The sequence below is a fragment of the Muntiacus reevesi genome, chromosome 16, assembly GCF_963930625.1.
Source record: "Muntiacus reevesi chromosome 16, mMunRee1.1, whole genome shotgun sequence".
Taxonomy (NCBI): Eukaryota; Metazoa; Chordata; class Mammalia; order Artiodactyla; family Cervidae; genus Muntiacus; species Muntiacus reevesi.
The window spans coordinates 42,992,004-43,136,182 of record NC_089264.1 but is presented as its reverse complement, the minus strand read 5'-3'; the positions used below and the strand labels follow the sequence as shown (position 1 = coordinate 43,136,182).

General features: G+C 43.7%; 1 protein-coding gene across 2 annotated transcripts; it reads left to right on the top strand.

Moving 5' to 3' along the window:
* The first annotated feature begins 23,671 nt into the window (after positions 1-23,671).
* SEL1L3 (SEL1L family member 3) lies at positions 23,672-131,793 on the top strand. 2 transcript variants are annotated; one of them, XM_065907210.1, is made up of 24 exons: positions 23,672-23,929; positions 40,328-40,898; positions 55,118-55,244; positions 57,134-57,255; positions 57,610-57,725; positions 60,137-60,195; positions 67,936-68,068; positions 69,926-70,058; positions 71,773-71,913; positions 83,617-83,828; positions 85,408-85,587; positions 94,306-94,425; positions 96,293-96,433; positions 100,392-100,454; positions 103,492-103,668; positions 106,356-106,483; positions 107,614-107,697; positions 115,682-115,772; positions 115,905-115,989; positions 117,082-117,191; positions 121,423-121,550; positions 122,387-122,489; positions 122,573-122,645; positions 130,729-131,793. In XM_065907210.1, the coding sequence occupies exons 1-24, from the start codon at positions 23,765-23,767 to the stop codon at positions 130,866-130,868; spliced, it is 3,402 nt and encodes a 1,133-aa protein (XP_065763282.1). In that variant the 5' UTR covers positions 23,672-23,764; the 3' UTR covers positions 130,869-131,793. The 2 variants fall into 2 exon arrangements, with proteins under 2 accessions (XP_065763282.1, XP_065763283.1); XM_065907211.1 differs by lacking the exon at positions 85,408-85,587.
* Positions 131,794-144,179: the final 12,386 nt, after the last annotated feature.

Sequence of the window (144,179 nt, the reverse complement as noted above, 5' to 3'; positions counted from 1 at the left end):
GATGGTGGCCTTAGGGTTTCCACAGGGAATATGAATTCTGTGAGATAGGCTGAAAGCCCACAGTCACCTTCTGAACAGGTGAAACTCTCTCCAGAACCCACCTGCACCGCTTCCTTAGTTACACTATTCTTTTCTGCATCCCTTCCTAGCACCATCTCTGAGACACAATGGTGGTCATTGGTGGTCAATCCCAGACAGTAAGAAATGTCTCTAGAACACTCTGATCCCTCCTCTGGATCAGGGTGGAGGAGAGATGGGTAAATGAATGAGAGGTGTCAGTGGAGCTTCATCTCATGCAAGATGCTGTGCTGGCAGCTAGGAAAGGTACAAAGAATTCTGGAACACATTCCTGACCCTCAAAGAGTTTACAATCTTGCAGAAGAGGTACATCTCTTCCAGCCAGGGTTAGCAGCACAACTTTGAAGTCAGACAGCCTGGGTTTGCATCCTGGCTCTACCACACTGGCTATGTGACCTTAGGCAAATTACACAACCTCTAAAACCTCAAGTTTTCAAATCTGTAAGATGGGGATAACAATAGTACCTACCTCATAGGGTCATTGTGAGGACTAAACATATTAACAAGAAGGCTTAAACCATGGTCATTACTCAATAAATGTGATCAAGCAACAATCATTTGTAGAGTATTTGCTGTGCTGAGTGTTTTATATGCTCTATTTCATCTAGTCTGCAAACAACATGTGAGATGGGCACCAATGTTATCCTTGTTTTATCAATAAGGAAGTGGAGTCTCAGAGAAGTTAAGTGATTTTTTTATACAAAGCCACAGAGCTAGGAAATAATGGAACTGGGGTTTGTACCCAGAGCCCAGGTTCCCTATAAGAAAATCCTCAAGGGCTTTAGGTATGCAGAGAACAGAGCTCCCAGGGAGATGGGGCAGTCAAGGAAGTTTTCTGCTGTCTTCCATTCGCGGGAGGAGCTTTTTATATTTCTTCAGCCAATATTTGTTGAACATATACTATGATTGGGCACAGAGCTGGGGACCTTATGAGTAATGCATGGCTTCTGTTAACAGTTTGAAGTGGAGGAAGTAAACCATTGAATGCTACGTGGCAGGGAGGGACCTCTGTAAAGAGTCACTCTGAGCAGGACCTTGAGGGGGAAGTTGGATGGAAAGATATGGAAGAAGGGAGAGAAACAGGATGAGCAAAGTTCAGAGGGACAAAACAGCTTCAGGAAACCCCAAGTATTTACATGTCTGAAGCCAAGGGTGTACGTGGATAGGAAGATAAGAAATAATTATCATAACCAGCATTCTCTGAATAGCCATACCGTGTTAAGTACTCTCTGCTATCTCTTATTCTTTCCCTGAAGTAGGCAAACTACAGGCCAAATCTAGTCTACCACCTATTTTTGTTTTTAGCCTAAGAGCTAAGCTAAGCATGATTTTTCACAGACGAACATTTGCAAAAGATTTTGATGATAGGAAATACTAAGACTGAACCTAATTAAGCAAAGTATTATCTTTTCCCCCAAAAGAATTCCATTGTTCTCATTAGCAGACCTGTATTATTATTTAAAAAAGCCTTCAATCCTCAATTATTATTATATTTTGAATTTTATCAGTAAAATATGTTGTGGAAATTTATTCTCTCTCTAGTTACGTAAGTACCCATATCATAGCCTTAATTTTGCATCTTGACCTACAAAACTGGAAATGCTACCTGGCCCTTTATGGGAAAAGCCTGCCAACCTTGTCCTTTCCAAATGCCCATGAGGCATCATTCTAATTTAAGGAGATCTAGGGAAGAAGCTGAGGACCTGAGCCATAGCAACATGACAAGGAATGAAGAGAAAACTGCTGGGACTCGGAGACAAGCAGGAAGGGAGAGAGGCTCCCCTGGCTGTCCTGATGTGTGTGGATCTGGGCTCGGGCCTGGGGCACAATGAGAGTAAGGCTTGTTTCCCAGAAAAGAATTCCTGGCCAGGGGCAGTGTGTTTCTCCCTCGGATAACCAGGTATATTCCCAGTGCTGCAGGAGATGCCAGGGGAAGTGAGGTCTGGTGGGCCAAAGGTGGGACAGACAGGTGGAGCTGGAGATAGCACGGGGGATAACTATGTGATGTCCAGGAGGAGGGTGGGTCTTCAGAGCCAAGGACAGAGTTTAGAGTCATTAGGAATGGGGGCTGAAACCTCGGAGAATCAGAATTCGTGTACCAAGGGAGGAAATTATTCCCTCTGTCAACAGGAGTTGAACAGTTCACCTGTTCAGAATGAGAGCAGAGATAGAACACTTACTCATCTTTGAAGCTTTTAGGGGGTGGGAAGGAGGGGAGTGGGACCAAGTTGGATTCAGTAGATCTGGAAAAAGGAATCAGAGCTATTTTTGGAAAGGGTTATCCATGTCAGTATATGATATTTCTTCACACACACACACACACACACACACATGCACACACGCACTCCCAAGGATCATGAAGGATATATTTTTAAAGCTCCAGTGTGTGCATTAATTCACACAGAATTATCTGATTAGCTTCAGAGGCTGCTGACTTGAAGATCTCCAAGTAAAAGCACAGGGGGAACCACTCGTTGTGATTGAGAACGAAAGGGGAATTTCCTTCTAGAGAAGTTTCAGGAAAACAAAGGATAGAAGCCGCTCCTGGTTACACAATTCCAACCTGGGAAAGTAAAAATCTTTGATTATCTATTTATGCCCTGCCAAACTCAGAGCCCAGAGGATATCAGACAAGCCTAAAAGAAACTGATTTCCAGCACTTCTCCTTTTCCTTGTTCTTGTTCGTGGTCTCTCTAACCTTGAGGAACTAGCCTGCATGGGCTTCCTGCTGGCGTGGGGCTCCAGGCAGGGCCGGTTCTTTATGGGAAAGGGGGGTGCTAGTGAGGGAGAGACTGGGAGGAAGAGAGAGAGGTGACGATGCCGCCACCTAACTGGGAGGAGGACAAGTCAACTTGCCAGCTGAGGGGCTCGATTCTCTTAGACCTACTGTTTCCCCAAGAACTCTCAGGGCAAGTAAGGGGGAAAGTGTGAGGCTGTCCAAAACCTTACAGGGAGCAAGAGCAAGGGTTTATCGAGGTTTGGGGTGTGCCTAGTCTGAAATTTTTGCCTCGGTTTTCCTTGGGGTCAGTCCTGGACCCCAAAGTTCTTGTGTGTAAGTTATAAAAATATGACCCATTTTCCCTGGCTCCCCTCTTCCCCCCACCCACCCGCCCCGGGCAGCCCGAGGCTAGGACTAATGGCAGAGCAGAGTGAGCAGCCTCCGACTTGCCCCCTTCAGGGAGCCTGGGGGCAGAGCTCACGTGCATATCTGACCTCTGCCTCCGTACCCCCACCCCCGACCCCCTGACCCCAGGCGTGTGTGCCCCATTCATTGTTGTTGTTTAGTCACTAAGTCGTGTCCAACTCTTTCTGCAACCCCATGGATGTAGCCTGACCAGGTTCCTCTGTCCATGGCATTTCCCAGGCAACAATACTGGAGTAGGTTGCCATCTCTTTCTCTAGTGGTTCTTCCAGACCCAGGGATTGAACCTAGGTCTCCTGTATAGCGAGCAGTTCTGTTTTTTTTTTCCACTGAGTCACCTGGGAAGCCTGCCCTATACATTAATTTGCAGAAAAAGCAACATCTGGAAAATGGGTGTTGCAGAAAGCTGGATGACATGGTGGGGGGGGTGTTAAATTAAGTACTTAATGTATGTCCATCTCAAATACTGATCCTTTCCTTGGACAAATAATGTAACAGTAGGCCCGGGAACACCTGGCATTTCGTGGGCTCTATTTTCCCCTGGATTTAATTCTGCGAGAGATCATTCAGGAGGCACTCTGAAAAACTGCAGCCACACTTTTGAGTTGCTAGGGTTCGACTGAAGAAGTGATCATTCTAGTGTTCTAAATGGAACTGGAGAGCAAGACAACAAGATCCGGGAAAGCCATTAATAAAAGAAAAGGCAACACATTCCCATATCTAACACAGGAATGAGATTTTCATGAGCTATCTTCCAAAAAGAAAAATGCATGTGCAGAAATAACATGGATAAACCCAAACCACTATCCCTCCTGATTTGAAGGGAGCATATAATGTTAGAGAGATTTCTGTATTTACCTCTGAACCTGATTTTCATGCCATTCTGTCATTGATGAACAGTTCCCAAGTGCCTTGTCAAAAAGGATTGCTTATTAAGCTACTGAAAGTATAAAAATAACAGACAGTGTAAACCATGAATCATTCCACGAACCTCTGGTGGCCCAGACTGGATCTGGCACTGAGTTAAACGCTTGCGCAAACATGAACTCAGCCCCTTTGCACGGCAGATCCAGTGCTATCTCCAGGTAAAGGATGATTCACAAGGCACTGCCATGTCTAAGCATGTTCACAACCCAAGGGCGAAGGCGCGAACAGGTTTTAAAAATACTGTACAAGATGAGTTTAAACCATTAGACATCAATTGGAAGGGATCACTCTGAAGCTGCCCTGAAGTATAGATTATATACGGAGTGTGCTGGGGAGACAGAAGAGGTGAAAATTAACCCAACCCAGGGGTGCCAGGGAAACATCAAGACAGAGACATTTGAACGGTGTCTTGAAGAATGAATAAGAGTTTGAAAACAGCATGGGGAGTCTTCTCTGCTGGGTGACAGTGTGGGCAAAGGTTTGGAGACATGACTCTGCACAGCTAACCAGGGAACAGGAAGAGATTTGCGTGGCTGATGGTGTGCGTGAAGCTGGAAAAGAGGGCAGGGTGGCTGGTCGGGCTCTGTGTGGATATGAACCCTGGAGATTTTTCAGGCTGAGAAAGGCAGAAGCAGATTGGTGTTTTAAACAGTCTTTGATCTGCAGAGCAGAGCCTCTCAGTGAGATCCACCTTGAGGGTGATACATGGTACTGTTTCTGAGTGTGTGTGTGTGTTTGTGTGTTTGTTTGTTTGTTTTACTGATTCAGAAAATTAATCCACTTCCTAAAATTCTTTGCTTATTCTCAGGGAGTGTTTACCCTAGGACAGAGGTCTACAGACTATGACCCACTGGGCATATCTGGTCTCCCACATGTTTTATCAATAAAGAACACAGTCTTTTCATTTCTTTGTGCTCTCCACTGTGGCTTTCTCATTGTGGCTGATCTCAAAGTGGAGTTGAGTAGTTGCAATATAGACTGTATTAGTTGCAATATAGACTGTATGACTTGCAAGGTCTGAGATATTAATGATTTGATGATTTACAGAAAAAGCGTGTTGACCCTTGCCCTTTCGTTCTCTGAGGTTTATGCCAGTTTTCCCATCAGACTAGAAACTTTGGAGATCATCTTGAAGGTTTGTCTCATTACTTTGTATACGGCTCACCTTTGCCTTTAACAAGTGGCCAAAATCAATTGTGCGGTTTAAGTCGGTAGCAGGAAACAGAGTGAAAAGTGTCACGTACAAAGGAGGTTGAACACCAGGAACCAGGCAAGTCTGGTCAAACCACTTCATTTCTTCTCAGCAGGAGTCCCCGAACATGAGAAGAGCAGCCTGCCAAGTATATTGATTGCATCAGAGTTCAAAAACCTTCCACCATATAGGTAGGATGGAACTGATTAGGTGGTTGTGTTGATGGCCAGATAATGGCCCACACAATGTACAGATGAATGGGCTGACATCAATCTTGGAGGTCTCTAACAAGTTCTCACAAGACTCCGGACTTAACTCCTGCCCTGCTCAGCATTTTTATTGGCACAAATAATTCAGAAGTCATGCTATCAATGTGAAGTTTGCCCATAGCTGGGGGATAGGGGATAGCTAGTAATGGGCATTGATCTGTCAGCATCACTGTTTCATAAAGTTCTTGATAAGCTAGAGTGGTACTTTACTAAGGGATAAATGTGAGACTCCTGAACATCCACCCTTAACGTTCCTGGGCCCCGGGGCGAAAGTACAAATGCAGACCAGCATTCCATACAGCCAAAGATTTTGAAGTTATAAATCAGTCTAACCAACTTTCAGACAAAGTGTGTTCTTTCTTCCAACCTTGATGCCACCTGGAAGCCTAGATTCAAATTCAATTTCTCTGAGTCCTCAGAGTGTTAATGCTGGAAGACAGGCAGCATGGGAAACAGTCCTAGTCCCCTGGGTTTCAGCTTTCTGGGAGATGAACCCATCTTTCTATTTTCTGACCTTACTTGGACTCCTCAGCAACTTCTTTCCAGCAACTTGTTTCCTCTTTACTGTCTCATTGCTTGTATCTGACATTTGGTACCATTTATCTGGCTCTATCCTCTGACTTTTATACTTAAACCCAATTCCTCTTGCATTATGGGTTAATTTGTTTCCAGTCTCTTCAGGTAACCCTGGTCTAGGACTTATATTTGGCAATCCCCAGGAAATTGTGTCCCTGATGGACTCCCCACCAGAGCTAGGAAACAACCTGGCCAACTCCCATCCACTTCCTAGCTCCCAGGTCTTCCATGATAACCCCTCTGCCTTGCCAATACCTCTTGAACTTAATCACAAAGGATGAACACATACTTCAGCAAATTTGGGGTAGGGAGGGTGGGAGGTAGTCCCACCCACAAGCAACATACGTTTCCGAAAGCTAGTGTTTTTATTTTCAAAGGGTCACACGTTTTAAGAAAAAAAAATTAATCTTTAGAATATGATTAAATGTGTATAACATACATTCTAGAAAGTACACAAAGCATAAACAGCATAATGAATTATCACAGGGCTTATGACCACCGGTAAACAAATGCCCCATAAGATGTCACCCTTTTGTACCTCACTCTCTTCTCCCTGAAGGAAAGCAGCGACTGTTGTCCACTTTGCCTATTTTGAGATTTTATGTAAATGGAATCATGCACTGTTTATTCCTTTGTGTATGGCTTCTTTCACTCAATATGTTTGTGAGATTTGGCTGTGATGCCACGTGTGGTTGTAGTTCACCCATTTTCATTGCCATGTGTGCATTATGTGAGGACCCCATGATCTGCTAATGGGCTTCCCTGGTGGCTCAGATGGTAAAGAATCTGCAGGAGACCTGGGTTCGATCCCTGGGTCAGGAAGATCCCCTGGAGAAGGAAATGGCAACCTACTCTAGTACTCTTGCCTGGAAAATCCCATGGACAGAGGAGCCTGGTAGGCTACAGTCCACAGGGTCGCAAAGAGTCGGACACAACTGAGTGACTTTACTTTCACTTTCATATCTAGAAGTAGACCTCTAGATCATGGGTTTTGCATATTTCAGCTTAACTGAAACTCCCTAATAGTTTTCCAGAGTGACTGAACCCATTTGTGCACCCACTGTCAGTCTGCAAAAGTTCTTGTGGCTCCACATTTCTCAAGTTTTTAAAAAAATTATCCCCCATGATATAGCCATGTTTGTTTCCATGTTGAAAAATATTATACATTTTTTTCCAGAAAGGGAGTATTGACCTTTCTGGAAGATGTACCAAGTTTATCCTGTTGGTTTACGCATCCCAAAGTGAAGGAGCTTAACCAAACTGACCTCTTAGAGGTTCTTTAACCAGAGTCATTACCTTCTAGCCTTTCACCAACTTTCTTATTCAGAGCCCAGCTTCCCTCCTGTCTGTAAGAAGGACCCACTGCTGACCTTCAATTTATTTTTCCAAGACAGTTCTTATCTGAATAATCTTATTGTGATCACATGTTCATCTCTCTGTCACTTAGATTTGCTTCCAAGTCCTTTCAAGGAAACGGACCATATACTCCTTTATTATATACCTCCATCACCTGCAGGAATTCTTGGGACCCCATGGGGAGCCATCAGTATTTGCTAATGGACTGCCTGGCTTAGTGTAGCTTAAATTCCATCTTTATTTTTATATGATAGTTTAAGTGATTTAATGAGTGGCTGTCACTGACAAGGCATTTGGGGACTGTGCATAAAATGACACAATAATATAAAAATAAAGCTTTGCTCAGAGACGAATACACAGAACTGCTTTCCATGTACACATCAGTCTTTATCCTAGAGGAAACAGTTCTTTCTTCGGTCAAGTGCAGTCTGTTTTCATTGATAAAAACAAGCAAGTCCTCATTCCCCTCTTGCCTGGTTTGAATGCTTACAAAATCAGAAATCATATATAATATTCATTTCAGCAATGAATATGCAGAAAGTGCTGCAACTCTTTATTTAGGGATTTTAAACATTGCAGTCATGTTCATCATGGTGACTGTGGGCTTTATATCTAAGTCAGAATCATTTCTCAAATTCGTATTTAAATATTTCAAATGGTGCTCTTGGCTTCTTGGGTACTTCACAACATACAACTAAAGAAGGAAGGTTAGCCACGCCAAAAAAAGAGAAAAAAAGCAAAGGAATGGTGCAGCTGTGACTATTTCACGTTTAGGAAGCAGCAGGATCAGGGAAGAGAAGAAGAGAATTCTAGGGGAGCCAAATTTGCAATGAGAATCTGGATGTTGGCTTCATCCTAAAGCACAGTGTGGGAGTTGTTCTCTAACTTAATGATGCTCTAAGTGAGGTATACAATTTTTTTTCTCAGTTGTTTTGTAGGCAAGGTTTCTCTTCTGCTCCTTTTAATAATCTAAATGCCAAATACTGACAATCCGAATGGTTACCTGGACCTAAGCACACACACAGTTTCACACCTATATCTTGGCTGGTGATTTTACATTTTAGACTAGTTTCATTCATTCAATCATGTCGTTTCATTCATTTTATGTTTAATGTCTAATTAAGTGGTCAAATAACAAATACTTACCCAGCATCTGTGATATGGTAAGTATCGTGCTTGTTGTTCAGATTACAATAATGTGTCCTAGCCAGACATTATTCAAATAATTACACAAATGATTGTAAAGCTGCATCAGTGTGAATGCTCTGAAGGAAGAGCAAGATGGAGATGTGTATTTGAGGGCTTTGATTTAGGGAGGTCTGGAAAGTGTTCTTAAGGAAGTGGTGGGCTGAGCTGATGTCTGTTAAACCAGCAAGTGAATTAATTAGGTAAAGTGGGGGGAGTGGAGGGGAGCTGGAGGAAATGGGAATGGCTTGTGCAAAGGCCCTGCGGTGGGACAGTGCCTCACGCGAAGATTAGGTCTGTGTGGCAGGAGCGGAGAGAATAAAGGCAGTGGGCAGGACCTTGCAGGCACTAAAGGAGCTTTGTCTTTATCTTAAGAGCAAAGTTGACATCCTGGGAAGAATAGGTGGAGGGCAGGAAGAGATCCAATGGCACAGTGTGAGTTGTGGGACTCGGAGGTGTGCAACAAAGAGGGTTTCAGAACCTCTTGTTCTTGCCTTACACAGCTCCAGGGTGTTTACTTGACTCACTTGCAGATGTCCCCTGATAGCTGTCAGGCAGGCTGCTCTCCCAGGCCTGAGTGGGTAATCGGGAGGATGCTAAGCCCGCCACCACCCCTTAGCATCCTCCCGATTACCACGCTCCAGTGGTCCGGATCCACTCTCTCCTCTGTGCATGAGGAGCCGTTTGCAGGACGCCTGTGCTTTCTGCTGGGAGACCCAAACGTATTGAGCTGTAAGAGTCTGACAGGGAAGCCTGGTTTCAACTTTAATAGAACACAGTGCACCCAACTGACTGACATAATCTCTCCCCAGAAAGGTAACGCGTGGCCTTTGTGTGCTGGAGCTTCCATTTACAACCTAGATTAAATATAGACAAATGCAGAATATAAACGTTCTTGACTCCATTTATAATGCAAATCATAAAGTACATCGCAAATGGCATTTTCAGACTCCAGGTAGTCAACATTTGGAGATGCAAAAGATCTGAAAAAAGATTTTTGGTTCAAGCTATTCTAATGTGGAGCCTGCTAAGACAGCAGTAACAACAATAAGAATTTGAGCAGAGTTCTGGGCGGGGACAGAAGGGAAGGGGCACCTATTTCCTGAATGTTGGATGTGATGGTCATAGAGCAGAGTTTCTCAGCCCAGGCACTGTTGACATTTGGGGCTGGGTCATTCTTTGTTGCAGGGCTTGTCCTATGCATTGGGTGAATAGCGTATTTAACAGCATCCTGCCCTCCCCTCTTTCGATGCCAATAGCGCAACATCCCCTCTCCTGGTTGTGATCAGCAAAAATGTCTCCAGACATTGCCAAATGTCCCCTGGAGGAAAAAGTTCACCCCTCACTTTTGAAACACTGTACTAGAGGATCCATAATTAATATACATGGTGTAGAGACTATTGTGAAAAAAAAGTATGCATTGCCAACAATCTGAAGATTGTTCCATGTAACAATGTTTGAATTTTTCTATGGAATGTGGCCAGAGGTTTTTCAACCTGAAATCAGTTTTACGTCTCAAACTATTTAGACACAGAGCACGTGTGTGAAAATGACTACTTGAAACTCCCAGCTAAGGGGCAAACCCCTTTCTCTTCACTGAGGGAAGTTGAACTTTTGATTCTGCAAGTCCACTTTTTAATTTTAAGTTGGGAGTGCAAAGACGGTTTTGTCATTTCTTCCTTTGCTGAAGAACAGCAGCGCTGAAAAATAACTGGTTGTTCATGTTCTGTGCTCTTAAGCCTTTAAATATTTCTCAGTTTGGGTGGGAAATGGGAGGATATTAAATGCTGTAATACAATTATCTGGATGCTTACCCATAGTCTGGAGGAACTGGAAAAGCTTTGTGAAATTTCCCAAGAGGGTGAGGTGCCCTGACTGGGGTCCAGTGCTCCCTGTCCTCTACTGGGACAGGCACTGGGGTCCAGCGGGCGCTGCCGCAGCCAGGCAGACTGAAGATATTTGGCTTTCAGCTTCTTTACTGTGCTGTACGTGAGTGACCTTGGAAATTGGCTCAATCTCCTTGGACCTCCACTGTCTTTTTCCCTGAGAATAAAAATAAAAGCAGTGACTGAATCCTTCATCTTAGTGTGGTGAGGTTTAATGAGATCACAGTTGGGGGATCTGGCGTTATCATTTAAGGAGTGTTGCTTCTCACCTTGATGCTGCCAGGGTTTTCCCCTTGTTTTGCCTATTTTTGTTAAATTGGCTAGGTAGGCAGATGTTTCTTCTGTATAATTGGAGATGCAGGATTTAGAAATGTCAGGGAAGTACCTGTCAACCATCCTAACTTTAAATCTGGTGAGTTGAGATTAGGTATAGACAAATTTAAATGAATTTTGTGTATATATAAAATATATAAACTTATATATGCAAAATAAATTTAATCTTATTTTGTATAATAAGATTAAATAAGTTTAATCTGAATCTCTAATATATAGTTGTTTGCTTTCTATATGTAATATATAAAATAGATTCAAACTATAGATATAGCAAATATCCTTGTATAGAGTCCTCATGTAAATGATAATAAAATATTACCTAAAATATTAATAGTGCCTTAATAATATAGCTTGTGTGTGTGTGTACCCAGTTGCTTCAGCTGTGTCTGATTCTTTGCGATCCTATGGATTGTAGCCCGACAGTCTCCTCGGTTCGTGAGGATTCTCCAGGCAAGAATACTGGAGTGGGTAGCTATTCCCTTCTCCAGGGGATCTTACCAACCCAGGGATGGAACCCAGGTCTCCTGCAGTGCAGGTAGATTCTTTGCTGACTCAACCACTAGGGAAGCCCAATAGGCAGCCTTTGTGTTTATCTGGGAGAAGGAGAATTTATCTACAGTTCCTGAAAGAATACAGGGACAGGGCTTGTTTGGTTTTGTTTTGTGGTCTGTGCTGCTGGAAGGAGGAAGGTTAGGTAGGAGGATGCTGGTCCGTTTATGTGAAGGCTGAAAACTGCTCCCTGACTAAGGCTGAACTTCATCAGGTAAACTGGGATGAGTCCATGGGGAAAGCAAGCAATAAAAATGAGACCAACATCTTTGAAACCGGAGCATGATGTTGGAATATTTCAGTAGTAGTAGCGTGGGATGTTGGTCTATGGGAAAAGGTGGGAGGCAGAGACCTCTGAGGTTTCGTTCCTGATGCTCAGATGTGTGTGTCCTGAATAGTAAGACTTTGATCCCTGTCCAAAATGATACAAATAACCCCACATTTGTGTAGTTTGCAAAGCACTTCTCAGCCACCATGTCCTTTAATCCTAGGAACAATCCTGAGAGTGGCTAGCATCTTTTTCAGTGGGTAAAGCCTGCTCAGGAGGGTGAAGGGACTTGCTCAAAGGTCCCTGATTGGGAGTTGGTGGAGAACCAATTCTACCCCACATACCAAGGAAGACAAATCCCTGCTTGTTTTTTAAAGGTAAAATAAAAATTGAAAGCAGTCAGGATTCCAGATGGAGTTGGGGATCCATAGAATCATTTTTAAAAAGTGTCTGTCTTCCCCTGCAACTCACCACCCTTTCCTTTTTATTTGAATTTCCTGCCAATGGACTTAGGGTAAGGTATCTTTCATTTTAAGGAGGTAAGAAAACCTGTCTTCTTGTTCATTACCATCTCTCTCCCACACTGAGACTTCCTGTAGGCTAATTGGCCAAATCTCGACATTAGCTGCTGGGCTGTGTGTCCCTGGGTGATAGGTAAGTGAACGATTACAAGTTGTGGTTTTAATCACTCTGATCTCTCTAAGGACCATGCCTGTTCCTCTGTGTGTATGGGTTCCGGCTTATCAGTTGTAAGATTCAGTGGACTGAAGTCTATTCCTGTAATTGCAAGAGGTCTTAGCCCATGGAGGCACATGGGTACCCTACTCATTCTGCAGCCACACTCACTACAGCCACACGTCTGCCACTTTCACTTCTCGGTTTTTTTTCATTTCCTATGATTTTTGTTTGGTTTTGCCCTCTGATGATTTGGCAAATACATTTATACTTCCCACAGAGATATTTAAACCATTTGTGTTAAAGGTATTTTTTTTTTAATATGTGTCTTGTCAACAGTGCAGTGAAGATACAATTTTAGAAACTGAAAATATGTTCAAACACAACCTAGTAAATGTTATGGCTCATCATTTGGTGTTTGGCCTTTGCAGTTTCATTTTATTTAATGCCATATTTGATGTTCTTGATTTGAAATACCTCATTTTATTTTCGTCTTGAAGGCAGTATTTTTTTTAAATGTTTCCCATTCGACTTTCTTCTAATAACAGCCTCTCTCAAAACATACTGGATTTCTATAGTAATTCACCTCTCTTTATGTGTTTGTCTGTCCTTCCAGCATCATTTATCTACATTAAAAAAAAAAAACACAACTTCTTACTCTAGAAGGTGCTAAGACAGACCACCAGAGTGTCAGCCCCTAGAAGAAGCCTTGTGTGCTGTGGTCTCTTCTAGGTGCCATGTAGGTTTGCTTTTTCAAAGCGACGCATCTGGTCATCACTCACCAACCTGCTCGGCTCTTCCTGGAATATTTTCACTGCCTTTCCACTTCACTCAGATTTGAGAGAGTTAATTATTTAATACGTTTGCAAAGCACATTGGGTTCCCTAGAGAAAGTGTGCCACGTAAATATATATAAATGAATAATTAATTAAAGTGTAAGCAGATTACTTGGTGATTTCTTCCTTAACTGCCCCATTTTCCTAATGAGGTGTTTTGAAGTTCCAGTCTGGGTTTGGTTTCTCAACCCTCCTCCTTCCCCACGCTTTTTCTTTCTTCTTCTTCTTAATTCCTTCTGTGTTTTAATTCTTTTTCCCCCTGCCAGTTCTATCAGTGCCTACCAGATTGTGGGCACTCAGTCAATCACAATGATTTAGTGCCAGACCTATAGGTAAAAGCCTTCATTAACTTCAACGGGCATCATAAGCTCCTCAGAACTCTAGGGTGAGATTAATAATTAGATAATGATTCTAAGGCACTGAGAAAATGAGAAAGCAGGCTCCTGAGATGCTGAGCACGGTATAGCGATCAGTAGTTGAGAAAACCTTGTTTACTGACCCCTTTTCCCTGATCCATGTCAAGTAAAACAAGAAATCCCTGATACTCTAAAAATTAATATAAATCAACTCAAATCCCTCCTACAACCTCTCTTCCTCTCAGGGGCCAGAACAAACAGAGGAGATTGCAATTTAAGAGCACGCTTTGGCGGTTCGTTGGATTCTCTTTGAGAGAACAGTGGACTGATTTAGATGGAGTCTGAAGGGGCGACATAATTGCTTATTGAATGTTGATGTCCAAATCCTAGTTATTCCTTTACAGAGATTAAAAGGAATTAGGGAACAGTTCACGTCCATCCTGCTAAACCTGACCCAGTTTATTTACACTGTAATCTTACTTCAGAGCATGAGAGGCAAAACGAGCTCCTCTTATCAATTAATAGCTGAAGAAAAATTTAGATTTCAAGTTCAATGTAAGAGCTATTTATTCCAAAGCACTACAGAAATGAAGAGGTGTTCTTTGTTATGTTGGGGGTGGGGATGGGGGGGAGGTGGGTGAGGAAGGGCTGAAGACAATTTTTTTCTTTCCCTCTTGAGAGTTTGAATTACTGTGCAATCTTGGATTTTCTAGTGACCTGTGTTAAAGCCCTGGGGCAAAAGCAGACCTATAATGGATCTATTTCTGAATTGTTCAGCAGTATTGGAGTTTAAAACAGCAACCATGGTACATGCATATAATGAGGCCAGTGCTTCCTTTTGCATCTGGGAAGGCACTGGTCACAGCCCTGCATGGCCTCCCAAAGGACAGGGCAGACCCAGCTCTTCCCCAGCCCTCTTCTAGAATCTTTGAAGGCAGCCAGCCACATCCTGGGCAGACACAGAAGTTACTTTCGGGATATAAGACCTGCAGAAGACTGCGCCCGCCCCCAAATCTCCCCACACTGCTTGGTCCACCCTACTCCCACCCCCATTCTACGGCCAGAAATTCCCTTCTCTGGGTGAAAGCATTGTTCCACATTCAAATACCTCTGGGAAGCATAACGCATTCTCTTTACCAGTCATTAATAATTTAGTGTTCATTCGACAAACATTTGTTGTTTGTTGAATTTATTCATAACATGAATTAATCAGAGTCAGGGAGGGAGAAGATGTGGCGGAGCCCAAGGCTGCCTTTCTGCGGGTGGCAAGATCCCTTGGAACCTCAGCGGGCACCCCTGGAAAACCAGAAAACCAGGAACACGGATCAGGAGACCTCCCAAGCCCTTCCAGGGCCAGTATTGTCTGTCTCTCAGCCAGTTGTGGGGACCAGCACACACCACACAGGTGGGGAATGGCTGGAGTGAGCCCGAGACACAAGGGCATGAGCGTGGAAATTCACCAGACGGCTCAGGGTCTCAGATTTGCGCTGTATTAACCTAAAACTATCCACAAGGAGCTTCAGCATAAGGACTCTGATGTCCAATCGTGAAGACAAACGAGGGGGAAGAATATAGAAAATGAGGTTCAGGACCCAAAGGACAAGTATCACTACCTTTATAGGACTACATGGGCTAAGTTCAGGTCCCGAGTGACTGAGGTCACTTCCAATACCCCATGTGCGGACCCAGACTCCCCAGAATGCCCTGGGCATTGACTGCCTGCTGGTCCCAAGTGTCAAGGTCATACGGGAGAGATTGGAAACCACTGACTCACATCCATCTGAGGCGGTTTATAGCCATAAACTTGGAAGGTCACTTAATGAAGAAAAGCTTTAATAAGCACCAGTAAGGCATTAAACATTGTACCATTTCAGAAGATGGAAATGGCTCCTGACTTTCCAGAGCATGGTTTTAATGGACACAAGACATGAGCCCTGGTATATATTTTATGTGTCTTTTGTGTCTGTTTTGGGGGGTTAGCACCAGGGAATCACTGCATTCTGGTTGATTAGGAACCACAAGTATAAATTTCAATTCTGGGCTCAATAGTAATTTTTCCTGAAGGTTTGAATAAATCATCCAATCTGCTTCTGTTTCAACTGTTTCTGGCATTTCTATTTTAATCATTAATTTTGGCTGCTCAGGACCCCGGAGTCACCAGGCCTGTTTGTGACTCAGTGTGGGATTGGAATGAGGGAGGAGGCAGAAGATGCACTGGGAACCAAACAGGAGGAAACAGCCTTGAGTTCCATTCTGAAAGATTTGGGCCAAATGCAAGAAACATCTTCTCCTTAATGACACCTGCAATCCTTTGGTTCACTCTAGCAAGGCAGATTATAGAATCTGAGCAATTGTAATTTTGGTAAAAATAGGAGAGATTGTCATGTAAGTAGGGTAGTTTAATTTTCATTCTGATTTTTCTGCAAGGAGATGGGTCAGATCAACTGTCCATTCAAGTGAATCATAGTACCTCAAGACAAGAAGTACGTATAATCCACCCTGCTCCCCTTTCTGCTTTGAATGCCAGGAAGCTCAAAGCCAACTACACAGTTCAAATATTAAAAGTTAGCCTAGGGTACTGTTTTAGCTATCTATTGCTGTGAATAGACAACCCCCAAACTCAGAGTCTCAAACAGTTTATTTGTATCTGTCCTGGTTCAGTGGGTTGACAGGATTCTGCTGGGCAGCGCTTGTTTGGGGACGCTAATGCAGTTTCAGCATGATGGTGACTGGGGCTGAGGTCATGTAAAGGCTGAACTAGGATAAACATGCAAGATGCTTTGCTCATTCACACATGTGTCTCCTGGGCTGAGATGGCCGAAATGGCTGGAGGCTGGTTACCTGTCTCCCTCCAGATGGCTAGCTTGGACTTTCTCACTTCATGCCAGTGGTCACAGTTCACATATGGCCACTGACTTCCCCCAGGGGTCATATTCCTCCCCTGCAAGCTTATAATGGGAGATGTGGTCCATGGGTGGGATCATCTTTGGAGACATGCTACCACAGCTATTTATTAACCTTTTATTATTTTTCATGGTCTTATAGGGGATGTCTTTTTTTGTGAGCTTTTTTTTGAAGTAGACAAGCATGAATAATATCCAAAGGATGCATTACTCTTTTCTAGGGCTTGATAATGGACAATGCACCCACTTGTGCCACCTTACCCGGCCTTTGCAACACCATGAAGATGGGCAGATCCACTGATTTCATCCTTACTTTTACAGACATGGAGACAGTTTAGAAAAAGATGAGTCATTTGCCCAGGGTCACACAGCTGGAGGTGGTGGGACAGCACAACTGGACAACAGTGTCTGAGATGGCAGTCCATGTCCCCAAGCACTGGGTGGAGCCCTGATACTTAAGTGTAAAACCCAGGAGTGACTCCCTGACACGCTGCACAACACCTGCTGCCTCTCCAACACCCACTCCCAGCAGGCGCTCAGTGAAGTGGTGTGAGCATGAGTCCTTGGGCAAAACTGGATCCAACCTGGCTCTGCTGCTTCCCAGCTGCGGACCTGGGATCTTTTCAATGACTCAGTTTCTTTGTCTGTAAAATGAGGTTGCTGATGACGATGCTGCTTATCCCCTCTCAGGGCTCTCGTGAGGATTAAATGAATTAATGCATCAAAGTCATGCTTGATAAGAACTTTAAAAAGAAATTTCTCAGTGAAAAGCTATAGAGATAAGTAGCTATTAAGAGGACTCTTGTCTAGCTTTCCTTCCTTTATGCTTTTATTGATTTTATATGGACCTTACGAAGCTTCCAGGATGGTATTGACATTTTACACTTTACTGGATACTGCATATTACCGGATAGATGAAAAGTCCTAAGTCAATGTTAATGACTGCCTGAGTATCACAAATGCAGTTGCAGGATGCAGTTATAAAATATCGTCAAGACTTGTCGACATAAGCCACTTCCCCATGCTCTCGCATGCACTCATGCGCCCTCTTTAATTATTTACACTGACATTCTCTCCCTCCATGCCCAGTGGCTCCCTCCTCTCACTCTCCATCCCGAGCGGATCTGCACATTCACACCCAACTTCTCTCCACTCTGCTCCTTTTCCTCACACACATTCTTCTCAACACGCGCAACCAAAGACATCCTTCCACCTGTGGACATGTGCTCTTGACCTTCCGCATCTCAGAGCATCTTCCTCCCTCAGACCCACCGTGTACAAACATTTCTTGCTCACTGAGCCTGAAACATCTCCCTCCATCTCAGATTCCCCCAAGGATCTGGAGAAGTTTTTCAGCTGTGCCTTGTAGGGGCAAGATGCAGATCTATGCATGAGTAAGGAGGTTCTGGCTGCACCTTCCTGGGGATGCTCAGCTCACAGAGCTCTTCATCAGTGGCCAGACAGTGGATTTCCCTGCTGCTCACCTGGACACTGCACAGACATCCTGGGAGCAGATCAGGGATGACAGCTGGTGCTTAAGGGGACAAGTGTTCCCAACAAGGGAGGGAGGATGCTTGGCTAAGCGAAGCTGCCTCCTTTTTCCCAGCTCAGAGTTGGGGGGAGCATTGAGCTGAATATGCACCTATTCAGAAGGGCAAAGAGCCAAAAATAACTAGGAGCAACAGCATTTCATCTGACAGTCCCAGAAATAGAGCTCATTTCAGAGCTACAGACAGAATGATTCCGAGACCTTCAGCGTCCCCACAGAAATACACTGGGAAAGTCTGAGGTGACACCAAGAGCTTCCATTGCCTCTTCACTACAGCTTCTCAGAGCGAGGGCTCTGGGGCCCAAAGGAAGAGTCTGCAGAGTCAGAGACTTGAGGCTTGAAGGACAAGGTCTGGCAACCAAGACATGAGGATGGTACCTGGTGTGATGTTCTAAGGAAGGCAGAAATAGGAAGCAATCAGTCCATATACAGATAGAACAAAGATAGGACTGGGATGGAGAGAAGGTAAAGACTAGGTGTCAAAAGAAAAATGAAGTACTGAACATTTAAAAATGCCGTGCAGAATTTAGCTGGATCCTGAATGCCGTCCTTGGCAGAAAGAAATCCCATAGTCTCCCAGTCGGAATGGGAGTGTATCTTCTTACAGCCTTCTTCTCTTCTATTTTTGTTTTCTGCTCTTCTATTTTGATGTAAAAGGCAAATGTCACAGTTCATTCGTCTTGATTCCAAATATCTGAAATTGCAGAAAGGAAGTCAAGGATGGAAGAAAGGAGAAGGCGGGAAGATTCCAGAGACCTCTGACTGCAGCGGGGATGGGGGTTGGGGGGGGGGGGGGGGACTGTGTTCTAACAGAAGAAAATCAGGGAGAGAGGAACAAATAAAAAAGGAAAAGGAGGAAGGAAGATAAGAAGGAAGGAAGACAGGAGAGGGAAGAGAGAAGAAAAATGAAAAAGGAAGATAGTGGATGTGATTTTATTCAAAGAATTTGTCTAGGAACTTTCTATATAAAGCATAAGAGGGTTAATCTGAGCTGATTAAGACCCAACCCCTGCTTTCAAGGAGCTCACAGTCCATCTGAGGAGGAGAATTGGACAACAAACTAACTACAGTATAAAACAGGGTTAAAGGGCTGCAGGCAAGGCTCAGTGGGAACAGAGAGAAACGACCAGTTGATTTTTTCATAGGTATATAATTTTATTTAGCAGCATTTTAAAATTGAAATATAGTTGATTTACAGTAGTGTGTTAGTTTTAGGTATTCAGCAAAATGATTGTTTTATATATATATATTTTTTTTCAGATTATTTTCCATTATAGTTTATTGTATGTGTGTGTTTGTGTGTGTGTGTGTGTGTGTGTGTGTGTGTGAAAGTCACTCGGTCATGTCTGACTCTTTGCAATCCCATGGATTGTAGCCCTTTAATCTACAGGTTCCTCTGTCCATGGAATTCTCCAAGGAAGAATATTGGAGTGGGTAGCCATTCCCTTCTCCAGGGAATCTTCCCAGCCCAGGGCCTTGACCCAGGTCTCCTGCACTGCAGGCAGATTCTTTACTATCTGAACTATAAGATTAAAGTTTTGGCCTGAGATCATGAGGGAGCTCCCTGGAGCTGGTGGCATCTGCCTGGGCCTTAGGAGCAGGTAGAAGGACTATTCCTGCTTCCTATGTAGCACTCTCCCCAGCCTACATCTGTAACCCCAGGTCTCTGAAAGAACAGAACTCTTGACCCTACACATCTTTAGTATTTAGAAATGTGACTTCCAAGTGCCCAACAATGGTTATCACTGATCTGAAGGTAAGTTTCTACTTGTCCACAGCAAAATGAGGTTGAGACGAATTAGGACTTTTTCATAAGTAAATTATATTTAATTTAAAGGACTGCCTTTTATTATGAAGCTAGTTCCTTTCTAATTTTTGCTGGTAAAAATGCCCTGTCTTGTTAAAGAAATAATCCTGACAGAAGATTGTGTGTGGGGGGGTGGGGGTTGTATTTTGTTTGGTGGTTTGGCTTAAATATTTTTACTTGGTAAGTTAATAGTTGGCCAAATGGCATTGCTCTCTGAGATTTTTCTGATCTCCAACCATTCCGGCCTGGAGTAGGAAATGGCAACCCACTACAGTACTCTTGCCTGGAAAATTCCATGGACAGAGGAGCCTGGCGGGCTACAGTCCTTGGGGTCGCAGAGTGGGACATGACTGAATGCGCGTGCGCGCACACACAAACACACACACACACACACACACACACACACACCCCCATTCCAGAGTCAGAAATACTGGCCTCGGATGTTACACAGCATCCACCCAGGCAAGCAGATCCTCCCCAGTCCTTTTCCCTCCAGGACTCTGGGTGCTCCTCCATAGATAAGGGAGGCTGCCATCTTCCTTCCAGACTCTATCGCCTTTCTCCTCTCCCACGTTCAGGTATGGAATCGTTCACCTTCCACCGTCTCCTTAGAGACGACGTGATGAACTGACTTATGCTTTAGCAGTAATGAGAGATATCACATTAATACACTTTCTCCAGGGGCCTTCACATTTTAGTGGAGTATTAAAACTTAATTCAAACCAATGAATTGTAATGGTGGAATTTTAAGCCCTTCCACAGGGGCAATGGAAAAGAGGCTATTTTTAAATAAAGAGACTTCTTCTGAAACCAGACCACACCCTTCAACTTAATGACACAAACGTTTAGAGAGAAGGCAAGGGCAACAGTGGATTTTGTCTTCTGGATCAAAATGTCATAGTCGACTGTGAATAGAAATCCTGACCTTCTCTTTCTCTGCCCCTCTGCAGTACAGAATTAATCAGTCGATCCCATCACCCCCTGCCCTCGACCACAGAGCAACTTGAAAGTCACTTCCAGAGGATCAAATTGTGTTTGGGTCAGTTTTCTGCCTGCCTGCTTCTCCTCAGCATTGCCAGTACCTGGGGTGGAGCCACACACACAGCAGGAAGGCAGTAGAAGATAACTAAGTGAGACATCAGGCCTACATCAGGTTAACAAGAGCCCAGTTCCCTAGGGGGTGCCTCCACATTGGCTAGAGTTAGGTAAATTCAAACCCTTAAAACTCACAAGAAAGCTCTCATTCCATGTATCCCGATTATGAACAACCCAAGAATTCAGTTCCCCAAAGACCAGTCTAAACCATGTATAATGAAGGAGGAGTAAAAATCCAGAGGAAGGTCCTGGAAGCCCTTCCAAAAACACTATGGGGTTCCCCCATAAAACCTATGGGGCCCCCCAAAACACTATGAGGTCCGGTTCTCTGAAACTGGAACAGATTGTCTTCCACAAGCATTGAAAAGTACCGATGAACCTATTTTCAGGGCAGCGATGGTGATGCAGACATAGAGACTAGTGGACACAGTGGGGGAAGGAGAGGGTGGGATGAATTGAAAAAAACAGCATGGAAACACATATATTACTATATGTAAAACAGACAGCCAGTGGGAATTTGCTGTGTGACACAGGTTTAAACTCAACCTATTGCTCCGTGACAACCTAGAAGGGTGGAATGGGGTGGAAGATGGGAGGGAGGTTCAAGAGAGAGGGGATATATGTACACCTGTGGCTGACCCATGGTGATACATGGCAGAAGAGAACACAATACTGTAAAGCAATTATCCTCCAATTAAAAAAAATAAAAAAACTACAGTCTACTATACAGATAGAAAAAAATATGTATATAATCTAGGACAAAGCCACCAAATCTTTTATCCCTTTGGACACTTGATAGAACAAATGGCTTTCTACATCACATGGGAGAATTTTAAGAGCTTTGGGTCTGCGGAAGTGGGACAAGGTATAAAATAAAGAAATCCTCAAACGCTTTAATGTGGCTGCTTCTGGATGAAGGGGGAGCTGCGTGACCCTTTCCTATCAGCCAGTGGTTCCGGAAATGGGCTCTCTGGACTGGCAGCAGCATCACCTCCCAACTTGTGAGCAAGTCCCACCCAGGACCAGCTGAACCCCAAATTCTAGCTGACTTGTCCAGCAATGTGGGTTTTAACAAACCATCCTGGTGACTGCGAGGCAGGCTGAAGTTTGAGAACTGGTGACATAAGACTTTACTTGGCAGTGAGTGACTTGGAGCCGAGAGCCTGACCCAGGGCCACAGCCCTAGGTGACCTAAAAAAGGTAAGGAATGACTCAGCTGAGTTGCTGAGTGTGGCCAGGGCTGCACAAGAGATGGCTGAGGGCATATCCAGGCACAGGGGTTTCAAAGTTGGTCCTACCATACTCTGGGCATCTCTCTTCAGCACCAACCCTCTCCTGATGCCCGTCAGGACTTGACCTGCTCTGGTGTCCTCAGGCTCCCAATCTATTATTAGTTCCAATCCGCTCAAATCCACCAGTGCCAAAGGGAAGCTTTAGAGAACTTTCGAAGGCTGGTTAACTGTTTCACAGCAGCCGCGGGCCCAAGCAATTGTGTGAGCCGTTAGACACAGCCACACACTTCCCAGAGCGCCAGGGCTGGCGCGAGCTGGGGACCCCTCAGTCCAGTCTGGCCCCCTTGGCCGGAAGGCAGAACTCAGGTCGGCGAGCAGCCATCCCAACCTAAGTCCCCCAAGGCCGAGGTGGTGCTGGATTTTTTTTTTTTTTAAAGCTGTTTGTGCACTTCAAGAGCCTCGCCCCTTTCACTTGGGGCTTGAGCACAATTGCACCGGCCTAATTAACTCCTCTTCTTTTCGGTCCAAAGTGGAAGCCGCGGCACAGGGATGCAAATCAAATCCAAACCCGCTTTGGGCGCCGATCCTGTGGACAATTAAAACAAAGAGCTCGGCGGCGGCGGCGGCGGTGCCGGCCGGGCACAAAACCCTCGGGAAGCATCCAGAACGTGCCGCGAACCAGCTGGCAGGGTGGGGCACAACCCGGGCTAAAACTGTGCGGGCGGGGAGGCGGCCCCGCCCCTGCAGGTGGACAGGTGGAGGTTGGCAGGGGTCAAAATCCATCCTTAAAGGAGGAAGCTGGGCCGCGGCGAGGCGCGACTCCAGGGGGCACACTCGCCCTGCGCCGGGCGGGAATGGCGCCCTGGCCAAAAAAGGCACCAAACAAAAACCCACTGCACGGGCGGGAACTGGGCTGCGCGACCCGCCGGAGGAGTGGGTGGGGGAGACGGGATGCGCGGGAGAGAGAGAAGGAGAAGAGGAAGGCTAGAGAGGAAGCGGATTGGGAGAGAAGGGAGAAAGTGGGGGGAAAGGGGGTTAGGAAGACAGAGAAGAGAGTGAGAGAATTGGGGAGAGGGAAAAATGGGAATCGGAGGGAGGGGAGAGGGATCGCGGAGAGAAAGAGTGCGGAAGGCGGGCGGCCGGGCGGGGGGTGGCTGGAGAGGGAAGGAGAGAAAGGCAGAGCGGAGCCGGCCGGGAGCTGGGGGCGGCGGCCAGGGGGCGGGGCTGGGGTCGGTCCCCACCTGCGGGGCGCGGGCTGCCCCCTGGGGTGGATGCCCCCGGGCCGCAGGGAGCGGCCGGGAGGCGGGCTGGGCCGGGAGCGCAGGGGAGGGAGGGACGTGGACTGAGAGGCGGGGAGGAGCCGGCGCTCGGCTGGGGCTGCGGGGGCGGCGACGGCGGGAGCGGCAGTGGAGGCGGCGGCGGGTCCGGCGGCAGGTGGCCCCGCGCGCGGCGGCCGCCCGGCCGGGGGCGGGCGGGAAGGTGGCGCCTCGGGCGGGGGCCGGTCCCTGCACCAGGTGACCTGTTCCGGCCCGGATCCGGGCGGCCTGGCCATGCAGCGGCGCGGCGCGGGGCGCGGGTGGCTACGGCGGCGGCAGCAGCAACCCCCGCCGCCCGCGGTCGGCCCCCGGGCCGCAGCTATGGCACCCCCGAGCGGCGGCGTCCCCCCGGGCCTCGGCGGGCGCCCTGCCTGCGCGCTGCTCCTGCTCTGCTACCTGGTGAGCGCCGGACCCTGCCCGGGTCCTCCCCTCCGCGCGGGGCCCCGGGGACGCGGGTGGGGCGACCGGGGACCTCCGCCTCGCCGGCTAGTTTTGTCTCTACCTCGCCGCCGCACCCCGGGCGCTCCCGGCACCTGGGATGGGTACCCGGGGCGTGGAGAGGGGTGCGTGGACCGGACTTGCGGCGCTGCACTCTCGCCAGGATCCGTTTCTCTCCTTCTGAGACCCGCTCTAGACCCGAGTCGGGTTCCTCTGGAGACCCGCTCCCGTTCCCCACTTCACCTGGGAGCCTGGCTCCCGGCGTTTCCTCCCTCCCTGCAGCGCGCGGCTCTCCCGCCCCCTCCCCGCCAGTCCTGGGCTTCCCTGACAGTCTTCTCGCGGCTCCTTTCCTTCCCGGACCCAACTTCGCCTCTTGCTCTCCGCCAAAGCCACCCGCCTCGACCCTCCTTTTAGTTTCCACCCGGTCCTCATGGCCCGGACCGTTTTGTGCGGACGCCCCGGGCGAGGAGCCTAGTATTTCCAGCGCTCCTCAACTCCTCCATGGTCACTTCAGCCAAGTTGCGGATGCCAGAAAGAAATCTAGTTCTTTGTAACACGCTTAGCGCCAGAGTGGAGACTTCAGCTGCGTCTTGAGCATAATTTCAGAGAACACGCTTGGCTCATGCATGTTCCGTTTACAATTTGCACGCTTCTTGGCTTCGGCTTTAGTCATCAACTAAATGGCGGTAACCTATTATTCAAAACCAACTCATTTAAAATACCAGAGTAATTTAGACCTCAGAACAAGGTGGGGAAATATTCCTCAATTCCTTCGGTAGCTTGCTTTCTTCTGCTCTGAATTCTCCTAAACAATAGTAAATTTGCAGGAGGGGACACCCTTTCTGTCCAGCCAGCCTACCTTATGTTCCGGGATCCTGCAGAAATCTTGGGTTATCTCGCCATATATTACTGTAAATAAATGAAATGGAAAATGCTGAATCATGAAACTGATGTAAGAGGAAATTCACAGAATACTAAAAAGAAAAAAAAATGAGCAGTGTCATTGTCCAGAATTATTTTCATTTATGTGGCATTGTCATTATTCGGAGACTTTTCTTTTGGGAGGATAAGACTGCTTCAGAATTGGCAGGAATTAGAATTTGATTCCAGAGAAACTTGACACCCAGCCCAAGTTTCTTTTGATACTCATTACTTCTTGGATGTTTCACTCCCTGAAGCAAGAGGATGTAAGAATGCAGGTTGTAATTCTGCTTTAGTATCTACCTGTTGAGCAGCCCATGTTTTCCCTCATATTATAAAATAAGCCAGTACCAGGTTTTGTGGTTGGCTTTAGTTCATGTTTTTATAAGAAGTTGTCAGTTGACATGAATGATTTTTTTTTCACCCAGGAGATATTATTATTTAATATTTATGCCACAGGGTTATAGCACACAGGCTCATAAATAAAACTGCCATAACAAATGATAGGGTTTCGGTTTAAACAGATGATTCCTGTCCACAATGCACTGCTTACCCACAGAGGCAGAAATGATGTAGGAGAGCACTGTGTGAAACATTAGTGTACGAGTGATCAGGAAAGTTCCACGTGGAAATCCCAAGACCTGGTAAGGAGAGACTGCTTCTTGACAGTTATAAGAAATCAAAAAAAACAAGAGCTATAAAAGCTTAAGTGGTCCACAGCAACAGAGACAGATGATGGAGCAAGTGTAAAAGTTCTCTGGACCAAGGGGGATTTGACAGAACGCATCACAGAGAGGAGAAAAATGATGTTATGAACAGACTATGGTGAGTTACTGAAGTGGTAAGGTAGGGCTCCAAAAAGAAAGATTATAGAAAATACTGTAAGGTGGAAAATAACTGGAGCATGGACGAATGTCTTGGCAGACAAAGAAGGAACGAATTTTGGAATTATCTTGGAAAGGGAAATGTCAGTGCTTCCTGACTGTGTGTGCTTCCTTCAGATGAGCTTCAGATTTGTTACTGTAAAAGAAAAATGACTTGAATAAACAAGAAAGCCATTTTGCAATTGAATGAGAAAGTTTTGCAAAACCCAGAGAAGCAAAAGCGTGACTTGGAAGGTGGGCTTAACCTTTTGTTTTAAAGGTCTAGCCTTTGGCTAGAGATTTTGCTCTAGAGGTTTGTACTACCAGAGAAACTGGTGAAAGGTAACCCCTCTTGACCTTGGAGAAATTCAATTGCAAATTGGGGAAAATGTAAAACAGCTGCATGAAAAACATGAAACAACTGAGAAAATGCATAATTGTGTGCATCTTGTATATCTAGGGATACTTCCTGGAGAAAGTGATTGGTCAGGACAGAGAGGTGGACAGGTGGAGGGTAGAGAGCAGAATAGCTAAGCAGAACCTCAGAAATATGTAGACACTGGAGGAAGAAAGCTATCCCATAATTTGGAAACCTAAATAATAATAATAATACTACCATTACTAGTAGTTTGCATTGTGATAGGTTATTTATATGCATTATCCAAAATTAATCTTAACAATAACCTTGTGAGGTAGGAGCTAGTATGATCCCTATTTAGATGAGTTAACTGGGGCTCAGAGAGATCATGTTAGTTGCCCTGGGACACACAGGTGGTCCAAGGTGGAAACCCAAGTCTGTCTCCTTCCAGAGCCCCAGTTCTAGACATTGGCTTCTAGCTTATTGCCTTCTGGATTTTGCTGCTTGTAACCCATTCCCCTCATTCATAGATGTATGGCCCATTAGCAAAGTCCTCAAAATTAGCAGCTACTGTGAAATGGGCCAGGATGTGAGGTCATGTCTAAAGTAGCTTAAAATATACAAAGCAGGAAGCCCAGCCACAGAGTAGAAGCAGAATGCTAAAGAGAGAAAAAAAAAAAGGTAAAGTCAGGAGATATTTGGCATCGCAGTGGAGAGGTAAAGGATGGAGTCCTTGTACAGTCCAGAGGCAGCTGGCCCAGTTCAGCCCTTGAGACTGTATGGCCATGTGTCCACGAGTATAGCCAAGTGTGCCTTGGAGTGTATTCCAAAGGTGATCTGGGGACCGATTCCTCTTTTGTGTCATCCTTACCTACGTGCTTGTTCACAAGGGCTGAAGGTTCAGAGTGGCTTTCTAAACAGATGCCTTTAAGCTCCTGCCCTCATGGGGGACATGCTTCCTGGAGCCAGGGTCCTGAGGTGATGGGCACATTTCTCTTCCACTGGCTGGGACAGAATAACCTTCAGGAGCAGCCCAAGAACAGTACTGTGACTGTAGCTAGGATACTGCCAAAGCATGAATAATTGTGACGAGGCCTGAAAGATAAGTCACGGAACGATGCCAAGCAGATTTCTGAAAAGATGATCCCTGGTTCCAGCAGCTGCCAAAAAAATTCTGAGGTCGCCAAAGGTCAAGATGCAGAGAGCCTCCTCAGAGAGGATGGGGACCTTGAAAACAAAAGGTAATGGAAACCGCTTCCACTGGGGTCACGGGTGCTGACTGGTGTGATCCGTGGAGGTCTTGCTCAGCTTCACAGACCCCCTTACCAGTCTCGGTCATCGTTAACTCTTAGCTTCCTCCAGACGTGACTAGAATGACCTGAGGCTGCCCAGCCCCGTCTGTGACAATGGCACTTGTGGAAGGCAGTTCTGTCTGTTCTGAACTCTAGTCTCGAAAGTATAGTTGTTTTTCTTAAATGGGAAAACACGTCTCACACCGGCTGGTGTTGGTGTCAGCTGTAGAGCTGAAATATTCCGAGTGGCCATTTGCACTTGTGAGGCAACCAGAGGACAAAGAAAGAAAAGGGCGTTAGCGTCACAGACGTGCGTGGGGCTCATTAGCAGACGGTGACTGCGACAGAGTCCGTACAGAATTCTCCGTAAGCGGCCACAGACCATCAGCTATCCCTTTAGAAGTATTCATTAGTTCCTTGCTTTGTGTAACACAGGACCTAGGAAGTTCAAAACAAGGTATAGAGGCCCTCGATTATCCAGTTTGTGCAAGTAATTACGGATGTCTGAAACGCACAGACTGTCCTCAAACTTCACATCAGCCAATAGCTTCCGCGTGCATCCCAACCACAGCCCCTAAAAGCTCCCAAATGGTGGTGGTTGCCTCCTGCTTTCTCTTCCTGCTGGTTGCCTCTTGGCAACAGTGTAGGAGCCACTAGTTGGCTGAAAGAAGCAGCTGGAGGGAAGGTAGAAGAGAAGGTATAAAAAACCCAGGCAGTTTATGGAGAAGATGGATAGACTGGAGTAGACCATAAATAGCCTGAAGCAAATTCAGTTACCCTGTTTTTTGCTCATCCCATTCCCTGGGGAAAGGGACGGAGGGGCAGGAGGGCATGCAGGATGTGAGGAACTGCTGAGGAGTTTCTACTTTGCGGCTTAGTATTGATTTCCTAGCTTCACCTGAAGAAGGGCTGATGCAGACTGGGGAGTCGGCTCAGTGCAGCATGTTTGTGAGTAAGACAATGTCTCCCTCCCCAGCCGTAATGCATGCACAGTGATCTGATGGCGTTTTAGCCTCTCACCCCCCAACTTTTAAGATGAGAGTGAGCCAAGTCCCAAGACTATCCCACCTGTAACCAGAAGGTGGTGACAGGCATAGAAGTAAGTGAGCATATTAAGGGCATCCTTTTGGGTGTTTCTGTGCAGCTCCTGCTTTGGAGTCAGTAGCTATGGATTTGAATTTTGGTTCTGCTTTTCAGTAGCTGGTTGCTCTTGGGCGAGTTATTTACCCTGTCCGAATCCCATTCTGTTTCCTCTGCTTTTAACTGGAATGCTGTGTCCCTCATGGAGCTGCTGTGAGGTTAGAGGGGAGACGTTCTTTGCAGCTCAGTGTGAGAGGATGAGGTTAGAAGTGAATGAGAAGACTTAACTGCATTTGTCCCAGTGTCCAGCACATGGCAGGTCCTCAATGGAATGAAACTGAACCAACTTTGGTTACCCTCCTGTAATGTGCATTAGAAAGAAATAGCATATCACACAATTTTAGATGGGAGAGAGGAGTATTGGATCAACAAGGGGTATTGATCATTATTGTGATGGTGTTTCTCTAGCCAGCTCTCAGTTTGGGGAAGGCACATGGGTCGGCCGGGAAATGTTTCCCTAGGCTCGCCTTAACCTTGAAGTCCACGTTAACGTCATTGTTCACTCTGCTTCATGGCATGCTTTGTTGACATAAACAGAATTTTTGCTTATTTCTTGTTGGCAGAAGTCAACAAGGGCCTTCTAAGTCAATGCAGTTGCCTTTTTGACCTATGGAAAGTTTGATCCAGCCAGTTTGGAGAGAGGGTGCTCCAGAGCCAAGGTTTTCCTACGTGCCCATGGGGTAGAATGAACAGGGATGAGAAAAATGGTCAAGTGTTGTTTACAATCAGATATATTCAAGTGCACGTGTAAGTGTAAATGAATTTTCCATAGCGAGGTGTAAAGTGACGAGAGTTAAGATTTTCTAATCTCTCTGCCCCTTCCTTAACTAATAAGTGGATCATACAGAGAGAAGAGCCAAGTTATATCAGCTCATTGGAACAAGCGAAGGTTATTTGAATAGAGTTTCCTCTTACTGATTTTTAAAGGAATGAAATGCACTCATCCTTAAAAAAGTTTAGGTGGCTTTGATAGATTTTTTTTTTGTTCATCCAAAAGATACATAAGTTCATCTGTTTCTTGATTCTCAGGCTGAATGGAATGCAGTTACATTTCCAATATGGGGTCTTTTATTAGGAACACACATGAATGACCCGTTTCTTTTTTTTTAAAAAATTACAAAACACACATAATTAGACAAAGACAAAGGAATCTATGTTTTGTGACTCTGTGGACTGTTGTCAAGTTTGACTTTGATTAGGGCTTCCTTCTGGTATAAACAGATGTTTCAGGGCTTGAGCCGAGTTCCATTGTGTGCGGGTGGAACATGGATGTGGCTGCTTAAATGATCATTTGAGGAGCACAGCTATGTCCTTTACACCCCAGCTATGTTGCTCACGAGCTGCAGGGCATTTGGCCTTGTTTTTAAGGCATGATCTCCCCCAAGCTGGCATAGAAATGCAGATATATGACGTTACCGCAGTGTTTTTTTCATTATCCCATTAACATGGATGAACTTGCCAGATGAGCAGGAGTCCAACAGAGGGTAGAGGGACAGGAAATGTAAAAATTTTTAATTTCTATATTTGGTGTGTAGAAATGGAAAGTTCTAGATTGTAGGGCAATTGTCTGAAAGACCTGGGAGAAGTCCACGTCAAAGGAACATGATGGGTGCTGGAGTGCCACCTCCTCTGACCTCACTCAGTCCCCCAGGTCAGCTGTAACACCCTGGGGCCCGGTGAGATGCCAGAGGTTAAGGGCTCTTTGGAAGATTAATGGGGCTGGATGGAAAATACGGAAGGAAGTGCCAATGCACCTCTATGACCAAAGAACTTGTGGATGTCAGGAAAGGGTGGTGGGAACCCAAGATCGGATCTAGTCCTTTGATTTATATGCAGGTGCCTCCGGGACTGTGGGGCAGCTGATCCAAGTTGAACCATTGAGGCTTCTGGTAAAAATGCCCATGTCTGGTACTTTATTTCAGCAAGAAACACTTAGCCAAACTCTATATGTGCCGAGCTCTCTCTTAGAAGCTGGAGACATAACAATGAATAAGACATGGACTCTGACTTTATAATATCTAAACAAAGGAACATTTTGGGTAATTTTTAGCTTATGTTAATGCAACCTGGCATGTGAAAATACCTATGAAGGTTGGACACGTGTCATGCCCATAGCTGAAACTCTTCAAGTTAATTGCCTTATTCTCCTGGCAGAAAATAGCTCATAACCACACACATGACTTGAACCAGGAAATCAGCTTCAGCTTAATCAATATTTAGAGTGTGATGTGTCACTAATTGGTGTTGGTTTTGTACATAATAGAGGTAGCCACGACTCATGGCATAGCAGCTGCCCACTGGGTCTGTTCCAACTCACAAGATGCCAGGTGCCTATGTCACATAGGTGCCCACAAGACCGAAGATTGTAACACTTTCTTGGGGGATTTAAACCATGGTCTTCAAACCACTTACAGTGACTCTGAGGTCCTCTTTGAGGCCAGCACACCCCCATCATATTAAGAACATATCCCCATCGCTGACGTTGCTCTTCTCTTGTTTCCCAGATGATACTCATACTTCTCAAATCATCTGTGTCAGTCCATGAAATTCTGTCTTTTCCCAGCCTAGCTCCAACTTCTTATCTTAGATTTTTAGTGAAAGAAACATTAGCAAGATGTCAACATGCCCACAAGAGACCCTTGGCAAACTAACAAATCAAGCCTCATCAATCACACATATAGGAAATGATGCCTGATTGGGTTATTCATCTCATCTCTCCTATGTGATTATTCCTTTAAAAAGTGTGTCTCTGTGTTCTTTAAAACTCTAACACTTTAAGTGGTCTTTGTTGATTATTATATGATCTTGTCATCTTTCCAAATGGCTGTAATTCAAAATAATGACGTGAGAACACATTTTCATAAAAATGACAAAATAATGTCTAATGATACAAAAACTCTATCTAGTAAAGGCTTGACAATCTACAACAGTGATCTGCAAGCTATGGCCCCTGGGCCAATCCGGCCTGCTGCCTTTTTCTGTAAAGAAGATTGCAGTGGACGGCAGCCCTACTCACGGGCCTGTGTGTTGTCAGTGGCTGCTTTCTTGATACCGAACCAGATGAACACTGAATGACAGAGAAACCCTAAATAATTACCACATGGTCCTTTTTTACAGGAAATGTCTCTGACCTCAAAGCTAGAGTAGCACTATTGGGTAGAAATATCACGTGAGCCACAAATCCGAGCCCACATATATAATCACATTTTAGTAATGCATTTTACTTGACTCACTTATTGCAACATGAAATCAGTATAAAAATTATCAGCGAGATGTTTTTCATCCTTTTTTGTCTTCAGTCTTTGAAATCCATTGTGTCTTTTACACTTATAGCACATCTCAGTTTGAATGCTTAGAATGACTTGTGGCTACTATCTCAGATAGCATACGTTTAGAACCTGTCAACCTGGATATACTTTTACTTCACTTGAGACTCTGAAGCCAGTGAGAATAAAATGATCTTCAAATGAGTATATGGAGGTTTCCTTAAAAGCAGAATTTCAAGGGAAGGTAATTGAGAGAATACCCCATACCTTTTTCATTCTCCTCTGTCACCACCCATCTCCACAATGAGGAGCCTGGGGTGTGGAAAGTTGAGGGTTACCAAGGAAAAGTGAAACTATATTTAACCCAATACTGCACTTACTAACACAGAAAAGTGGGCTGGGGGCATTTTTAGCAATAAGATGTAAACTAATGAACATTATTATTAACTGCACTTCCCAAATGAAATGTAAGGAAATCAGACAGCTCTGTTGAAAAGAGGTTTTTACTGGAGTTCCTAGCATCAGCAATAAAAATGCTATTTAAAGAATCTACCATTTGACCCAGCAGTCCCACTACTGGGCATGTACCCTGAGAATACCGTAATTGCAAGAGGTGCATGGACCCCAATGTTTGTTGCAGTACTTTTTACAATAACTAGGACTTGGAAGTAGCCTAAATGTCCATCAACAGATGAATGGATATGGAAATTGTGGTACGTATATACAATGGAATGTTACTCAGCTTTAAAAAAGAATGCATTTGAGTCAGTCCTAATGAGGTGGATGAACCTAGAGCCTATTGTACAGAGTGATGTAAGTCAGGAAGAGAAAGACAAATATTGTAGTTTAATGCATGTGGACGGCATCTAGAAAGATGGTACTGATGAACCTATTTGTCAGGCAGTAGTGGAGATGCAGGCATAGAGCACAGACTTGTGGACATAGCGTAGGAGGTAGAGGGTGGGATGAATTGAGAGAGCAGCATGGAAACATGTACATTACCATATGTAAAATAGATAGCCAGTGGGAGCTTGCCCTGTGACACAGGGAGGTCAACCCAGTGCGCTGTGACAACCTAGAGGAATGGGACTGGGCGGGAGGCGGGAGGGAGGTTCCGGAGGGAGGGGTTATATACACCTGGGGCTGACTCGTATTGATGTATGGTAGAAACCAGCAAAATATTCTAAAGGAATACCTTCCAATAAAATTTTTTTAAGAAGTGATTAAAAAAAAAATTGAAGTGGAGAACGGGGCCTGGGTTAGGTGTTAAATATATGTAAAAAAGAATGAGGAAGAGGTTTGAAGTCATTCTCTGAGAAGGGACACAATTCTATTTAACAAGCCACAGCATATCCTGGACTCTGCTCCCTATTGTATCATTAAATAAGGAAATGTCTCCTTCCAGGGAGCTGAGGAAGGGAAGCCCCAGGGATTGGGGGAGTGGGCATTTGGACTGGGGAGTGTTATTCACCCATGCTTATCCCTCTGGTCCAGCTTCCATCAGCACCGGCCACCTCTGGCTTCAGCTAAACTCTGCTGTGGGCTTAACAGCTCGATTCAGATCTTAACAAGGGGGCCACATCTTGGCATGTTTGGCCAAGTGAATAAACCCTCACTTGTTTAAATGCTGGCTGTATCTCCCTTCGTACAAAAGCAGAATTCAGCCTGGAGTTCTCAGGGAGCAGTGAAATGGCAAGTCTCTGGTCTCGTGGTGCGTGCCGTGCCGTGGAGACCCTCGGGTGGGTGTGAAGAGAAGGAGCCGCTGCGTGTCTGGGCTCGCTCGGCTAAGCCTCCAGTTGTGGGATGTTGGGGAACGTCCCCTCTGGCTTGCCGTTTCCTTGTCTGAAAAATGGGGTGAGCTGATTTATCACCAAGGATTCATCTGCTCTAATATTCTCTACTTATAAGATGATTTTAATTTTTATTCCCCCTCTTGTAATTTGGAGGTCTACATGATAACATAAAATGGTTAAACTTACCCTGCGGAGGGGGGGCAGTTTACACTGTACCCACCTCTTGAGGTGTTTCTTCCCCTAGGTTCCCCACGACTAATCAAAAGGCGTGGCTGGCTCTTCTAACTTCCTTTGCCTTTTTGAAGAAGCTGCATTTCCCATTTTCATCTTTTAGAACAGTTGTTTTTCTCCCCACCCCTAAACCCCAACTTTTAGGGGAGAAATATTCACGTGACACAAAATTCGAAAGATAAGTAAAGACCAACCGTGCAGGTCTCACTCTTGCCCTCCCTCCTGGTCACCCGGTCCTTCTCACCTGAGCTACCAGTGCTATGTATGCTGAAACAAATGTGTATATATTTTTCCCTTTCTTTAAAAGCCAAGTTGCACTTCTGAATTTGCTTAAAAACAAACAAACAAACAAACAACTGGACATCATCCCATTATCTGCGGGAAATCTTCCTGATTTGAATAGCTGTTTAGTACTCTAGGAGCAGATGTACTATCATTTATGAAACCGACTTTCTCTTAGTGGACATTTAGGTTTTCCATCTTTTGCAGTTACAAATAGTGCTACAGTGAAAAGTCATACATACATCACTTTGCACAAATTTGAGTATGTATATTTGTAAGCAAATCCTAGAAGAATTTGGGGGTCAGAGCGTAGGGACATTTACTCTTTTGATAGTGCCTGATTTCCATCCGTGGTGTTCATGCCCACAGCTATACATAAGGGCAGGCGTCCCCACTTTGACCAGTACAATGTACTATTGGGCCTTTTGCTCTCTGTGAACCTAGGTTCAAAATGGCATTTCAGTGTAGTCTTTTTTTTAATTTTTAAGAAATATTTTTTAAAAAATTATTTATTTTTTAAATTGAGGGATAATTGCTTTACAGAATTTTGTTGATTTCTGTCAAATAGCAACATGAATTAAGCACAGGTATACGTATGTTCCCTCACTCCTGAACCTCCCTCCCATGTCCCTCCCCATCCCACCCCTCTAGGTTGTTACAGAGCCCCTGTTTGGGTTCCCTGAGTCATAGAGCAAATTCCCGTTGGCTATGTATTTTACATGTGGTAATGTAAGTTTCCATGTTACTCTCCATGTATCTCACCCTCTCCTCATGCCCCCTGTGTCCATAAGTCTGTTCTCTATGTCTGTTTCTCCATTGTCAGTGTAGTTTTAATTTCCCTTTTCCTTGCTATACGTGAGAATTTCCTTATCAATGAACAATGTCATTTGCTCATTTTTCTTGATTGCTAGCCTTGTTTCTACTTGACTGTCAGTGCTCTAAAATAGAAACACTGCCCCCCTTTTTTATTTGCACACACTTGAGTATGAACATTCACATATTCACAGATTCACAGAGATCAAAAAGCCCAATAGTACATTTTACTGGTCCAAGTGGGGACGCCTGCCCTTATGTATTGCTGTGGGCATGATCTCCATGGACGAAAATCAGGCACTATCAAAAGCGTAAATGCCCTTACCCTCTGACCCCCAAATTCTTCTAGGATTTGCCTTTACAAATATATATATATATATATACTCCAACCTTTATCGATTCTTTACTGTCAGTAGAATACAAGTCCACCTTCCTTGGGCTGAAACTCGGTGTCCTCTAGAGCTGGGGTTCTGCTTTTCTTTTCACCCTCATATTCCCACGTCCTTTTGTGTTTTTACCCTATTTTGTTCTCGGACTAAATCCAGCTGCTTGCTGGACCCCCGGACGGCCACGTTTCCTGCCTTCATGCCTCTCCTTAAGCTGTTCACAACACTTGCAGTATTCTGCCTTTGCCTCCTTACCTAAAGAACTCTTCAAAGCCCTGTTGAAATGCCATTTCCTCCACAAATCCTGTCCCAGAGCCCCCAGTCAGGATGACTCGTTCGGTGCCGAGGCCCCTTAGGGCTTTGCTTTCAGTGTGACTGGCGCGCTGCCCACGTTCTGTCCCGTGTCCCCGCTATTTGCAAATCTGGTTCCCTGATCCCAGACTGTGCTGTCCACCTTTGCCCCTCCCGCAGAACTGAAGAAAGGGCTCCCTGTTTCTTCCTTCTCTGGAGAAGACTACATGACCTTTTTCTTCAAAACTGTGGTGAGAATATTCATAGCAAAACATTTACTATTTTAGCCATTTAAAAATTTACAGTTCAGTGCCAGTAAGTACATTCACACTGTTGTGTGGCCATCACCACCATCCGTCTCCAGAACTCTTCTCAGCTTGCAGAACTGAAACTCTGTGCTCACTGAAGCACAATTCCCCATCTCCCCTCCCCGTCGACCCTCGTAAACAACAATCTACTTTCTATCTGTGTGACTCTCACTTCTCTTGGTAACTCATGTAAGTGGAATCAAGCAGTATTCATTCTTTGATGACTGGCTTATTTAGCATAATGTCCTCAAAGTTTATCTATATTGTAGCCTGTGTCAGAATTCCCTTCCTTTTTAAGGCTGAATAATGTTCCATAGTATGTCTCAACCACATTTTGTTTATCTGTCCATCTATCAATGAACATTTGGGTTGTTTCTACCTTTTGAAAATGTTAGTTGCTCAGTCGAGTTCCACTCTTTGTGATCCCATGGACTATAGCCGGCCAGGCTTCTCTGTCCATGGGATTTCCCAGGCAAGAATACTGGAGTGAGTTGCCATTTCCTTCTCTAGGGGATCTTCCTGAGGCAGGGACCAAACCCGGGTCTCCTGCAGGCAGATTCTTTACCATCTGAGCCACGAGGGAAACTCAGAATACCTACCTTTTTGGTGTTATGAATGATGCTGCTGTGAAGCTGGTTGTAAGTCTATGAACATATCTTTTCCAGTCCCTGCTTTCATCTCAGGTATAGACCCAGAAGTGGCGTTGTTCAATTAGATGGTAATTCTGTGCTTTCTTCTTTTAGAGACTGCAGTACCGCTGCAGCAGTGGCTGCACCGTTTTACATTCCCACCAGTAATGCACAAGCGTTCTGATTTCTCTACATGCTCTCCAACATTTGGTCCTTTCTATTTTTTATTTTTTAATAATAACCATTCTAATGGGAGTAAAGGGGTCCACAGTAACCTTTTTGCTATTGTGTTTTGGACCGGGAGCTGACTGTGGCTCAGATCATGAACTCCTTATTGCAAAATTCAGACTTAAATTGAAGAAAGTAGGAAAAACCACTAGACCATTCAGGTATGACTTAAATCAAATCCCGAACGATTATACAGTGGAAGTGACAAATAGATTCAAGGGATTAGATATGATAGAGTGCCTGAAGAACTATGGATGGAGGTTTGTGACATTATACAGGAGGCAGTGATCAAGACTATTCCCAATAAAAAGAAATGCAAAAAGGCAAAATGGTTGTCTGAGGAGGCCTTACAAATAGCTGAGAAAAGAAGGGAAGCTAAAGGCAAAGGAGAAAAGGAAAAATATACCCATTTGAATTCAGAGTTCCAAAGAATAGTAAGGAGAGATAAGAAAGCCTTCCTCAGTGATCAATGCAAAGAAATAGAGGAAAACAAGAGAATGGAAAGACTAGAGATCTCTTCAAGAAAATTAGAGATACCAAGGGAACATACATGCAAAGATGGGCACAATAAAGGATAGAAATGGTATAGACCTAACAGAAGCAGAAGATATTAAGAGGTGGCCAGAATACACAGAAGAACAATACTAAAAATATATCTTCATGACCCAGATAACCACGACGGTGTGATCATTCACCTAGAGCGAGACATCCTGGAATTCAAAGTCAAGTGGGCCTTAGGAAGCATCACTACAAACAAAGCTAGTGGAGGTGATGGAATCCCAGTGGAGCTATTTCAAATCCTAAAAGATGATGCTGTGAAAGTGCTACACTCAGTATGCCATCACATTTAGAAAACTCAGCAGTGGCCACAGGATTGGAAAAGGTCAGTTTTCATTCCAATCCCAAAGAAAGGCAATGCCAAAGAATGTTCAAACTACTGCATAATTGCACTCATTTCACATGCTGGCAAAGTAATGATCAAAATTCTCCAAGCCATGCTTCAGCAGTACATGAATCATGAACTTCCAGATGTTCAGGCTGGATTTAGAAAAGCCAGAGGAACCAGAGATCAAATTGCCAACATCCATTGGATCATTGAAAAAGCAAGAGAATTCCAGAAAAAACATATACTGCTTTATTGATTATGCTAAAGCCTTTGACTGTGTGGATCACAACAAACTGTGGAAAACTCTTCAAGAGATGGGAATACCAGACAACCTGACCTGCCTCCTGAGAAATCTGTATGCAGGTTAAGAAGCAACAGTTAAACCAGATATGGAACAACGGACTGGTTCCAAATTGGGAAAGGAGTACATGAAGGCTGTATATTGTCACCCTGCTTATTTAACTTATATGCAGAGTACATCATGTGAAATGCCGGGCTGGATGAAGCATCAGCTGGAATCAAAATTGCTGAGAGAAATATCAATAACCTCAGATATGCAGATGACACCATCCTTATGGCAGAAAGCAAAGAAGAACTAAAGAGCCTCTTGATGAAAGTGAAAGAGAAGAGTGAAAAAGTTGGCTTAAAGCTCAACATGCAGAAAACTAAGATCATGGCATGTGGTCCCACCACTTCCCGGCAAATAGATGGGAAAACAATGGAAACAGTGAGAGACTTTATTTTCTTGGGCTCCAAAATCACTGCAGCTGGTGACTGCATCCATGAAATTAAAAGACGCTTGCTTCTTGGAAGAAAAGCTATGACCAACCTAGACAGCATTTTAAGAAGCAGAGATATTACTTTGCTGATAAAGGTCTGTCTAGTCAAAGCTATGGTTTATCCAGTAGTCATGTATGAATGTGAGAGTTGGACTATAAAGAAAGCTGAGCAATGAAGAATTGATGCTTTTGAACTGTGGTGTTGGAGAAGACTCTTGAGAGTCCCTTGGACTGCAAGGAGATCCAACCAGTCTATCCTAATGGAAATCAGTCCTGGATATTCCCTGGAAGGACTGATGCTGAAGCTGAAGCTCCAATACTTTGGCCACCCAATGCAAAGAACTGACTCATTAGAAAAGACCCTAAAAAAAAAGAAAAAGAAAAGACCCTGATGCTGGGAAAGACTGAAGGCAGGAGGAGAAGGGGAATGCAGAGGATGAGATGTTGGATGGCATCACCGACTTGATGGACATGAGTTTGAGCAAGCTGCAGGATTTGGTGATGGACAGGGAAGCCTGGTGCGCTGCAGTCCATGGAATCGCAAAGAGTTGGTCACGACTGAGCGACTGAACTAAACTGAACTGACTGTGTTTTGGATGTCTAAATCAGAAAGTCTCATTTAGAGAAGAACTCTTAGCATCCATCCATCTGTGCCTCCTAGTCAAAAAGCATTGCCTTGATTTCATGACCAAACTTTCCAGATTTTTTTCTGGAAAGAATGCCCACAGGAGAGGGCCTCATCATTGAAACAAATAGATAAACCCACAGCTAAAATCTTTCTTGGCACATGTTGCGCCATCCATGGTGAAAAAAAAATCAGACTGCACAGTCTGTGGTCCGAGCCTGCCTATGTGTGATTTGGAGCAATAGAAACTTCCTGCTGGCTCATTCGTAATGTAGGCTTGTCCTGGCTCAGAACTTACAGAGAAAAGGGGGCCAGGTTGGCATCCCTGATATGTGTTCTCTCGAGCGCCACTTTGAACTCTTTTCCCATCCTCTCATTTGGCTGCTTTTGACTACCATTTGAAGTCAGGACAATAGTTAGAAAATGTCTGCAGCTGGATTGCCTCTTTTTCACTCTAAGGCATGTTCACTGCTACTGTTCAGGATTTGCCCTGAACTAGCTCCTGCATTTGGAAACCAACTCTGGAATGATTGCCATATAGCTTTGAAAGTCTCATTTTGATCAGCAGATGCTACTCAGTCTGGGGAGAGAGTTTAATGTGGCCTAATCTTCATTTATGTGTATGTTGATTTTTCTCTAATTGTTTGGTAGTGCTTTCGACATCCTTTATCTTCCACTTTCATTGCTTGATGTAAATGGATATTTTTTTTTCTTCCAGGAATATAATGATTCATGTAGCTGTTAATATGGGTGGTGGGATGAATTGGGAGATTCGGACTGACATATGTACACTGCTGATACTATGCATAAAGTAGATAACTAATGAGAACAGTGTCTAGAACAGGGAACTCTACTCAGCCCTCTGTGCTGACTTAAATGGGAAGTAAATGCAAAAAGAGGGATATATGTATACGTATGGCCAATTCATTTTGCTGTAGAGTAGAAATGAACACAGAATTGTAAAACAAATGTGCGTGAATGCCAAGTCGATTCAATCAAGTCCAACTCTTTGCGATCCTATAGACTATAGCCCACCAGTCTCCTCTGTCCATGGGATTCTCCAGGCAAGAATATTGGAGTGAGTTGCCATGACCTCCTCCAGGTGATCTTCCCGACCCAGGGACGGAACCTGTGTCTCTTATGTCTCTTTCATTGACATGCAGGTTCTTTACCATTAGCGCCACCCGAGAAGCCCTGTAAAGCAATTAAAATGAAAATTAACGAGAATACGATTGTTTTTAAACTTACTTCTCTTTTTTTCTTCTCAGAATGTTGTACCGACTTTGGGCAGGCAGACTTCCCTGACAACGTCGGTGATACCCAGAACGGAGCAAAGTGTGGCTTACAAAGACTTTATTTATTTCACCATCTTCGAAGGGAATGTTCGCAATGTGTCTGAAGTCTCGGTGGAGTATTTATGCTCTCAGCCTTGTGTTGTCAATTTGGAAGCAGTTGTTTCATCTGAGTTCAGAAGTAGCATTCCCGTGTATAAAAAAAGGTGGAAGAATGAGAAACATCTTCACACCAGCAGAACACAAATTGTACACGTGAAATTCCCGAGCATCATGGTTTACAGAGATGATTATTTCATCAGACACTCCATTTCAGTATCCGTGGTGATACTACGCGCCTGGATTACTCACCAATACAGCAGTGGGGACTTGAATGTTAAATGGGAGGAAAATTTGCTACATGCTGTAGCAAAGAATTACACGCTGTTGAAGACTGTCCCGCCTTTTGAACGCCCTTTCAAAGATCATCAAGTGTGCCTTGAGTGGAACATGGATTATATTTGGAACCTTCAAGCAAACAAGATTCCCCAGTGTCCTCTCGAGAATGGTAGGTCATTTGCCTTGCTAGGAACCTAATGCTCATTTCTTTAGACAGCCTGGATGGGAGGAGGAGGAGTGTATGAGAAAATTTTTATCTTAGAAATGGGGGACACGAGGCAAACTGAGTCTGTAATTTTGGACTTTGGGGAGAAAGGGGAGAAAATGAAAAGGTGTGAGAAGAGAAAGAGTAGGAGAGAACAGGATTGAAGATGGAGGTGAGAGGACAGAGGGTCACGGAAGGGTGCTTTGAGAGGCTTGGATCTACTTTACATTGAAGAGGAACATTAGTGCCACTGAAATAAGGATCTGGAAAATCTTCCTCCTCATCTCCCTCAAAAAGCCCTCAAGTGTTGGTTTTGGTGTAGCATTAGCTTTTCAGCCAACTACCTGAGTTCAACTCCTGGCTTTGCCACTTTCTGGCAGTGTAACTTTGGAACTTTTAGAACCAATGGGATAATAAATAACAATTCCCTCAGGGCAGTATGGTGAGAATTAAACGAGATGTGCTTAACACGTAATCAACACTCAGTAAAAAGTAGTAGGCATAATGATAGAATGCAAACTGTATATTTTAACCCAAATGTCACAGGGTCACAGCCACTGAAGGATCAATGGAGGAGGCTCCTATGCCTTTTTTCAGCCTTCTTTAAGCACTGGGGTTGGAGGTCACTGGCTACGTGCATTTGGAAGAAGAGGGCTATAGTTCTCTCCATTGTTGCAGGGGGCACCTTGCTATGTGGATGTGGAGTGCCTGCCGGCTCTCTCCCCATCCTGCAACGGGGAGCCTATCCAGGCATGCTCCCAGGCACTCACCCCGAGCCTGGTCGTGTTTGTTAAAGTGGGACCCTCTGATCATCTGTAACAGAATCACCCAGGGCTTTTGTTGCAAATGCAGATTCCCAGTCCTCATCTATTTCCTGCTTAGACAGGATCTGTAGGGTGTCCGACCCTGGAATTCACATTTTTAAATACATTTCCATGACTCTGATGCACCTTAAAGCTTAAGAATCCTGGGAGCGAGGATAGAGCTGGTGGGACTTTGAGTTGAAGTGGCTGGACCCCCAGGCAGATGTAGAGGGTGGAGGAAATCCAATGGCAGTGAATATTTCCTGGGGTCACTCCCAAACAACCCTGCATATAATGAAAATAGAATGGACCAGAATAACCATGTGGTATATAGTTGGTCAGAGGCCACTTGCTGTAGAACCAACACATTTGGCATTTAAAAATACTCTTTATTTTGAAATAAATAGAGATTTGCAAGAAGTTGCAAAAATGGGAGCAAGTCCTTGTTTATTTCCCCCAGCTCCCCCTAACTGACATCTTCCATAACTAGAGTACAATATCAAAACCAGGAAACTGACGCTGATCTAATACCCCTAACTAGACTCAGAGTATACCTGTTTTTACAAGCACTTTTGTGTGTGCCTGGTTCTAGACAATTTCACCCTACATTTTATTTTATAGTCCTCTTCTTTGCCTGGTTTATGTCTGAGCAGTGCTTTAAGTGTAGAAAAATCTAGAAGAATCCCTTTTCTGTCTTTCTGTGTGTGTGCGTGAGTGTGCACATTGAGGGTAAGGTGGGATGGGCAGTTAAGCCTCTGAAATAGCCAAGCTGCATGCATTTTGATGATCCATGTGCATCCCTCTTCCAGGCAGGGCCCCATGCTAGCATCTGTCTGGAATGCCTTCCGCTGGGATACCTAATTTGTTAAGGAGAAGGCAGCACGGGGCACAAGCAGCCACAGTTTTGCTTTGCCTCCGATTGATTTTGTCAGGGCTTAATGATTCCATTTCATGTTTGGCAAATCACATATTTCTCATTGAAGAATGACTGAATCTCAAGCTGGAAGTTTTCAAATGAAGTCATTTATGAACCGACTGAGTTCTTAGGGTGCCCGAACATACCCTTAAAATGCGAAACGTCTTTTCTTTCTTTTGTTGTTCCTTCTCAGTAGTCACTGGGTTCAGGAACAGCACAGTGGGTTTTTTTTCTCCCCACCTCCTTCAGACCATTACTTTTGGGGCGAGAAGCAGTCTAATAAAGGCATAATGCGGAAGGAAACCTTTTCTAAGAGTCAAAGTCACTGACAATGGGGGGTGGGGTGCTCCATCCACCCGCAAAACCAGCTATTTGCCAGGCTGAGGTTTGTTCACCAGGAAAGGGGAGCACTTCCCCTCCCTGTCTTAAAAAGGAAATCAAAAGAGAGTCTGCCGCAAGGCCCGTGGAAAGTGTCCATGACCTTTGTTCTTGATATCAGCGGCGCAATGGAAGGGGGCCAGGCCTCTGGCTGGTTCCCAGCGGGGGCTTCTTTATTCTGCTCTTGAAGAACAAGAGTCAAGTCCGAACAACAAGGTGGCATTAGTGCGCCGCGGGGGCGCTTTCATGCCTGGCCCCGTGGCAGTCTGCCGCCAGCCCTGGTGTGGAGTGGGGGGGACCTGTTCTGTATCAAGTGCCTGCTGTCCTACAAGAGCTCTGCGTCTGAACTAAGTGCCCCCTGACTCGCTTGCCTTTTCTTTTCTCTTTATGAAGAGAGAGCCCAGTCTCTGCGCACACACGTTCCGTCTGTGTGGTTGGAGCGCCCCTCCGCCTAAAACCTTCAGTTAGGCTTCCGGGGCCAGAGCTGTGCGCCCTGACGCTCTTTGCAGCTCATCTCCCGTGCTGGGATTGTGCCAGGCCGGCCAGTGGGCTGGTTTTGGGTGGAGGTGCAGCCGGCTTCCGTCCAGCCCTGCTGGGTCAACCTACCCCGGATCAGAAACTGGCAGCCTTTCAGGACACGTTTGTGCCAGGGCTCGGCCACGTGCCCTGCCAGTGCACCTGTTCCTACCGTCAGCCAATAGATCCACCCTTCCCGGGCCCACTGATTGTCTGTTCCCTCGGGGGGAGGACACCGGGCATTATCTGCTGCTCTGTCACACGTGTGCCTGACTCACGCATGAGCTCACCCAGAGAAAGAAATCAACCGCTCGGGCTGGTGGCTCCACGGGCGCACCTGGACTGCGCGTTCTGTTGTGAGAGGTCAGCAGGCCCTGGGGCCTCCATCTTCAGCCCCGACCGCGTATTCAATCGCTGTTCACCCCGTGTCTGCTGTCATCCTGGTCTAAGCCACCCTTGTCCCTGTCTGGATTCTGGCCACAGTCTGCAGATGGCCTCCCCACTGGCCCTCGTCCCCCTACGCAGCGGCCCCTGCAGCCGGCTCCTCCCTGATGGAGGAGGGAAGGATCACCCACGTCCATGAGTATGGCCTGTGGAATCTGTCCCTGTCCCCTTAACCAGCCTCATCTCCTGCCACGCTCCCCCTTGCCCGCCTGTTCCAGCCATGCAGGCCTGCTTGCTTCTCCCTTGATGTACCAAGTTCATTCCCGCTTTGAGACATTTGCATCACTGTCCCCTCCCCCAAACATGCTCCTCCCCCAGATCGCTGTGTGGCTTGCTCTCTTACCTCCTGGCAATCTCTGCACGAATGTCATCTTCCTGGGGCAGCTCCCGGGACCACCTTATCTAAGACGGCAGCCCTGCCCGGGTGCTCCTGCCACACCGGTATCCACCGTTTGTTTCCTTCTTGACCTTAGCACCCCCAGGCCTTGTAATTCAATGTACTGACTGGTTTATTTGCCTGGGGAGTGTCTCTGTGCTAGCACGCAGACTCCACAAGGCCTGGTTTATTTGGTTCTGGTGCCTGATGTGACATCCCGTACATAGCAGGCACGTGACAACTGCTTGCTGATTGAGGGATGAGGGCTCTTAGCCAAGAGGCAAGGACCCTTTCTCTCTTAGCTTATGTGTGGCCATCACACTGTGACAGCCTTCTCACATGGCCTTGCTAGGGAGCGTGTGGGGCGGGGTCAGCCGTGTGCCTTCCCTCGGGCCTGTACACACTGGGGCTTCCTGGGTGGAGACCGTTTCCGCTGTGCTGGTTAAGGCTGCAGTGATTCTCCTTTGCAACTACACATGAGCCCACCTTCACCCTGCACCTGCCCTCTAGTTCGAGTCTGTGGTCCCTCGTCTGTAATGCCTTGGCTAATGCATCTCTTTTTACTGGAAGCTGCCACGCCGCCGCCCCCAACACTCTCCCAGCCCCATGCCACCTTTCATGTTTTCCTGGCAAAATCATAGTCATATTTCAGTAGTCCGCTCAAATTTTCTACTCCTTCCCCACAAGGGTTTCTCTTTTCTTTTCTTTCCTTTTCTGATTCTCAAATCGGAAACTAACTTTCTGCCCCCCAGCTTCCTCTAGTTCTCTCTTGGTACTCACCACCCCTTATGATGTGCATCATGTTCAATTCCATAAAGACTGATTGAACACCTATCCTGCGCCAGTTTCTTTACTAAGTCTGGAGATTCAAAGATGCAGACGTGGTCCTTCTCTTTAAGGTGGTTATCCAGAAGTAAACACAGCTCCCAATAGTAACAGTCACTTTCCCTTACTCAGTGTGTGCCAGGAACTGTGCTAAGGGCTTGTGCAAGTATCTAATTTAATACCAGTGCGCTACTGTCATTATTTATAGAGGAGGAAACTGACTCAGAGAACTAGAGTAATTTGTCTAAAGTCACACCGCTAATGATGGAGCTAGGACTTGAACTCAGGTAGTTTGTTTCCCAAACACCATACTTAACTACTAAGCTATATTGCCAGGGGATGTTGTGAAACTATTTAAGTCACTTATTCACAGAAAAAAGTTACTGAGCAATCTGCATCTTAGGTACTTTGCAAGGGTTCTTCACAGAGGAAGTGACATTTGAACAGAATTTTTAAGGAGTAGAGTTTCCATCGTCAGAAAAAGAATATAGGAAAGAACTCACCTGCGGTGCAGGAGACACAGGTTGGATCCCTGAGTCGAGAAGATCCCCTGGAGGAGGGCATGGCAACCCACTCCAGCATTCTTGCCTGGAGAATCCCATGGACAGAGGACCCTGGCGGGCTACAGTCCATGGGGTCACAAAGAGTCAGACACGAATGAAATAACAGCATGCACACACGCACATCCAGGCAGAAGGGAAAAAAAGAGAAGGGAATGCAGTCTGATGCGGGAATGGGGACGAGCCTGCAACCCTTGGAAGGAGGGATGGCAAATGGGTTTCGTCTTGCTTGCCAGCTCAGAGCAATGGGGGTGGCTACCTAGAGCACCGTGCTGAGAAGTATTCAGAGGCTGAGTCTGTGCTTAGTGAGATACGCCGTGGGGATTGAGTACCAGTGTCTGCCACAGGGGGCAGTGTGGAGTGGCCACACTTGAGCTTTTGTTCAGGTAGAGTCTCAAGTATGAGGTGGGCAGTTCAGGAAAGACTGGAAAGGCAAGTTGGGGCAACCCTTTGGAGTTCCTTAAATGCCATGCTCAGATGTAGCAAGCAGTTTGTTCTGCTTCCACCTGCTGCGTGCTCAGTCCAACTCTGTGACCCCATGGACTGTAGCCAACCAGACTCCTCTGTCCATGGCATCTCCAGGCAAGAATTCTGGAGTGGACCGTCCTGCCTGCCTCCAGGAACCTCTTATGTCTCCTGCACTGGTGCTTCCACCTAGATGAAGATTTTTCTGATTTTCCCTCTTAGGTCAGAAACTGGCCGTCTCCTTCTTCTCCACTCTCTTTTCCTGTCACTAAAAATTCATTCTCATTTTCAGACCCAATGGATTATAAGTAAGATTTCCTTATAACAAAATTTGTTTACAACAAAATCATGGAAGACTAAGTCAAATTTTGGAGACAGACTTTACGTGTCTCTGTGAAATTATCAGTTTATTCAGTGGAACAATTCAAGTTAATGATATGATGATGCTTTTTGTAATTATAAGAACTACAAATGTGACACTCTTAGAAACAAAAGAGACTTCTTTCTTTCCCCCAGGTAATCACTGTAGACTTGGGTTTTTCAGTAATACCATTAATGAATGCCTAGTGTCTGCATTGCCCGTTATGATTTTCAAGTCACTTTTTCCATGCACAGTGTCTCATTTAACTCTCATAAGAACCCTGGGGGAGGACAGTATTCTCATTCTCTTTTTACAGAGGAGACAATTGAGGCTCCGGGAACTTGTTTAATGGAGTCCAAGTTCTTGGTTCTTTCAACTTTGCTAAGCTGCTTCTCTGACATATGCTAACACAATTCCAACTCAGGTTCTAAATTAGAAGGAATACACTTTTTTCTAAGTTGAATTTTTACTGACATGAATCACACTGTTTTCCTCACCCACTGGACTTTGCCTCTTTGAAGTGGATTGAACCGCCGGGGCGCCCAGGGCAGGCAGGCCTTTGCATGTGGCAGGCTCCTTCTCCCTGCCTGCTGGAAATGCCCAGAGATGTTGTTCTTTTCTCTTGTAGCCAACAAAGGAATACATGTACCTGGTTAAAAAATTCAGAGAGTGTTAAAGGGTTTGGAAAAGTGAAAAGTGAAGTCACTCAGTCATGTCCTACTCTTTACAACCCCATGGACTGCAGCCTCCCAGGCTCCTCAGTCCATGGGATTTTTGAGGCAAGAGTACTGAAGTGGGTTGCCATTTCCTTCTCCAGGGGATCTTCCTGACTCAGGGACTGAGCCTGGGTCTCCTGCGTTGCAGGCGGACGGACGCTCTTCCCTCTAAGCCACCAGGGAAGCAAAATTCCTACCTGCCCCGCTCTTTTGGTCCTATTTCTTAGAGGCAAGCTCAATAACACTAGATTCTGTGTTTCCTTCCAGGGATGTTCTCTGTCCATATAATCGTTAGGCTGATAGACCCCTCTTTTCATACTCACATGGGAAGATACTAAAGATTCTGCTTTGCGCCCATTAACAATATGGCAGAAATTTTTTCTATGTCAGTACAGGAAACACGACCACATTCTTTGCAATAGCTCCCTAGCATTGCATTGCCTGACAGTCCATATTTATTTGCCCTGTCCTCTGCTGATGGTCATGCAGGTCATCTCTAGTCTTTTACTGTTAGCAACAAGGTTTCTGTAAGCACCTTTGTACGTGTATCTTTGTGCACACAAATAAATATGTTTGGAGGATAAATTTCTGGGAGTGGAATTTATTTATACTTAAGACTCCTAGTGTTGAATATCTTTTTTTTTCATTTATTTTTAAGTTGGAGGCTAATTACTTTACAATATTGTAGTGTTTTTTGCCATACATTGACATGAATCAGCCATGGATTTACATGTGTTCCCCATCCCGATCCCCCCTCCCGCCTCCCTCCCCTTCCCATCCCTCTGGGTCTTCCCAGTGCACCAGCCCCGAGCACTTGTCTCATGCATCCAACCTGGGCTGGTGATCTGTTTCAATGCTATTCTCTCAGAACATCCCACCCTCGCCTTCTCCCACAGAGTCCAAAAGTCTGTTCTGTACATCTGTGTCTCTTTTTCTGTTTTGCATATAGGGTTATCGTTACCATTTTTTAAAATTCCATATATATGCGTTGGTATACTGTATTGGTCTTAATCTTTCTGGCTCACTTCACTCTGTATAATGGGCTCCAGTTTCATCCATCTCATTAGAACTGATTCAAATGAATTCTTTTTAATGGCTGAGTAGTATTCCATTGTGTATATGTACCATAGCTTCCTTACCCATTCATCTGCTGATGGGCATCTAGGTTGCTTCCATGTCTCCTAGTGTTGAATATCTTATAGGCTTCCTTTGTCACTCACTTCATTGCCTAGTACCCTTTGCAGGGAGAAATTCCAACCTAAATTGTACTTGCTAGAAAGTAGAATTTTTTGTTCCCAGACTTTGGCTTTAAGGACAATAAAACTCCCAATCACCACTGCCTGTTTAGTGTCCTGTATTTGGAAAGTAGATTGAATTATCATCATTCTAACTTTACTTCTCTGGGTTGGAAAATCATAGCTTATTTTCCTCCAAGTTCCCCTTACAGACTTTTAGCCTCAGGAACATCTCCTGGAGAAGGAAATGGCAACCCACTCCAGTATTCTTGCCTGGAAAATCGCAGGGATAGAGGGATCTGGTGGGCTATAGTCCATGGGGTTGCAAAGAGTCAGACACATCTGAGCGACTAAACAACAACAAAACAATGAATTCTTTGCCTCAAGACTATCTCTAGAGAAAAGTGAAAGTGAAAGTCACTCAGGGGTGTCCGACTCTTTGCCACCCCATGGACTGTGGCCTGCCAGGCTCCTCTGTCCATGGAATTCTCCAGGCCAGAATACTGGAGCCGTTTCCTTCTCCAGGGGATCTTCCCAACCCAGGGATCAAACCCAGGTCTCTCCCTCCCTTTGCAGGCAATCCGTTATTGTCTGTGCCAGAACTTTTCCACAAAAGGACTGAGGACATCAGCTGCATCACTATGGTGTATTTGAAGCTCATCCTGAATAGGGCTTTGTTATGTAGAAACAGGAACTTCCCCAAAGCAGGTGTCCCTGTCAGGGCTCTGAGCATTCTGTTGAAATAGAGAATGGGCTGTGTAACCCCCCAGCCATCCCACTTAGAGTGATAACAGTTCAATTCAGTCACTCAGCTGTGTCCAACTCTTTGCATCCCCATGGACTGCAACACACCAGGCTTCCCTGTCCATCACCAACTCCTGGAGCTTGCTCAAACTCATGTCCATCAAGTCGGTGATGCCATCCAACATCTCATCCTCTGCATTCCCCTTCTCCTCCTGCCTTCAGTCTTTCCCAGCATCAGGATCTTACCCAATGAGTCAGTTCTTCGCATCAGTTGGCCTAAATATTGGAGCTTCGTCTTCAGCATCAGTCCTTCCAATGAATACTCAGGACTGATTTCCTTTAGGACGGACTAGTTTGATCTCCTTGCTGTCCAAGGGACTCTCAAGAATCTTCTCCAATGCCAGCTCAAAAGCATCAATTCTTTAGCACTCAGCTTTCTCTATAGTCCAACTCTCACATCCATACATGACTACTGGATAAATCATAGCTTTGACTATATGGACCTTTGTCAGCAAAGTATATGGATATTTGTTAGCAAAGTAATGTCTCTGCTTTTTAATACACTGTCTAGGTTGGTCATAGCTTTTCTTCCAAGGAGCAAGTGTCTTTTAATGTCATGGCTGCAGTCACCATCTGCAGTGATTTTGGAGCCCAAGAAAATAAATTCTCTCACTGTTTCCATTGTTTCCCCATCTATTTGCCATGAAGTGATGGGACCACATGCCATGATCTTAGTTTTCTTAATGTTGAGTTTTAAGCCAACTTTTTCACTCTCCTCTTTCACTTTCATCAAGAGGCTCTTTAGTTCTTCTTTGCTTTCTGCCATAAGGATGGTGTCATCTGCATATCTGAGGTTATTGATATTTCTCTCAGAAATTTTGATTCCAGCTGGTGCTTCATCCAGCCCGGCATTTCACATGATGTACTCTGCATAAAAGTTAAATAAGCAGGGTGATAACATACAGCCTTTCCCAATTTGGAACCAATCTGTTGTTCCATATCTGGTTTAACTGTTGCTTCTTGACCTGCATACAGATTTCTCAGGAGGCAGGTCAGGTTGTCTGGTATTCCCATCTCTTGAAGAGTTTTCCACAGTTTGTTGTGATCCACACAGTCAAAGGCTTTGGCGTAATCAATAAAGCAGTATATGTTTTTCTGGAATTCTCTTGCTTTTTCAATGATCGAGTGGATGTTGGCAATTTGATCTCTGGTTCCTCTGGCTTTTCTAAATCCAGCCTGAACATCTGGAAGTTCATGGTTCACGTACTGTTGAGGTCTGGCCTGGAGAATTTTGAGCATTACTTTGCCAGCGTGTGAGATGAGTGCAATTGTACGGTAGTTTGAACATTCTTTGGCATTGCCTTTCTTTGGAATTAGAATGAAAGCTGAACTTATCCAGTCCTGTGGCCACTGCTGAGTTTTCCAAATGTGATGGCATATTGAGTGCAGCACTTTCACAGCATCATCTTTTAGGATTTGAAATAGCTCAACTGGAATTCCACCACCTCCACTAGCTTTGTTCATAGTGATGCTTCCTAAGGCCCACTTGACTTCACATTCCAGGATGTCTGACTCTAGGTGAGTGATCACACCATCGTGGTTATCTGGGTCATGAAGATATCTTTTTTGTACAGTTCTTCTGTGTATTCTTGCCACCTCTTCTTAATATCTTCTACTTCTGTTAGGTCCATACCATTTCTGTCCTTTTTTGTGCTCATCTTTTTTTTAAATATCACTCAGGGTGATAGTCAAAACATTTAAGAAATAGTACGAGGTGGTGGGCCCAGGAAGGCTCCTGCAGGCACTGGCCCTGGTGCTGAACATCCTTACTGAGCCAGATTCTACTCTGAAGGGGAAGCCAGAGTGGATATTGTGTGTGTGTTGGGGCACATCATCTCAACAATATGGACATATTTCAGTATTTTAACAACCAGTATAGCCGCACATGGGCATGCCAGCTGAACATCAGCCTAGTTCTCTCTGGAAGGACTTGTGAGATGTGATGTGGTTTAATAACGAGCACATTGGTTTGCAGTGGGAGACCAGGTTTGAGTCATATCTGGGTCTCTTATTAGTTATATGACCTTTAACAAGACATGAACACTTCTCTTGTCTCCAAATGAAGGAGTTTCACCATGTTGAATCTAATGCTTCTTCTTGCTCTAAAATTTGAGGAAACAAATCAATAAAAGTGGCCAAAGGAGTGGGTTCCAAACTTGAACTGTTTCTATTGCATTTTGTGTTTATGTCACAATGATGCCTCTTCCCCATGTAACTTTCTCATTCAAGATTAGCCAAAGAAATGGATTTGGGGGAAGGATCTGAAAAAATAGACATATAATTTTTGACTTGAGGAGCATGGGGAACATTGTAGAATTATGGAACATGTTGGGTGAAAGAGACATAGATTCAGATCCTGATTTGGCCACAGCTGTGTTCATTTGTTCATTCATCCATCCACTCCCTAAATGTTTTTTGAGCCTCTATCATGTTTTGGCCACTGTTCTGGCTCTGAGGATGGATTAAAGAATGAAGTAAAGTCCTTGCTGTCTTGGAGCTTACATTCTATGTAAGCAATTAATTTAACCTCTTTGAGCCCATGTTTTGAACTCAAGTTTTCCCACCTGTAAATCCTTCAATAGGCAATGGCATTGTTACTGCTATTTCCCGTTTAATGCCTATGACAATCATCACAAATCAATTAAAGCACTCCAAGCAGCCAATCAGTTACTAGAGGATGTTGCTTATCCTGGGCTAATATTTTATGTTGATGCATTTTCTGTAGATGAATTCTCAAGTCTTTCCCTACTCCAACATTTTTCATTCTTACTTAGTTGTGTCTGACTCTTTGTGACCCCGTGGGCTATAGCCCACCAAGCTCCTCTGTCCATGGAATTTTACAGGCAAGAATAATGGGGTGGGTAGCCATGCTTTTCTCCAGGGGAATCTTCCCAACCCAGGGATCAAACCTGGGTCTCCCGCATTGCAGGCAGATTCTTTACTGACTGAGCCACCAGGGAAGCCTAGTTTTTCATTCTTTTTCATTATTTCTAATGAAATGGGAAGACAATATTGTACTGAGGGAAACTAATAGAACTCCAAATCATAGAACTATTATTAAAGCTACAGATTTTACAAGAAAACCATCATCACTTTGGTTTTGTTGGACACAAAAGATATGTGTTATTGTAAAATTATTTTAGATCTTTGGGTCTTAGATTTTCCCTCCACAGTCTTTTGCTGCAAGTTCTCCTATTCAACTAGCTTTACTTTGATCCCTGGATAAAGGAGAGGCTCATCAACATTCACTTTTGACTCCTTTCACTTTGGAAACCTCCTTTATGGAAACTCCTTTTACTGTAGTCAGGTGGGGCAGAGTCAAATCCTGCTCATTCTGATAAATTTTTCTACTATATACTAGATAACTCAACAGCAATCACCAGCAGAAGACCTCCCAGGGGTCTAACATGGCCAACTGGTCTCCTATGTTTTGCTCTCCACAGTGGAAGCCAGCCAAGTTTGGGTTGATATCAACGTCTTGGTCAGTTTTTTCCCCTGGATTCTGAAGACACCCTTGTAGTATTTCCATTTCTAATCCTCTTTCCCGGCTGCCATAACTGACCAGCATGTCCAATGTGCCCACATCGAGCTCAAATTGCAAAGAAAAAAGTTTGAAGTATTTCTGTTGGAATTAATAACTCCACCCTTTGGGTTTCTAAATGTATCTCTGAGACTATGAAAACATCGCTCTTATGATTTCCAAGTTATAATGAACTAGAGGTACCTCTTTATATAGTGAAGCATTTTTCCCCAATGAGGAATGAGAGCTGGGGTGTCCTCTATCCCAAGCTGAGGCTCCTATAATTTTTACCAATACTGTCATTTGGTAACTTGCCCAGAAGTCAACTCTTCCCTCTCTAAGAAGACCAGGAAAACAGATTATTGCCTCCATTTAAATAGACCTTTAGACCAAGGAGCATTTTAAGAAAGAGAAAAGATGATCTTTATTTCTAGGTTGAACTCAGTGAATTAATTTTTCTTTGCAGTGGAGTGGAGTATGGGAAGTAAAAAATCCATACTAACCTTGTAGACCTTAAGTACAGATGACATAACTCAGTTTTCCCTGTAAGATTTGTTACAGATACTCCTCTTTTCTAGAGCCACAGAACTCTCCTACATGTGCAAAGTAAAGTGGAAGACTCTCTAGTTTTTTTGTTTTTTGATTCTTTTTTAAAAATTAGTTATTTTTAATTGAAGGTTAATTGCTTTACGGTATTGTGTTGTTTTCTACCAAACATCAATATGAATCATCTATAGGTTTTCTCATGTCCCCTCCCACTCGAACATCCTTACCACCTCTCTCTCCATCCCACCCCTGTAGGTTGTTACCAAAGACTCTAGTTTTAAAGGGTATGGTGTTTTGCCTTAACAAAAGAAACCATTCATTATACACAATTCCACTCATTACACAACAATTTCAATATTTAATAGAAGATTATTTAACTTAATTGCAATATGCAGTCATTAAAAGAAAAGAAATAGAAGCAGTAGAGGGAAGTAGTGGCATATATATCCCCAAATTGGGCCGAAAGCTACATCCAGACTTGCACAGTGCTGGGAAGTCCTGAATGACAGCAATCTGCAGCCCTAGTTGGGAAAAGGGTCCTGGGCCGCGTGTTCACTCCGCAGGTAAGAGTTCAAATCGCAGTTTTCGTGGCTCTCACTTACAGCCTTAGGCTGCAAACTGATGTCATCATCGGTCTGCATGCAGAAATGCGGCTCTGGTTTTTCTTTAACTTTTACAATGCCCTTTGTTTCACCTTGTGAGTCAGAAGGCTTCTTAGGCCCCAAGTGAAAAAGTGAAAGTTGCTCAGTCGTGTCCGACTCTTTGCAACCCCATGGACTACACAGTCCATGGAATTCTCCAGGCCAGAATACCGGAGTGGGCAGCCATTCCCTGCTCCAAGGGATCTTCCCAACCCAGGGATCGAACCCAGGTCTCCCACATTGCAGGCAGATTCTTTACCAGCTGAGCCACAAGAGAAGCCCTAGGGGGCTCAAGAAATTCCAGGACCCACTCCTTTTCTTATCTAAAGTGCAACTTGACTTGCTGAAAAACTATATATATATATATATATATATATATACACACACACACATATTTAACAGCAGTATTGACCATAGTAAATGCTACTTAAGTGTTAACTGTTAGTATTACTGGAAAAGACCCTGATGCTGGGAGGGATTGGGGGCAGGAGGAGAAGGGGACGACAGAGGATGAGATGGCTGAATGGCATCACCGACTAGATGGGCATGAGTTTGGGTAAACTCCGGGAGTTGGTGATGGACAGGGAGGCCTGGCGTGCTGCGATTCACGGGGTCGCAAACAGCTGTACACGACTGAGTGACTGAACTAAACCGAACTGAACTGTTAGTATTATTACACAAATTCAAAATGCTTTTCATAGCAGAGACAGACAGGATGTAAGGTGGTTAAGCACATAGAATCTAAGCTGGAAACTTGAAATTTCATTCTGCTACTTGTTAGCTCTGTTACCTTAGGCAAGTTATCTTCTCTCTCTATACTGCAGGCTTCTCCTCTGTAGAGTGGGACTAACGAAGACTCCCCTTTGTAGGGTTGTATGGACATGAATTGAGATAGTTCTGTAGACTGCTTCTTGGGTGCCTGGCATATATTCAGTGTTTGTAAATGTTTGCTGATACTTTCAGACGATTCACTTAAATGTTTGATGGGAGCTAGGCATTAGGTTCCAGAAAGAATGTGATGTTGAAAGCCGTGTTTTTCTGGAAATAATTAAAAGGCAGCTGTCTTGCTGTTTACAGATGTGGTTACCCTCCTGGGATTTCTCTATGCCTCCAGTGGAGAAAACACAGGCATTGTGAAGAAGTTCCTGAGATTTCAGAATCGAGAGCTGGAGGCCACTCGACGCCAGCGGATAGATTACCCAGTGTAAGAAGGGGCTGGTGATGGGGGACCAGTGCGGCCATAGTGTTCTTTTTATCTGAGGACCAGGGCAGGCTGATCTGACTCACACACTTAGTCACTCAATCTTGTCTGACTCTTTGTGACCCCAAGGACGGTAACCCACCAGGATCCTCTGTCCATGGGATTTTTCAGGCAAGAAATACTGGAGTGGGTTGCCATTTCCTTCTCTAGGGGATATACCCGACCCAGGTATTGAACCTGCATCTCCTGTGTCTTCTGCATTGCAGGCAGATTTTTTACCCACTGAACCATCTGGGAAGTCTGGAGCAGGCTAGTGGACCCACTTAGGAGCACCTACCTCTGTATTTACGCTTTGAGGAAATGATGAGATCTACATAGCTTAGGCAGAATTGTGGACCCAGAAACTTCGATGCATTTGGAAATCATTCTCTCACTTAGCAATCCTCAGTTTGCCTGGGAATGACTGGTATGCCAGTCCTGGGAATGACCTAAGTAAGGGTGTCAGGTGTTGGAGCCTGAGGCTTTGCAAGGTGTCAGATGCAGCCAGCCACAGCCCTGCCAGATTGCAACCTTTGCTTTGCTTTTTCTGCCTTGGAAGATTGGATGAGCTGCTTGAAATCTCACAACTTCTGATCTCCTCCATTGATTTCAGCAAAACCCAGATATATATATTTTTTTCTTCTGCTGAATTGAAGATGCTGAAAATGGCTCATGGTTCACCTCAGACCGGATGGATTCAGCAGAGTGATTTAATTCTTCCCATGCTGCTGGCTGTAGAAAGATCTTGAGTCACTTTACTAAGCGTATGTTCTTGCTAAGCTTCCTTGTAATAACTTATCTTCATGAGCTTGCTCAGCTGGGTGGGTCAGGAGGGAGCTGTGTGGCACCATCTGTTTCTATATCTTATCACTGATTTGGAGGCCAGATTATAAAGCCCAGAATATTCTAATAGTCTAAGGTCTTGTTGGGATGAGTCCCCAAAGAAACTGCCACTGTAACCCAAACTGTGAATTGGTTTTTGGGGAAAGGGAGAGCATTCTCTGTACTGGTTTTGACCTTGATTCGTGTTTAACTCACAAAACACAATTGCTCTCAGCTCATCTTTAAACTGCTGGTCACTAGCACAATGTGTGACATCAAGCAAGTGTTCAAACAGCAAATATTTGTTGAATGTTTGGTGGATCACAAAGCTTGGCTAAAATATTTCCTTCTGAAGTTGACTACTGTTATTTTATCCTCACTTGGCAAATCACAGATGGACAGTGTATTTTTTTTCAACTAAAATAGCCTTTGTCCAGAAATGGAACAATTAGAGTAGTTGCTCCATATCGGTCAGCCAGAACTGTGATACCAAACAACCTCATGTGTGCATTAAAATAGCATCTCTGGGTCCTATTAGCATATGGCAATGCCAGTTGCAGATTATGACATGTTTCTGCCTTAGGGCTTTTATCTTTGAAAGAAACGAAATTGCTCAAAAAGCCCTAATTATGTTTTTTTTTTTAATCATTGAAATTAGAATAGCTTCTTATCAAATCACCTCTTATTAAAACCCAGATTTTTAATCTGTGTCTGGCTTTATAAGCCTTAATCAAGTATTCAAATGGCAGGTCCGTGTGATTCTCAAAAAGGCATAGGAAGAGTTTTTGGTGCAAGGTACAATGTCTGCTAGTTTTGTACAGTGACGCTTAACTCCTGTCTTTTGCAGTTACTATAACTACCTCCTTTGTTTCTAAAATCAAGCTTTGCAAGCGGATCTCCCAAGATGAGCACGAAGGCAAATTCATCCCTTCAATGGAAAAAAAGCAATTTACTTGGTCATTGTTAACTCTAATTACCTGTTCTTGGATGATATCAATCTGCAGAATTTTTTTTTCTCCTCACTCTTGCAGGTTTACTGTTTCATTGTGGCTTTATTTACTCCATTATTGCAAGGCCAATCTCTGTGGGATTCTGTACTTTGTTGATTCTAATGAGATGTACGGCACACCTTCTATATTTCTTACTGAAGAGGGTAAGTATGAAATAGAATCTTTAGAAAGATAGTGTGGCTTTCTTACACTCTGTCTTTTGACCGATATGTCTTTCTAGAATAAGGAATGTTGTTATTGTGGCAATGCAGTAAGAATGATGGTTTCCAAATATGGACTTCAAGTTCAACTTTTTCTGGAAGCTTAAAACAAACATTTTCAATACAGCAAATGCACTTAGGTGTTTTTTGTTGTTTTGTTTCGTTTTGCTTTTATTTAAAGGAAGAAGGAATGTGATCTAGTCATAGCTTTTTTGGAAAATCACTGAAAAGATATAGCCACTTTCTTCACTTCTAAGTATTCTCTGTCATTTTCACAAACTTTTGTTTTCCCTTTAGGCTACTTGCATATTCAAATGCATCTTGTCAAAGGAGAAGACCTTGCTGTAAAAACGAAATTCACCATACCTTTGAAGGAGTGGTTTCGCCTGGATATCTCTTTTAATGGCGGCCAGGTACCAAGAGCATGTTCCATCATGAATCATATCAGCACCGTCACTTAACTTAAGCATTGCTGTAAAGTCAGGGAGCTAGGAAATCTGCAAAAACAAATTTGTGGTAACTGATAAACTTTTACAACCATAACACTTTTTTTAAATAAAAATTTTATAGTTGGAAGCTTAAATCATAAGCATTCTATCCCATTTAACTAACTTTTAAAGTGCTTTTTTTTTTTTACTATATTGTGAATGAGTAAATAATACATCTAGCTATAAAACCACAATTGTGTAAGCAATTCAAGCCTTTTTTCCTAGCAAGATAGGCTTTGAGGAGATAAATGGTAAAACAGCCTTGGCCATATTTATATAGTGTTATCATATCTGCAACTTTTTTATAGGAAATATATTGGTTAGCTCAGTCAAGAAATGGTTTGACTGTTTTTGGCAGTGAAAACAATTGCTTGTGCTTGACATTAAACAAATAATAACCAACAAGCCTGAGTGATAATTCTGGTGAGGTGGACGTTCTTTATCTACTTTGTACTACAAAACACTGCACATAATAGTTTCAAGCACTTATAACACAGATTTTATGGATTATGGCAAATCTCTTGTTATTATTGAAGATAATTCCATTCCTTTATATTGTTATATATGATATTGGTATACTGCCTTTTTTCTGGTTACTTTCTCATCAGCTTTTCTTACTGATTTGTGATTTTCTGATAACGAAACTGGAAAAGACATTTTGTTTGTCTTCTGTGTTAGAGCATACACAGACCTCCCTTGGTGGTTGGGTTTATCACATTTCCTTTTTCTGAAGAGAAGAGAAATTGGGTCAGTCCTTGTAGCTTAACTGAGGAGAGTCTGTGAGATACTAGCTGGCATTTTTGATATGTTTGCTTCCTTAATGTTGTTAGGTGACATTGCTGCGGTCCGAGTTTTAGCGTCTCATTTGCATGAAGATTATGATGGCATTATAGCTTGGTTGCCACTTTCCCTTAAGGTCAGCTCAGTACCTCACGGCCCGTAGCTATCAAATCATCAGAGCAAATCACAGACCTTATTTTATACCTGCTGTATGCCAGGCACTATGATCAAGGAGCTTAGAGGCTATTTATGAAAGTCACATAGAGCAGGTAAAGGGGTGTCATGAGGTGAGCCTAATTGCCAAATGATTCATAGTCATTTGAGGAAGAGAGACATCCAACTTCATGCTGGGATGCTCAGGGAAGTTTTCCTAAAGAAGGTTCCTATGGATGGGGGACAGTTTAAAAGGAGAAACAAAGAGAGGATATTTTAGCCCATCATTGAATGCTCACTTCCAATTTCTTCTTGCCATGCAGCATGGTCATTGAAGTTTTTTAAACAGAGGAGTAAATCAAAGTAATCCTTTAACTAATGGCAGAGTATATGATTGGATAAAGCAGGAGAGAAGAGTTAGGAAAACCAGATGGAGTAGAAAGAAAAAAAAAAAGCTAGATTTTTTTTTTTAGTAGACATTCACCATTTGCCCTTTTTTCTTTGCATCCCATCTGCTCTCCCTGATACCCATAGGTTCCAAAATGATACTTAATTGTTTTTCTACAGAAAATCCAGCTCTATGGTAAGACCATTATATTCATTACTTTGACTAAATGGACACATTGGCCTATAGTAAATGGTTGATTTAGAAAAACAATTGGTCTGAGTCATTTTTTTCTCTGAAACAACATGGTGTCTATGGCTGAATTGGACTGCTTTATCTGGCTTAGCTTTTCTTTCAGAGACATGGTGTTGGAGCTGCATGTTTGAGAATCTAGTTAAGCCAGAATGTGTTTTCTGAACACTTGCTCTGTGGTAGCACTGGGGATTCAAAGAGCCCCCTAACCTTAAGGGCTTATGTTGTAGTCCAGACACGAGAAGAATGCATGACAGCTAACAACAGTCACGATGAAAACATTGTCACCACTGAAGTGATGGTGACGGTTCTTAGTGCTGAGGGAGAGCAAGCAAGTGGGAAGCTGTGATGTATGAAGAATGTTCATTCCCAGACTTGTTTTTCCCGCTAAGGCTCTCCTGGAATCACAAGTCCAGGTCAAGGACTCCTCGTAGTATCTTACACCTTTCTTTGTCTTTCTATGCAACAAGCTTTCAAGCACGAATTCACCGAAAGAATCTCTTGACCCAAAGTTTGGAAGTGTCTGCAACCCCCTGGGGGAAACTGCGTTAGAGATATTTTTATCATCTCAAGTCATTTGGAGAAATTAAATTTCTTAAGTCTCAAAATATACATAGGGTTAGTAAACTGCTCTTTTGTTTTTTTGCAGAAACTGATCAAACAAAAGACCATGAAGCATATTTTATGAGTAACTCATCCCCAGGACTGTATGTATGGTGTGGGGTCTGGAGGCATTACTAATCCTTGTGTATTTTTCCCAACATAGATAGTAGTAACCACCAGCAGTGGGCAGGATTTGAAAGACTACCATAATCAGACCATTAGGTAAGTGTGGCTTCTCATTTGTGTCAAAATTTTCTGGATGAGGGTGAAGGAACCTTCCTGTGTTAGCCTAGCACCCTAATGTTATTCCTACCCCATCTGATTCAGCTTTTCCAAGCATGGATTGTAACTAGTCTGCCTTGAAGTTAATCTTTGTACTTTTTTTTTTTTTTTTTTTTAAAGCCCACAAACTCTCCTTGTTTTCCCCACAACCTTCTTTCTTTTTTTTTTTTTTTTTTTTCCCTAGCAAGAGAAACTAGTTCTGTCTCCAGATCTCATTGTAAATTCTTCCTTTCATAGCTCTGCATAATTTGTGTTCTTTGAAAATTATCGTTCACAAAGGATTCTAGAAAGCAAATCAAAGTATTAATGTTGCTTATTGGGAGGGGTTGATAACTTTGACTTAGTGTAAAACATAAAAGCAGACAGCCTACATATTTATGTTTATAATCTAAATTTTAAATGTATGTAACTATTGATATTGGGCTAACTTTTCATCTTTACATAATCATTCTCTACAAGAGTTACAGAAACTGAGAATTGGGTCTTTTTCTTTGTATGTCATAATTTTAACTTGCTTCTGCATCCCGGATTCAGAGTGGGTTTTATAGTGGTAGAGCCATGGGGAATGTGTTCTTTGGAACTCAGGATACCTCATCATGGCACCGTAAAAGGAAGAATTTGCAATGAGATCTGGAGACAGAAATAGTTTGTTCAGTTGCTCAGTCATGTCCAACTCTTTTGAGACCCCATGGACTGTAGCCTACCAGGCTCCTTTGTCCATGGGATTTTTCAGGCAAGAATACTGGAATGGGTTGCCATGCCCTCCTTCATAGGATCTTCCCGATCCAGAGACTGAACCTACACCTCCTGCATTGGCAGGCGGATTCTTTACCACTAAGCCTCCTGGGAAGCCCCTGTATATATGTGTGTGTGTGTGTGTGTGTGTGTGTGTGTGTAAAACAGAAACAAAAATTAGTAGCTTTGTATTTTGTATGTATAATTTTTAAAAACTTACCAGAGGAATTCCCTGGCACTCCAGTGGTTAGGACTCTGGACTTCCTCTGCACCAGAGTGAGAATCAGTCCCTGCACCAGGGACAGAATCAGTCCCTCATCTGGGAATTAAAATCCCGCCTGCTGTGTTGTATGCCCAAAAGAAAAAAAAAGAAAATCAGGACTGTTGGGCACTTTGGCTGAGGAGTGGCAGAGTGGTTCATTCCTTCATCCTTTAGTCATTTCACAACACCAAGCATAAAACTGTCTCTCCAAACAGGCTCTGATCACTCAGAGTCCCTGAGCAGTCCAAATTTTCTTGGAAACCAATTATTAAAGAAAGGAAAGCAAAGAGGGCTGATGACAGCAGAATAGGGATCATACACTCTACTTTCCTCCCCCACCATTTCTCTTTACATTTAAATCAAACAATTATTTCAGGCCCTGGGCACATAGAACAATTCTTAGGTCCATGACCAGATTAATGGATTAGAGTTACCGAGAGAGGCTAAAGCAGTGGTATTCCTTAACTTACAAAGAGAAAGTCAGGGGTGACTGGATGGCAATATTGAAGCACAAGGGCCAAGATCTTAGGACAGAGCAGAAGTCCCAAGGGCACCAGATGGATTTAGACCAGTCAGGAAGAATTCAATAGATAGGAGTTTTGTTATATAACGGGCGACCACAGGCTCTTCTATGAAGACTTTGAGAATAGGAAAGTCAGGGAGTTTACTCTGGAGAGACAGATGATGGGTGGCCCCTTTGGAAATCTCTTCAAGCGCCCTGTTCTGCCCCAGAAATGTTTCTTAAAATTTATTTATTTATTTATGTATTTTCGGCGGTGCTGGGTCCTCGTTGCTGCGTGGACTTTCTCTAGTTACGGCGAGTGGGGGCTACTCTCTAGCTGCAGCACTCGGGCATCTCATCTCGCTGGCCACTCTTGTTGTGGAACACAGGCTTTGGGATGCCTGGGCTCAAAACCTGGTGCACAGCTGCCTGTGGCACGTGGAATCTTCCTGGACCCGGGAGCAAACCTGTGTCCTTTGCGTTGGCAGTTGGATTCTTAACCACTGGACCACCAGGGAAGTCCTGACCCAGAAATTAAGAGTTTGCATTTCAGGATGTAGAGTCTAAAATAATACCTGCCCTTTCTCCCCTGACACCCATTTCCAACCTCAGACACTTTTGACAACCAAGTGAATTTCATAAGCTTTTTTTTTTTTTTCATTTTCTATGTCAAGGCTTCCTTTCTTTTTAAATCCCCAAAATGTGGCTGCTGACATGAGTGGATGAATCACAGTAAGATCCTGAGCTAGGACCGGGGTAAGGCGAGGAGGGCACGTTCCACGTAAAATTTAAGGAAGCCCTCCAAAACTTAGTGATTATGTTATTTTGCCAAGGCTGCCAGAACAAGTACCACAAACTGAATGACTTGTGCTAAGTCACTTCAGTCGTGTCCGACTCTTTGCGACCCCCTGGACTGTAGCCTGCCAGGGTCCTCTGTCCATGGGATTCTCCAGGCAAGAATACTGGAGTGGGTTGGCATGCCCTCCTCCAGGGGATCTTCCCATCTCAGGGATGGAACCTGTGTCTCTTATGTCTCCTGCAATGGCAGGAGGGTTCTTTACCTCTAGCATCACCTCTTTAAGCAAGAGAAATTTATTGCCTCTCAGTTCTAGAGGTTGGAGGGCCAAGATCTAGGTGTTGGCAGAGCCACGCTCTCTCTGCAGGCTCTAGGGAAAGAGCTGTTCTAAGCTTCTCTCTAGCTTCTAATAGTTCCTTGGCTTGTGGCAGCATAACTCCAATCCTCACATGACATTTTCCCTGTGTGTCTGTCTTTGTCCAAATTTCCACTTTTTCTAAGGTTTACCAATCATACTGGATTAAAGTCCACCCTATTCTAGCACGATCTCATCTTAGCTAACTATATCTGCAATGACCATATATCCAAATAAGGTCCTATCCATACTGGGGGTTCAGATTCAGCATATGCATTTTACAGGGGGCACAATTCAACTCATAACAATCTTCATAATAAATAACATTTAACACTGTGTTTTAAAAATCAGGATTAATGTAAAGAATCCTTGATGCACAAATAACAGATTTTTCTTTAATATTTATTTGGCTGGGCTAAGTCTTAGTTGTGGCACGTGGGATCTTTTTAGTTGCTACATGTGAGATCTAGTTCCCTGACCAGGAATTGAACCCAGGCCCTCCACGGTGGAAATACAGAGTCTTAGCCACTGGGCCAGCAAGAGCATTCACAAAATAACAAAATTTTAAGTAAAGACAGAACCAGTATGATCACATAGGATTCCAGAGTTCAAGACTGATGTTCAGGTACATACCAACTCAACATCCCAGTGAAAGCTTTGAAATGGTTCCTTACTTGGGCATACTGGCAGTATCCAGGCCCAAGACTGCCCCTCACCACCATCTCAGCTGCTCATCCTATACCCCTGGGGTACCCCCACTACCACCACCATCAATAGAACAACTAAAGAGTTAATCTTGGGTCCACCTGGGATTCCTGTGGTTAGATATTTTTGAAATATTATTTACCAGAGAGATTTCAGAATGGGCCAAGTCAGTACACTTTACGCATCAAATATTTCAGGTGTTTACAGGTGTTCCAACAAAAGTCTCTTAATCTTCCTTTTATTTGTTCTCATAATGTAAACACAATGATAGCTGTTATCCTGCAAAAGTGGTGTAGGAAGATCAGTAATTAAGTGCTGAGAAGTACAGTCCTGCCCTGCATGAAAAGCTGCAGTGACAATTGCAGACCTGTCTGCTGTTGAATTCATTCATCCATCCACTTATCCATCCAGTATATATTCATTCATCCAACTTATTCACCACATGCCTGACACAGTGCTGGATTCTGGGAATAAAACAATGAACAAGAATCCAATCCGTCCCTGCCTTTGTGGAGCTAAAAATTCTAGCGCGGGGAAGACAGGTTTTAAACAATTATATTCGAAGTCACACTTAAGATGAGAATTACTTTGAGGGGTAAGAGGCTCATTTGAGGCTCTAAGTTCCCCTGCTATGGAACGCTGGAGCCAAAGCTGTTCCCTAATTTTGAGCGAAGCCTATTTAGTGATGGAGGCAATCCTTTCCCACTGCCGGTTGCTTCACAGTAATAAACCAGGGCACTCTCCTATGTCCAGATAAGAGTAAAGATAGCTTGCCAGCGTGTCTGATGCTTGCGTGCAGAAAGGACAGGCTTGGGTTTTCGAACCATCTAGCTCAGCTTTTATGTCAGCAAAATTGATGACCATCAAACAATGCACAGTGCAAGGAATTTCTTACAATCTCGATGCAGCCACTGAGAATGTTACAGAAGAAAAATGTGGAGGGAGATGGAACTGAAAGGATCTATTAGTTGTATTATAATAATGACAAAAAATTACAATCTGGTACCATAGGGATAAAGTAATTTATTGATTAATTGAGAATTCAGTTAAAGCAAAGATCCATAGAAATATTCCATAAGCATTTTATTTTAATTGAAGCAATGGATATGTACATTCATTTGCCAGTCTTTCTAGTTACAGCCTTGCCTTTGAGTATGGATCTACTGATTGGAGTTTCGTGTGATCTTTCTGGCATAAACGGTACCCAATTTCTGTTTCTTCCAAATGAAAAGAAAACAAAGACACTTGTGAAACCATCGAAGCCCAAGATTCATCAAGATTTCTTCAGTTTCTTTTCTCAGCCTTTTCCAGCTGTCCTAATTCCATAAGAGCTTTTTTAGTAACCATTCTTTACTGAGTCTACCCAAAATATTCAACTTAATTTTTAAAGAATGAACATCTCTTTCTTCTCCATGCTTTTGGGATTACATAAGATTTAATTACATTGCAGGGTTACAATGACCAAACAGGTTTGGGAACAAACACATCTTACTCTTGGTAAGCATGAAAAAAGTGAAAGTGAGTGAGAGGTTTCCCTGTTGGCTTGGACGGTGAAGAATCTACTTGCAGTGCAGGAGACAAGGGTTTGGTCCCTGGGTCAGGAACAAGGAGACAAGGGTTTGATCTGCTTGCAGTGCAGGAGACAAGGATTTGATCCCTGGAGGAGGAAATGGCAACCCACTCCAGTTTTCTTGGCTGGGAAACCCCATGGATAGAGGGGCCTGGTGGGCTACAGTTCATGGGGTCCCAGAGTCTGACCTGACTGAGCAACTGTCACTTTCTCATATCTTACTCTTGGTAAGCATACAACTCAACAAATGGCAGCAAAAGTACGAGAGTGGACTAAGTTAATAATAGTAACTGTAGTTAATGGTTATGGTGCCTACTATGTGCCAGGCATCGCTATAAATGCTTTGTTTAAATGCTAATTTCTCCCGGTGACCTTGTGCGTGCGTGCATGCCAAGTCACTTCAGTTGTGTCCGACTCTGTGCAGCCCTGTGGACTGTAGCCCGCCAGGCTCCTGTGTCCCTGGGGATTGTCCGGGTAAGAGTACTGGTGCGGGTTGCCATGCCCTCCTCCAGGGGATCTTCCTGACCCAACACTGAACCCACATCTCTTATGTCTCCTGCATTGGCACATTCTTTACCACTAGTGCCAGCTGTAGGTAGGTGCTAATATTGTCTTCATTTAAAAATGAGAATATGAGGGTTCCAGAGAGTAACCTCAGCTGGCTAGTATCCATTATGTTGCAGGGATGCGCCATGAGGTGAGCTGGTGAGCTGGTTAAGCAGAGTTCTGTCATGAAAGCTTCTACTTCACAAGTGTTGCTTCACGTCCATCAAGTGCTGGTATTACCTCCTCATGAGGGTAGTTGGAATGTTCAAATCTCTCAAGGGTCTTAAGAAGCAGGATCAGTTCACCACTCTCATAATAACTTTGTGGTCCTGCCTTTAAAAAAGAAGAAGAAGAGACCATAATCTTCTCAGGACCCTTCAATCCTAAGATTCTGGAAAAAGAAATAGCAGGCAATAAAGCATTTCTTTTCCACATTAGTTGCCTTTGCAGAAAGCTGATTTCTAAGGGTTCCCTCTGGCCGCCATAGGGTGATGCTGTCACTGCCCATTTCTTCACCCTTATGTCTTCCTTCCAGCCAGGAGTACCTGCTCAGGGTCGGGTTTCTGGCTGACAGTCTGCCCATCCTCTCTCCTGGGATGACCCCGGGTGGCCTGGCTTCTGTCCCAACCACTGGTGGCCGCTCCGTCCCGTCTGCTTCACCCTGGCCCCTTGCTCCTGGCAGCCTGCCTGACGAGCTGTGTCCTTCCCTTCCGCTGCCATCTGCCCTCCCTGGCGCCTTTGTCTCTGCCTGGCTTCTCACTTGATGCCTGCCTTGACCCCCCCTTGCTGTTCGCATATGCTCCTATGACACCTTGTCCACCCACGCCTATTTTACTTTCTCAGTTGGTAGTAAATGTGCATGGTAGAGAAACCAAAGCTATATGAAAAGGTCTATAGTTGGATATTTTGCTTCTGTCTCTGCCCCCATCCACTCCATCCCCTAACCCTCATGCCAGGGGGAAATACTTTTTATTAGTTTCTTATATCTCTCTCTCCAGAGTTTTTGCAAATGCAGATACAAAACAATCCATTCTTCTCTTTCTTGGATAAAATGTATATGTATTGCTCTGCTCTTAACATTTTTATCTTTTTCACTTAACAGTGTATTTTAGATATTTCTCCAGAGCTTTTTGTTCTTTTTTAAACTATGTAATAGAAGAGCTCATGCCTAAGACCCATTGAATGGTGTGGGTACCAGTCCTTACTGACAGACACCTGGACTTTTCCAGTCTTTGGTGGATGTAAACAACGCTGCCAGGAACAGCTTTGTGCATTTTATTCATGTCAACCCATTTTCCTCCTCTATTTTCCTTCCTGATCCTTTGAGTCTTTCAAGACAAAGTAGACTTCCAACATGTCATCTGTGCTGACCTCTTATCTTTGGCCAAGTCCTTTGACCTTGCTATGGCCTCCTTCTCCTAACTCTGAATTTGACCTTGGTTCTTATCTAATAGGGTGTGTTTTTATTTTTCTCACATTCACCTTCTTCACCTCAACAAATTTTCTTTTTTTCTTTTAGAGTAAAATATTTCTATTTAAGATTAGCAATTGCACATAAACCCAGTGATTCTAAACAGTTTCACCAATATCAATAGTTGGCATGTATTGGATATCTGTGGTAGGCAAGGCACTTTGCTATTAATAGATGCTGTATGTTTTCAGTAAAGAATTTGCCTGCAATTCAGGAGACCTGGATTCAATCCCTGGGTCAGGAAGATTCTGTGAAGAAGGGAATGACTACCTACTCCAGTATTCTTGCCTGGAGAATTCCCTGGACAGAAGAGTCTGGTGGGCTACAGTCCATGGGTTTGCAAAGAGCCAGATATGACTGAGTGACTAACACTTTTCCTTTCACTTTCATTGAATATTTATGGTGGGCAAGGCACTTAGCTATTAATAGATGCTGTATGTTTTGTCTTTGCATCTACTTGATTAGAGGAATTATCTATAGAGGAATTATCATTTTTACTAATGAGAAGCCTCAATCTCAGAGAGGTTAAGCAACTGATCCAAGGTCACACAGCTGGTAAATACCAGAGTTGGGATCTTAGCTCAAGCATGCCTGACCCCACCATCATCTCATCTTCTTGAATTCAGAGTAAAGGGTTTGTGGAAATTTGGGGTTTTAAATTTAAGGAGGGTCAATCAAAGAGTCTTTTAAAAAATCTGTTCAAACCCAGAGCTCTCTTAATCCTTTGTACTTTTCTAGCTTCCGTGAGGATTTTCATTATAATGACACCTCTGGGTACTTCATTATTGGAGGGAGCAGGTACGTGGCCGGCATTGAAGGGTTTTTTGGACCTCTGAAGTACTATCGCCTCCACGCTCTGCACCCTGCACGGGTAAGCCCGGGGGACCAAGGCGTATTCGGGTGCTTGTGGGTGATGGGCGGGTGGCTCAGGAACATGGAACCCAGTCCAGTGCAAACAAAAGATTTATCCATGCCAGACCTCGCATCGGCTCTGTCACCAAACATAGTTAATATTGAGGCTTCCCCCCACTGCAAACGCGATAATAGATTTTTGTTAACGTTTGGTTCATTTAGTACTCATAAAATGGAAACCATTTACTTCCTCTGTTTTAATAACTAGTAACTTAATTATAGAGTCGATTTTTATCAGGCTGTTGCCTATCCAGTGATTAAGCTAATGAAAGGAGAGAAGCTTAGTTATTTGGTAAAACTTCTTTTATATGCTATTATTTAAAGTATCAGAAGAGGAGACACTCCAGCAAATTAGACTCTTGGTTCTGCATACTGCTTTCTCCAGAAACAGGCCTTCAGCCCATACTGGGTGGGGTGAACTGCGGTGGCAGAGATCACAGAGGGCCTTGTAGTCAGAATTGAATTCTCAAGTCCAAAACCCACCCACGGATAGAATGGAATTGTCTGTCTCCAGGCCAGCTCCCGCAGGGCTAGCAGCTAGAGGAGGGCTGTCCCACATGGGAACCTTCACCCTGGTTGCTTTTTGTGCTTTGGTAAGGAGATCGCGTGATACCTGAAAAAGGAATATTTGTTTTTCATTCTCATGTGGAGTTTGTTCTGGGAAAATCAGGAATTACTAGGTAAAATCAGTTAGGAAAAATGGGGCACCTTATGGCCCATGGGTCATCTTAGAGCCTCTGCTGAGAAATCTCTAAAAGAGGAAAAAAGTGAAATTCATTTGTGCAACCAGTACTTATTAAGCACCTACTATGTGCCAGGCTCTATGCAAGATGCTGAGGCATCCAAGATGAATTAAGTTGGTGAATTTCAAACTTTTTTTTGAAGGTGATCTACAATTTAAAAAAATCTGTTTTAAAAGCATGAGCAGTACATACATATTCATACATATACAGTACCTATATATTATTTATATATATACATATATATATATGCATGTACATACACACACATAAATGTATAAACACAAAACTGAAAGAAGAATTTTACTAAGAACACAGACCCTTGTTATGTTCAGTATATTCTGATATTTTGTCTTCTGCTTCATAAAAAACAAAATCACTGCTGGTTACAAACCACTGAAATAATGTCATGACCCTCCGATAATGGGTCACAACCTGCATTTTGAAAACCACTGAGTTGAGATAAGGCCTCTGGTCTTGAGGAGCTCCCTGCCTGGGTCTTAAACAGTTAAGTCATGAAAGAATGGGGTCTATGCTTTCATTTAGACATGAACACAGGGTTTGGGAGTGCTGAGACAGGCTCATCTGCTTGGGTACTCGTGTGAAAGTGGGTGGGCTGCTAGGGAGGCAGCCCTGAAGTGATGACCTTGGATCTAACTCTTAGAAGTTGAGCAGGAGCCTTCCAAGCTGAATAAAAGGAGAGGTGGGCTGCCAGGGAGCACGTGCATCACGGTTAGACTTGGTGACCTTTGGGAACTCTGGGGAGATGAATGTGATCTCTGGGGACAGAATGCAGCAGTGGGGAAGAAGAGAGCATGGAGATCTGGTCTCTGGGAAATCTTAACATTTAAGAAGCTCTGCTGACGAGAAGATGCTACAAAAAAGAAGCTAGAGGGAAGCGATCAAAGCTGGCATGCCCTTCAATTCCTGGTAGCACCCTTCTTTTGAGAATCCAGAGAGGAAGATCTGTGTACAAACAAGCCAACTTGGGGCTATTACTGGGAGAAGGAAATCCAGCATAGGTATCCCTGGGCATTGATGACAGTTGTTCCTTACGTTTTCTTGCCCTCTTGTAGATTTTCAATCCCCTCCTTGAGAAGCAACTTTCTGAACAAATCAAGTTATATTACGAAAGGTGTGCAGAAGTTCAAGAAATAGTGTCTGTGTACACATCCACGGTGCAGCAGGGGGACAGGGGACAAGAAGCGTGTAAGTATTGAACTTAAGGAGAGCAAGTTTTAGCTCTGGGCATTTGTATCAACATGTTTGGGTTCTTTCTGTGAGTGTGTTAGTCACTCAGTCATGTCTGACTTTTTGCGACCCTATGGATTGGGGCCTGCCAGGGATTCTCCAGGCAAGAATACTGGAGTGGGTTGCCATTCCCTTCTCCAGGGTATCTTCCTGACCCAGGGATCGAACCCAGGTCTCCCTCATTACAGGTGGATTCTTCACCATCTGAGCCTGAGAAGGCTTCTACCTCAGCAGGCCGAAATAGAACACATTGACTTGATCAGTGGGGACAAGTATGACCTCCACATAGATTGATGCAAATGAAAGTGTGCCTTCTACCTAGATCCCAACAGGACCAACACTCAGCAGGAACCCAAGGCTGCCTCATAGCTTCAAGCAGCTGTAATTTAGTTTAAGAATATAAATGAGAGTGTTTTGAGCCTCAAATTGTATTATTCCCATCCATAATGCGATTTTAGGCCAGTCTAAGAAAATAAAAATGAATTGGAAAATAAATTAATCATTAGAAATGTTTCCCCATTGGTGCACCTTTGTCTTGGGCCATTAATATCTGAATATTAGCTTTCAGAAATGTTGAACAATGGCTTTGTTGTTAGGGGCTGGGTTTAATTTTTTTAAATCCTTGAAATTGACTCATTCTGGAAGACATTGGTAATTTTTCAACAGAAGGAATGAATTTCAAATAGAATGTTTTCATGCCTGCCCATATTTGCACAGACATCCTTTCATTCATATGGAGGGTGTACCTGTTATAAAACTCATCTCGTCTTCCAACGTTCCAGCTTGGACCTAGCACTTACAAATTTCTCTGGCTATAGATCTTCTTGCATAGTATGGTGGCACTAGAGTTAGTCACATATGTTCCTTCTGGAAGAGAAATTCCTGTGGGACCTTTGCCATCAGCAAAAGCAAATTGAGTATTTCAGTCCCGCCAAGATATCGCACCATCCCCACAGCTGAACTTCCCATTTCAGGGCATGGAGGGATAGATGCCTCTTGCACAATACCCCATTCTGATAGGGTTCACATAAAATGGTCCTGGGAAGTGATTAGAGATGATGATAGGTAAGTGTGGAAAGGCAGCACTTCTGCAATTTAATTTAAGAATAGGCTATACTAGTCCCCCAGCTGCCGCTTTCACCGCTGAATCATCCAGAAAATATGATGCTGTCAGAAGAGGGGGAAGATATATAGAATAGTAATATCCCAAACAGGAAAGAAACTGATTTTGATAGCTGATGTAATTTCGGGAGAGATACCCGGAGTCAGAAGGCCGGTCTTGCATGCTGATCTGTGTGGTGGCATTGGGAGGACTTTTCTGACGTCTTCTGCTGCCTCAATTCCCTGGGGTCCCTGGGCTTTGCTCCTCGGCTCACACTGCCAACAAAATGGCCTAGATATTGGCCTCTTGGGGACCCATCCGAGGCCAGCTGGTGATTCTGTAGAATTATTCAACAGCTATCAGCAACTTTGGCACATTTCCCTTGGACGAGGCTTTGAATTTGTGACCTCGAGGCAGAGGCATCGTAGCCAATTTCAAATCCCTAATGTATCCAAACCCATGTCCAGGAAGCTTAAGTCTGACGCCTTATTTCTGGTTCATCTTAGAGGAAGGGATTTAGGGAGGCAAGCCCTTCCCTCTAACAGTACTTGGGGCTTCCTTTTCCTGTAGGCAACCTCCGAAATTCCTACCTGGACCTGAAACTCAGATATGGGCGGCCCTCGACGTGCAGAGCCTTCCCCTGGGAGAAGGAACTGAGAGCCAGGCATCGAAGCTTGTTCCAGGCTTTGCTGGAGCTGAATTTGGTGACAGGTAATTGAGTCCATGCCTTGTCTTTGGACATGGGTTAGAGAGGTCTCTGTTTTTCTGCTTTCCCTCACCTTCTTTAGTGATTTATGGCTTGAAGTTATTTTTAACACTAGTGTTCTAGCTTAATTTCAAATTTAAATTCTGCCCTTGTATGTCCACCACTCTCGATGTACCTGTGCACATTTGTGACACTAAATAGAAAAACTTAAATTTAGGAATCACTCGAGCAAGTCTTTATGCAAAGCCAAGGCCAAAAGCAAACAGCCGACAGCCAGACCTGACCCCCAAATGTGGTTGCTCTGGCACACACATTGTTGTCAACTTTTTAAAAAATCAGTGACCAGTGTCTAAAAACATATAAAAATACAAATTTCTAGCTTTTGTCAAAATATCCAAAGATCTGGCGATGCTGGGCCTCAGTTCCTGAGTGGCAGCGAGCTCAGAGGTGAGTGGTTGGCACAGACGGGTTTTGTCCATCTGCAGCCCCTCCTGCTCTGGGTGAGCACTTCCTGTTGCCTCCGTCATGGATCTCACCCCTGACCTTAAGTATTTTCAAGCAGCATTTCAGGAGTATGTGTATATTTCCCACATGTGGCCAGCTTAGGTCCATTGCCATTATGGTTTGCATAGTAATTAAGTATACACTTTTAGACTCTGAGGGATCTGGAAACAATGTCTGTTGGGAAGAGGAGAGAAGCTGGAGGTGTTCAGCCTGGGGAAGGAAATGATAAGGAGGGTGATGAGAACTATTTTAGTGACTATGAGAGCCTGTGGTGTTCCTGGGCATCCGATCAGCCCCTTGAGTCAAGGCAATGCAGAAACTGATTTCTGCTTCGCTTAAGAACTTTCTAAAAATGGGAGCGTCCAGTGGAATAGATTCTCTTTGCAGATAGTGACTCACCCTCACCCCATCTTGAAAGAATTCAAAGCATAAAAGATATTTCATCTTTGGTTCATTTGATATTTGCTGAATGACTGCTCAGTTACTTGGCTAGACTGCAGAGTTAAGTAAAATAATTCAAGGTTTCTGCCTGTGAGGGACAGACTTGAAAGCAAAGAGAAATCATCATGTATTTTAAAAAATAAAAGCTATGGGAATAATTGACAACTGCACAAAGGGAGTGGTCAGTTCTACTTAGAAGTCTAGGGTATTCAGGGTAGGCTTCCTGGAGGAAGTGACCCTGGGGTTGATTTTCTCCTAATTTTATTTATTAATGTTTATTTTCTGCTGTGCTGGGTCCTCATTGCTGCACAAGCTTTTCTCTAGTTGTGGTGATTGGGGGCTACTCTCTAGATGCGGTGCGCAGGTTTCTCCTTGGCAGTGGCTTCTCGTTGCAGAGCATGGGCTCTGGAGCACATAGGCTTCAGTAGTTGTGATGCGTAGGCTAAGTTGCTCCGAGGCTTGTGGAATCTTCCTGGATCAGGGATCAAACCCATGCCTCCTGCATTGTCAGATGGATTCTTTACTACTGAGCCACCAGGGAAGCCCCCGGTTCCAACTTTAACTTAGTACTTACTAGCTGTGTGATCTTAGGCAAGCCACTTCATTTCTCTGAGCCTTAGTTTCCTCATCTGCAAAATGGGGATGACAGACAGGAGTCTGTCTCCCCTAGTGTTGGTTTAAATGAATTTATACTTACAGTATTGGCATTAAGTAAACGCTATGTAAACAGCATTTCTCAATCTTGGCCCTGCTGACGTTCAGGACTGGATAATTCTTTGTTGTGAAGGGTCTGTCCTGTGCTTCGTGGGATGATTAGCTGCATTTCTGATCTCCACCCACTAGATATCAGCGGCACTCTGTCTCCTCCCATGCCCCCACATCCACTCAAGTGTGACAACCAAAAATGTCTCTAGACGTTGCCAAGTGTCCCCCAGGAGGCCAGGCTGCCCCCAGTTGAGAATCACTGCTGCTGTGTGCATGTTAATCTGTTATTACCCGGTCTTCATGGGTCTTCTGGGAGATGGTGGAGTTGCCCCCCAAGTTGGGTGAATAGAAGAAGGAGATACATGTTGGAAGGTGTAGGCTAAACGGGCAAAGACAACATCCACCTGAAAACTAGTCTCATGAGATTTCGGATATGTTTAAATATAGTTTTGCTGATTGGGAGCAGGAATGAATCATTTTTCACAAAGCATTCTTTTTAAAGCAAATACTCTCAATAAAGAATGTTTTTGTGTTATTTTTACAGCTCAGAAGTTTCATTTAAAGAATGTGGAATGATTTTATTCTCCGTGGAGGCCTAGAAAGGGAGCTCATTACAAACCCAAATCATGAGCCCCCGAATGTTGAGACTTGATGGGCTGTGGTGCTGGGGGGCTGTCACGTGGCAGCAGAGGAACGCATGCAGCTGCCCCATCCCTGGGGGGAGAGGGGGCGCAGAGCTGGGTTCGCCACTTTGAGGCTCACTGCTGGTGCCCAGCCAGCCAGGTGAGCCCCGCCGGTGCCAAGTCTGCGTACGTCAGCAGCAGTAAACTTACCCTGTGGGGCCTCCGCCTCCCCAGGCTCGGGGCCACCTGCATCCCGCCTCTCCCCGCCACTTCCTGAGGCCCAGGAGCAGGTGGGACAGGGATGGGGGCAGACAGCGTAGGCAAGTCTCCAGAACCAACCTCAGACCACCGTTCTGTCAGCCCCGTATGTCTAGTTTATGTTGTCCCATCTGCGGGAACTGGGAGCTTTCTGCAGGGGTAGGGCCCACACTCCTCGTTAAAATTCATCTCTGCCTGGCACACTGCCCTTACTTGGGGCAAGCATCGTTAACCAGATCTTCTGCCTGCCTAATCCTAGAGAGAGACTGGTGTCACACATCACGCCCAGTTTCTAACAATCCTGAGACAATGAAGGAAATTTGATTTTGTAAGTTGAGGGTAAAAAAAAGATAATTAAAGATTCCGTACACATCTTTACTCTGGCCCTATAGAAAGAAGAGTAGTCAGGCTGGTGTGACTGTGTTTCTCTTCCCACTTCCTCACATGCCTTTTCTTCCAAGTTTATCCTGCGGTGGGTGTCTAGCTGGCTTTGGAGTGCTTTGGATAACTCTAGTCGATAGGAACTGTGTTTGTATTGTGTTTTCTGCTGTCAGCCTGAGCTGTTTCGTCCTGTTGACTAATAGACTTTTCTAGAATATCCTCATCAGATTACATTTCTCGTATCTGAGATAAGCTACAGGAAAAGACTCAAGGATCAGATGTTGACTGCTCAAAATTCTTGATGTAGGAACAGAGTAGGTGCAGTAGCATGGATAAAGGAATGCATCTGTGGGAATAACTTAAGTCACTTGTATCACAACCTTCCATTCATTCATTCCCTAGACAAGTGGCCCCCATGAGCCAGGATAGAACAAAGATGGGGCCATGTTTTGAGTGAGAGTGACTTGGGTTAAATGCAAAGAAAAACATCAGCTCCCATAGTTCCCACAAATAGAATTAATTGGTGGAATTATTTTTTTCCTGGCATTAAAAAATACATACGACAGCAACAGACAATGGCTTGCAATTTCTCGCTCTTTGTGACAGACTCACCACTTTCTTGGCAGCATCGCCGCACACACACCGCCAACTGCACTGGCGGGCTGTTGTACGTGCACGCTTCAGATGTGAGTGTATCCCCCCGCACCGGCACCATGTGATTTTAGATGGACCATCACTTCAAAGGAGCCATGGGAACAGTGCATGGGGTACAGAGCTGATTGTGCTTCCTCACAATCAGTTGGAGTGTCCTCTGCTTTCTGCCCGGGGAGCTCAGGCGTGGTCGCCACCTCCTAGTTGTTCCCAAAAGATTGAGCTCTACTTTTCTACTACAGAAGAGAAAATCAAGTATTTACACTATCACTCTTTAAGGACTGTAATTTAAAAAATTTTTTGTGGTAAGATGCACATAATTTAAAATTCCGCATGGTCACCCTTTATAAGTGTAAGGGCTTCCCTCGTAGCTAAGTTGGTAGAGAATCTGCCTGCAATGCAGGAGATGCAGGTTCGATCCCTGGGTTGGGAATATCCCCTGGAGAAGGAAATGGCAACCCCCTCCAGTATTCTTGCCTGGAGAATCCCATGGACAGAGGAGCCTGACAGGCTACAGTCCGGTTGGGTCACAAGAGTCGGACACGACTTAGTGACTAAACCGCCACCACCATCAGTAGTGTTAAGTACGTTCACATTGCTGCACAAAAGATTCTAGAACTTTCTCATCTTGCAAAACTGAAACTCTGTACTCATTTAGAGGGATTTCCCTGGTAGCTCAGACGGTAAAGAATCTGCCTGCAATGCAGGACACCCGGGTTTGATCCCTGGGTTGGGAAGATTCCCCTGGAGAAGGGAATGGCAACCCACTCCAGTGCTCTTGTCTGGAAAACTCCATGGACAAAGGAGTGTCGGGCTACAGTCCGTGGGTTCGCGAAGAGTCAGACATGACTGAGTGACTACCACCACTAGTATCCTCCTTTAGACCACAGTTCCCCACGCCGCCCCCTGGTGGCCACCATTCTACTTTCTTTGCCTATGCATTTGATTCTTCGAGAGACCACATATGAGTGGAATCATAGAGTATTTGTCCTTGTGTGACTGGCTTATCTCACTTAACATAATGTCCTCAAGGTTTGCCCATGCTGTAGCCTCTGTCAGAATATCCTTCCTCTTTAAGGCTGGATAATATTCTATTGCATGTCTAGATCACATTTTGTTTATTCATTCATCTGTGGATGGACATTTGGGTTGCTTCCCCCACCCCAGGTGCACTATTTTGAATAGTGCCGCTTTGAATGTAATGTACAAGTATCTCTTGAGGACTTGGCTTTCAATTCTTTAGGCTGTATACTGAGAGGTGGGCTTGCTGGATCATATGATGATTTTACATTTAATCTCGTGAGGAACCATTATCCTGTTTTCCATACGGGCTGCACCATCTTACATTCCTGTCAACAGTATACGAGGGTTCCAATTTCTCCACATTCTCACCAGCACTTGTGATTCTCTGGGGTTTTGATGGTAGCCATTTGCAGAGGTGTGAGGTATAATTTGTAATTTATTTGCTAGGGTAAGTCTAGTTTCATAGGAATGAAGAATGCAATACTCTCATAAAGGGACAGTGTCTATGAAAGAGATTCATGGACAGATAGGTAACTTACGGGCCTAAGAGACAGAGTTGCCCACGTAAAGCTCATCTCATCTGCCTTGAGACACACGTCCTTGGTCCTCTCTGTGTCTCCATTACTTGCTTAACTGCAAGCTTGTCCAGGGTGATGCAAGAGGTGTTAGTATCCCACTGACACTTCCAATTACTTCGCAGTGTCTGCAATAATTCTGGACATAGGTTAGCTGCTGAGTTATCAATCCTTCTTCCATATGACCTGATAGAGTGCATTTCTGCACCACTCCCCACAAAGAACACATCTCAGCCACCTGTGCGCCTCAGCTTGCCTGCCTTGCAAGAAGCCTTCAACTTCCAAGTCAGCCTCTTCACATCATCATTCCTGTCCCCTTAGGCAGTCAGCTCCATCTCCCCCACGCTCCTTTCCATTGTGTAGGTGTCCCCTTCTCAGTACCCATCTTACCAAGTTACAGTACTGACTTGCCTGTCTAGTTCCACAGCAGCGCTCAGATGTCTTCAGATCTAGGCTTTCTTTGAAGACCCTCAGTATTTGTTGAGTCACTAAACATACTCCAAATTAACAAGTGATCTCATTATACGTACTAAAAACATCTTTTGGGGGTGTGAGAGAACAGGGAGTTTGACTTCCAGGAGATGCTAGTTCAAAGCCAAGCCATTATAGCAATCCAGGCTGATGGAGTCTATGGCCTATTTGCCTTTTCTCTACATTTTTCTCTCTTCTCTCACACATTTTTAGTCTGTTTCTCCCTCAGGAGGTGACATCCTGGCTCTGAAAACACTGTCCTGTTTCCCAGGTCAGGCAGAATGATATCTCCTAACTCTTGCCTGTTAGCAAAAGTAGACCAGAATCCTTCTTAGAATATGCACACGCATTACAAAAGAATACCCGAAATACAGCCCTCAGGGTTCTCGCCTCCATATATCTGTAACCTCGGTGCTGAGGTATTACAGGTGCCTGGATATGAAACTGCCCGAAGGTTCATGCAGACCCAACTTGGCACCCGTGTCCTGAGAATCTCCAAACATGGAGCTGGGCCCTGGGGCGACCGTGATGAGAAGCGTAGACCGACCCACACACTACTGTCTGCCAAGTGCCAGGGGGTGTGGAGGTGGGAGTCTTCTTACATGGTGACAGCTGATGTGCTAACCTGATGGAAAATGCAGCTGTCCCTACTGGTGGTTCCCGCTCTGAAGCAGCCCAGGACTCGTTCCTCACCTCCCGGAGTCAGCATGCCTTTGAGTCTCCTGGGGCACCCAGCTGCGATGCATACAGATGTAGCAGCCAACCTTCCCGCCTCCCGGCGTTCCTGGGCCCTGCTCTGCATCCTCATTTCCTCGTGTGATCCGGGAATGCTACTGTGCCACTCTGTCCTGAAGTCCAGGCTCTGGGGGACATCCGACCGAGACCCCACGTTCAAGACTTCAGGGGGACCATTCTAATTGGCCAGCCTCTGTGCTGTTTCCTGGGGAAGCTCCAATTCTCTGGGAAAATGGCTCTTGTCAGAGCATAGAATCGCCTATTAGCTGTTTCTGATGATAGGCTGGTAGTATTTCAGTATGCACACCTTTTCATCCTTGAAGAGGTATGCTGGCTGCTTCTTTCACTCTCCTCTGACACCTTTATTGACGAAACAGAACCCTTTGAATTCAGAAACCCTTTGAATGGGCTCTGGAATCAGGGAAGAGAGATGGTGGGGACTGGCTGGTAAGACGCTGCCGGAATGGCAGAGCCAGGTGTGGGCTGTGAATCAGAGAACTGCTCGTGGTAGGAAGGAGCAAGGAAGGACACAAAGGCCTAGGTGCAGGGGGACTCCCCGGCAGGTAAGCGAGACAGGTGAGCGGCCAGCACGCCCTCCAGATAGGTGCCCCGAGGCCAGCACTGTTGACTCCCTTTCTTCTTTTTATGCCAGACTGGGCATCCCTGAGCCCGTGAGAGCTGGTGACTGTGGCTACAGAGGGGCTGAGTTCTGCCTCGGGGGGTCCTCAGTGGTCTTCGGGGGGAGGCCAGGTCTGAGGCTGGGCTCCCGTCCTAGGGCTGAGGCCAGCTGCAGGACTCTGCCTGACTCCTGCCCCAGGCTTCAGAGAGTGGAATGCAGGAGATGAGGTTCCTCTTCGCAATATGCAGAGGGGTGCTGGCTGCACTAGTTTCACTCTAGCTTGTTCCTGAAAGTCAAAGTGTTAGTCGCTCAGTTGTGTCTGACTCTTTGCGACCCCATGGACTGTAGCCCCTCAGACTCGTCTGTCCGTGTGGATTCTCCAGGCAAGAATACTGGAGTGGGTTGCCATTCCCTTCTCCAGGCGATCTTCTCAACCCAGGGATCAAACCCGCATCTCCCACCTTGTGGGCAGATTCCTTACTGTCTGAGCTACCAGGGAAGCCCCTCAATTCTTCATATTTTTGCAGTGTTTATTTGGAGACTAAAGTGCAGAGCATGAAAAGGGTAGAAACACAATGGTGTTATTTAGCAATGCCAGGATACTCTGGAATTTAAGAGCTATGTTTGCTGTTTTTCTTTAAAGGGCCCCTATCTTATTTTTTTAATTCAAGGAAGTATACATTATAGTTTAAAAAAAAAATACACACAGAGAAGGAGATAAAAAGAAGGAGGGAGTGGGGAGAAGAGGAGGGAGGAAGAGAAACGACATGTATAAAGCCAGAAAATCTACACAGGACAGAGAAGTACAAATAGTTTATTTCGGAGAGAGAAATAAGCCACCACTTTGAGTCTCAGGAACCCTGTGGGGCTCATCAAATGCAAATGCAAATGAGAGATGCGCTATTTAAAAAAAAAAAAAAACTAGTAAAAGTTAGTGAAGATCTTTCCTTTTCTGATTAAATGATATTTTCTTCTTTCATGTTTTCCCCCCCCTTTTCAAACTTCTCTGGATACATTATACCTTTCTGAAGGTTGAAACCAAAAATGACTTTCTTAATGTGTCTTATTCCCCTCACAAGGAATAAACAAGCCTGCCTTTTTCTCCCAAATTCTCCATCAGATGTGGCTTCAGCTCCTTCAGTAGGCGGCTACCTTCTCGTTTTCTGCTTTTTGCCTCTTTTAATGATGAGCGCACAAACAGTGACCTTATGATATTGCTGGAAAAAGGAAAAAAGAGCAAAATAAACAATACTGTGCTCCTGGGACGAGAGTGAGAGTTAATTAATGGTGCTGGTGCTTTTTGTTTCCTTAGCCTCTCGTGTAGGAAGGAAGAAAAATGGGAAAATGTCTCCATTTCTATTTTGTTTGTTTGTTTTTCATTACCCCATTAATCTCCATAAACAAAGCATGTTTTTTAGTTACAGACCCACTAGAAAAAAATGCATATGCTAAACCAGATGGGTGAAATTAACAGTCTCATTAAATGTATTTTTAGATAGCCAGTTTTACAATATCACCAGTGACATCAGAGCTTTGATTTTGTGCCACATTTGAAATGCAAACTTTAAAAAAAATGTGCAAAATGAGCAGTTTTCCTTTAGCAGTATTATTATTTTAGTATTATATCCACAAGGGCAGAGAACTGTTTAGATTCTTTTGTAGAGAAAGTACAGATTGGTAATGTTTGGGGGGGAGTGAAGAATTTTAATAGCTAAAAGAAATAATGAAGGCTTTTCCACCTGCCTTCGTTTCAGCCTGCAAATTTGTGTGTGCATGTGCATTTGCTGAGGATGTGAACTTTGTGAAGGTTCTCCCTCCTGATTGTCATTCTCCAGCAATCTGTGCTTCTGGGACAATCCTGCTAATGATTTCTGGGGTTCTGTGCCAGATGTCAGCAGGGCAAGCGTTTCATTTGGAGCTTCATTTAGTTTGGAGTCTCTTCTCTCCTTTGAGTCCCCAAAGCCCATGTCCGTGGGTACTCAGGCAAAACTCATCATCTTAGTTATGTGTTTGGCAGCGCAGGTAAGGCCAGAATGAATCGTTAACAAAATGGTAATATTGCTTTGCTCTGAGTGTGCACAAAGGGGCATTGGAGATGAGTATGTATTTAAAAGTAAACATAAGAACAAGTAGGAGTAGGGTTTATTTTGCAACTCCATCTGAGTGCTGCAGTATACACTGAATCACTGCAGTAGGTTCTCACCCTCTCTAATGGTTGGATGGGATGGAATTCTCTCAACTCTGCAGAGGGAAAATTCAAAAGAAAAGCCCCCGACTCCTGGTGGAAAAGGGTGTTATTATTCAGATCCATCCCAACAGATGAACAGAGGAAAATGTTCAAGGATGTTCATTGACATGTTGTTGGTTATAGCCAAACCACTGGAAGCAACCCAAGAGGCTAAAAATAGAGAACTGGCTGGACAAACAGCACTGCTATAGAATGCAATACTATTAAAAATTTAGGAAGAATAAGCTTCTGACTGCTGTGGACAGGTATTTGTGGTATGCCGTTAATTTAAAATAGAAAGTTGACAGATAAGCATAGGGAACTAGACTCAATATCTTGTAATAATCTATCATGGAAAAGAATCTGAACAAGAATATGTATGAGTCATTTTGTTCTACAGCTGATAATAACACAATGTTAAACTAATTTCAATAAAAATAGTCATAAGGGAAAAAAGTTGAGAGTTTGAATCTATAGGAACTTTTTGGAAAGAAAATATGTATGTATGTAGCCAGATAGATGTGTAATGAATTGTTATCTATGCTGAGGAAAAGTCTAGAAGTACATACAGCAAACTTTCAATAGTTTTCCTTTACAATTAAAGAATGACAGAGAGGGGGGATTTTTTATTTTATATAAACCTACATTGTTTGAGTCTTTTTTTTTTAATAACAAGCAGCTAATTCTTTAGGAATTGAAAAAATTACAGAAAGATGAGCAAAGTCCATTTGTTCAGTGAGGTGGTTCTTTCAGCCCTCACCTCTTGGGAGGGAGAGAGTCAAAGCTGATCCAAGGTGCTGCCTCTGAACAAGCTAAAGTGGGTGAGGGTGAGGAGCTTCAGGAGCCAGGAGATAGGACTACCTTAGCGCTGAGTGGAGGTGGTGGGCAGGTACCGTTCCCACAGCTTAGCAAGTGAAGGCACGTGCCTCGCTGACAGGAGTGGTCAGCTCCCTAGGCACTCAAAGGGATAGGCACCAGCTCATAATCAATGGCGTGGGCCTCACAGTTTCTTCCGTCGGATTCCACTGGCTTCTGTGATGCCAAGGCGGAGGCATCAACCTCTGCCAATGAACTGCCCTTCAATCCGATCCCAAATCCTCCAGCGAGAGGTTTCCTGCAGTGGAAACTTATCTCTGTTCATGCCTTTTGTGAATTTTTTGTGACAGTCGCTCAGCCGTGTCTGACTTTTTGCAACCCCATGGACTATACAGTTCATGGATTTCTCCAGGCCAGAATACTGGAGTGGGCGGCCTTTCCCTTCTCCAGGGGATCTTCCCGACCCAGGGGTCAAATCCAGGTCTCCCGCATTGCTTTGGTGGCGTGCTGGTACAATGAGTCTCTTGTTGCCTCCTGCCAGTTGTTAGTAACATTTTAATGTGGGATAGATTGAAGAAGAGCAAAGAAAAATGTTGGACGTAATTCTTAGGGGAGAAAATTTTCATTTTAAATAAGTTGACTGCATCTCTTTAAATGGAAGTAGTACCTGTGCCATCCTATGTGACGTTTTGTAACATAGCATCTAGTAGATACACAGAGTAGAGCTGTAAACATTCACTGGCTGATTAACAAAGGAGAGATGAACAATGTAGATAGACTTTAAAGGACTGTGACAGATTATAAGGCCGTTTGGACTTAGTTTATCAAATTATGGGAGGATTAGGTGAAAGGAAGTGCCATAGTTTAAAGCGATTGTATAGAGAGGTCTCTATCCGTGGCAGTAAGGTACTTATTAAGACATCCGGTTGCCTATTATCAGGAAGAAGCTGGCGTGCAGCAAATAGGAATCTTTTTCTGTGACCTGCCAAGCTGGATTCTAGGCTTGACTCAGCCACTTGCCAGCTTTTGTAACTTTAGACAAGTTAGTTGATTTCTCCAGACTTCAGCCTCCTCATCTGAAAAATTAAGACCCTAATAATAGTACCTACCTCCTAAAATTGTTTGGATTACATGACATAGTTTGCATAAGGCACTCAACCCAGTGTTGGGCATTTCATAAGCCTTCAATAAAAGCTGGCGTCCTTTTTGTTGTATTTAGAAACCCACAAGGAAAACCGGAGGCAAAAGATGATAAGACGGGATCTCAAAATAAGGTTCTTGTGCAGCACCTAGGATCTATTTCTGAGATAAAACACACTTTCCTTCAGAGTCTTAGAGGGAAAAAAATCTCTCTGGCAGTTTTGGTGGTCCTAGCTTGGTGTGCGTTGCACTGAGTAGATGATTCTCTTGAGGCATTCTCTCAGCCATAGAAAGCACATCCTTTCCCCCAGGATACTAGACTGTCATCTAGTGCCAAAGGAAAAGCTATTTACAGAATGACACCCTGGCATCCCCAACAGGTTTGATTTACTTCCCCGGAAGGTGGTATATTTCAAGGCACTGCAGGACCAGCAATATTAATAACTCAGGTGATTTAATTGGCTCTTCCCAGTTCTTTTTAAAGCCATGTCGATCCCATGGTAGTTAATTGTGTGTGCTGCGAATTGTGTTATTTACAGTGCCAAGGAACCAAAATGAATCTGTATTAGACTTCGGTGGGCGGATATTCGAGAAGGCTGTAAAGAGACTCTCCAGTGTTGATGGCCTTCACCAAATTAGCTCCGTCGTCCCCTTTCTGATGGATGCCAGCTGCTGTGGATACCATAAAGCATCCTACTACCTAGCAGTCTTTTATGAAACTGGATTAACTGTACCTCGGGATCAGCTGCAGGTAGAGTATTTCATGTGTCCCAGGAATATCCGTCACCTAGATTGTATTTGCAGAGTGGGGCCCTTGTGCCCCAGGTGGAACTGGACATATTCATGCTCCCTGGAGTCCTTTAAATCTTTACACTCAAGAAAAACAGCTTAGGGCTGTGTTAAATACAGAATCCCCTGCTGGCGGTGAGTGAAAAAGTGCACTTTATCCATTTCTGGACACAGCATGGGGATACGATTGGTATACTAAGGAATAGTTTGTGCAGGGCTTATCAAAATCCTAGTCCTTCAAGAACAGGTGCTTCATACCCAATTCTATTTTTGTTGTTGTTGTTACCCAATTCTTGTAACTATTCTAGCTGTGGGCCCATCATCCCATATGACTTTTTAGTTTAGTGGAATCATTTAGACCTCTAAGCAAAGGATTGTCACATTCAGCCTTCTACCATTAAAGCAGGAGAAGGGAAAGGCATCCACTGCAGTATTCTTGCCTGGAGAATTCCATGGACGGAGGAGCCTGGAGGGCTACAGTCTATGGGATGGCAAAGAGTCAGACACGACTGAGCTAATTGCACACCATTAAAACAAAAGTCATACTAGACTGTTTTGTTTATGGTGTTGAATCCAAATTTCTTATGCAACTTGCTTAACATTTGGAATTGCATTTTTATAAGTGCTGCTAAATAATCCCTGATCACACAGTTTTGTATTTGCACCCGGGATTTTTTATCCTGGATTTGCAGAGACTCAGACCGCTTAGACCCTCCTAGGTGGCTCCATGTTCCTTTCACTTGATTTCTTTCTGTGTGTCTCTGGCTGTAGCTGCTGCTGCTGCTGCTAAGTCGCTTCAGTCGTGTCCTGGCTGTAGCAGCTCATGACTGACGGCGTGCTTTCCTAAGTCCCTGGGGCAGTAACCGCCGAGGTGGAATAGAGTAGAAGACTTGAGCCTTGTTTCTGCCACAAAACGGCTGGTTGACCAAAGATATATGACTTGAACTCTCTGAGCCTCTATTTCCTCAACTCTCAAATGAGGTGGTTGGACCAGTCGACCTCTAAGGACCCTTCCCAACACTAACATTCTGAGAATGTGAGGTTGGAACGTGGCCCACCATTCAGATCATCTGACCATAGATACGTAGCTAAAGTGGGCCAGCATCCTTAGAACAGTTGGCGGATACCCGAAGAGATGCTGTGAGATAAGTCAGGGGAAGACCCCGTCTTCACTGAGAGAAGAACAAAGGAATTTTCAGCTATTAGACATTGAGGACAGATAATCACAAGAAAGCTCTTATGACTATTCTGAAGTTTTTCATGTTTTTGTTTTGTTTTGTGTTTTGGCCATGCAGTGTGGCCCGCAGGATCTTAGTTCCCCAACCAGGGACAGAGCCCATGCGCCCTGCATTGGGAGTACAGAGTCTTAACCACTGGACCACCAGGGAAGTCCTATCCAAAGTTTTTTTAAAAGGCGTATTAACTTGTTTCCAGGATGACTAAGCTCATAGTATAGGGGTGGGTCCAGATGACCTTCCCATGTTAGAATTTTACCGCCCTTTTCTGTATTCTTGTGAACATTGTCTGTTTCTTCCTAACAGGGCATGTTGTATAGTTTGGTTGGAGGCCAGGGCAGTGAGAGACTGTCTTCGCTGAATCTTGGGTACAAACATTTCCAGGGTATTGATAACTACCCCCTGGACTGGGAGTTGTCCTACGCCTACTACAGCAGCATCGCCACAAAGACACCCCTTGACCAGCACACGCTTCAAGGAGATCAGGTACAAGAGAGAAGCGGTGGGAGTGGTTATGGCCCTGCTTACTAGGGCTTCCTGAGCAATTTTATACAGCGTCTGCCTCTGTGGCTGGTTTATTCACTGGCCTTCAGAGTGCAAGCATAATCCCATGCAGAGAGAAGCCCTTGTATATTCTCCAACTCATATTTCCTCACTGTGCTCTCAGGCTGAATGCAGGGACCATCCTACATCTGGGCATGAAGAGTTTTTCATGAGTGGGAAGACTGGTATGGGGAGGGGAGATACAGCCCTGGACAGACTTTGATTTTGAAAACCATGTGTGGTAGAAACAGAGACATTTTGTCTTTGTTCCAAAATCATGTGACTTGGCAGGATCTGGAGATGTCAGAGGAGATTGAGTCAAATTCAGTGGGGCGCAGTAAGCCAAGGGCTGCTGTCAACACATCACAAGCAGCAGGGTTGCAGAGTCTGCATATAAGAAAGCTCCATCCCGTCCTATGTTCCTGCTGCCCAGCACCTCGAGAAGCGTCTGCCCATCACATGAGCCACAGGGCTCCAGGTGACTGGCAGTCCATCCTGGATTAAGGACTGGATGAGGGACACTGACTCCAGCCTCTCATTTTGCAGGCTCACATATCTTTCTGACTCGTTAGGCAAAGAAATCAGTGGCTAATATCTGCCTTCAAAGCATGATGTGTTACACTGGACCAACTGATGATTTGTTTCAGGAACCATGAATAAAAGGCTAAAGATGATGCATGCATGCACTGTGTATTCAGTCGTGTCCGACTCTTTGTGACCCCATGGACTATAGCCCGCCAGGCTCCTCTGTCCATGGGATTCTCCAGGCAAGGATATTGCAGTGGGTTGCCATGCCCTCCTCCAGGGCATCTTCTCAATCCAGGGATCAAACCCATGTCTCTTGACATCTCCTGCATCGGCAGGCAGGTTCTTTACCACTAGTGCCACCGGGAAAGCCCAAGTAAAGGTGACAGTGTAAGAATAAATAGAAAGCTGCCTTTAAATGACATAGATTTGCATCCAGCAGGAGTAAATTGTGATGTGGTTGACCTCTTGGTTTGTATTTTTCATAGCACTTGAGCTAGTTAAGTTGAGAAGTGCAAAGTAGACTGTACCAGGAGTTGACAATGTTTTTCCATATAAGGCCAGATAGTAAATATTTTAAGCTCTGATTTTATAGTCACTATTTCAGCTACTCAGCTTCTGCCAAAGATAGTATATAAACCACTGGGGTGCCTGGGTTTGTGCAACCAAGGACAGTAGGTTGCTGCCTGGTCAGATGTGGCTCTGGTTGAAGCCATCAGCTCTTGATTTTCACCTTATGCTTGGTGAGCCTGGGGGATGGGTCAAGCTTTTGGAATCTTAGACAGAGCAGGCTAACTGGGAACAAGACCACGTACTGTTCCCCGTGCTGCTCCTGCATCACATTTAGAAACCCCTAGTGCAGAAAACGTGTGCTTTGATAATTGGGAATGAATGTTTCCGGAAAAGAAACCTACAGTGACCACTGTACAGTTATGAAATAAATGACTCAAAGATACTTGTTGTCAGTGAACATTAAACATGAATCAAGCTATAAAGTACCCAAAAGCTATCTGTACAGACATTCTAATTCCTTTAGAAGATAATGATTTCTCCTGAATAAACTTACACACTCATCATTATCATCTATATTCTCTCAGCATACATAGGCTATGGGCAAAATTTGACCTCAGTTTGACAGGAATTTTTTAATTTATTCATTTATAAAGATTTTAAAGAATTATTCTGGAAGCACATGCATAAAAAAATTAGACCACCAAATAATATTGTTATTGTTCTGCTAAGCTTGAATGTGTTAATAATGTCCTGTACGTGTATACTTTTAGGAATTCTAATGCAGCATAAATGAGCAAGGGGAGATGGTATGTTGCTAACAAGCTCCTTTTCTTTTGAAGATTTGGCCCATGAAGTGTTATGATTATGAAAGAAAATGTTTAATTGGTCAGAACCAGAGAAGATGAATAGAGAAGATCCATCTTGCAGCTGGAAAGTCGTATGATTAAGAATCACAGATACGAATTATACAGTTAGTTGTATCATAGCTCATTTTCTTAAGAGTGTGTAATTAATGGCTTCTTGAGAATTTTAGCAGGTGTCATATGTTGATTTAAATACCCTTTTGTTGAGAGATCTATTAATTCACCAGCAGCACATAAGAAGGGGCTTCTCAGGTGGCAGAGTGGTAAAGAATCCTCGTGCTGATGCAGGAGACACAGGGGAGAAGGGTTCAATCCCTGGGTTGGGAGGATCCCCTGGAGAAGGAAATGGCAACCCACTCCAGGATCCTTGCCTGGAAAACTTCATGGGCAGAGGAGCCTGGCAGGCCACAGTCCATTGGGCCACAGAAAGTCAGACATGACCGAGCACACCCACACAGCACATAAAAGATGAAGAGATCTGGAAAGCCAGACCTCTAATTAACAAACCAAACATCCATCAGTAACTTCTTTCTTGATTCTTGTTTCATTTTTTATGTAACTTATGGTTCCCGTCACTTCTATATTAGTAATCTCTTTTCATGTCACTTCTATATGATTTAGAGGGACTCTACTTCAGGTCAAAGAGAAAGAAGATACTAGTTGTTTTTTGGTTTGTTTTTGTGACTTAATCACAAATGAGTTCCTATCATCCTTTTTGCCCTTCAGAATTTGCTCTTCTGAAAGGTTTGGTCCTCAGACTTTTGTGTCTACACCTTCTAGAGGGCCAGGGGTCTCACACATCCCTCCCTCCACATACTGATGACTAGAAATCTGACTCTCAGGCTGAGCTCTTTCTTACAAACCCCCATTTTTGCAGATGCAGATATCACAAAGGCAACACACTCTTTCATCCTCCATTCCCCACAAACTCCTCAACCTGTGACACCCCTGTCCTTGCCAGGAACTGGGGAGTCATCTTCAATCCCTCCATCATCCTAGCTGGGGTTATAATCCCCAGCAGCTTTACACGCCAACTTCTCTCTGCTCCCACTCCCATCCAATATACAGCCATAGCCTACAACTGTCCTTTACATCTCTCCGCTGAGCGGCTCTGATGGCCTCCTTTTATGGTCTGAGTATGGCATGAATTGACCCCTAAGTCCATAGTTTGAAGCCCTCACCCCTGGTACCTCAGAGAAGGGCCCTAAATTAAGGAGACAGAACCTTTGAAGAGAGGAATGCGTTCAATCATGAGGTGACCCTCCTCCAGCATGACTGGTATCCTTACAAGAAGAGAAGGTTAGGATGAAGCAGAGGGATGACCGTGTGAGGACTCAAGTTAAGGAAAAGGGCCTTCAGAAGGAGCTAAACCAGGACGTCCATGGCAGACTCTGAGCTTCCAATGCAGACGGCATGGGTCTGATGCCTGGCCCGGGAACTAAGATCCCGCATGCCACGTGGCCAAAACAAACAGAAGAACTAAACCTGCCAGCCTCTTGATCTTGGACTGCCAGCCTCCAGAAGCCTGAGGAAGTTAATTTCTGTGGCTTAAGCCGCGCCGTCTGTGGCTTTTTGTTATGGCAGCAGCTCTGGCAAATAAATTTACCCCCTAAGTGGCCTTTCTGTCACCAGTTTTGTCCCTTTCCATGTTCTCCCCACGGAGGCCAGAGGGGGCTGACGACAGGGGAAGTTCTCAACCTGGCTGCACCTCAGAGTCTCATGGGGGATCAGAGAACACCCCTGTGCTGGCTCCATCCCACATCTCATCATATTGACAGGGCGGGGTCCAGGCGTATAGTATGGGTATATATGTCTACGCGCATGTGTATATTTAAAGCTTCTTCAGATGGTAGTAACGTGCAGTCAGTGCTGAGGAATACTGACCCGAAGCACCAGCTCATCACTTGGTACAGGAGTCGTTCCTCGATCAGGTTTCTCTCTGCTTCTCCAGTCTCAGCTCTCAGCAGTCCCTGCTTGGCCTGCCCACCACAGAGATGCCAAGCTTTGGGTCACATCAGGCTGCCCATACCTCCTGACCCTGCTGGGTTTCCTCTGCCTAGCTTGCTTTCTCTATGCCCACCCCTCCTTTCCCCGTCTGCTGACCCCTCCTCCTCCTGGAACACTGGGCTCAGACATCACGTCCTCCTTGGATGTCCCCTTTGCCACGCACCTGGGCACCCAGGCACATCCTTGCCCTTGCTCGATGATGCTGGGTGCTGTGTACAGGGTCTGAGGACTGGCTATATTAGTAGACTGGAAGCCCCACAAGAAAAACACTTTGTCTGTTAACGTTGGTGATCCCAGTGCCCAGCCCTGTGCTTGAAATTTCGGTGGCACTCACTGTCGACTGACAGGATAGGATGCAGAGGAGCCAGAAATGGACGCAAAGTGATCGCAGTGTTTTGTTGACTCTGATCCTTTCTCATGTGACCGGTGATCATTGTTGACAGCAAGCACCTAGGCACTTGGCTTTCAACTCTGCCTCCCTTGCAGTCAACACCCCCTCACCCTATTTGGGGAATCTTGGATACTTGCTTCTGTGTCTGCATCTTTACACCTGATATTCCTCCATTCTTACTTTAAAAATCCCTGCTGCTGCTACTGCTGCTGAGTCGCTTCAGTCGTGTCCGACTCTTTGCGACCCCATAGACAGTAGCCCACCAGGCTCTGCTGTCCCTGGGATTCTCCAGGCAAGAACACTGGAGTGGGTTGCCATTTCCTTCTCCAATGCAGGAAAGTGAAAAGTGAAAGTGAAGTCGCTCAGTCGTGTCCGACTCTTCGCGACCCCATGGACTTTAAATTTCAACAAAGAAAAGTTAGATCCCCGCATTGAGAGCCAAACATTGTAGCTGATTTTAAACACCCTAAGATCTGGGTTCCTCATGGTGGCTCCTCCAGACCCTGAAGGAAGTGGTGGTTTAGGTGTAGACTCAAATTGCCCTGCTGCTGAGTCCCCAGGAGTGCTGGCTAAACCATTCTATTTCACGACTTCAGAGAAATGGGGAGCCACTAAGAGCCTTTGCTCTCCAGGTTCAAAGTCCACTAAGTCCTTCACCCTCTTTACCCCTCCCTGCTCTCCACTCCATCCTGCCTGTCCTGTGATTGATGGCAGACAGCTGGGATGACGTAGCCTGCAGGTGAGCAGAGAGAAAGGTGGCAAAGCGTATGAAGAGTCTAGGGACAGTGTGGAGACTTCTCTGATGCTGGGTCCAGGGATGTCTGAGAATTGCAGAGTCTCTGGACACCAGACCTCCTCTCACCTGGTCAGCAGGTCTTAACCCTGCAGTATAGACTATGAACTGCTCATCCTAGAGACCTTGGTTTTATAACACAGCAACAAAAAAACCCTTCTCCCCCAGAAGTCACAGAAGATCCCAGAACTGGTCAGTCTGGGACTCTGGACTCCTGCCAGCATCTCCCCAGCTCTGCCCCTAACCCACACCCCCACCGGTCTTTCTCCACACCATAGATTCTTCCAGGATTGATCACTTTCCCATCTGAAGCATTATTCCTTGTTCTCAAAATGTTTGATGGATGAACAGTCCGACACTGCTCCCTTTTAGGGACTGTTCCTTCATCAGATGTCTTTGTGAATGGTTGACTTTCACAGAGGCCCTGGGTGTGTGGCTCTGACTGGTGCTGGTTGCCACTGTGGGGACCCCAGAGCTGTAAAGATGCAACTACCAACCGGGGTGCGGCAGGAAATTGTGGTGCAGCTTCAGTGCCAGTTTGCCTGGATTCAAGTCCCAGGGCTGCTGTTCATAGGGTGTGAAATCTTGGGTAATTCCACTCACTTCTCTGTCTCTGCACAGTTTTTCACTAGTAAAGACTGCCATGTCACTCTCCACCTCACAGAGTTGATAGAATGAATAAATTAATCCATATGATGTGTGCTGAGTGGAGCCCAACACACAGCATGATGCTCTCAAATGTTTCCAGCCCTGACACTCCCTCATCAGATCTGTCCCTTCCATCTTCAAAAGCATCAAACTCTCAGAAATTCATCCCCACAACGTAAGGCTCTGAGCTGTACAAAACTGCTAACACCAACAGGAGGGCTAATATTCTAAACTGCTGTCAGCCTTTTACATGTTAGAATGAGTTCAGGACCTAAAACATGAGTTACCATTCTGGAGGGCTTCCCATATGCCAGATGCTCCGCTAAGATCTTCACAAACAATCTCATTTAATCCTCCTGCAACTTTGTGAGGTCAATACAGGTATTGTTCCCATTTTACAAATGGGGCAACTGAGACTCAGAGAAGCCAAAGAACTTGCCCAAAGTCAAACAACAAGCAAGTAGTAGAGCCTAGATTTTAACTCTTTTTGTACACTCTCTAAGTGTCTGTAACTCTTTTGCACTATTAAAAATAATGACTAGTAGGTAGAGTGCTTTTGATATAGCAGATACCATGCTACACTTCACTTTTATTGATGCAGAAGCTAAGACTCAGATAAAGTCAGTGGCCCAAGACCTACAGGTAGTTAGTGGCGGGTTAGAATTCATATCCCCTTGGGGTGATTTGAAAGATCTGATGTCACCACCATGACACTATTAGATGGAATTCGTTATGTATAAGGGGAGATGATGAACCAGCCCCCCATCTGCTTCCTCCCAGATGCATAAGTCCTTCTCAGGTGATGAGGCTAGGTGAGAATTTTCTCACAGCCAGCTGGCCTGGGTCTGATTCATTAGTTTGAAGAACTTAGGTATGTTGCTTAACCTTTCTGGGCCTCATTTTCCACATGTGTGAAATGGGGATATTGATAGTGACTGTCTTATGAGTTTGCAAAGATTCAGTGAGTCAATCTGGACCAAGCAATCGGTCCCCACACACAGTCCTTGTTGGTGATTATGGTGTGTTATCACTGCCAGAGAGTGGCAGAAACACCTAAGAGTATAAATTCTTGCAGCATAGAAACTCTGTCTTCCTGGGCTGTGTCTTTCATTCAAGTACCATGACAAAGTTAAGAAGGAAAAAGCAAAATAAGAAAAAGAAGAAAATCAATCCCAAATCAAATACCCAACTCCCTAGTTGACCAAAAAAACCTTATAGCTGAGAATTCTATTATTTGAGCAACCTGAGCTTCTGCCCAATTTCAGGCTCATCGCAGATGACAGAGTATCCCCTGGAGTTTGAGCTGAAGCACCTACTTATTGGCCTTGCAGTTAGCAAAGGATGCGATAGAGACCAGAGCCCAGAGAGGATTTCAGAGCCTTCCCGCTAGAGGGCGACATTGTCGGGGAGCCTGTCAGAACCTGTCTTTGGAGACAGGTCAACCTGGCTTCCAAGGCCCGATCTACAATGTGACCTTGGGTTTACGGTTTCACCCTGTGAGCCTCAGTTCTTTGCCTATAAACTGAGGACAGTGATATTTGGGTCTCAGTCCTGCAATGAGGATTAAGTGAAAAAGATGTTTGTTAAACACCCTGTACATGGTTTCAATCAAAGGTGGCGGCATCATTATTCTAGTTGTTGCTATTGGCTGGGTGGTGTGTCAAGGTTAGACATCCAACAGGAATTGATACCTGTTGTGTTCTGAGTCCTAGATCCATCCCCAAGTCTGCCCTCTACTGCCCCTGAGAGGGACCTCTGGTTGCATGGGGCTGCAGGCTAGAGCTTGTGAATCTGAGTCCTTTTCTCTTTTTAATTTTATATTGGAGTATAGTTGATTAACAATGTTTGATAGTTTCAGGTGAACAGCAAAGGGACTCAGCCACACGTATACATGTACCCACTCCCCTCCAGACTTCTCTCCCATCCAGGCTGCCACATAACATTGAGCAGAGTTCTCTATGCCATACAATAGGAAGGACCTTGTTGGTTATCCATTTTAAATACAGCCGTGTGTACATGTCTAAGACCCTCCCTTCACTAACAAACAGAGGATCAGAAGAGAAATCAGGCCGAGCTCCTTGTTCTCTAAAGCTTCTTTCTCCCAGCCTCATCCGGAACCAGTTTTTTCACCATCTGCTTGTGGCCTTGAAGCCCTTCCCAGGCCCTCTGGCACTAGATAGAGTTCATCATATATTAAATATAAGGGGAGACTGTGAAGCAACAAGACTGTTTTTTTGGATAAAGAGCCAAAATTTATACATAAAAATGAGCCTTCTTTTCTTCAAAGGAGGCAGATACCTGGGAGGCTGTTTGCAAATTGGAAGCATTTTGTGAACTTTCCCCTTGGGTTCCTCCTTAGAACCTCTGGTGCATCCTTGCGCATGTACTCAGAGTTAATATGCCCTTTTCTTTTCAGAGCAGATTTCATTTTTGGAAATAGCCAAAAGATATTGGAGGCTGAGCCTGCTAAATAAAAAGGGTTAGTCATGCAGGATGATAGTAAAACATAATAATAAGGTTATGCTTAGAATTTATTGATTTACCTTTTTTGATGCCTTGTGTAATCTGGCCCTAAAACTGATGGCACAGAGGTGGACTTCTGAACTAGCTTGAGCAAAAGAAGAGAAAGCGGAATGAATTTCATCTTCCCATGACAAATGCTTTGATAGGAACAAAAGTGCCCATTTAGATGCAAGGCATCTGATCCATTCATTTAAAAAGAATGTGATCTTATGGCATTGTGGACACACCTCATATTTCCATTATTTGTGAGTTTTTACTGGAATAATTGCTGGTTTAAGAATAATGGCATGTCTTTTGCATGCCCAAATTATTTGGATATTTTCATTCTCCCTTCTCCCCTCCCTTTCTTCCTCCCTTCCCCCCTCCCTCCCTTCTTATATTCCTTCCCTCCCTTTTAGGCATATGTTGAAACAATTAGACTAAAAGATGATGAAATACTCAAGGTACAGACCAAAGAAGATGGAGATGTTTTTATGTGGCTGAAGCACGAAGCTACTCGAGGCAATGCGGCAGCTCAGGTAACAATGTGGTCCACTGTCTCGGAAACTTCCTCAGCCCTGATGGACCAGGTTACGCTGTGATAACAAGATATCCCAAGCCTAGTGGCTTAACACAGCACCAGTGTATTGCTGTTCACACTACTGGGGGTGCTGGCAGGGGCTGTGCTCGCATAGTTCTCTAGGAGCCCAAGCTAACAGAGGCGTCACCAAAATGTGTTTCCAAAGCCATTGCCTCAGGGCCACCCTGTGACATATCGCAGCTGGCTCCTGACGCTTCTGCTCAGATGGGGCACTTCTCGCATTTCATCGGCCAGAGCAAGTCAGTTGATCATTCTTTTTAAATAATTTATTTGTTTATTTATTTCTGGTTTTGTTGGGTCTTTGTTGCTGCATGGGCTTTTCTGTAGTTGCCGAGAGTGAGGGCTACTCTCCAGTTGCAGTGTGCGTGCTTCTTATTGCCATGGCTTCTCTTGTTGCAGAGCTTGGGCTCTAAGGCACGCGGGCTTCAATAGTTATGGCGCAGGGGCTTTGTTACTTCATGGCATGTGGGATCTTACTGGCTCAGGGGTCGAACCTGTGTCTCAGATTCTTTACCACTGAGCCACCAGGGAAGCCCAGTTGGTCACTCATGACACTGAGTGTAGTCAGACCTGCACTCATTGGAGAGAGAGTCACAGGATTTATGATCAGTCCCCAAACTCCACCAGACATTCTAGTGCCTCAGATATATAGATATAATGATATGAATCATTTATGTAGGGCAGTTCTTCAGGGTCTTTGTTTACTGTTGGCCAATTAGCTGGTTTCTTTTTTCGTACTTGACCTACCCTAGGACCCTCCCCTGTGTGTGTGACTGTTTCCAAGACGAATTGAGGCCTATGGGCTGGCCTTGGCATCACATATTATGGGGTGGTGTTTCCTCCTTTTTATCCCCAAGGAGCTTTCTGCACATGTGCAGTGTCTTTCTTGCACCAAGAATGGGAAATATATGACCTCGTGATCCGTTACTCAAACAGGGTTTAGCCCCTCTCTTCCTGCCTTGTCTGTTATCTTAAGGTGTCCTCAGGAGACAAAGCCTGGCTATTTACCCTGTTTCTGTTGTTATTTCTGTTTCAATATGCAAGCAGGAGGCTGGTTGTAAATATCTAACCAGCAGCCCACCTACCTCCTGTCTCAGGAAATGCAAACAGGAGGCCCGTTGTAAATGCCTAGCCTGGAGCCCATCTATCTCCTGCCTCCTAGGGAGATGCCCTGACTGCCACAGAAGTGCACAGGCATGCATGCCTTACACTGGGCCCAGAAGACAGACAGTGACTCCCAAAGGAGAGGGCGTTTCAAGAGAGGAGACAGTATGGTTGTTGACCCATCAGCTCTGATATGGGTATAGTACATTCATTCACATACACGCACCCACATCCCCCCGACACACATCATTGTGTTAATAACTTGTATTTAACCCATTACCCCTTCAGGGCTCTGATCCCCAGTAGAAAGATAGCATGTGTCTACCTAAGTCTTGGTTCTCAATATAAAAACATTTTAAACTAGGTTTGCCTTACCCTCTTTTAAAGTCTCGTGTGTTAAGTATTAGGGCTTCCCAGGAGGCTCAGTGGGTAAAGAATCCTCCTGTGATGCAGGAGACACAGGTTCAATCCCTGGGTTGGGAAGATCCCCTGGAGGAGGGCATGGCAACCCACTCCAGTATTTTTGCCTGGAGAATCCCATGGACAGAGGAGCCTGGTGGACTACAGTCCATAGGGTCGCGAAGAGTTGGACACAACTGAGCCACTACCCGCGTGCACGCGCACATGTGCGCGCGCACACACACACGTATGTTAAGCATTTCACAGGAAAGTCATTGTTTTAAATTGCCACTGTCTTAAAGCAACGGTTGGCCCAGATGCTGTTCTGGGGCCAGCAAGGCGTGGCCAAGAACCCGGAAGCGGCTATCGAGTGGTATGCCAAGGGTGCCCTGGAGACTGAGGACCCCGCGTTAATATACGACTACGCCATTGTGTTATTCAAGGTAAGAATCACTCAATTTGTGCTGAGGTTGCAAAATTCCTATCAGATTTCCTGAGCAGTTTCATGTAGGCGTGCAGGCAACCAGGGAGCCTGTAACCCAAGAACCTTGGAATCTGCTTCTGTCAGGCTAGATGGAAAGGAGTATTTGCTGAAAAGGCAGAGTCAGAAGCAGTTCTCTGGTCTTGTTTTTAATCATTAGTCTTAGGTTTGGCACCTGGATTCTCTTGGCTTTTGCAAACACTGTGGCATTCTGGAGGAGACACTCTTATTTTACAGATTGGTACATGGCTGGCAGCCCCCAAAGGTGCTGCAAGTTCTCTTATCAGGCAGAGCTATTGTTGAATTACAGCTGAGATGAAGTGCATGTTTGGCTGGATCCCAACGGTCTCTCTGATCAAAACAAAGATCTTGGTTTTAAGCCAACAGGAGAGCAGGGGGAATGGATAAGACCATTAGCCCAGGAGACAGAAGATGGAGTTCAAATCCCTCCTCTGCAACCAGCAGCTGCATCCTTGGACTTATCTGACCTCATGGGACACTGGTAATGACCACAGGTTGAGTGAAAGAACCTAAAGAAGGGACTCCAAGAACTGCAAAATGCTTTACAGAGTAACAATAGTTTACTTCAATTGATGCAGTGCTTATAACCTGATGTACATTCAGTCTTCAAGACAACCTTGCAAAGGTAGCTACCATGGTATATGATGATCTCTGTTTCTGTGTGTGCTAAGAGAAGCTAAGAAAGGATTTATAACTTACCCAAGGGTTTCCCAGATGGTGCTAGTGGTAAAGAACCAGCCTGCCAATGCAGGAGACTTAAGAGACACGGGTTCAACCCCTGGATTGGGAAGATCTCCTGGAGAAGGGCATGGGAACCCACTCCAGTATTCTTGCCTAAGGAGCCCCATAGACAGAGGAGCCTGGCAGGCTACAGTCCGTGGGGTTGCAAAGAGTTGGACACTACTGAAGTAACATAGCATGCATGTACACGTACAAGGTTGTACAGCTGGTACGTTTCAGACCTGGGATTGGGATCCAGACAGTCTGGCTTCAGAGTCTGTGCTCTTCACTGCTGAACGCAGAGACATCAATTCACCCACCTTGGAAAGATAGAAAGCTGTTGGCTCTACTAAGGAAAACCTCGGTGGCTTTGTCCGGGCCCAAAGGAGGCAGCTGCCCACAGACAGCAAGTATCTTCAAACAAGGACGTGGACGCACATGGCCGGGCTCGTCTCCAGAACCACAGTTGTGGTCGCTCACAGATTAACAACCATGACGCTTGCTATGACTCTAGCCCTCCAAGCCTTAAAACCTATTGGTTGTTATGGTTTCCAAGTTTAGAGCCCAGACTTTTTCTTTGTAGTTGTTAAATCAACATAGAAGTGGTTCGACTCTTAGCCATATGCCAATGTATTTGTGTATTTATGTAATACATGCCCATTCAGGGCTGACAAAACGCCAGGCTCTGCACTAGATGGAGGGACATATGAATGCGTGAGCCACGTTTCTGACCTCTGGGGCCTCAGACACAGTCCTCTGGGGAAGACAGGACTGAGACAGGTACAGAGGAGAGACACAGGTCCACTGGAGATGGGGCTGGTCATTGCCTGGAGTGCGGAGAAGATAAAGGCATGACTCAGGCATTATTTCTGCCTACCAGGAGCTTGAAATCTAGAGGGAGAGCCAAAGATATAAATATATGGCATGGGAGGTGACAAAATGTTTCTTCAGGGTCTGGTTTCTGACAACTGAAAGTTTTTTTGGTTTTCCTACATTCTAAGTTATCTCTGAGTGGGAGGAAGAAAACCCATTATCAACATCTCGAGAAAGATTTTTACCTCTGGCCAAAGGTGTCTTTAAGTGTTTTCAGTGTAAAAAAAAAAAAAACCCATGCTAAAAATGAACCTTCCAAACAGGAAGAAGGGCAGTGTGCACATGGCTTATTGTTTTGTGTGGATATTTGGCTTACTGTATTCAAAAATGGTGCCACAATGATGGTTGTAGTTTTTCCAAGACGGTCGAGTCAATTCCACTTTATATCCACCTGAGGATGGAGCTTGGACTTTGACTGCAGCAACTGTCCTGCATGAATTCGTCCGGTCACTGATGAACAGTCACTAAGCATTTGCTGTACATCAGGACTTCGTATTTTTCTTTTTTTTGAAGGTATTTTTCTTTTAACAGCTTCCAGTGCTACTCAGACTTCTGCAGAGTATATAGTTTTTGTGCAAGAAATCATCCCACTTCTGATTACGTAATGACACTGGGAAATCCCTGGTCTAGAAATGAGAGTATCTTGAGGTCTGTTTGCAGATCTAACTAAGAGGCTTTGGGTTAGCCAGCCCCTGTGGGCCCCAGTTTTATTCCTTCCAAACAAAGAGGCTGGAGAAGATAAACTTTGAGTGCATCCAGAGTCTGACATTCTGTCATCCTGATTGTCCTGATGCTTTCTGCAAAGTACGAAAGGGTTGTCTCATTGCCCCGTCTAGTTACTGCAAATAGCCTTCACGTCCTTTTCTCTTTCCTCTTCTTCTAATTAAACGAAGTAATGGTCCACTTCTGAAAAATAATTTCATCTTGCATCCTGCTTCAGCTCATCGGTTTTTATTAAATAGGTAAGTTAAAGTTGAGTAGAAACTCAATGTATGTAATTTAACCTTTATTTGGACCCACCATTTTACTTTGGGTCCTGGAACTCTAAGGAAAGATTCTGCAGCATGTTGTTTTTATATTCTGTAAGGAGACTGTGAATCATTTTACTTTCTCAGCATGGAAATGACAATATACAGGAGAAAACACAGCATGGCAGTTATAAACCTGAGCTCTGGAGTCTGGGTTCAAATCCTGCCTCTGTTCCGCATTCACTGTGTGCTTCTGGGTTGGTTTCTCGGATGAGAGTAATAGCAGCGCCATGGCTAGGGTCAGAAGGATTAGATACGGCAGGAGAGCTCCTGGCCCAGGGTAATGAATGCAGGGATGTTTGCTAGTGCTGTCTTCATTACTTGAGCTGAGTATTTACATAGAGTTAATAGCTGTAGTCATTGCAAAGCCCTCTGACATTATATCACGTGTGACCCTGTCAAGTGCTGAGTCTGAGACCAGGAGGACTCCATCGGGTGTGGGGGTCAAAGACAGGCTCTAAGTGAGCTTGGAAGCATCAGGGTTTTCATCCAGCTCCTCTCACCTGCCATCTTCATGGTCAGAGCCATGTCGAGAGAGCCCTCAGCGACTCTTCCTGTCCCGCCCTTGGGCCCACCGTTTTCCCACGCAGTCCTGCAGACACCCCAGAGTGGTCCCATGAAGTTCTGCTCTTATGACAAGAACCCCAAAGCCATTTCTCTCGCGATCCACAAACTGCATCTGCTGGAAAAACTTGATTTTGCTGGAGGAAGCTTGTTGGTTGTCAGTGTCTGAAGGAACTGATTCTAGGAACTGATTCTAAGGGATCCGATCTCTTTCACCGCTGACCTCCCAGCTGTTTCTGAAGCCACAGAGATCCACCTTGGGGACTCCCATGTGGAACTGGGATAACCGAGTTGTCCCAGCCTGAGAAGTCTTGACTGTCCGACACACATCAAGTGCTTTATCTGACTCACATGTTAGGTAATCTCCAGAAAAACACAACCAGAATGACCAAACTCATTTAACCTTATTCATGGCTTCTCCCAACCGCACCAGTGGATTGACGAGAGTGTGATTCACTTGATGATCAAATGGGGAATTTTGTATGATGCTAAACAGGAAGGGGGAGGTTTGTTGTCACTGTTCTGCAAATATACTCAAAATGATGATGATGATGTAATAGCTCTGCATATGGAAATCTTCAAGATTAGGTTTTTCTTTGGGAAGGCCTGGGCTTTAAGGATCTTCTGTTGAACACTGGCAAATCAGTGTGATGGTTTTGTGTGCATTCTGTGTTTATTTATTTTTTTTTATCATTGCTGTTTTTTGTTGTTTAGGGTCAAGGAGTGAAAAAGAACAGACGGCTTGCCTTAGAGCTGATGAAGAAAGCAGCTTCCAAGGTAACACTTGTGCATATTGTCAGAGGGAAGCCTTTGCCTACACACACCCACCCATGTGTTCACAAGTCTAGGAGAGTGAATGGCTAGCCTTCCGAGGAAGATAGAAATGCAGTGGGGAGGGAGAGGTCGCTAGCATTACAGCGATTAGTCATTTTTGAGCTACAACACATACACAGAAACCTGCACAATGGGGATGGCAAACTTCAAAAGGCGAACTCACTTTCCAGTCAATAGAATTCAGACCGATGCTTGAAGGCTAAAATTATAATCAAGGGCTGCCCTAATAACAAGCAGCAGCAGGGGCTCCTTGAAACTGAATGGATATAAATGCCAATGAATTAGGAAAACCAAAAGCCTGATTCCTCTGAATCTTGAATCCTCTTGGTTAACCCTGTCATGCCCAGTGCTCATTTCCTTCTTTGTGCTTTAATAAAAGGACTGTTTATCAAGTTTATTGCTGGGTTTAGAAATTATTTTCTTTTTGTCACTATTTATTCTTCAAAGTAACCTTCAAGCCAACGAATTTCAGTATTGCAGTGCAGAATGGAGGTTGTAATATTGCGTGTGAGGGGATACACCCACACACATACACACAAGCAGGGATGCACAACATATTCCTATGTGCAAACACACCCCTGCAATGCATGCACACTCATATGCACACTCACATATGCATGCATACATATTTGTAAATAAATGGATTGGTAGAAACCACTGTAACTCTACAACCTAGACAGAGTCCTTTATAGCCCTTCAGGCTCTTGAATGTACCTTCATCCCAAGACTGCTAATATTTATCCTAACTAGAAAGATTGCTAAAGTAACCATGCCGGTTTTCCTTCCTCGCACACTTTTTTTAGGAAGCTTAGAGAGTCTGTTTTTCCTGTAGACTAGGAAGTTGGAGCATGTAGTCAGAGAATCAAGAGGCTTTTTCTCCACCTGTGTGGTCTCAAGAGAGCACGTCACCCAGGAGACAGAATGGGCTGAAACACACGCCAGCTCCCAACCCTGACACAGACTATAGTGCAGAAATAGAAAAGCTGCTTAATGTTGGTCATTGAGGGCATAGTACTAGAGCACCCTAAAGAGGGACTTCCTGGCAGGTGTGAAATTTGCATCTCTTTAGCATGCTAGTGGTGAATTGTCGTCTAAGGTGCTTTATTCGGAGCGTGCTTTTAGCAGAGCTGAGATGAATATTAGAGGAAATGCAGTTTTATAGCCTGGAGTACTCGCATTCTTAAGAGTGTTACGTGATTCTCACTCATTCATTTGGCAGGGAGTTATTAAGCCCTTACTCTTTGTCAGGCACCATGAGCACAGAGTTTGATGTCTGGAATTAGCTAAAAAGTCACTTGAAGGTAAATCTGCAGATACAGCTGGAAATGTCCGGAATAAGGTGTGAGCATGAAGAAATAAAACAAGATTTCTTGTGGGGCTCCCGACCTGGGTCCCAATACAATTTCTAAAGAAATTTCTGCTGATGTTTTGAGTGATGACAGATACCTTTGAATAAACCTATGCATATGGAGGTGAGCAGTACAGAAACCATTTTGATGTAAATTCCATAGGCTTATTCCAAAGCTGGTTCTTGCCACTTTATAATATGGCATGGTCTGTCACTTCACGGAAATACATTCATCCTGCAACTTCTCAGGAGGCTGCCTTGCATCTGGTACCACCTGAGGCTCAGGAAGAATGTTTCTATGACTGATCCACAGCACTGATACTGTGCCAAGTGTCAGCTATCTTGAGGGCCTGTGGCTCTGAACACTACTCTCCATGTAGGATTTGGATTCTGTTTTGGGTGTCATTGGCATTCAAGGGATGGCTCTCATCCCTTGGTTCATTTCTCAAGTATTTATTGAGCACTTACTGTATGCAAGTACTATCACAGGTGCTTGGAATACAAAATAAAGATCCTTGCCTTCATAGAGCATCTATTCTAATGGCCTTTGGCAGTTTCTTTCTCCTGGTCTTCCTGGCACCTGGAGCCCAATGTAAAAACTAAAAGGGTTTCAGGAGCCCTCGCAGACGAAAAGGCTGCAGGCTGGGATCTTGGCATCCATAGTTGAGGGACACCTGTTCTTCACTTCTCAAAAGGGGAGGGGAAAGAGATTTTGTTCCACACTTGGACTCTTAACCTGTCTCACAGATGCAAGGGCACTCACCCTTTGCCTCTCTAATCCTTTTCTCACCTGCTTGACCATGGTCTTGTTGATCTGGCAGGAAAGCAGGAATGAGAGGTCCGAATGTCCAGGTTTGCACACTCACACCCCCGCAGGGTTCCTAAGCCTTCGACAGCCAGGCTGGAGGCTACCGTATAGAAGCAGGTGGGAGCACCTGGAGAGGGCGGAAGTGCGCCCCTGAGAGCATGAATCAGCGAGAACAAGGAGACTTGACCCTAGATCACAAGAACCAGCCCTTCTGTGGTCCAATCCCAGGTATAGACACAGCTCTGAAGGCACCTCCCTTCTCCGCCCCCTCCCCTCTGCCTCAGGCCCAGCCACACTCCACCTGTCTGCTAAGCAGACCCATAGCCCCTGAGCCTTACACGTAGACCATTGCGGCTTCTTCGCTCAGATGATGTGTTGGTATCCAGTGCAGAGTAATCAACAGACGGCTGGCAGGTCACCTAGAAATCAGCCCAGCCAGGGCAGGTTCCGGCCTCCTGTCGCAGTTGAGTGCTTGTGAATTTCAAGGGCATTGCTGATACTCGGGGCAACACAAGGCCTCCTGTAGACAAGGGCATTGCTAAACAGTCCACGGGGGCCGAGTGATGACTCGAGGCCAGCATCATGGCCGAGGTGGAAGGCAGAAATCCCGACAGCAGGCTGGTGAAGTCCTCCTGGGAAGACTTTGAGGTGGCCTCATGTTTTCTAGCACTTAGCATTTCTTTAATGCCATCTGGCCCCAAAAAGAGACAGGAAAGGTTTTTCTCAGACTCTGGCAGAATGCTTTCACAACAACTGATTCTCTTTGGAGAAATTTTCATTAAAAAAAAAAAAAGTCTTTTCTTTCTTGTTGTTCTAAAATTCAGGGGTTGCATCAGGCAGTCAACGGCCTGGGATGGTATTATCACAAATTCAAGAAAAATTATGCCAAAGCGGCTAAGTACTGGTTAAAAGCGGAAGAAATGGGGAACCCAGATGCCTCATACAATCTTGGAGTCCTGTACTTGGATGGCATTTTCCCAGGAGTTCCTGGAAGGAATCAGGTGAGCCTTGTCGCCAGCTGGTCAGACACTTGGTCAGGAAGCAAGTGTACTGTGTGCCCGGCCCAGTACAGACACCACCCGAGATACAGATCATGAGCTTAGGGAACACAAGAGCCCCGTTAAGAAGACAAGAGAGTGCAGAGCAAAAACCGGCATTAGCCAAAGGCCAAGTGTGTTCTGATCGCTGTGACCCAAGCAGTTCTGGAAAGGGGAAATGGGGATAGCCAAAGCAGTCAGGAAGGCTTCATGTAGGAGGAGGCTTGCGCTGGGGAGAGGAGTGAGAGATGAGGCGAGACGAGAATAAGAGAGATGGCGCAGAGATTGATCGGTGATCTTACTGGAAGCAAAGAGGGCTGTGTCCAAAAAGGATTGCCAGGTATGAGATCGGATTTAATAACAGTAATGTAAATAGTAGTGACAGTCTTCAGTGTTTGCTGAACACTTCCTCTGGGCCATATACTCTTAGATACTTTCTGCATGCCATCCCATATCATCCTAACTATACTCTTGGAATGCAAATGTTACTACATCCATTTAACAGAATAAGCGACCAAGGCTCTGAAAGGTTTCATAACTTGCTCAGACGTCAGACACTTAAGTGGAATCCGACCTGGTTCCCGTGTGAAATGGAAGCTCCTTGTTATTGATAATAATGTTAATGGTGGTAATAACAATCTGAACACCATTACAGTCAACGAATTAACTGAACACCCACCCTCTGCCAGGAACTCTTCCGGGCAGTGGTGGATATAGCAGCAGACAGAACAGTCTCTGCTTTGGGGAAGCTTATATTCCAGTGGGACAGAAAGATGATGAGCAAAGATAGAGCATGAGGGAAAGTGAAGGGAAGTGATATGGGGAGAAATAAAGTCGGATGAGGAGGACCCAGAAGGTAGAGACTAGGGGATGATATTTTATAAGCGAGATCAGAGAAGGTCTTTCTGATAATGTGACCTTGTACAGACTCCTAAAGGAGTCTTGTGAATATCTGGGAGGACATTCCAGAAAGAGGGAAGAACATTCCAGAAAGAGGGATCAGCAGGAGAACAACAGGGAGATGAAACTGGCGGGAGCTGAGAGCAAAAGAGGTGGCAGAAGCGATAAGGTCAAGGAGGCAGGTGCCCAGGCAGCTAGCTGCTCTGAGCAAGATGGGACAGCTCTGAACGGGGCAGGGATATGCTGTGTTGGAAAAGGCCCCTCCAGGGTCCGGATGGAGATGGGCTTGAGGAAGAGAAGCGCGAGAGCAGGGGGTTGATGCAACAAGGACCTACTGTAGAACACTCGGGACTCTGTACTCCGTGTTGTTACGTGGCCCGGATGGGAGGGGAGTTGGGAGGAGAAGGGAAACATGCATATGTGTGACTGAATCCCTTTGCCGTCCACCTGAGACTATCACAACAGTTAATCGGCTATCCTCCATACAACATTAAAAGTTTAGGAAAGAAGGAGCAGGGGATTAATGCATTGAATCCAAATGAGAATGGATGGGCAGTGTCAGAAAGAGGGCTGAGATGTGACTAGATTCTGGATCTGTTTTGAAGGTCAAGAGGACAGAATTTGATGGTGATTGGATGTGAGGTGTGAAGCGGGGAGAGGAGTCAGGCTGACTCCAGAGGGTTTGGCATTTATTGAGATGGGAAGAAAGGTAGTATTCAGACAGATGCGCAAGCCGTAGCAGCAGATTTGGGGGTGGGAAATGAGAGAATTATTTTTGGTAAAACATCATACCAAGTCTCAAATATCCATTATCTTATTTAATCTTCATGACAAATTTTCGTGATAGCTACTATCAGAAGCCACATGTTTCCTCTGTAGAAACTGACATGTAGAAACTTCGTTGGAAAGTTTAACTGACATGCTCATAGTCACGCAGTTAGTAAGGAGCAGAGCTGGGATTTGAACCCAGGCCTGTTTGACTCCAAGTTCAGTTCAGTTCAGTCGCTCAGTCGTGTCCGACTCTTTGCGACCCCACGGACTGCAGCACACCGGGCTTCCCTGTCCATCACCAACTCCTAGAACTTACTCAAACTCATTCCTTCGAGTTGGTGATGCCATCCAACCATCTCGTGGCATCATCGACTCCAAAGCCTTCGCTTAAAAATGGCAGTTAACTGCCTGGGGAAAAATAATGATAATCAGGGACGCATCTACCCATTTAAGCATTTGTTTTCACTTTTCCCTCAACCTCTCTTTGACTACACAGGAGGCTGTGTATTTTTATGCATTGCAAATGTCTGTTAGCCCTCCCACACATCTGCTAGAATGGATTTTTTCATTGTCGTATTCTAATTTTCACTTTCCTACTGGAACTGCAGTTTTTGCATCTGAGTTTGAAAAAAGGTATTAAGTGAGGTTAGGAAAGCAAATGCCTGAAGTTTCACCAGGTGTGACCTCTGCTGCGGTCTTCTGTCTGGCTGACAGGGGGTTTATGTGAGGATACCTGGTGATAATGACATTCGTAATGTTATTTATTGGGTAAACTTAACAGAATAGCTGCAGTCAAGGTTATCCTGTCGAGAAGCTTCTGTGATTGTCTTCCTGGAACTTGACTTGGTTTCTTAAAGATATCAGACGTTATAAGACTATGATTAAGTCACGTGTTACGTACCCCACGACCTTAGCTCTAATGAAGCCTGCTCAGGAGGACGTCTCACTAATGGCACTGACGTTTGCTCATCTCTTTCCAGACATTAGCTGCTGAATATTTCCATAAGGCTGCACAAGGCGGACACATGGAAGGAACTTTGTGGTGTTCTCTGTACTATGTCACGGGCAACCTGGAGACGTTCCCACGAGATCCCGAGAAGGCTGTTGTGTAAGAACCTATCAGATGCTGCTTGTCAAGGGGAAGCTGTGTACTGTGTTCACCACGTCTGAGAAAATAGAGTTCTTTTTTCTTTTTTTTCATTTTTAAAATGTAACTTTTATCAGTTACATACGCACAAAAAGAGTCAAATTATTTGAGGAGGCAGAAATTTAAAAAGAATAATAATTTGACAAGAAAAATAGGAAGTCTCTATCCCCCTCTCACATACCATTTCCTGCTGCCTAGAATAAATCACTTCTCCTGTTTTATTAATAATTATTTCTCTTTTTATTTGCCTCTATGTGTGAATAACATGCTTAAGCCACTATTTCTTATTATACTCACTACAGACTTTGTCTAATGATGTGTCACTGGGAAAAGACAAATTTATATATAGTTCTTTCACTCTGCCACTTCTAACTGCCCTGCATGGTCACACTTCCTACCTTCTCCCATCTTCCCCATGAGTACATCATCATTTTGCTTGGATTGGTATCAGGGTTCATATTATTGGATTTGCCAAAGATGTTCTTTTGGCCAACCCACTATTTTTACCATTTAATGCTGCTCATAGCTGGCCATGTAGTGTGCTCTTTCTACTCTTTCTTGCATAACTTTTTGTTTTCTATGGAATACTACTAATAATTATTATTTATTGCTTATTTGCTTATCTCTCTGTGTACTTTTCATTTCCTATGTACTTGATATTCACATTCTCCTTGTGTTGTTTAAATCTCCTCTCAGTATGTCTACACCTATCAGGTAACTCTGTTCTTTTAATCTTGGCAACATCTCTTCTCTTTGTTCAGGGAGAGCTGTCTTCCTGCTCTTGACTTGTTAGAATTCCTGATTAACGTTATCTTTTTCTATATTGGTAGATTCTTTTCATTAAGCACTTTTCACATCTTTGTTTCAAAAAATGACAACTCTTAAGCATTCATTATAAAGGGCACTGAACTCAAGTGCTCCCAAAGTATATCTCTCTTTCCCTTCTTAACATTCAGTTCCAACATGTGGCTCCATAACAATTCTAACAAGCAAAATATTCCCCAAGTGAGATGTATTGAAATCACATGAAGTAAAAAGAAATTATTTAATTTGCCACAGTTTGGATATTTTCTCCTCTGTTTCCTTTATAGATGGGCAAAGCACATAGCTGAGAAAAATGGCTACTTGGGTCATGTCATTCGCAAAGGCCTCAATGCCTACCTGGAGGGCTCGTGGTAAGTTCGTCTGAACTTTCTCAGTCCTCACGTTTCAATCTGTCAGTGTATTCTTAGGAGATGGAGTCTTAAAATGCAACTGAAAAAGCAATTTGCAGGGAAATCACAGTCTCCTGGTAATGATATTCAGAGTATCACCGACTGATTGGCTGTTGATTAGAAAACATAGCATTTCCATGTTTAATTATACGCAAAAATTAGTTCTCTAGGGGGAGCGTCCACAGTCATCAAGTTGAGAGACACATGAATGCGTTGACTTTTCTTCCCTTCGGCTCGTTCTACTTGGTTTCAGAGTCTGGAGACGACATAGGGGATCCCTGCTGACCCTCTGCCTCTCACTGGCACGTCACAGGAAGTCCAGGATTTCTATCTTATTCGTGGGAGGAGCGAAAGCAGTGTGTTTAGGGCTTAGACTGCATTTTCCCTAGGATTGCTGGAAGTCACTCAGCAGACCTCAAGTATCACAGCCAAATAGACTCCCCCTCTCTAAGTATCTTCTGATGGAGTTAGCAAATCTCACCCTGTATGAAGAAATGGGGTGGAACCCCACACATGAGGACCAATAAATACCCCATTTCCAGTTACTTGATTTTACAAATATAAGGGCACTTCTCTCCAAGATCTACCTGAGTCCATCTCTCTGTTCTCTGTTTTCAGGCCTCATGGTCCATCTTACTTTTCTCTGGGCTCCATTTGTGTGTTTGTTTATTGCCTAAATGATCTGGATATTTCCTTAATAACTAAAAGGCAAATGCAAATCAGCACACATTCTATTGGTCCACCACCTCAAAGACATTAGAGCAGCCCTATCATTGATTGTGCTCTGATCTGAACTTTAATTAAAAATTAAAATATAGGTCCCAAAGAAGGCCATTTCCTTCTTTGGTTCATGGATGCCCAGGTAATCCACAGATAGCATCTCAGTGAATGAGAATCTCGAATTAGAAAATGCAGGCGAAATGGGCCACATGAAAAAAAGCACTGAATAAAACTGTGTATTAGTATCATCTTGTAAAAGTTTATCATCTGTGGCTTCACTTTGCATAATGAGAAAGAAATTTTTTTAATGAAATGATCTTTTCCCAATTGATACACCTTACTATTTGTGTGCTGTTTATCTTTTTTTCCCAAGTAAACTTCAATTTATAGAACTTTCCAGTTTGACCTTAGCTCATTTCTGCTTCTCATCCTCCCCATTTCCCATCCTTTGCTCCTGACAACTTCTTAGGGAAACTAAGCATTCAAATATCAAAATGTTTCTATGTGGGGTTTTCCCAAAGGAAGAGCACATATGTAAACACCCCCAGCACACACACACACACACACACACACACACACACACACACACACACACACACACCCCCCAAGATGTCTCACACTTTTTCCCATAAAGAGGGTATCTGCTAATAGCTTAGCTTCTTGCTGACTTTTGAATTTAACATCACAAAGCACTTCAGGGAGCACATTTAAAAATTTTCTGTGAAGGTCAAGAGGGATTAAGCTGTAGTGGCCTGCTTTCCTTCTTAGAATATTCAGCCGCGTTACATGATTGATTTGGGGGCAGTGGCGGGGGGGGTGGATTAAGTGTGCTCTCCACGGTTAGTCAGTTTGGGTTCAGTTCAGCAGATTTTCCTGAGTACATTTAAATGCAGGGTGCCATAGCTGCAGGGGATGTCACAGGTAAGACTGGGGGCAGTTCACTGCCTCATCTCTTCCTGGTGCTAAACTGCCTGCAGTTTCTCAGGTGGCCCATATTCTCTCTGACCTCTGGGCCTTTGCACTTGCTGTTCCCTCTGCCCAGAAGTCCTGCCTAACCCCTTAGTCCCATTGTCCTTGCGTGGGTCATCATGGCTCTTTACTTGTTGATTGCCCTGTGATGTGTATCCCAGTGCCTAGCACCTAATGGCTTCTAGGAAGTACTCAATAACTACTGAGAGAATGATTTAAGACAAATAGAACAACCATCGCTGAAGAGCCATGAGCAGTATATGAAGAGCATCAGGGATTCGGAGGAAGAAAAGATGCAGCCTGGTTGGGGTACTTAGTTCAGCCTTTATAAAGGAAGAAACACTACATGGCCTCGAGGGATGGGTGGAATTTCCACCTGGTCATAGGACTTCTATGGGCTTCCCTGGTGGCTCAGATGGTAACGAATCTGCCTGCAATGCGGGAGACCTGGATTCGATTCCTGGGTGGGAAGATCCCCTGGAGAAGGGAATGGCAACCCAGTCCAGTATTGCCTGGAGATTTCTGTGGACAGAGGAGCCTGGTGGATTACAGTCCTTGGGGTAGCAAAGAGTTGGACATGACTGAGCGACTAACACTTTTATAGTAATGAACAGGATCACAGAAAGCAAAGAAACAGGAAAATTCTGGGTGTGTCTAGAAATTTTTAAGCCACCCAGTTTACCTTGAGGGTAAAATTCGTAAAAGGAAGTGGTATATGACTAGACCAAAGAGGTGCTGTGTTATGGGATTTTGAATAGCAGTTATATAGTTTTTATTTAGTTTGTCAAGTAGTGGGGAGCCAATAAGGGTTTGGGGAGAGGGTAGTGATGTGACAGAGGTAGGTTCTGAGATGCTTAAACAAATAGCTGCAAACTAGGGTGAAGAGAAGGGAGAGCCTGAATGGGGGAGTTAGTTCAGAATCCAGGTTAAAGGAGCTGAGCTTTTGAGCTGGAGCTGCGGCCTGAGCCAGGTAACTTGTTTCCACTTCTTTTATCACTCAATAATTGTTGCATACCAATAATGTGTAATATGTTTGTAAGTTCCAAAGTGAAAGTCACTCAGTCGTGTCCGACTCTTTGCTACCCCATGGTCTATACAGTCCATGGAATTCTCTAGGCCAGAATAGTGGAGTGGGTAGCCTTTCCCTTCTCCAGGGGATCTTCCCAACACAGGGATCAAACCCAGGTCTCCCGCATTGCAGGCAGATTCTTTACCAGATGAGCCACAATGGAAGTCCAAGTTCTAAATCATAACAATAAAATGAACGCCTGTAACGCTACTTCCTGTTTAAGAAAATAGACCATTGAAACCCCCTGCATGTTCTTCCCAGATGAAACCCATCCCAGTCCCCAGGATCTAGAACTAACCATTTCGTGAGTCTTTTGTCCATTTACCCCTTGCTTGCTTTATAGTTTTGCTATATATGGATATAATCCTGAGCAATAGATCTGACTTGTTTCTGAGCTTCATATCATTAGAGCCATATCACATGTAATTCTTCATAAATAAACATCATGCTTATTTAACCTAATATTTCTGAGATGCATATCTTTGGATACATGTAGGTCATTTATTTTCACTGCTGTCATATACTGCAATTTACTTACCAGTTCTCATATTAACACATATTTGGGTTCTTTCCCTTAAGAACAATGTAGCCATGCACATTTTTTATGTATATCCTAGTACATGTAGGAAGAATTTATCTAAAAATACATGCTTTGGAATAAGGTCACAGGCTAGCCATGTGTTCAACTTTACAAGACAGCGTCAACTGTTTTCCAAAATATTTTACCCGTTTACACTCCTGTCAACCCCATATAAATTTCTGTTTCTTCATATCTTTGTCAATTCTGATGCTGGTGCTAAGTATTATTAAAGATATGACTCCATCTGGACTTGAGATCTTTTCCTACTAACAGGAAGAAAAAGCTAGTACCCATTACAGTGGGAGTATCTTTGTCAAAGTATATTTGAGACAAAGAGCTTTTCTCTTTTCCTTCTCTCTGAGCTTCCAAATGCCTCAGGGGTTACACAGGAAATGAATGACCATTGGCCTACTCACACCACAACATGGCATTTTTGGGGTCCCATCTATTTTGCTGTAATAGAACTAAATCATCCATCAATGTCCCAAGTTCACCTCTTTTTTCATTTTTTGTGAGTGCATTTATTCTGGGCATTATTTTCAAATCACATGTGTCAGTTTGATGAGCTTGTGCTTTTCTGTGTTGTTCTGAGATTTATATGGGATAGTTTAAAAGCGGAGCATGATTGAGAAAAGGGCCTTTTGCTGCTTAGGCAAAATACGGAAGATAATGCTGTCATGCCCGAGGCTATCCTTGGACACCGGGAGAAGTCAGCTAAGGAGAGCTCACCTGTCGTGTTTCATTTCTTTCCCGCAGACCCTGCTGTGTGTTTTATCTGTGAGCTATGTGTTTTATTGTCCTTTGTCTTAACTATACCCTCCAAACACTTAACCCAGGAGGTTAGCCAGATTCTAGTAAGCTTGAGGCAAGACAAGCAGGCATGCAAGATTCCTGTTGAAAGAGATGCGTCTTTTTGCCTTGGAGCAGGGTCCTAAATTCCACTGAGACCCCAAGATTTTTTTTTCATATATATATATATATATATATATACACTTCCAGTTTGACTGCTTCAGGCATTGGCAGAAAAGAATCCAGAGAAAATAATTGGATTGTTTGAGAAACTGCTCAGAGAAACTCAAATTCACAGTTCACAGCAAGCAGCCAAAGGATTGATTATTAAGATGCATCATTATAAAAGTTCTATAAATGGATGTGCCGTGTCTGAAGTGGGAGGGTAGCAAACGTACCCCTACACTCGCTCTTTGATCCGCTTCTCTCTGCACCCCACCCCAATCTCCATCAGAATGACTGCCTGGGTGACTAGTTCACTTTACCACGTTGGAAATAAAGTTGGACACCCTGGACAGCTTCCTAAAGCTTGAGGAAGTTCACGGAAGGATAGTACAGATTTCTGGCTTGTCTCGGGGCCCCCTACACAGATAAAATACTGAGTAAATGTTTATCCTGTGACTAGAAGGATAGAAATATCTGTAGTTAACACTTTCAGGCAATCTCAGTTGAGACACAAGTAAGAGCAAAGTCCTGGGAGGCTGAATGTAGATAGGGTTTCTGCAGAGGTGTCCTGACTCTGAAGTCGTCGTAAGTTGAGAAAATCTGGTCTTCAGTGTTCTGACACTTGTCTAGAGTTCACTCTTCAATATGTGAAAATGGATGGTGGTGGTTTTGGATTCCATGGCTTCTGTAAAATGGAAGACAGAGGTGGATTTCTGTTCAGTACTTTTTTTTTTTTTTTCATGCCACTGGGTGTGTGGGATCTTGGTTCCCTGACCAGAGACTGAATCTGCTCCCCCTACAGTGGAAATGCAGAGTCTTAACCACTGGATCTCCAGGAAGTCAAAGGTTTTAGACTTCTTTTTGATGATTTCAGTGCTTCCTCGAAGTATACGCTTGAGAATTCTGTGAAATTTCCTCCTGGCATCTACTGACACAATAATTGGTCAGTGGAAGATTGTTGTTGTTGTTTAGTTGATAAAGTCACGTCTGACTCTGCAACTCCGTGGATTGTAGCCCACCAGGCTCCTCTGTCCATGGGATTTCTCAGGCAAGAATACTGGAGTGGGTTGCCATTTCCTTCTCCAGGGGATCTTCCTGACCCAGGGACCAAACCTGCATCTCCTGCATTGGCAGGCGAATTCTTTACCACTGAGCCACCTGGAAAGTCCCAGTCAGTGGAAGTCTTCCTATAAAATGTGTTCCTCTCTTCTTTCTCCCACCACCCAAGTAACTTTAGAGACAAGGTATTGTCTTTATAAAATTTATCATAGTGACTTTGTTTTTACAGGAAATGTCAACCTGTGTCCCCTGCTCCCAAATTCTAACAGTCTGCCCAACCACTGTCTGAGAAAAACTCATTTTCTTACATTGCAGTAATATGAGCCCTGTTCCCTGAAGGCAGGGAGCCCATGTGACGTCTGACCTTGGGCTGGCAACCCTACTCCATCTACTTCCCTCATCCATCCCTGGGGGAAACTGAGGCACTGACACAAACCTGAGTGTTGGAGATGATAAGACCTTTGGGATGGGACCTTATTGTAGGATGGGACTTGCTGCTGAACCTTCCTCGAGGGTCCTCCATCTAGGGTCTGCTCTGAGGATTCTTGTCACCAAACACGATTCAAGGCTATGTAAGAAAACGCCTGGGGCTTTTTGTGTTGTTGCAGCCACAGTTGTGGGCTTGTCACATGGCTTGTCTACACTCCTTACATGGCTGCTTAGCCAGCCTTATCTCTTGAGGGTGAGTCATGCCTAATTGGTCAGCTGCCTTGGGTATCTCGGAGGCCAGGAATCAGCACACTCAGCAGCCATGACCTGGGATGTCTGATTGAAGGTCTGCCTGTCCTAATTTGACCCCCAATCATCTCTGTCTGTCCCCATGGGAAGGCCTGCCAGGAGCTGCTTTAGCCATGTAGTAAAGATGACCTCCTGGGACTTTCTCGGGGGTCCGGTGATTAACACTTTGCACTTCCACTGCAGGAGGCACAGGTTGGATCCCAGGTTGGGGAACTAAGATCCTGCATGCCCTGAGGTGTAGCTAACAAAAGAAAAAATGACTCTGCCTCCAGCCCCCCTCCCCGCCCTTTCTTAAACAGTTCTGAGATGGAGCTAAAGTCAACGAAGAGTTCTTAATGTTAGCCACTGAAAATGAAAAATAAGCTTTAGAAACAACAATGTATAGTTAAAATTTTAACTTATGAAAAGGGTAACACAAAAGAAAATGGAGGAAATCAGATAAGTTTAAAAAAAAAAGTCACTTGCAGTCTCAGCACCTAGAGATAATTACTGTTAGCGTTTTGGTAGATCATTTTAAGTAGTTGTTTTTTCTCTGCATATGTATGTCCATGTGTGTACTCAGTTTTACATTTGTTTTGCAAAAATGAGACTGCACTGTTTTTTATCCTGCTTTTCTCACGCAGTAGAAAATTTGGCATAGACACCTTTCTATGATTTCGAATTATCTTCTTCAACATCACTTTAATGATCTCCTCTGAAAGTGGCTGCACCATGGGTTAACTGAACTAGTCACTGATTTTCAGATATTTGTGGGTTTTTGATGTTGTCATCGTTCATATACACAGATCTGACATGAACTCTATTGTCACAGAGTCTTTGCATATGTTTCTGATTTTTTTTTATTTATTATTTTTTCTTTTTTAAAATTAATTTTTTTTTTATTGAAGCACAATTGCTTTACAGAATTTTGCTGTTTTCTGTCAAACCTCAACATGAATCAGTCATAGGGATACATATATCCCCTCCCTTTTGAAGCTCCCTCCCATATCCCTCCCCATCCCACGCCTCTAGGTTACAAAGCCCCTGTTTGAGTTTCCTGAGCCATACAGCAAATTACCACTGGCTCTCTATTTTGCATATGGTTCTTGGAATAAACCTTCATGAGGCAGAACTGTTGGGCCAGGTGGTATGTACATTTGTAAGGCTCTCACATTTAACAATTGCATTAATTGGCTTCCCACTAGCAGTAGTTAGAGAAATATGTCCATTTTCCCCAAGCCCTTGCTGTTACCCGGATTTTGAATCGGGTGCCAATCTTTCAACAGATGACAAGTGGTCTCATTGTTTTGCAATTATTCAATTACCAGTGGTCTTGAATACTTTTTTTTTCTAATGTGTTTTTGACCATTGGTATCAAGCCCCTTGTAAACTGCCTCTCCTTTGCCAAACTTCTGATGTACCACAAAAGCTCAGCTTTAATTAAGCTTGTTCAGAGTCCTAAGCCTCATAAAGCCCTTCACAAAACAGGACTCGAAAGCACAGAGCTTTTTCTTAATACCACTTATCTCCTCTAAGCGAGGGTGGAGGATGGAGGATGGAAGGATTTCAAGGACCCAAAGCTGATAGACAGCTCCCCAGGCAGCACTCAACGAGTCGTTCGGCCAGTAGAGGTCGCTGTTGTATCAACCAGCTCCCCAACCTTATCTGTGAGTTCAGCCTTTTAAGATAGAAAATAAATCAGTGCATGCAGTATTTTTAACAACAGTATTTATTAAAAAAAAAAAAAAAAAACTCATGATTTTGTGCTTTTTAAAAAAACTGCTTATTTTTTGCCCTCTTATTTGTGAATATAAAGTTCTCTGTGAATATTAGTAAGAGCCACTATATGAAATTTATTATTAATCATCTATTTTTAGGCACGAAGCTTTGCTGTATTATGTTTTAGCAGCAGAAACTGGAATTGAAGTGTCACAGACAAATTTAGCACACATCTGTGAGGAGAGGCCAGTAAGTAAATGTATTCTCCTCAGACTAGAAGCTCTAAGGTTAAGGATAATGAATTGGGTTTTATGGAGGCAAAATCAGTTACTTGGCCAAAATATTAATGAGTTAACTTTTTCTCTCCCTTCGTTCCCTTAGGACCTGGCCAAGAGATACTTGGGTGTTAATTGTGTGTGGAGATACTATAATTTCTCTGTTTTTCAAATCGATGCTCCTTCATTTGGTATGTATAGAGAAACGGGTGCTAAATTGAAGCTTTGGAGGCTTTTAATCTTTAGTAACAGGGAACATCTAACAGCTTTGTGTGAAGTGTGATATTTCTAAACAATTAAGAAAGAGAGTGAAAAATCTCAGCTATTAAGATCTTGCGTAAACTCGGCTCTCAATCTCAAGCAGTGCATTTCTCTTCATCCATTGTCTGCTGAGTGCTTAGATCCACCATTTTCTAAGGAATCAGTGAGAATTCATAAGAGAAAGTTATTCTGGAGAGTCCCTGGGCCACTTACCCTTTTGCCCTCAGATGGATTCCCTGTCTACCTGGTTATGCTCTGTGTGATAGGAGGCTGACCCTCAGGAACTACAGTTCCCAGATCCCTTTGCATCTGATTAGTTTCAGCCAATGGGAGGGGCAGGCAGGAAATTTCAGGGTGGGAGGAGGTGAGAAGCCCAAACATTCCACCACTTCTGTGTCTGCTTTGGGCTGTATCTCTGTCAATGGCTGCATTTCCATGGTCCCAGCTCCTGCCTGGCAGTCCATCCTCTGTGGTCTCAGCTGGCCCCACGTTCTGGGAAGGTTGTAGCTTCCTGCATTGCTAATCTCTGGGTTGCCTACTCTTTCCCATTTGCCTTTTCAGCTCTTCCAACACCCATAGCCAGTTGCAAAATCCCAGTTTTGAATGGTCCAATGTGGATTGTTTTTCTGATTGGACATTGAGAGAGACACACACTCTTAAAATTTTTCCTTAGAGAAAAAATAAAACATATGGCTTAAACAGAGTAAAGACATGCTCATCAATCATCAAACCCAGGCAGCGAAACCTTGATACCCCAAACATCCTTGGCTGATTGGACTGATTTTCACTGGGTAGTCTCCATGTAAGATAGCTACCCAGCCAAGCAAGAAAATGTGTCCAGAAATGGAGGTGCTCAGTGAAAAAACCATTTTCCCCCTCCTAACAGCAAGGAAAGCTAAAGATGTATCTGTATTCAGATTCTGGTGGAAAAAATTTGAAGTAATGCAAATGAGTCATTCTTCTAAAATATCGCTCTGAACTCAAACCATTTGACAAATGGACCTGTAATTCTTGTCCTGCAGCATATTTGAAAATGGGAGATCTTTACTACTACGGCCACCAAAACCAGTCACAAGACCTTGAGCTATCTGTGCAGATGTACGCCCAAGCAGCGCTAGATGGAGACTCACAGGTAAATAGCAACAGAAATGAGCTCCTGGTGGTGCTGGCTCCTGAGGTTGAAAATCCACTTCTCATTCATTTTCACGAGCCCCTCACAACCTCTCTGAGGCCACTAACCAGCATGGTGAACTTTTGTCAAGCACTTACTATGTTTCCCATGCCATTCTCATAGCAATCTTGTGGGAATGGGGGTCAGTAGACCTATTTTATATTAAAGAATGCCAAGATTGTGACAAGGTGATAAGATGCTCAAGGCTAAACAACCAGGTAATAGATGAAGCAGTCAGAGTCTAAACCCAGGTCTCCTGACTCCAAACCCAGGAGTCTTTCTATCAGATTCCATCAAACTAACTCACCAGGTAGAAACTCAAGCTACTGCAAGTGATCAAAATGGGGAGGAGTTTACTTGTATAGCTGAGTCAGTGCTTTAGTGATAGGACTTTATTCTCAGTGATCTTTTTTTTTTTGGGAGAGGGGGTACTTCTCATTTTGGAATATTTGTAGAGATATAGAAAGGCCACATAACCATAATACCATTATCAAACTAAGAAATTAGTGTTGACTCAGTACCAGTAACTACACGGCAGAAGTTATTTGGATCTCACTACTTTTTCCACTGATGTTACTTTTGTGTTCCAGGATCCAACACTGTATTTAGTTGTCATATTTCTTTAGAGTTCTTCCATCTGGGACCATTCCTATCTCTGCTTGTCTTTCGTCACCTTGGTACATTTGAAGGTTTCTGGTCAGATATTTTGTAGAATGTCCCTTGATTTGTGTCTGTCTCCTGTTGTCTCATGAATATATAGAGTTTATGCACTGGGGCAAGGATAGCCCAGATGTGATGTGTCCTTCTCGGTGTATCCCATGAGGCCTGCCTGATGTCTAATTACTGGGGAAGTTGATCTCATTCACTCAGTGAAGGCTCAGTGAAGGTTTCTGCTGGGTTTCTTCCCTGTAATGTTAATATTTTTTTCTCTTTCTAATTTATAGATATTTTGGGAAGGTAATTTGAGACCATGCAAATATTCTATTTCTCCTCAAACTTCCGCCCACTGATTTTAGTATCCTTCAGTAAATCTTGCCTGTAACAACCAACTGTGGTGTGCTGATGATAATTTTCTGTTTCTCTCATCCCTTCTATATTTGCTAATCAAAACGCTCTTGTAAGGACCTCAGAGCCATTTCGTGATGGAAGTTAGAATAGCTGTTACTGTCTTCTGCCACAGATTTCCAGTGTTGTGATTTGTGATCTGATCACAGAGCAAAAGTTGGGAACATTCCTGTCTCAGTTTCTTTTTTTGGGCCATGCCACTCAGCTTTTGAGATCTTAGTTTCTAAGTTCCCTGATCAAGGATTGAATCTGGGCCCTTGGCAGTGACAGCACAGAGCCCCAGCTATTGGACTGCCAGAGAATTCCCATCTCAGTCCTTTTTTTTTTAAAAAAAGGAGGTACTATGTTCCTTTTACCCATATCTCTGTCACTTCAGTTATTTGGACATAGAAAGTCACTGAAGTACTGAGTCTTGATTTTCTCATGTGTGAACTGAGGATAAAAAGAGCATCCAAGTCATAGGTTGCAAAGATTAAATGAGATGCTAGATGTAAAATGCCGAGCCCATCTCTGAGTTCACTCAGTGGACATGATCTAGCCTATATTATTGTTATTTTTTCTGGAATAAAGTAGATTTTGGTGCTAAAAGGATTTGCTCGAGAGCCAAACTCCCCTAAATGACATCTGTTGTTACTCAAAATCAGGCCTGGACCTAATTTTTTTTTTTTTTTCAATTCTGAGTTTTTGTTTTTCCAAAGGTAATGATATAAAAACAGTAAAGAATAATTTTTAAAGAGAAAAATATTAAAGAATACTCCCACAATTCCATGTCAGGGGACTTTATTCCTTTGGTCTTTTTTTTTTTTTTTTCCAATTCCTTCAGTTTTCATGCTTTTCTGAGTCCTGCTGCAGGCCAGTGGGTCTCTGTAATGGTAACTAGAGTACATGGGCCACTTGAAAAATCTGCTCCTTCTCACATATTGCAGGAATATGTGCATCCTATTGACTAATCTCTATAATTATTACTCTTAACTACTGCCCCATATTCTGTTAAGCTGATAGAATGTAATTTATTAAGTTTTATCTTTTCATGGACATTTATTATATCTTGTTCACTAACTTATTGATTGATTTGACACATGTTTATGTAGTCCTGCCGTGTCTTAGACACTGCTTAGTGGTGGGGGCACCACATTAAAAAATAGACAATATTTTTGTCTACTAAGGAAGTCTATTAAGGAAGATGTGAAGGTCATTTCCTATTGCGTTGCAATTATAGTAAGTACTACAATGAACATGTTCTTATTTCTACCTTTTACCTCCATTTGATTAATTTCTTTATAATCTGAGAAATGCTATTACTAAGTCAAACAGTCTAAATTGTTTTATGGCTCATAATAATAGTATATTGCCGATTTGCTTTCTGCAGTTGTTTCCCAATTAATATATCACCAAGCAGTACTTAAGTATAAGAGGATAACGGAAATCACATCAGCACCGGATGTTTTCATGGCTTAGTTTTGCTAATTGAATAATACAAGTTGATCCTTCCTTATTGTTTTAAATTGTCTGTATTTGACCACTGCTGGGGATGGACACTTTTACATATACTTGTCTATGATCATTTATTTACTCTTCATATTTTCTTATGTGAATTCTCTGTTCTTACTCTTGGTCTGCTTATCTATTGGAGTTTTGATATTTTTCAATTTAAATTATAATTAGTTCTTTATACATTTGGCCAATAGATAATGAATTTTAAGCTATTACATAGCATATAAATATTTCCCTAGTCTGTTTTCTCATTTATTTTAACCATGTTATTTTACCATTGTTCAGAGACTTTAAAATTCTATAAAGTCATTTTATTCTTTTCTTCTAATACCTCATTTTAAGAGGAGCTCTCTTTCAAAAAGTGAAGAAATTGTGTTTTCTGCTTGTGTGTGTGTAAAATCTAAAGATACCTAATACCTATAACTATTAAGAAGTTATTTGTCAGCATAGTGGAGCTTAACATTTGGGACTGTGAATTCTGTCTGCTTGCATTTGAGTCGCCTTTCCAGCTATATGACATAGGGCAAATTCCTTAACCTTTCTGTGCCTCAGCTTCCTAGTAATAGTAGTATACAGGGTAATAGAGCCTTTCTTGATTTGTTGTTATGAGAATTGAGTTAATATATAAAACAGAACAAAGCCTCATATGCAACAGCACTCAGAAAATGCTGGCTCTGTTATTTTTATGATGATCATCACATAGCATGCTTATGAGATTCTTGCTGTTTACAAACCAAGGGTTGGTGATTTTTTTTTTTTTTTTAGAATCAACTAAATGAAAGAAAAGGGAGGATATAAGTCATTAAAGCATGACTTAATTCTTTGAAGGGCAACAACTCATTGGACTCTGTAAAGCCCTAATGATAAGTAATGCATCATTGTTTACTTTTTGATCTGGCCACGTGCTCAGTTCATGATGGATGGTGTATCTCCTCCAGGAACTATAATAGTTGTCATTCTTTATGAAGCATCTGAACCATCAGGTTCTTAACTGTGTGATTTTATTGCACCTGCACAGCCTAATATGGTCGTTCCTACCTCTGTGGGTCAAGAAGATGTTTAACAAGGAAAAGGTAGGGAAGCATGCCAGAGTAGAGGGTTTGTGCCAAGAGGAATCAGAAGAGGAGATTTCCCTCACTAGCCTAGGAGAGATGAGTCAAACACTCATACATGACTATGTGCATCGGAGACCCTCTCCACTTAGAACATCACCATGAGCAGCACCCACAGCCACAGTTTGTTGGATTTCTGACATGCTGATGGTGACCCAGGGTAGTAATGTAATGACGGACATTGCCTTTGACTCAGTGTTCTGGTTTTGTTGATAACTCAAGGGCATGTTTTCCAACAAGTTCTATCTTGAAAGAGTGAGCAGGAAAGGACAGATTGCCCCGGTTGACTGGCTTCTGAGTAGATGGAACACTGCAGCCTCTGAGAGCCTCCTGGTTCTCCTGCAAATAAGTTTCTCAGATGCATATATTTAGGGAAACAATTCATCAATGAAGACGACAAAGCCATCTGGCTCTAAAGACTGAGGAAAAATCCAGAGGTTGTAAAAGTTTATATTCTGATGAGTGTACGTCTAAGTTTTATTATAAGGAAAGAATGAGTTTGGTTTGTGACTTGTTTTCAGGGATTTTTTAACCTGGCCCTGCTAATAGAGGAAGGTGCTATAATCCCACATCACATTCTGGATTTCTTGGAAATTGACCCAACAATCCATTCTAATAACATCTCCATCCTCCGGGAACTGTACGAAAGGTGAGTTCAGAACCCCTTCAGTACTGTGACTGCTGGAGGAACCCACGTGGGTAATGTTTGCTTTTTGGCTAAAGTTATCCTTATTCTTATTTTCTAACGTGTTAGTGTTAGTTGCTCAGTCGTGTCCAACTCTTTGCGACCCCATGGACTGTAGCCCACCAGGCTCCTCTGTCCATGGAATTCTCCAGGCAAGAATGCTGGAGTGGGTAGCCATTTTCTTCTCTGGAGGATCTTCCTGACCCAGGGATCGAACCCTAGTCTCCTACATTGCAGGCAGATTCCTTATTGCTTGAGCCACCAGGGACGTGCCCCTTATTTTCTAATGTCAGCGGTTATAGAAGGCCCAGGATTTGCTTCGATTAGAGAACACACAGCTGGACCCAAACTTAATTCCCCTTTCTAGTATCTGAGGACGGAGATACAGAATGTGCTTGATCTGAAGTTAAAATGCTGACCCAGGTTTTCCATGAGAGTGGAAAAAATAAAGTGTCCAATTAGACGATGCTTTTCTGCAGATAGAGAGGTATCCCTGTGTCTGGACTTTGGACAGACACTCAGACAAAAGTGTTACTTGGCAGTCTCCATACTGCAAAGTCTTCCTTGAAATGTCTTTTTATAAGTGATAAGACTGACCTTTTCTGAGATTGTTGCCCGGGTGTCTAGTATTTCCATGTAGGCTCAGACTCCTCAGAACTGCTTCATTTCTTTTTCTTCTCATCTTGCGTGTGCTCATTTGACCCAAAACAGAAGGACGTGGGTTTGAGGATCTGCAAATATTGGCAATGCTACCAGCGTCTTCCAACACTGTCAGGATGCCCTGTGCTATTTGTCTGCAGGTGCTGGAGCCTTAGCAATGAGGAGTCCTTCAGCCCCTGCTCCCTGGCCTGGCTTTACCTTAACCTCCGGCTGATCTGGGGCGCTGTTCTGCACTCTGCGCTGGTAAGAAACCATCTCCCCCGAGCCCTGCCCTCCTGGTCCCTGCCTTCTATCAGTCATCTGACATCTGCTTTGGATGTTTGCAGATCTACTTCCTGGGAACCTTCCTGCTGTCCGTATTGATCGCCTGGACTGTGCAATATTTCCAGTCTGTCTCAGGTAAAGATTTACAAAAAGCTGGGGCCATATATAAAAAAGTAGTGATTCTTTTTCCCTACTAGAGAAATGACACTTTCCCTCCTTGACCATGCTGTTGCCTTTTGTTAGGAGGGTCATTCACGGAGTGATGGTTACCCCTAGGGCTGTATGGTAATCTCTGGCTGATAGAAGGCTCCAAGTATTGTTATATTTTTCAAAGTAAGCAAGGATTTAGAAAACAAAAAAATAAGGTGCTTTAGAAATTGAACAAAAATGTCTACTCCCACTGAAAATATATCTGCTATCAAAAAAACTATGGACTTACCAGGTGGCACAGTGGTAAAGAATCCACCCACCAATGCAGGGAGATGTGGGTTCGGTCCCTGGGTCAGGAAGATCTCCTGGAGGAGGAAATGGCACCCCACTCCAGTATTCTTGCTTGGAAAATTCCAGGGACAGAGGAGCCTGGTGGGCTACAGTCCCTGGGGTCACAAAGAGTCAGACATGACTAAGCAATTGAGCACACATGCACACACATCAAAACTACACTTTATGTGTCTTCAAACTCAGTTCCAAGGCTCCCTCTGGCACAAAGTCTTCCTATTTATCCCAGTCAAGCGTGCGGGATGATAAAGAAGTCCTTGTGATGAATAAAATACCCAGTCACTTAGATTCACAGGGAGGGGCAGAGAGGGATAATGAAGCCAGCATTTTGCCTGGTGTGGTTTCCATTAGTCAGTAGTTCTTTTCTGAACTAGGGTGGGGCAGTCCTTCTAGCTGGGTTTAGAGTCCAGGCTTATCGCCTCATTAGCTGTGTGACTTATGGACAGTTATTTCACCTTCCTGATCCTCTAATTTCTCATCAATAAAATAAAGTTATAACAGTAGCTACTTCTCAGGGCTGTTAGGAGGGCTCAGTGAAAAAAAAAATACTCATGGCACTAAAATGACAACTGTAGTTTGATGTTAGCTGTTATGTTTATTTGATATATAAAACCCTCTTGATAAAGTTAGCTGTTGTGTCTGTCTTTCCTATGAGACCATAAGCTGAGTCAGAGGAAGGCCTTGGTCTCATCATTTATGACCTCACACTTAGTAGGTGCTCAAATTTGCGAATGCCCCTCGGTGGAGACTTCCAATTCCCCACCACCTGGGAAGCTACAGCAGGACAGAGTTACGCACGAAGACCAACAGGGACATTTACAAATGGATACATTAGGACTGGACATGGCGTTTGAGCATCGGCCAGCTGTTGTTTGTGTAGCAGATAATGAAAAGCAAAAGGAGTGCATTTCAGCACATATTCGATGGTGAGATGGAAGTCACTGTTCTGAGAGGCTAATACGGAGTCATTTTCCCTGATTTACCTGAGGAGGTTAATAAGGAACCATCAAAAACCCTTCCAGGTTTGATGCCCTGTAGCAGGCCGGCTGATAAATTTTCCTCATGCAAATTCTGTCCGTCCCTAAATTTGTTGCCAGGTAGAGCACATTTATTTTGCATCTTCTCAGTGTTTTCCATTTCAAATTATCTTTGTCATTTTTACTCTGTAGAAATATTGTTATGATTATTACAAATGCAATTCCGTTAGAGGAGCTGAAAATTGTCTTTATGATTTTATGCCAGCTGGTAGCCATGAAAATTCATGGGCTGGTAGAATGGCTTTTATCAGAAGTCGTCTTTTCTTCCTTTCTCCATAGCTTCATTATCAGTCCCTCCACATTTTCATCTCCCTGTCCCTCCTGCCTTTTGATATGTTTTCCCCTTCCTATGTATCCTTTTCTCTTTCATTCTCTTTTTTCCTTCTTTTTTTTCAAACTCTTTCACTTGCTTCTTTATATATATACCTCTTCCCTTTGGTGAGCACTGGAGAAGTCTGAATATATATACGTATATATAAAATAATTTAATACTATGCCCTTCATTTTGCACATGGTAAAATGGAGGCTACAGGAATGACGTGGTTTGCCTAAAATCACAAAGTAAAATCCAGGAAAGGATGTAGGGCAGCCAACGTCTGAGCTTTTTCACACTCACGATACTTTACAGTAGGGGCTACCATCTGCCTCTGACCCATTGTCATCTTACATAAGATGTATTGTTTAACACATCTTCTGGTACCCTGAAATGAAGGACAAGTAACCTGCCTATATACTTATTTTTAAAAAATACTCTAAACAGCGATATAAAGAAGAAATAAAAAAAGAAAGCAATTATAATAAAATAACACGTATTTCAATGTGTATATCCTAGCCCTGTGCTCCTTAATTTCAATGTGCACAGAAATCAGGCAGGGTTCTGGTTAAATGTAGATTCTAGGTCAGTCCGTCTGAAGGTGGCCTCTGAGATCCTACATTTTGCACCGGGTTTCAGGTTGCATCCACAGAGCTATTCTATGGATCATACTTGGAGTCACAAGGGCCTAGAGGTAAAAAAAAAAAACAAAAACTCTAGGTATTTCCAAAACATGCCCCCATGGTGGTATCTACCAGCCCTGTTAGGACTAGCATTGAATTAAAATATGTAGTAAATTATTTTCATATTTTTTAAGTCTTCAACATAAGTGCAGATTTGTCCCTAGTTTTGGAATAAGAGGGTACTCCATCAGTGATTGGGCAGTGGGGCAAGAGGGGATTGGAGCACAGAGGAGAGAGGCACCGCAGAGGGGTCCTGAGAGGGCAAAGTTTCTGGCCCAGGCGTCTTCTGGATGAGCCACGGTCCAAGGTCCATGAGCCACCCCACCTAATGGGATGGATGGAGTAGAGGCGGGTGGTACCCCTGACCATAGCTGGTGCAGGAATGCGGCCCGGATGCTGACTGCCATAGTACAGGGAGACAGGATTTGTGGGCTCAGAGCCTCCCTTAAGGCTCTGGGTGGGAGGATTGTGCCGTAAGTTAGGGATCTTTGTCATTTTGTGATTTGCATTTTTTTACTGTCAGTTGTTTTTAAAAACTAATGATTTATGGCCAAAGCTTTAAATTGAACTCTCCATCCATTTTGCGTTCAGCCCCAGCTACCTTCATTTTCCTCCCGAGTTTATTCGCTTTGTGATATATAGTCAACATTTCACTGTTTGCCACATTAAATTGTCCTGCATTCAGAAGGCTAGCGGTGTGGGACAGTAGCTGAAAGCACAGGCTGCTGAGATTCCAGCCTGCCGCTGGTTGTGTGACCTTTGGCAAGGGAGGGACCCTCTCTGTTCCTCGGTTTCCCATTCTCTAAAACAGCGGAAGACCATCTTATTTACAAAGCAAAAATAGAGACACAGATATAGAGAGCACACATACTGATACCAAGGGGGGAGTGGGTTGGGGGAGGATGGGATGACCTGGGAGATTGGGATTGACATACACACTACTGGTCCTATGGATAAAAAAGATAACTAATGAGAACCTACTGTAGCTCAGGGAACTCGAGCTACAGTGCTCGAGTGGGACCTAAATGAGAAGAAAATCCAAAACAGAGGGGATGTCTGAATTCATATAGCTAATTCGCTTTGCTATGCCGTAGCAACTAACACAACATTGTAAGGCAACTATACTCCAATTTTTTTTTTAAGAAAAGAAAGAAAAATAAATAAAACAGCAAAAATAGTAGTACACCTACCTCGTATTGTAGTTGAGAAAGCCAAATGAAAGAACATAGGGTTCTTTAGGACTCAAGAAATGTTAGCTGGTAGCTTCCTAAGGAGTAATGGTCTCTGGGGCATTTAATTGTCCTTTCAATTAAAGCAAAGAGCTTGTTTACCTCAGTCAGTAGCACAACACTACCAGAGCCTAGCATGCTTTTCTTTGCTGTTAGACTCTTTCTAAGACATAAAACTCTTTTTCAAAAACCAGCTGAACAAAGATACCGATTAGTCTAGCAAGCATACCAGAATAAGTCCACAAAAAATACTGTGTACGCACAAAAGATCTTTTCTTTCCTTTGAGGGAAATTGTTTTTGATTCCTAGCTTGCATTCCCCCAGTTGGCTCAATCTTTCTGGAAGCTGATGCCTCCCAGGGACGTGCTAAGTTTCATGGGTCTTGGGTGGCACTAACCATTCAGATGATCACCAGTCTGATAGCAGAATGAATACACACTGACCCGGGCCTACAGCTTCCTTCTGGGTCCTTCAGCTTTGCAGCTTCTGAGTCATCAATGAGTCCCAAAGCTGAGCACCATTAGCCTTTCTTCCCCCAACTCTTCCTTTCTCAGATTGCTGCAAGGCAAGATGAGAACTCACCGAGCCTCACCCCTAGCCAGGCTCAGCCTCTTTCTCACACTCCAGAAGCCTCCTTTCCCCACCTCATTGCCTCTCTAAAGCACTTTTCCTCTTCCTTCCCTGTCAAAGATGCCGAGCATAATTGCCTTAATAGACTCAGGCTTTGGGGGAAAAAAAATCCCAAAGTGCGTCTGGAAGCATCTCCATCTCTCTTGTCACACATCTCTCCTGAGATCAAAAAAGTGTGGAGCCTGGCTGCCTAGCAGAAAGTAAAAGGGAAAATAGAGGGAGACAATGTCATGACCAGCTCAGAGAAAGTCCTGCCTTCCTCGGACTAGTGTAAACTTTATGTCTAAACATAATACACAGGAGAGAGCAAGATCTGCAGAACTACCAGCTCCAGGCCTGACGCAAGGTCTCCTTTGGAACCAATGTCAGCCAATTCCAAACATTCATAATTTAAGCCAACTCATCCTTTTCCCAAGTAGTTAACTTAGTGGTCTTTTAAAAAGAATAAGATGATACGAACAAGATTAATTAAACCTTTTCCTACTCTTTCCCTATCCTCTACATTTCCAGTTAATGAGGTTTCTTCTAAAATTACAGTAAAATGTCACAAAGTGGTGCTCATGAAAAAAGCAGAAGCTTTAAAGTCAGAGTGATTTAATGGTGAGATTTTACTTTTCTCCTATCTCATTACCCTTGGTGCCCTACTGGTATCTTTACTCATGAGAAATGTTTAAACGACATGGATCTTCTACGTGGGCTGGGCCCTGCTGGAGCCAGAGGCCCAAATAAAGTAGATTTGATCTTCAGATTTTCAGAGTTTCCCTCCCTCACCTCCTTACCCCCACCTACCTCCCCTGTCTTTGTAAATATTCAATTATCTCCCAGTTCACCCAATATATTCTCTACTATTCTTCTTTCCTTTGTGCTCACATCTGGTGAGCTGGCAAGCAGATATTTTTCCTACATTGGTCCACGACAGAGGTTGGCGAACTTTTTCTGGAAAGGGCCAGATAATAAACAGTTGGGCCTTTGAGGGCCATCTCTGTCACAACTATTCAACTTTCATTATAGTTCAAAAGCATCCATTGGCAATACTGGAAAACAAATGATGTGGCCAGTCTTCAATAAAATGCCACTGTGGATGTGAAGATTTAAATCTCGTATACTTCTCACATGTCACAAAATAGTAGTCTCTTGATTTTTATTCAACCATTTTAAAATGCAAAAGCCATTCTTGGATTGCAAGCTATACAAAAACAGGCAGCAAGTCACATCAGGTTCATGGACTGCAGTCTGCCAACCCAGGGCCAACTCGATTTTTCTCACTAATGTACAGGAAATGGTCCCCCAAGCAGCAAATAATCCAAAAATCACTTCTATTTGGCTCTGAAATGCACTCTGAAATTTTTTTAAGCAGCCTGCTGATTTTCCTGGTTTCCTTGATTCTAGTCCAATAATCAAATTAGAATGGATTCCAGGTGAGTGGAGACAAAGAGGCCATTCTAAAATTATGACCCACTATGGGGGGGCGGGGCTTGTCCAATGATTGCAAACCCCTGATGAAAATGGAAGAGTTCTCACATGGATAATAGCAAATTTACTGCTGAAACATTGAGCATTTTTATTACGTTCTAACAAGATTTCAGTGGTGGCAATGCTAATTATGCATTCTTTCTACATTTACACATTGGCACTTTTTTGTTTTAATCAGAAAACTGATTGCTGATTTATCTTGTTACCATGGTGATTGAAACATTTCCCTGAGCTTGAAATGGAAAAATAGGTGACTTCGTACTTCATTAACTTCCTCAGAGAATCTTCAGAAGGATAAATCTTTGGGCCTGAGAAGGTCTTGGACACCATGTGATCCAAGCCCCTCAATTTACAGATGAAGAGACCGAGGCCTATGAGATTCAAGCATCATCTTAGGATTGAAATATCTGCCATTCAGTATCTACCCCAAAGTCACCTACTAGTGACTGATAAGTGCGATTTGCCTAGAACAGGTCTCCTGACTCCAGCAAATGGTCTTTCTACCGAATCGCTGGGTCTCACAGTCCCTGCCACGGTTAGATCACCTGCCAGAGTGATGCCTCTGACCTAGAAGTGTCACATCATTACGTAACACCTGGGCACCCTTCCCGACCCCGCACCACCACCAGCACTGTTTTGTTCTTTCAGAAAGTCTCTGGATTCACAAGGTCTTCTGTAGATATTGGAGGGGGTTCGTTGAAGAATTCCTTTACATATTCAAAAAGGTCAGAGGCTTTGGAGCCCATTCCCGCTTTATCTAGAATAGCCTCTCAGAGGTGGAAATCTTGAAGAGTTTGTCCAGGAGTCAGATGATCAACATCTGGTGGCATCTTCTGCAAGTTGGTACATTTCAGGATGGACATTTGGGAACCTTTAAAAATGATCCCACCTACTGACTCAAGACTCAAGGACTGCAGAACTTAAGAGCACTGCTTAAAGGCAAACTAGCAATTGTTCCCACAAAGCATGGCCACTGTACTAGCCATATGTCATACTACCCCCATTTGACAGAGAAACTGTAGCTCAGAGAGGGAAAGTAACTTGCCCAAGATCACACAGCAACTGGGAACTGGCAGGCATGTGACTCCTAGGTTTTCTAGCTTCAAAGTTTCAGCTATTTTCATAAGCTCCTGGGGTCTAAAAGTGAGCCATAGGCATCCCAGAAACAAATGCTTTCATCAGTCCTGCCAGCCAGGCCCCAGAAATTGATAAATCAACATATTGCCACGGTAAGCCAGGTCACTAGTAGTAATGGCTAACATCTATTGAGTGTAGACAAACCAAACATTGTTCTAAGAACGGTATATACATTAATTCATTTAATCCTTATGACAATAAGGTATAGATATTCTTATTTTGCCCATTTTTTTTTAGAGGCAGAAGGAGAGTAGGTAATTTGTCCAAGGTTACATCACTGATTAAAGGCAGGGCAGCCAGGTCCCAGAGCCCAGGCTTATGGATGGACCAGAATATATCTCAGCCTCAGTGCCTAAAGCAGGGGTGTCAGCCTCAGCACTTGTGATGTTTGGAGCTGAACCACTCCTTGTTGATGGGAGTGGGGGAGGCTGGCATAGGCATTTTATGATGCTTAGCAGCATCCCTGGCTTCTACCCACTAAAATGCCAGTAGCACCTCACCCTCCAGTTGTGACAACCAGGAATGTCTGCTGACGTTGCCAGCTGTCTCCTGGAATCAAAATCACCCCCACTTGAGAACTATTGACATGTAGTATAAAACTTTATAAGCCTCCCTAATCTTTATGGTGGTCCAAGCTTCTTCCTAAAGGTAGATTGATAAATAATTAAGCCTGGTAATTATGTTTTCCAAAGTTTATATACATGTACCTGAATAATTCAACTTAAATCAAAGTTGGTATATCACCCAAACGGAATCAGAGTATGAATGAAACCAACACTCTTTTCTGATTGATTGCTCTAATCCATAGCTTGCATTGCACCAACACCAAGTGAAAAAAAAAAAAGAGATATGACCATAGAAGACATAGACCAAGAGTTGTTTCTCCCTCCCTCCCTTCCTTCCTTCCCTCCCTCCATCTTCTTCCCTTTCTTTTCCTCTTTTTCTTTCTTTCTCAATATTTACCTGGAATTCACAGCATAACTTTAGGACTTAGACTCCCAGAGATCTTTGCATATCTATTCCAATTGCCATTTTATAGGAGGAAACACCAAAGTCCAAAGAACCTAGATAATGGGTCCAGAGTTGCTCATCTGTTTATAGTGTCAAGGACACTAGACGAGAAGCATCTCCTCTGGCTTGCTAGAGTCCAGGTGTGGTTGTGTGTCCTGTACATACTGTTTTGAGGATTCAGCACATGTTGTGCACGTGTCTCTGCAGCCAGCAATTCCCACCTGACACCAGCCTGGGCCTCCGCAGACCCTACGGCCCCCACTGCAAGTCCAGCTGTGACTCCAACGGCAGACGCCTCCGCTCAGGACCAGCCCACCGTCATCAACAATCCAGAGCCCCGTGGGTGAACTGTGCAATCCAGGTCTCTCCAGATGAGAGAGAATCCTTTCAGCAACTGGTATTGGAGAGCTGCGGCTGGGGCATTGTACACCTTAAATGTCTTCTCAACTGGATGCGAATTTTGCACTCGGTGTCTTTTTTTCTTTTAAATCAAAGAAATACCCAGAGCAGACAGTGGTTATACCAAAGGTTATCAGACAAATACAAGGGGCATCCTGATCACAGTGGTGTGCTGGGGAGGTTAACTGGGTTATTCTGGATGTCCACACCTAATGATTGTGTGAACAGGGAGTCAGAGTTTGCCTTGTGGTGTATCCAAATCCTTATACACTGAGGTGCATTTTAAGAATCTTAGTCCCTTGTTCATTCCATTTTATTAAAACAACAGAAAATTGTGACTTCTCTACCAGTTGGATGATATTTGGTATGCGAGTTTGCCACTGCCCCGCTCCTCAAAGTCCCAAGGACAGATTTCCGTTTGACATCTGAGACCCAGCATTTCTGAGGCACCTTGAAATGAATAGTTTAAGGCTGGAAACACAGAAAAGGCAATGGCTTTGCAAATGGGTTTACATTTTTCTCCTTGAATTTTTCTAGGGTCGTAATGCTTCCAAGTCAGTTAATGACACTGTTGGATGTCGTTTACTTTTCAATTGCAATCCATAAAATAACATTTAGAAAATTCTTAGTATTTAAGTGTAGTCTTTTCCATGAACTACCCATTAGAATAGACTGGCAGCAGTGGAAAACGCAAGAAACAAACCTTTAGCTCATAGTCTCATTCCCCACCCCTTATGCCTGCCTGCATCTGAGTAGGGGGGTGTGTGTGTGTGTGTGTGTGTGTGTCTGAGAGAGAGAAGAAGAGAAAGAACCAACTGCCCACACTGTATGCTGCTAAGGTAGTAAATAAATCAGTAATGCAATATTGTGGGTCCAAACTACTCTTTGCACTACTTTATTTACAGTAGCAAATAAAAATTATTTTTATACCATTGACTCCTAGGAAGTGGCTGCTTTTAATTTTTCTTTTTTGTAGTTAACTGTTGTCATCGTACAAAGTCCTAAAGTCCATGCATTCACATCAAGGAGGCAAAAAGAAAAAGTCCCCTTATGAGAGGGATTATTGCTGGTAACCATTAACGTTTGTGGATAGAGAGGTGGCAGGAGTCTCCTCTCCAGGGAGCCTGAGCTCAGAGGCTGTGATACTGTGATACTGTGATGTTCACACGGTATCAGCCATCGTCTCAGGGCTCTGGCTGTTGTGAGGCCGGGTTTCTATCAGTTCTCGGCTAAGTCTATAGCCCATCCTCTTACTCCTCTGTGTACTGTTCTTGTTTTAGCAAAGACTGGCCTTCCTCCTTGTGAAAACACTAGGTTTTGGAGTCAGACAGCGCTGGATACAAATTCTGGTTCTGCTGCTTACTAGCTCTGTAATCTGGGGTTATTGATTAACCTCCCTGAGTCCCCGATTACTGTTTTACAAAATATTGGCCATATAACCCACCTCTTGGGCTTTTCATGAGGCTTAAGTGGGATAACAGGGCTTCCCAGGTGGCGCTAGTGATAAAGAACCCGCCTGCTAGTGCAGAAGACTCACGTTTGACCCCCGGGTGGGGAAGATCCTCTGGAGAAGGAAATGCAACCCATTCCAGTATTCTTGCCTGGAGAATCCCATGGACAGAGGAGCCTGGTGGGCTACAGACACAACTGAAACGACTCAGCACACACACGATCAAGTAGGATAACGTGTAAAACTCTCAGGACAGTGCCCTGAGCATGGTTGGTTGTTATTTTTATTAGAAAGAGAAGTTGAGGGGTCAGATCAAGGGCTCTTTGGTCCACCTAGATGCTCTTCATGGCAAACACGCTATTCTTCAGCTGCTGGGAACACAGGCCACTGACAGTTCACAGCTGCACTCCTCACTGGGAATTGCCATCAATGACCGAGATCTGCCCAAGGTGAGATCTTTCCAAATGCAGCTCAGGGCCAATGACTTGCTAATGTCGGGAGGGAGGTTTTCACAGTCTCAGCACTGTTGACCTGCGGGGTCAGGTGGTTCTTTTTGCGGGGCGGTGGAGGGGGGTTGCCTGTCTTGGGCATGAGGATGTACAATAGCAGCGTCACTGGTCTCTACCCATTAGAAGCCAGTGGTGCACGCACCCCCCACCCCCAGCGCAGACACCCCCTCGTAGGCCAGTGGTGGCAGCCAAAAAGGTTCTGACATTGCCAAACATTCCTTGGAGGCTCAAAAATCATCACCCCTCCTTCACCTTGACAGTGATTGATGTAGGAAAACAAAGGTTCCTTTCCTCAATTTGGAACTGTTCTTGAAGGGCCTCCCCAGCTGCAGAACACCACCTTGATGGCACCCTCATTCTAGCTCAAATTCTCCCTCTGCCCCATTCTGCCCTCCTTGTTTTCACACTGGACTTCCTGCCATCTCCTGTAAAGGCTCCTATAAACCTTCCTACACAACCCTGCACTAAGAATCTGTTTCCAAGAAACACAGTTATGTCAGTCTTCTAGAGCTGCCATGTCAAAGTAGCAGAGACTGGGTGACTTTAACAATGGAACTTACTTTCTTGCCCTATGGAGACTGGAAATCCAAGATCAAGATGTCAGCAGGGCTGGTTTCTTCTGAGGCCTCTCCATGGCATGTAGGTGGCATGTCTTCTAACGGTATCTCTTTATAGTCTTCCTCCTGTGAGTGTCTGTGCCCTAACCTCCTCCTCTTACAAGGACACCAGTCCTATTGGATCAGGGCCCATCCTAATGATCTCATTTTACCTTAAATATCTCTTTAAAAACCCTATCTCCAAATGTGATCACATTCTGTGGTACTGGGGGTTAAGACTTTAATACATGAGTTTTAGGAGGGCACAATTCAGCCCATAATACCAACCTAAAACACCATGGGAGGTTGAATCAGGTCTAGAATATGGACTCGTGGGAGCTGTCCTGATCTGAGACAGTTGCCCAAACTTACTCTTCTCAGCTGATTCTGGAAAGAACAGGAGTGGTTCCAGAGCCAAACCACTTTAATCACTTCAGTTGAAGCCGGTAGAAAGAAAGAAAACGTTAGTCGCTCAGTTCTGCCAACTCTTTGAGACCCCGTGGACTGTAGCCCACCAGGCTCTTCTGTCCATGGAATTCTCCAGACAAGAACACTGGAATGAGTAGCCATTCCCTTCTCTGGGGGATCTTCCTGACCCAGGGATCGAACCTGGGTCTTTTGCATTGGAGGCTGGATTCTTTACCATCAATTCCTATCCCAGCTTAGACTCCTCTTCTCTTGGGAGTTCTCAGACAGTATGATATAGGTCCAGCTTTGATCTCCATCTTATCTCCTTATGTTCTAAACTCAGTTCCCATAAGTCTGATGTCCATGTTGGCTGGAATAGAACCCTGCACAGTGAAGGCAACAGGGCCGGGGGTTGGGGGTGGTGGGCAGGGAGAAAAAAAGGAATGGGAGGATGGGGTCCAGAGGTGATACTCAGTTATTTCACTATTGTCCCCTCTCCTTGGGACATTCTTAGACCAGAGGGTGAAGATCAGTAGATTGTGAAACAGATCTAGCACACAGATGTGATTTATTTGGTCCACCAAATACTTTAAAAAAGTCAATTATGTTGTTATCTTAAAGATTTTAGGCTTTTCCTAGAAAAATCTATAGATGTTAAAAAACTGGACTTTCAAAAAAAAAAAAAAAAAACTGGACTTTCATTGCTATATGGTAAGAACTGGCTGAAGCTGAGAACGTCTGCTCCTTTTAGATAGATCTTGTGCTTTCCGGTTTGCCCCCATCTCCACCATTCCCTGCTGTTCAAACTTAACCTACGTAGGTATTTCAATTTATGACCCATGCTTTGGACTTTCTCTTCATTCTTAATGACTTTATTTTGGCGAGTTTGAGACAGACCTCCAAATTTATCTACAGCTTAATCACTGCAAAGCCCCTGGGGAACTGGGGGAATGGTAGCCTTTCTGCGGTCGTATAGAGGGAGAGGCCAAGTTGGGAGTCATTTGAAGTCCCAGTAAAGTGTCCAAAATGTTGCAGTATAAAATGTCAGTTAAAAATAAAGCAGTATTTTCAGGAATTCCCTGACATTCCAGTGATTAAGATTCCATTCTTTCACTGCTGAGGGTGCAGATTCAACCCCTGGTCTGGGAACTAGGATCCCACAGTCCTCGCAATGAGGCCAAAAAAGTTTTCTAAAGATTAGTATTTTCCTACACCAACAAATAACTAAATGATAAAATATTAAAGAATTATATTTATTAAAAACAAATATTTAATAAAATAATAAATACTGCAAATTAAATTAAATAGTTCATTTACAATAGCAATACAGTTATAAAAAGGATAAACATGTCTAGTAATTAACAATGAATTTAATAGATCTTTACCAAGGAAAAAAAATTTAATTTAGAAGTATATATTGCTTTATTAATAAAGCAATTGCTTTAAAAGAATATAGTGCTTTATATATTGCTTTATTTTCTCTAAATAAAGCAATATACCAAGTTCATAGGTGGGATAACAACATAAAAATATGTCAATTTCCTCATATTTGATATATAAATTCACTGAAATTTTAATCTAAGTCCTGATTTTGTGAGAACCTAGCAAACTGATTTTAAAATTTACATGAAAGAATAAAAATCCATGCATAACTAACTAAAAAAAGAAAAGTAAAGCGCATTGACTTACCAAATATTATTATACAACAAAATCGTAATAGCAGAAATAGTAGGTGATGATGGAGGAACAGACAAACGATCCAGGTGAAAAAATAGGGATCACAGGAACCGACCAGATTTATATGGAGATTTGATGTGTGATAAAATATTAACACAACTCAGTGGGACTAAGAGTGGAATATTTAATAAATAGAGTTAGGAAATTGGCCAATCATATGCAGAAAAATAAGACTGAAACTGTACCTCATGTCCTTTATTTTTAAAATTCAAAATAAGTTAAAAATTTAACATGAAAAGTAGAACCACAAGGCTAGTAGGAGAAATTGTAGGAGAATCTTGTACACATTTTAATGAGGAAAGATTTTTTAAAGCAATATATAGATTTCTCGTCTTCAAAAATGAAGGATTTTTATTCAGAAAAGTCTGCCACAGCCAAAGTTGGTGGATTGGTGACAGGCTGGAAGAAGGCATTTGTAACATCCAACACTGCAAAAGATCAATATATAGGTTGCAGTAGGAATGTATGTTAATTAACCACCACAACAAACAGAAAACCCAGTACAAAAAATATTCTAAACCTATGATCAGGTAATTCATAAATGAAGAAAATTTAATGACTTAAAGAGCTGCTCAATCTAGCTTGAAGTCAAAGAAATGCAAATCAAAATTAAAAGGTATAGCTTCATAGCCATCATATTTGCAAGACTGAGAAAGACAGGCATATGGAAAATAGTTAACTCTCATTCTTAGTCACTAGGAGGGCAAACTGGCAAGCAATATGGAAGTAATGGTGAGATTAAATATCTACAGACTCAGCAAACCCACCCGAGTATGGACTCCACAAACTGCACAGGTCCCATGGGGAATATATATGACGGAGGATGTTCTTCACAGCAGTGCTGAGAGAGCAAGGTGATGGAGCAGCCTGGATGTCCATCAGTTGGAGAATGGATATGATGGATGGATGAAGTGTAAAACACACACAGTATCTGATAATATAAAATACCTAGGGATAAATTTAGCAAAATTTTATGAAGTCTGTATTCTGAAAACTAAGAGCATTACTTAAAATTAAACAAAGAGAAAAATGAAACAAACCTAAATAAAATGGACATATATACCATGTTTATAGATTAATAGACTTAATATGTTCAAGATATCAATCCTTTTTGAATTGGTTTATAGATTCAATGCAATAACAATCAAAACCTCAACAGGATACTTTGGTAGAAATTGCCAAACTGATTCCAAAATTTTTATGGAAATGTGAAGACCTGGAATAAATAAAGCAATATAAAATAAAAAATGTAAGAACAAATATAAGAACAAAACTGGAGGACTGACACTAGTTGATTTTAAGACCTATCATAAAGCTACAGTTATTAAGACAGTGAGTGCCAGTATGACATAAAAATAGGCAAATAAATGGTAAAGAATAGAGATTCCAGAAATTTCCACACATATACAGTCAAATGATTTTCAATAAAGTTGCCAAAAAAAAAAAAAATTATCTGCCTTGGAGAAAGAAAGATATTTTTGTAAAAACAACTTAATAGCCATAAGCTAAAACAAAACAAAACAAAAAATTTGATTCTTCCGTTACACCATATATAAAAATTAAAATTGGTCATAAAATGTACACACTAAAATTATAAAACTTGTGGAAGAAAGTGCTAGTATCCTTGAATTTGGCAAAGATTTTCTTATGTAGGACACAAAAAAACATGAATCATAAATTTAAAAAATCAGTAAATTGAACTTGACCAAAAAAGGAACTCTTGCTCCTCAAAAGACACTTACCCAAATGAAAAGGCAAGTCACAAACTGAGAGAATATATCTGCAAAAAAATGTATATGACAGAGGACTTGAATATACCATAAAAAGACACTTACCCAAATGAAAAGGCAAGTCACAAACTGAGAGAATATATCTGCAAAAAAATGTATATGACAGAGGACTTGAATATACCACACATAAAGAATCCTTGCAACTCAATAATAAAAGACCAGAAACTCAATGCAAAAAAAGGAGAAACAAACTGAACAAAATAACCTCCTCATGAAGCTACTATAGGGATGGCCAATAAGCACACTGAAAATATACTTTTATGTCATTAGTCCTGATGGAAAGGCAAATTAAAACCTCATTGAATACCACTGCATATTCATTAGATTGGTAAAATTCAGAAGACTGATTATATTAAGTATTGGCAAGGACAGGAAGCAAATGAAACTCTCACTGACTGCTCGCACGTGCATGCTCATGCATGACTCACATAGAGTCACGTCTGACTCTACGCCCTAGGACCCCCCTGTGTTCAAATTTGAGGGTCTGTCCTCCTGGGGACTTATTTTAGTTGCTAAGTCATGTCTGACTCTTGCAACCCCATGGACTGTAGCCCCCTCGACTCCTTCGTCCCTGGGATTTTTCAGGCAAGAATACTGAAATAGGGATTATTTACCACTGAGCTACTTGGGAAGCCCCTCGTTTACTGCTCATGGGAATGTTGTTGCTATTCAGTCGTGTCCGACTCTTTGCCACCACATGGACTGCAGCACTCCAGGCTTCCCTATCCTTCATCTCCTGGAGCTTGCTCAAACTCATGTCCATTGAGTCGGTGATGCCATCCAACCTTCTTGTCCTATGTTGCCCCCTTCTCCTCCTGCCTTCAATCTTTCCCAGCAGCAGGGTCTTTTCTAATGAGTCAGCTCTTCGCATCAGGTGGCAAAAAATACTGGAATGTAATATGGGAATGCAAAATGATAGAATCACTTTAGGAACAAAGCTTAAGGAATTCCTTAAAATGTTAATAGTACACGTCCTAATTTAGTGTTGCTAGATAAAAGACTCAAAGTTAAATTTGAATTTCACATAAACAGTGAAAAAATTTTAATTTAAGTGTGTCCCATTTGAGACATATATATACTAAAGAATTGCTTGTTTATCTAAAATTCAAGTTTAATTGGGGTTTATATATTTTTGTTTACTAAATCTGGCAACTCTACTTCCCATACAACCTAGCCATTCCATTCCTAGGTATTTACTCAAGAAAACATGAAAATACATGTGCACTTGTACACCAGTGTTCATAGTGGCTTCCTTTGTAATAGCCCTAAACTAGAAACAACCTAAATATCTATGAGCAAAAGGATAGATAAACAATCTATGGTATAGTCATAAAATGGATTACTAACCAGTAATAAAAAGGAATGAACTGTTGATTCACACACAAAAAAACATGGATAAATATTAAAGTAATTATGCTTAGTGAGAGAAGCCAGACCCTCCCCCCAAAAAGAGTACATATCAAATTATTCTTCACATAAATTTCTAGACAATGCCAACAAATCTATAGTGACAGAAAGATTATCATTGACTGCTTAGGGCATGTAAGGACTGGGATGAAATTAGGAGGAAAAATGCTTCTTGAACTTCTCAGAGTGATAGATAATTCCTTATCTTGATTATGATGATGGTTTCACTTTGTTTACTTATTTCAAAACTCATCAAGTTGTATTCTTTAAATACATGCAGTATACTGTAGGTTAATTATACCTCAGAGAAGCTGTAAAATTTTATTTCTAATTTTCTTTTATTCTGATAATATAGTATGTGAAACTCTAGTAGTTAAAACAAGCATTCTACTTACTTATAAGACAAATACAAGAAGTTAAATAAAACCACAAGTGATACAGTGAAATTTGAGTTAATATTCACAAATATTAAACCAGTGTATTTTAACTTTCCCTAATTCATGTTCCTTTGCAGTCTTCTCTCTCATAGAGAGTCCTGAAGCTTATAACCAGAAAGTAGAAGAAAGCCAAAGTATTTGGTTTCAGATTAACAGAATAATGGACTCGCAAATTAAGCCTGGAAGAGATGAGTTTCCCACATTCTTTAATATATCAAGGGATAAGTTTGAAAGACTAGTTCATAGATTTTTCTATCAGTAGTGTAGAGACAATGTCTCTTCCATTTGTGACAAATACATGCTATGGTTGAAAGAATATAATAAAGTAAGTAAGAGAAAAATCCACTCTTTCTAGCCCAAAGAGTGGTGGGGGAAAATTAAAACAAAAAATAGAGCCTAGAGGAGGAAGACAGATGCCACAGTTCTCCTTTTTTACATCCTCTCAAGTCTCCAGGGGGATTCCTATGTGGCTAAATTGTAAAGAATCTGCCTGCAATGCAGGAGATACAGTTTCAGTCCCTGGGTCAGGAAGATTCCCCGGAGAAAGAAATGGAAGCCCACTCCAGTATTCTAGCCTGGGAAATCCCATGGACAGAGGAACATGGTGGGTTACAGTCCATGGGGTTACAGAAGAGTCAGACATGACTTAACAAGTTCCCAGGAGGACTGACCCTCAAACTTAAAACACAGGAGAGTCCTAGGGCATAGAAAGATCTGTTGTGCTTCCGTTGGAAAGCACCATGATCCCCTGCCCAAACCTGGGCCACAACCATGCCTCTGTTTGCTGTGGCCAGTGAGGAGGAGCCTGAGTTTGGCTTCTCTGAGTCTTGCCAGCTTTCTTTGTGGTTAGAAGGTGTTCAGAAACTTTTACATGCCCCAAGGGGGACATGTGGAGAGTCACTGAGGGCGCTGGCTGTCAAGACTCTAGCAGGCACTGCAGCTATGGAAATCTTTAAACACCAGTGAGAGCCAAAAGTGAAGCCCATTAAGAAGAAGATGTTGGAGGGATGTCTGGAAGCAATGCTTAAGACAAGAGAGGAGACTGCAAGTTTACTGAAGCAGTGTTAACTTCAGAGCTTGGCCCAATGACGGTGTGAAGATATCTTACATATTATTACAAGAATCTCACTGTGAAAGGAAAATCAAAATAGAGTTAGTATTGCTAAGAGAGCTCTCTAAAATGGTGCTGGGAGGTTATTAAGGAAGTGTGACTTAGACACATCAGCCTGGATGAAATCTAACATTTTGACCTGATGAAGTAACCCAGAAAAACTGTCAGAAACTCAAGATGCTTATCACATCTTTACCCTAAGATAACTCATGACAGTCACCATATGTTTCAGACCCCCTACCCTAAGACAATTTGTGATTCCCTAAGGCAAATATTTTCAGACCCAGGTACAGAGTCAGCCGCAATTCATACTAGGCAACTTTTAAAAACTGTGGCTTTTCATTTTTCTAAGTCCCTCTTTCTCATCCTCGGAACACTCCTTCAGGCTCCCCAAATCTGGGTCTCCTAAATTTTAATTCTTAAGACCCTAAATAAGCTCTTCTTATTTGCAGTCACCTGAATTATTTTTTTGACACAGTAAATTCCAACACTGATACCATCTTACAGAGTAATAATGTGTATGTGGGTGGGGGAAGGGAGATTCTTAGAGAGTAGGCAATTTGCCTAAATAAACTAAACTACCCAATGGCACGATGTTAGTTTATTTCACTGGAATAAATAGTTTTCTGACCCTACTTCTCTAACCACCCCTACCAATATTTGAAGGACCTACACTCAAAAGGAAATCTAGGTTACAGACGAAATGAAAAATATATACCCAAAGCACATGAATGCAGTAAATTTGTAAACCATTACCAAGATAAGACAAGAGATGTTTCAAGGCATTCAGTGCTCAAGGGCAATAGTGGTAGCCCATAAATGAAAGATAGTCTCAGAGGTGGGGCTGACTCATGCAGGATGGGCAGAATTGGGGTCAAGCAGATAGGATGGGACGCATCAGATGAGAGGAATCTCGGGAACAAGGGCCTGGAGGTGAGGGTGGGCCATGGAACAGACAGCTTCTCCCGGGCCGATGGTATCCCTGTGGGGTAGCACCACCTGGGAACTCAGCAATGAGTAAGCTCAGACAAGGCAGACCCTGAACTTGCAAGTCCAGGCCTGGACTTGCCTTCTGGAGACTTTGCAAAGAGAAAACCAGAGGAGACTTCCCTTGTGGTCCAGTGGTGAATGCATGGGGCACAGCGGTTCAATCTGGTTGGGAAGCTAAGATCCCACATGCTGAGTGGTGTGGCCAAAAAAAAAAAAAAAAAAAAAAACCCAAAATGCAGAGAATGTTAGCTGGCTCCTCAATAGGCAAAGAAAGTCAAAGTGGCTACCTGATGGCTCTTGGTGTTTGCAGAGCAGCAAAGGGCTTCAACACATCACTTAGACCAAAATGATTCTTAGAGGCGCTAGAGACAAGGAAACCAAGGCCTAGCTGGCCCTGGCTAGCTGGAACACTGTAAGGAGAGCTCTTATTTTTTTGTTTCTATTCTCTCCACAAAGAAAATGTACTGGGTTGGTTTTTGGGAACCAGCCTGTCTCACATGTCATGCCATCTCCTGTGGCTGAGTCACTTAGCTTGACAGGACTCCTTGCTGAGAGGTCACAGAACAGAAAAGGGTATTGGTCCCACTCTCATCCATTGCTGGCAGGAATGCACAATGGTTCACCACTTCGGAAGACAGTGGGGCAGTTTCTTACAAAATTGATCATAGTCTTAACATGTAATCCAACCATGGCACTCCTTCCTATTTAGCCAGATGAACTGAAAACTTCTGTCCACACAAAACCTTGTATACAAATATGTAATACAACATTTTTTCATAATTTCCCAAACCTGGAAACAACAAAGATGCCCTTCAGTAGGTACATGGATAAACTATGGTTCATCCAGATAATGGAATATTACTCAGAGCTAAAAAGAAAGAAGTTAGAAAGCAATGAGCAGATATGGAGGAAACTTCATGCATATTACTAAGTGAAAGAAGCCCGTCTGGAAAGGCTACATACTGTATGATTCCAATTCATGGCATTCTGGAAAAGGCAAAACTAGGGAGACAGTAAAAAGATCAGAGAGGGGTAGGGAGAGATGACTAGGGGAAGCACAGAGGGTAGTGAAAACCTTCTGAATGACGTTAATACCATAATGATGGGTACATGTCATTATGCACTTGCCAGAAGTCATCAGATGTTCAACACCAGGATTAACCATAATGAAAACTATGGACTTTTGGTGATTATGATGTGCCAGTGTAGGTTGGTCACTTATAACAAATGTATGCCTCTGGTGGGAGATGTTGATAACAGGAAAGGCTATGAATGTGTGGGATTCTGGAAGTATATGGGCAATTTCTATACCTTCCCTACAATTCTGCTGTGAACCTGAAACTGATCTAAAAAAATAAAGTCTTAATAATTTATTTTAAAGCTAACAGAGATCAGTAACTATTTTAAATGAATAATGTTAACATTTGAAGAAGAGACACAAATGTAAGAAAAACAGTACTCAGTAGGTCTTCAAGGCCTTCCTAGGCGACAATAGTGGTAAAGAACCTGTCTGCCTACAGGAGACATAAGAGACTGGGTTTCAAACCATGGGTCAGGAAGATCCCCTGGAGGAAGAAATGGCAATCCTCTCCAGTATTCTTGCCTGGAGAGGAGCCTGGCGGGCTACAGTCCATAAGGTCACAAAGAGCTGGACACAACTGAAGTGACTTAGCACAAACATGAACAAGACTTTAGAAATTACGGTAATTCCAAGAGTCTTTATAATTTCATCCCCAAAATGATGCCCCCTAGAGCTCACAGGTGTGCAAATGTCCAGAGCAAAGACACCTGGCCTGAACTACTTGCTATGTAGCCCTGAGGGACCAGCAGGCCATTTGGGCCCACTTTATTGGTCTAAGTGTCATCTTATCTCTGAGCTGTCTGCAGGGTCTGATGTAAAATGATTGGGCTCCCCACCCACCTACACATACCTGATGGTTAGATGGCATCACCGACTCGATGGACATGAGTTTGAGCAAGCTCTGGGAATTGGTGTTGGACAGGGAAGCCTAGCATGCTTCAGTCTATGGGGTCGCAAAGAGTCAGACACGACTGAGTGACCGAACTGAACTGAACTGAACTTAAATGAATAAAACATTGGGCCCGGAGACTTCTGACTTCTCTCTTTTTCATTCCAGCTGCTCCATAATCCAGCTCAGGTTTCTTCTCTTCCAGGAAGTAGAAAAGAGTCAACACTTCTTGGCTACCTATCACTCACCTGATATTTTCCATGTATTATTTCTATAAGTAGGATCTCATGGTCAAAAGATACTCCCTCTCTCAAGAAGCCATTTGCAGACTAGTGTTTGCATGGAACCTGGAATATCTTCTGGGAACAAATCTTGATATGCTTTTGATGCCTGTGACTTGGACATGCCTAACAGACTCAAGGGCTATGGGTGGGGAAGCCCTTACAGAAGCCAGCAGGGAAATTGACTCTAGTAACCCAGACTAGGCAACAGGCCCTCAGGGCTGCTGGGAAAAACTAGACTGGTTATCAGATAATTTCTGCTCATCCCTGACATTCTAGGAATATTTCACATTTGAAAGAGCTGTCTCACCAAATTCTGACTCTCTGGGGTCCTAGCAGGCTGTGGAGTTGACTAATGGAGTGTGAGGGAGAGAGTGTTTTTGATCTTTATTCTCCCTATCAGAGCCATGACCCTAAGTCATGAATCCAGCTTAAAGTGCTACTGAAAAATATCACTCTGTACTCTATAGATGTTTGTTAAGTAAACGAACCAAGCCATCCTGCATCATGAAGCTCAGATCCTTTGCTGTTTTTTGGTGAGTCTCCACGACAGTTTCACCAAATGACCAGCCT

What these genes read in the sequence shown, in the direction of transcription:
- SEL1L3 (XM_065907210.1), top strand. Translation starts at nt 23,765, where the DNA reads ATGCAGCGGCGCGGCGCGGGGCGCGGGTGGCTACGGCGGCGGCAGCAG. An exon ending in CAGCGGATAGATTACCCAGT is followed by an intron (nt 55,245 to 57,133) that starts GTAAGAAGGGGC and finishes TCACTCTTGCAG; the next exon opens with GTTTACTGTTTCATTGTGGC. An exon ending in TGAAGAAAGCAGCTTCCAAG is followed by an intron (nt 100,455 to 103,491) that starts GTAACACTTGTG and finishes TCTAAAATTCAG; the next exon opens with GGGTTGCATCAGGCAGTCAA.